General features: G+C 37.3%; 1 protein-coding gene across 3 annotated transcripts; it reads right to left on the bottom strand.

Moving 5' to 3' along the window:
• Positions 1 to 583: 583 nt before the first annotated feature.
• Positions 584 to 69,695, bottom strand: LOC121374017 (peptidylprolyl isomerase domain and WD repeat-containing protein 1-like). Of its 3 annotated transcripts, XM_041500889.1 has the most exons (18): positions 69,581 to 69,665; positions 52,843 to 52,978; positions 46,883 to 46,985; positions 46,063 to 46,166; positions 42,701 to 42,796; positions 41,572 to 41,659; positions 39,393 to 39,498; positions 35,679 to 35,822; positions 35,227 to 35,301; positions 33,949 to 34,029; positions 32,479 to 32,572; positions 31,600 to 31,653; positions 29,873 to 30,110; positions 7,656 to 7,722; positions 6,843 to 6,925; positions 6,023 to 6,135; positions 4,718 to 4,869; positions 584 to 2,972 (listed from the first exon to the last, which is right to left on the bottom strand). In XM_041500889.1, exons 3-18 carry the CDS (start codon positions 46,918 to 46,920, stop codon positions 2,829 to 2,831), a joined length of 1,677 nt encoding a protein of 558 aa, XP_041356823.1. In that variant the 5' UTR covers positions 46,921 to 46,985; positions 52,843 to 52,978; positions 69,581 to 69,665; the 3' UTR covers positions 584 to 2,828. The 3 variants fall into 3 exon arrangements, with proteins under 3 accessions (XP_041356823.1, XP_041356822.1, XP_041356824.1); XM_041500888.1 differs by lacking the exon at positions 52,843 to 52,978 and having other exon boundaries at positions 69,581 to 69,695; XM_041500890.1 differs by lacking the exons at positions 52,843 to 52,978; positions 69,581 to 69,665 and adding an exon at positions 50,927 to 50,939.
• Positions 69,696 to 131,015: the final 61,320 nt, after the last annotated feature.

The raw sequence follows: 131,015 nt of genomic DNA on the forward strand, positions 1-131,015 counted from the left end.
GGTGGATAAAAGAATTCCCCGTAAAACACAAAATGTGAGTATTCCATTTGGGTGGAATGGGCGAAATGTAGAAGTAGGAGACCTTATTCGTCAGTCCCCCTTGATTTTGAGGCAGTTGTGGCGGAGGAATTAATTATTGTCTTTAGTTTTTCTATGTAGAAATTAGAAAACAAAATGGAGAAAAATATCTGCCTCGCACACTGTACCAACAAGAAAAAACATATTTGTGAGTATATCGCTTTATGGTACCTGTCATTATTTGTGCTTATATTATCGAACCCCCCACCTTTAAAACCAGATCGACGCCCATGCTTATGTCGATAAATAAAAAGTATCTTTCTGTGTTATTGTGTATATTGTGCAATTATATAAAGAATGTTGAACCCCTCCTAAGAAAAATCCGCTCCTGAAACATGTATTGCATTAAAAAAAAAAAAAATTCCCTATGTTTTTGAGACCTATTGGAAAAATTGGGCCTGTACCCAGAAAGGTTTGGAAAAAAAAGTAACTTACCACCCCCCTTTACCAAAAGAAATGAGCATAACCGAGATTCATGTCAAGAAAGGCCACATTAAAGTCAAAATCTGCTAAAAAACCCCTTTATTTCCAATAAAAGTAGGTGAACCCAATTGTTTGCTCTTTTATGAAATGCAATAAACAAATAGTTATGACTGCACATGCAGCATGCTTTTTATAAAGTTGACTGTCTGGAATACTTTATCAGGATATAAATGTACTCCACATGACTAAATAAAAAGCTCCTATTGGATGAGAGATTTAGGCTGTGCTTTAACTGTCATTAGAATACATTACTGGATACCTCATTGTTTATTGGGAGGGATTAAAGTCATTGAATCGTTTTTGTTTTTGAATTTGTCATACTGTCCGTTCAGTTCCTTGTCATGATAAAATGACAATTCACTCGGATGCAAGAATTGAGTCCTACAGTCGAGATTTAACCAGATGAACTATTGTCGCATAATATAACATCTCTTATTATCCGTTAAAATGGTAAAATGAGGGGAACCATCGGAGCAGATGACTAAACAACAATATTGCTTGTCAACAGTTCCTGGTTTAAAATGAAAAAGTAAAAATGTTTTTCATCAATAATGTCTTCCAACTAATTATTTTTGATCAGGGAACTTCAAGGTTTTACTTGCCACTACAGACAGTTTAAAAAGCATAGAAAGTGACACGTTATCATTTGTGAGTAACCTGTTTGTTTATGACCACTGGGGTCACCTTATATCTAACTATTTCAAGGGTCGCACTGCAACAAATTTGGTTTTAGCCAATTTTAAGACATGAAGAGTATTTCTTTGAAAATGATAAAAAAAGGGTTAATTTAAACAAAAATGTATTAGCCAAAGACTAAATGTTGTAGCCACCTGGCATCCTCGTCCTCTGCCGCTAATAAAGCTGGTCTGACCCACGGCACTAACTAATGACCGCCGGTAGTAGGGGTGCATAGTATGTGGTTACAAGTGCTTCTTAACAATGTCAGAAGTAACTACTGAACACTCCCCAAAGTGGTCAGACTAAAAGCTGATGGGGAATGGCAGGTGTGTGGCACAAATAGCCACAAGAGACAAGATTAATTGGCTAATTTGGCAATGGACAGGTCATAAGCATATAGGTTCCCATTTTTGTAGGGGGGCTGGCTGGATCTGGATACAGGCTTTCACGTGACCAATAACAAAAAAGAAGGAAAAAGTAGGGATTTTAAGAGCAAAAAGTAGGGATAGTAGGGCTCTTTCCTTACCTTTTTTATACAAATAAATGACTAGTGACCTTTTCACCAATTCTGATGTACATGTAGTGTATCTTAGCTTAGAAACCAGTGCTTCAAGAGGGATTCAGCAACAGAATAAGAAGATAAACCTAAAGTGGGTGCCTCTGACTTGTCAACATACACCAGACATTCTCATCATTGAACCCATCTTGCAGCACTGGAGACCTACCGCAACAAACTTATTCTACAACAATACTAGAAACCGCTTCTTATTAAAATCAAGATTTAGATTAGTTCAATCAATGCATTTAATTAAAACTTTTCTATTATTTCCCAAACTATTTTCACAAAAAAGTAGGGATAGTAGGGCTTTTTCAAGAAAAAGTAGGAAAAAGTAGGAGCCTAACAAAAAAGTAGGGAAATGTAGGGCCTGTACTACATTTATTTATATTAGCATTACTACCAGTTATATAAGATTCCAAACTAATGACTAAACATTTGTACATGGATTACAACCAATTTTGAGGGCGGAATGATGAAAATACATGGTAATAAGGTCTCAGGCTAGCACATTTTGCCGGAATATCTATGTAATTTTTGCCTGAATTTGAAATTTTGCCCCAGCATAAGAGGGGCAGTTGTCCCCCCTGCCCCCGTCTCGTATGCTTATGAGACTGGTTGAGCCTTGCGCATTAGTCACATCTGAATCAATGACATAGGTAACAATAATCATTTTAAAATGAAAATGCATGTGTTTTTTGTTTTTTTAGTTGTTCTTTTACACAAACATCCATCTTTCACACTATAACCAAATTGATGTTGACCAGGAATGCATATGTGGCCTGTTCAGGAGGGCAAGCATACATAGTTGCTTGCTCGGTAGACTGGTTTTTGTAATATGATACAAAACAATGGTACCAGTCAAATTGTTTACAAGCATTTGGCCTTCTTAACACACCAGTGGTCTGACACCATCTTCATTCACAGAGGAATTGCAGAGGAAACCAATTTCCATGAACATGTATATAGTACTGGCAATCTGTGTAGACATTTTATTTAATTGGTGCAACTCTCTGGTCTTCAAGACTATAGACTATTTGATTGTGACGTTGATAATTCTGATGTCATCGTGAGGCTTGTCTGTTTTAGGATTGATCTTCACATTACTGATTGACTGACACACCTCCATACCTTTCACGACACGTCCAAACACTGTGTGCTTGTTGTCCAACCATGGCTGCAAGATAACAAACACATCATTAACTCATGTGGCAAATGACAGGAAAATGTTTAACTTACAAAACGCAGATAAAATGGCTGAAGATTGGTAAAATGAAAACACTGTCAATATTGTTTTGTCAGTATCTGTGAAAGAGAACTATTTTAGTTGGTATTAAGGTACCTTTATTGAGTAAATTTTTATTATTTTTTATTTCAGTTTATCTACAGGTTAAGAACACTTTGTTATGTGATTATTTTTCCTGATTCTATTCAAGAATGAATTTGTCAGTTTTTTAGGGATTAATTTAATTTTCTAGCTGCCATAAAGGGAAATATTTTCATGTGCTAATATTTCGTGATTGGCACCTCAAACTAGAGAAATCACGGATAATAACTTTGTGATAACACCATCAGTGAAAAGAAACAAATCCTCACCATATATGTCCATCAGTTATGCTATAGTCCACACTGTCATTAGTAGCCAAGATCAGTTTCAAAGAGCCACTACATATAGGGTAGGTGGTCCCAGATTATTTGTATTCTCTATATGTAGAGCCTTCCTAACAATATGATGTAAAATGTATTACTTTGTTGTTTTAAAGAAAGAAAGAAATGTTTTATTTAACGACACACTCAACACATTTTATTTACGGTTATATGGCGTCAGACATATGGTTAAGGACCACACAGATTTTGAGAGGAAACCTGCTGTCGCCACTACATGGACTACTCTTTTCGATTAGCAGCAAGGGATCTTTTATTTGCACTTCCCACAGGCAGGATAGCACAAACCATGGCCTTTGTTGAACCAGTTATGGATCACTGGTCGGTGCAAGTGGTTTACACCTACCCATTGAGCTTTGTGGAGCACTCACTCAGGGTTTGGAGTCGGTATCTGGATTAAAAATCCCATGTCTCGACTGGAATCTGAACCCAGTACCTACCAGCCTGTAGACCGATGGCCTAACCACGACGCCACCGAGGCCGGTTTGTTGTTTTAAAGCCAATGGTTTTTAGACAGACTTTCGTTTAAAAAAATGGTAATAAATCTTATTTGTAATGATTATGGATCAGTCGGGATCGTTCAACTATGGATGTACATTGGCACGTTTACTGTGATCATACTGATGTACACACCTTTGTTTGACACCTAATAGCCAATCTCAATTTTTGTGCTGGGGTGTCATTAAACATTTATTCATGTTTACTGTGACTCGTCATATCAAAATTTTATATTAATCAGTGGCATAGGAAGGTGCCAAAACGTGTGTGTGTGTGGGCTATTGTTACTGGATCAAGAAAAGTGACCCCTTGCTTCCACCCCTGCTTCTTACACAGTATTAATTTCAATACTTGGCTATAAGCCATTCTCACATGTTCACAAATTGACCTTTAACCCATAGGAGTCACATGACTCGCTCTTTCATTTGGATGGAAAACTGAGACAGGTGCAAAGTTGGTGGTTAAAATAAAGTTGTGTGAATGATGATACAGTGTTTGGGTCACTGAGTTTCAGTGATCCATTCTCTACTGATGGGAATTATTTTTGCGGGGAATTATATTTGCACAGAAATTATAATTTTGCAATTTTCACATGAACTTTTCCCTGTAACCATATTTCCCTTTACTGTAATAATAAAAAAAGCTCTGCAGTATCTGAAAATACTAATTATAAACATATAAAATTGATCATGTCAGTTCTTCACTTTTTTTCTTGTACTGTGCACATGCTCTGTAACTGTTACACTGTAACATACTTACTGTAGGAACAACAGTAATAAAAAACTGTGATCCGTTTGTGTTTGGTCCTGCGTTGGCCATACTGAGTGTGTATGGGCGGTCGTGTCGCAAAGAGGGATGTAACTCGTCTTCAAACTCTCCGCCCCAGATAGACTCTCCACCAGTCCCATTGCCTGCAGATTTCAACAATCACAAAATGATTAATACTAAAAAAACATATGTCACTATTTCATAATGCAGCACAGTTAGTTATAAATGTATTTTATTATCCACATGATTCAATATAACTGGGTTAATAAAAACCATACGAAGCACATGTAAAATAACAAGTGTAATGATGTAATTTTGGGAAGTGATTTCATAACATAAGGTTGCTTCCCCAGTCCTAGCTCAGACAGTGCATGTGAAATATGACGTCATTTTGTCATCTCCTTTTTGTTATTCACAAAAAAATAAAAAACAACAACAATATGGATAATAAAGAAATGATTACACTCACTTGTGAGTCATACTGATTTTATGAAACTCACATCAAGATTCATGTATTACCTCTCTCTCGCTCAGGCAATACAAAAATTCTGACACTAGTTTCATAAAATCAGTACAACACACACATGTTCGAATAATAATCCCTATGTAATATACTTGAGATTAATAAGGCCTTTATTACTGAACTGAAAATAATGTATTAATATACAATGTATTTATTGGCAAGCAATGTATTTACGGACTGGTTATCTTGGTGGTTATAAATGATGTAACCTGTTCAGTAACACAAGCTGATATTATGTTTTATTTTAATTTTCAAAATAAATAGTGCTCTTAGTGGGGATAAAACAATTCACAAATTATTATCTTAATTTTTACACAGCATAATATCATGCAGTGTTCAAAATAAGCACTTATTCGTTTGTCTTGACAAGTGATAATGTGCTGGGACACCTTAGTGGTTGTCCAGCGGACAAGTATAAATTTATAATGCTGTTTCATTTTGAGCAATCAAAAACATTATCCTTGCTCTTGAATAAAACTAACAACTTGTTTGGACAAGTAAAAATATTGAGATTTGTAGGTGTACTTGTCCAGTGGACTAGTGAAAAAGTCTGCTTATTTCCATCACTGTTATGATATACAAATGTGCAACTTTCATGACTGAATTTTGTTTTAGAACTATAACATTATCAAGTGTATAAATATTTCAGATTTACATGGCACTACAGGACTGATGCTTACATTAGTGCAGTCTAAGGTGTTTATAAATATTATTATTAAACTGAAAATATATATACGATTCCAGTGTACAGGATAAATAAAGTGACATCGTACCAAGTGGATCTCCCGTCTGCAACATGAAGCCTTTGATAACTCTGTGAAATATGTGCCCATTAAAGTAACCATTCCTTCCATGCACGCAGAAGTTCTCCACAGTCTTTGGGCACCTAGAAAAATATATTTAAAAATATATTACTGCACAAACAATAGTGCAGCATAAAAAAAAATCCTATTCAATGGAAAGACTGAAATATTTGTTCTTAAATGCTGATGTTACATTCGTAAATACATCAAATATGCAAAGGTAACTTATTCCATGGACCAAACCTGTATCAAATTTGGTGTATATTTATATGACCTCACATTCTGACCTGGTTTAAGTTGAACATATAAGGTCAAAACAGTATGAAATTTAAAACTGAAAAACCTGTTAAAAATTGTCAAGAATGGGTGTCTGTCAGTAACAAAGACAAAGGCCATGATTTAAGATATGCTGTCTGTTGCAAAATGCACCTAAGTGCCCAACATGTCTTGTCAGTGTGAGCGACGATTTATGCATGAAAATAAATAATGAATTATCTGAGATCTTGTTTCATCGTGTAACGCATCATTTTATTGAAATACATAATTCATCTGAATGTAACTGAAAAATATACAATCTCTTAATTGGACAAGACCAAAAACAATCTTGCCACAGGTTAAACAGACATCAGCCTCTGTGACGGCGAGCGACACGAACATTTCCCTGGTCCCCAATGTGGTCCCCAATGTGGTCATTTAGTTCAACGTGAAGCGAGCAAGTTGAGCAAATGTTTCTCTGCTTGGTCTGGCGGAACCCGGACATGCTTTGAGCTAAGTGTATTTAAAAACTTACTCTTTAGGAAAGAGTTTGCAGTGCATGTCTCCCAGTGTGGTGTGAATAACACAAGCATCAGAGACACGAGTGTAAGCTGCATCCTGCAAGAAACACACAGAGGCTCTGTTAATAGAAAAATACTACAAATTACACAAACCAAATGAAAACAAGAAGCATCATAATTCTTGTCATATGCTTTATTAGATATATTTTTTAACTCATATGCAGTTGGTGAAAATGCACACAAAAATCTATGCAGCTTTGCCCATAAATCACATTTAACAATGGTTGATAGTGCTTTACAATTTACTTCATCTGACATTATAAGCACACAGCTGGTTAAACCCAAAGATGAATGATTGCAATATTTAATAAAATGAAACAAAACCCTGGTCACGTAATGGTTGAGTCACTGAACTTACCGCTGCTAGGTACAGAGGTTACATGTACATGTATATCCCACTGGCTCCAAAGTTAGTTTAATAGGTCACTGGGGAGGTAATTTCTCGTTCACCAACCATTAATATCTAAGCATTAACCCACTGTCCTTCTGAGATGGCTCAAATAGCTGCAGTGTATACCAAAAGCAGCATGCTTGAACCTTATATAAATCCTGTTTTGAGGAAACTTGATGAACAGACACATATTTCTGAAATCAATTCCTCATTAATCTGTTGGAGAAGTGAGACATCCAAGCTAATGATTAGAATTTGAAGAGAAAAGTATGACACATATATGCTCCGAATGGGCTGGTCACACAGAAGACAAGGTTTAGCACATAATGTTGCAGCTGTATTGATAAACTCATTATAAAAGTTATTAAAAACATACCTGTGTGGCAGCCACTACCTCCTCCTTAGACGGCTTCTCGTTGAAAACATCTCTTTCAGTGTCCGTGCTGTAAAATAATGTCAAACTGCTGTATTAACACAACTTCTTCATCTTGACGAACCAATCAAAAACAATAACAATGACACAGGTACCAGGGCTTACGTGAGCAGGTGAAGTGAGCCAAAACTTTGCTTTCACCAGGTTGACTTTGCCGTGCCAGTCACTGTATGGTGAAATCTGTGTCGCCTGTTAAAAAGAACTGAAGGAACACCTATTCATAGATAATAAATAAGTGTTAAGTGTCTGAGAGTTCGAAGCGACACTGGCGCCACAAAATCATGCCACAGATTCACAGACAGAAACTCTAGCTCAGACAACACCCGTGTCTAGCACTACAAGTAGGCCTATATGTGCTACTGACTGTTGAAGTGTATAACTTCTATTGTCAGGCGTGTGTGCTGCAAATTGTACACGGGTGGGGATCTAGACTATGTGGGGAGTGATTAACTAATTTCATGCAGACTTTCTCATAATAAATAAATTCAACATACAAATAAAGATGTCGCAATTATAAAATAATACAGGCAAATCTGTCCTAGCGGCCACCTGTAATCTGGGGTCTCCCGCTTTAAGCCGCCACTTTTCCCCATGTAAATGTTTTAAAATGTAAATACGCTCTCAAGTTGTTAAAATACTGGCATTAAGTGGCTACTGTAAATTCTATTAAAATATTTTAAACAAAATGAGACAAGGTCAGCAAATATATGATCTTCACTCTTTCATGGTTACTAGTACCCATTTAGTCTGACATCTCCACTGTGTATCAATTAAGAAATTGAAACTGTGGAATGCATTTAATTGCCTCTGGGTAATCTAAGCTTGACCGTGGTAGATTAATCTACTAGGACAATACTCTACATGGAGTAGTAATTAAATAAAATAAAGATGACAAACTTGGAAGACCATTCATTCCAAATGGTTAAATTAGTGCTTTTTAATTGCATATCATTATTTCTGAAGAAGGCGACATGTGGAAAAATAATTTTTACAAACTCTAGAGCACACATCCATCAATTAGCAGTACAAACGGTAAAAAGAACAAAATACAGACTGCACCAGTTTTCATCGACCACTTGTCTTAAGCAGTCACTTTTACTACTCCTTTGCATGGCCGCTTAAAAAAGGTCTGACTGTATAATAATGACTCTGCGTGAGGCCTGGGTACACAAAGATACATGGTTTTTAACTTCAGTCCAACAATAACAAAATGACTAATGCTTTCATGACATCTCTGAGATGGATTCAAATGTAAAAAAGAAACAGAACATTTGTAACCATGTTTATACTAAATATCAAACATTAAATTTATGAATATATTATTTATATAATATAACAAATATAGCTGAATGATATAATTGTGTTGATTAGCATTTTGAGATATATCCAAACCAATAATAAAATTGGATAGACAATAATAGATATATGTTTTATTACATACATGTAGTTTTAAAGACATTCAGTCACTTATTTCTCCAAATATGGATTATAACTTGGAATTACATTCATTTGGAATACCAAACCTCTCTATTGTAATTTGTTATGTACTGTTTTATAAACGCAGGAGACTGAATAAGTAACTCGCAAACAAAAATAACTTGTTAAAAATAATGTTCAATGTTGCTGACTTTTCAAGATTCATCACTTTCAAACATAAAGGAGTCAGTTAAAAATAGCAGCAAACTCAGGAATGTCCCTTTAATGACAATAAACAGAAATGTCCTTCTTACGCCATTCAGACTGTCTACAACCGAGTACTACAGAGACGGCTGCCTATCACTAGCTGGTCGTGTGAAAGAAGATCACGTGACCAACTGTATGAATAGCTGCAAAAAAGCATTGTTTTATCTTTATGATTGGAGATTAACAATAAACACAGTTCTTGTAAGCTTAAACACAAATTAAATTAATTGATATGGACATGGTAAATGACGGTACATAATTACATGTGCAGTAAAGATTACAAACCTACGTAAATAGGGGTACGAGACTAAAGGTAGTGTTCCGCAAGTCGGCATAAACAAACATCAGAACAAAACTTTTGTTTAATAATTTTACCACTTATGGCATGAGTCCTTTAAAATATTTTGTTAAAGACGCTGTTTTATTACAAACTGAATATTGAACATAAATAACATTAAATATATATACTCTGTCAAAAAAGAAATGCATTGGCAAAATATTCATGGATTTATCTCTTTAATACAAAGTGGCATAATTTTGTTATTTATGATCATATCACAGTCAAATTTGACATGAGTATGTGACAATGTTCTTGCTATGGACTGATGGCAGTGGAGGTGTTTTCGTCACCAAACAGTGTCGCACGAGGGTGCTAAAATCAGTACCTTGTGTGGCCACCAGCCGCAGCAATCACTCCACGACATTTCCTTGGCATAGACTGAATGAGTCTCTGAATCCTGACATGTAGAATCCTAGCCCATTCTTCCTGCAGTGCATGTGACAGTTGCGGAAGCGTCTGAGGCTCCGGGTTATGCTGGCGTACAAGTCTGTCCAGTTCGTCCCATAGATGTTCAATGGGGTTGAGATCTGATGATCTTGATGGCCATGGCAGCACATTAATGTTCTCATTCTGTAGGAAATCCATTGTTACATGTGCTGTATGCGACCTGGCATTGTCCTGCTGAAAGAGTTTCTCTGTCTATCCAAAATGGGAAGCATGTGACGGCGAAGAATTTCATCCCGGTAGCGTACAGCTATCAGGTTGCCTTGTACAAACACAAGTTCACTTCTGCCAGTGTATGAGATGGCTCCCCACATCATGACACTCCCTCCACCAAATCTGTCAACGCAGTTGTTGGCAAAGTGTCTGTAAACACGTTGTCCTCTATCACGTCGCTGTAGAAGGAAACATGACTCGTTGCTGAACCATACTCACTGCCAGTTTCCCCAAGTTCCACCCCTGTACATTTGTGCACCAGCGAACACGTAAATGTCGCAGGACGGGGCCAACATACGGTCTCCTAGCCCGTAAACCAGCTTCTCGAAGTCAGTTCCGAATGGTTTGTGCAGACACCCTTCTCAAACCAGGTATGCGTCTAGCAGTGTTCATGCGAGGTCTTCCACTTCTGGGCCGGTCTTCAACTGATTGAAACTGCTGGTACCTGTCCCAGAGACTTGAAATGGTGCTCTGATGGACGTTCATGTGGCGTGTGACTGCTGACTGCGATTCACCTATGTGGAGGTGGCCTATTGCAATGTTTCGATTTGGCAGGTTTAGTCTTGGCATCTTGTAACTCATCTACATCGAAATGGAAATGAGGCATCATTGCAGCTTTAAATATCCATCACTATCCCAATCCCCCCCCCCCCCGAGTTTCACATGCATTCGCCAAAATCTGACCATTTTATGCCAATTTCCTGCAATTGTTGCACAACGTGCACTAAATTTGTTTTAAGGTGCATTTGGGCATGCTGTCCCATTCCAGAAACATTAACAAACATGGTCATTCAGCAATATTGTACAAAAAACCGATATTTTGTAAAATCAAACAATTTTCTTCTTTCCCTATCACCTATGCGTTTCTTTTTTGACAAAGTATATATATATAATACATAAAGAGTATTGTTGGAGTAAATATGTTCAGATTGATTGTACATTTTTTTCCACAGAGAGAGAGAGAGACAGAGAGAGGGGAAGTAAAACAGGAAAAAAAAGAAGAAGAAAGAAACGTTTTATTTAACGACGCACTCAACACATTTTATTTACAGTTATATGGCGTCAGACATATGGTTATGGACCACACATATATTGAGGGAGAAAACCTGCTGTCGCCACTTCATGGGCTACTCTTTTCGATTAGCAGCAAGGGATCTTATATATGCACCACCCCACAGACAGAATAGTACATACCACCACCTTTGTTACACCAGTTGTGGAGCACTGGCTGGAACAAAAAATAGCCCAATGGGTCCACTGATGGGGATCGATCCTAGACCGACCGTGCATCAAGTGAACGCTTTACTACTGGGCTACGTCTCGCCCCAACAGGACAGCAAGACTGTTTTAACATTAAAAAAGCATATACACCAGCACACATCATAGCTTGATAACAATTGAAAAGTTCAGACGCAAAACCCGCTAAATGCCATCAACACAAAAAATGAGATTCATGCATCATACTGTAGCTTTCAGTGCCTAGTATCTGAAAATAAAATCATTTTAAAACAAAACTCGCAAAGTCCCCTTATAAATCCTACCAAAAGCTTGGCATTTTTCTCAGAAACCGCAAAACGTCATAATGGCTCTTTTGCAAAAGCCGCAACATGCATTACGTCAACCAGAGCGCTGAATGACGTCACGTGATTTCAATATGGCGGCGTCCATGAACGCTTTCTTCTATCAGTGAAAGTTGTGGTTTGTGTATAATAATTTAGCATATACAATGGAAAATTGCGATGAACTAGAGGAACCCGTTGTTCAATCATCATCGGGAAAGAAAAAACGCAGTGAACCAAAGCAAGCTGCGCGTTACTTCGCTAAACAGGCCAGATATAGTGGCGACGGAAAGGTTTCATGTGTATCGTGTACACACACCAAGGCCGGTTTCTGTACTGCTACTGCTCTGAATGAAAATGACTTGGCTTTCATAAAAAAACATGTGTATGCCACCACAGACAAAGTCAAACAGGATGCTGCTCTTCTTACACACATGACTGTGACTCAATGCAAGCATCGGCGCCCAAGGGTAGATGATGAAGAAAAACAGAGAAGTAGGGGTATTAGTGTGAAATACAGTATACTGAAAGAAGATAAAAGTGAAGTCCCAGTTTGTCAGCCAACATTCTTGAGCATTTTTGTTAAGTACAGCAATTCACTACTCTTAACCGGCCTCAGTGGCGTCGTGGCAGGCCATCGGTCTACAGGCTGGTAGGTACTGGGTTCGGATCCCAGTCGAGGCATGGAATTTTTAATCCAGATACCGACTCCAAACCCTGAGTGAGTGCTCCGCAAGGCTCAATGGGTAGGTGTAAACCACTTGCACCGACCAGTGATCCATAACTGGTTCAACAAAGGCCATGGTTTGTGCTATCCTGCCTGTGGGAAGCGCAAATAAAAGATCCCTTGCTGCCTGTCGTAAAAGAGTAGCCTATGTGGCGACAGCGGGTTTCCTCTAAAAAAATCTGTGTGGTCCTTAACCATATGTCTGACGCCATATAACCGTAAATAAAATGTGTTGAGTGCGTCGTTAAATAAAACACTTCTTTCTTTCTTTCACTACTCTTAAAAACAATCCCAACCAGTGCTCCACAACTGTATAAGGTCTCACTACACAGATGTCATCTGCCATTGAAACCCATGTTAAACTGCCCAACTTCAATCGAAGATTGCCCTTAGAACGGGTTCTCGTTGGCACTAACAACATACACCATTGCGAACATACATTATATAAGCATTTATATTCACTCCAAAATTGTGAACATTTCTGTCTCAGTTTTTTGCTATATGACCGCATCTGGCTGTAGTACCGGTCCGAACAGGTGGTTCATTAACCGATTCACTCCAGCTGTCACTTGCACTATATACCCATGTCCCAAAAGGTCGATGCACAATATTACAAAATAACATGGGCAAAATACAGCCAGAAGGCTTACCATTAAACATACATATTGTTTTAATTCTTCACCATTTCCTAGAAGTGAATATGTGAACCATAAAATGTGCCACAATTAGGAACTATAGTGGACCGTGATGAATGAACTCTCACCTGGAAGTGATCTGTGTAGTGAGACCTTAAAGTCTAGTGACCGATTTTGTCAAACTTGGTTTGAAGTCAATTTGATAATTTGGGTCATTTACACCATGAAAAGCTATACTAGAGCCGTGTAACTTATGAACTCTAACCAATACACCAAAAGATAGATGCACCATACCATCCAATAAAACTTCATATCACATTGTTACTCCTTGGTCATCCACACAATAGATGGCCATCAAACAAGCAGCCACTATATGGTAATGTATGACCTTGTTGGTAGTTCTGATATGGGGAACATACAAAGAAGCTAATTATCTAGTTAGTTCCATTAAAAATATTAGTTTCCATCAATTGTTGCTATGGGCAACAATTGTTTCATAATGAAGTGTTGAAATCCTGGTTTTTTCTGTATATTTCAGCATGAAGATCCACATATTATTGATGGCAGATACAAATTCTACTTTCATAGTAGAATACTATGTTATATATTCACAATACCATCAAAACTGTTTGTCACTATGACTGTACATTTGAAAAAATTCATTATGCACAAAATCACAGAAATTAGGGTGAATTTGGATATTGACCTTGTGACCTTGAATTTTGACCTTTTACAGTGAGAAACTCAGTGTTAGACACTCAGATCAATTTATTTATTACATGTAAGAACACTAGAATATACATTTTGACACACACACCCCTAAAAAATTAAAATAAAATAAAAATAAAAATAATAAAAATAAATAAAATTGACATGTTTGCAATATTTACCCAAATAGGGCCCCCATACACTTGGCTGAAATCCACATAGATGTAATTACCTTTTATAAGGATGCTACACTAGTACATTTTCATTTTGGCTTGCTAAACTTATATATTTTGGGATAAACAGTAATTTCATGTTTTACATTATGGTCTCACTACACAGATGTCATCTGCCATTGAAACCCATGTTAAACTGCCCAACTTCAATCGAAAATTGCCCATAGAACGGGTTCTCGTTGGCACTAACAACATACACCATTGCGAACATACATTATATAAGCATTTATATTCACTCCAAAATTGTGAACATTTCCGTCTCTGTTTTTTGCTATATGACCGCATCTGGCTGTAGTACCGGTCCGAACAGGTGGTTCATTAACCGATTCACTCCGGCTGTCACTTGCGCTATATACCCATGTCCCAAAAGGTCGATGCACAATATTACAAAATAACATGGGCAAAATACAGCCAGAAAGCTTACCATTAAACATACATATTGTTTTAATTCTTCACCATTTCCTAGAAGTGAATATGTGAACCATAACATGTGCCACAATTAGGAACTATAGTGGACCGTGATGAATGAACTCTCACCTGGAAGTGATGTGTAGTGAGACCTAAGACCGTGGTATGTATTATCCTGTCTGTGGGATAATGTATATAAAAAGTATTTTTATACTAAATCGAAATAAGAGTAGCTTACCCGGTATTGTATAGCGGCAATGAATTTCCTTTCTCAACATATGTGTGGTCCTTAAGCATATGTCTGACGAAATATAACCATATATAAAATGTTGAGTGCGTTGTTAAATAAAACATTCCTTTACTTTCTTGAAAATTTAAATAATTCTACTCCAGTCGCCTGTCTGGCGTTTGACCTCAGGATTTTATGAATGGCTTAATGGTTGGGAAATGCATTATTTTCAATACAGAATTTGCCCCAAGATTGCACATTCTTACGCAGATTTTTCTAATTCAGCTCTGACACTGTGACATGTCTGCAGATCTAATTTGACCCAAATATGTGTTCCTGATCAATAGCACTTTCTTCTAAACTAACACCACTGTGCTTTGTGTCATTTCAGGTATCAAGAAAGACCGTGTCCAGAATATTGCCAAGTACTGGTTACAAACTGGGCAAGCTCGACCTGAAAATCGTGGTGGCGCTCGTAACAGAGAAAAACATAACCTAAAAAAGGAGAGGATTTGCACTCATATTTCAACCTTTACATGCCGGGCTAGTCATTATGCCCGCCGCGGAGCACCAGGACGAAAATACCTACCTAGCGATCTAAGTGTAGCTAAAATGCACAAGATGTTCATCGATCAGAACCACGAACAAGTTTCGTATGCCCTCTATTGGAGCGTGTTTGTTTACGACTTCAACCTTCCCGCCAGTTATACCTTTACGTATTCAGGTGTTGTCCGACACCATGGGAGAGGCGAGGCTCAGGGAACAGAGGATATTGACCTTTTTGTTTGGATGGAGCACCAGAACAGAAAGGATAGCAACATGGTAGCCTCAGCATTGCAACACTATTTCAGTTTTGTCGCCAATCGAGATCTGGCTCAGACTGAACACCTCGTTTGTTCTCCGATTCGTGCTATGGACAGAATAAAAATATAAACGTTTTGTCCATGCTGTTTGCTCTCCGTAGTCAAATATATCCACAACTTACCATTGATTACCACTTTCCGATTTGTGGACATAGCTTCCTTCCGGCAGATCGAGCATTTGGAAGGATAGAACAGGATATACGTAAAAAAGAGGCAATACTATTGCCATCAGAGTACATTGACATTCTAAGCAAACAAGGAACTGTTCACGAGTATGGCAAAGACTGGGTGTGTTATGATTATAAAAGCGAGTCCGCTGCATTTTGTAAAACGCAACGCTCATTTAAGATCAGTGATGCTAGGGTACTCCAGGTTGCTGGGGAGAAGATAGGTTTCAAACCTTCATATGCTGGGGATTAAGAGGGCAAAAGTGGAGTCAGTTCCAACCAACACATGCCCCTGATATCAATTGTGTCAAACCTGCCAAGAAGAACGATGTTCTTAAACTTCTTGATGAACTTGAAGTAAATCTGGTGGTGTGGAATTTCTATGAAAATGCTCTGTGTGGTGTCCATGATCAAAATGGTGGGATTCAGGATCTGGAGGACAGTGATAACGACTGAGGACTAGGCCATGTCAGATGTTTTTCGTGACCACAGAGACTTTAAAATATTACTCTTTTATCTTTAAGAATTTTACAATAATTTTAATCACACAAATGGGATAGAATGCTTGGGTGTCCTGATTAGGGGATTGGCCGAAGAGGTAATACCTTTATGCATGGCCCAGGAAGTATGACATTGCTCTTGCTTTTCAGTCATGTGAACTGTTTTAACACCATTCTACATTACTATGACAATTTCGAATAAAAATGCCATTTAATTGGAACAATCACCACTTCCTGAGGCCACCCATGCCCTATTTTCTCACAACTGACAACTGTTATTATGCTGTTCTGAAGTTCTTTTATAATTTCTAGCGTTTTTATATTGTTCCCACTGCTCCATAATACCAATGTGGATTTAGCAGGTTTAAAAAAAAATATGACCATGGACTTAGTGGGTTTTGCCAATTTTTTTTGTTAAAATCAATTAAAAAAACCTATTTTTATTAAACTTAGATTTGTGGAAATTTGACATGTTATTAGTTTATTTATAACATTATTATAACCACTGAATAATATTGTTAAAGGGTTCATACTCTATCCCAGCAAAAAAAAACGAATTTACACGAAAAGAGGTAAAATGGACTTGGAGGCTTTTGCATTTGAACTCTTCAATTGTATACATGTGATTAGTTTCCTATCAGTTGTATTATAGTTTATTAATGTTCTATGATACTGCGGGAAGTAAATGTTTTATTAAATTACTATACATTACATCTGTTGCTGGAGATGAGAGGATTTAAATAATAATAATAATAATAATACAAAAATTATTATATTAAATATTTTCAACTAATGAATGATACAGTGACCACTTGGTCAAAAAACTGCTAAGACTGTTCTTAGTAAAATATAAATGTTTTTCTATAGAGTATCTTTGTTTAATTTCTTTTTTAAAATGAATAACATTTAACTTAACATTTTGCACTTTACATTTATATATGACATACTTAGCTAGAAGTAGCAAGAGATCAAAGATAGTATCTGTTTTAATGTCTTTAAATCCAAATATGACTAGTTCAAGAGACAGTTTTAAGTTACATAAGTGATTACAGTATTTCGATAACCAGTTTAAAAATGAATTCCAAAATGTTTGAACAAAGTTACATTCCCCCAAAATGATGTTCTATTGTTTCTTTATTTACATTACAAAAGGTACATGTTTCAGAATCAATAAGTTTTAGCTTCAAGGCAAAAATATTTGTCGTTAGTTTTCTGTGTAATATCCTATATTGGAACCATCTTAATTTTATTTCTTGTGTGGTGAGAAATGGTTTCAAATAGATAATGGGCCAGATAAGATCAGTACTAAAATGATTTTGCCATTTTGCCATACAGTATTTGGTACGTCTGAATATGTTAATGTGCAATAGTATAATTTTTTTATCCTTTTTTTAATGGAACAAAGGTTTCTTTCGAATATTTGTGTCTATCTTAGAAATTTTAGTTTTTTTAAGGTATACCGTGAATGAATTAATGACTCCCTGATATTCTAAAAAAGACACATGTAAGTCATAAACATAATTAAATTCAGTTAATGTAAAGAATTCTCTACGGTCATTAACTAGGTCGCATATTTGAGAGATGCGTTTTTCGAGCCATTTTTGTCTTAGAAACATTTTCCTATTGATTTTTATATGACAATTAGAGAACATTGGTTCTGATAAAAAATCTTTAAAGTCTGTTACCTTAATAGCTGTAGAGAAATCACAAAAAGCCCCAATACAGTCCTTCCAAAACAAATTGTTAATATTTTTATAACATCTTTGAGGGAAATCATTACTAAATACAGGAATATTATGTATTAAATCGGACTTCTTTTTAAATCAGACGTCTCATTTATCGGCATGAGTTCGACCTGTTACCCCCCACACACCCATTTCTTCAATGGCTAGGGTTAGCGTTTGGGTTAGTCTTAGAACCTTTGAACTCTTTCCCATTTCTCCTTCACCAAACCTCACTTCTCCCTAATGTACCTCACTTCTCCCTAATGTTCCTCACTTCTCCCTAATGTGTCTAGACGGAGAAATCACTTCTCCCTGTTTTTCTAGCCCAGCTTGAACCCTGTTGCATTATCTCAAACATTTTAATTGAACCACGATAAATGGAATCCCATGACAACCAGAGAACACGCTTCATTTTTAAAAATATGCAATTCTTTTGTGAGGAGTCAAAAACGTACGACAAAACTTGAGTAGTGATGAGGTTATATATATATGACAGCAGTGTAATGTACCACTGAATTTTATATAAACGACCACTGCGTTACTAGAAGACAAAGCCCTGTTTATTTGTTTACTAGTCTTTGATTACAATGTTGTGTCAATAAAATTTATCTCATTGATCTCATTAATATACATCTAATTTGCAGTTATCAAATTCCGAATGTAAAAATATGGCTTGTACCCCCTCCCATATATATATTATCTACATGATTGTAATACTTTCTGGCAAAACTGTCTTCACATATACTTACGAAAAATATATAGTCCTTATATGTTTTAACATACAAATCTTTCTTAGAGTTTATTTATATATTCATTAAAAGTATGAATGTATCTTATATTTCTTAACCAAACAATTTTACCACTATTGATCATTCATTTACAAGAGAACTAGTAAGACATGAAATTGTTATATATATTCATGTCCTAAAAATGTAATCTGTTAGCATTGGTTGTCGAGGACACCATTTTGCATATTGCCTTAAATTATTTTTAGCATTTTTATAAAATAAGCAAAACTAGCAAACATAAACACCTATATGTTTTGATAAAACAGTGAACAGTTTGTTTGTTTTTAAAATTCTGGCTGTAATCTAATCCACTACCAAAATTTGTGACTTTGCTAATATTTATGGCTGATGCAACAGTTCTTGATGCTCACGCAGAAAACAGTGCTACAGACAATTTAGTACTCATTTGAAGGGTAGAAATAGAAATAGAAATAGAAATTCAATTTGCATAACAACTACCTCTTTATAAACATTGATACACTTTAGAACCAAATTGTGTGTGCCCATTGAAACCAATCGATGCCAAGTACAATACATTTTAAAAGAAATAAAATTTTAAAAATTAAAGTGCTGACATGTCAAAAAATATTCCCAAGTTCAAACATTGGTTTGGTTGCTCCTTGCAATTTTGCGCATTTAAAATAGGACTACATACAGCAAATTAACCTTTTAGTCATATTTATTGGCAGCAAAATTCACTTTTTAAAATTTTTACGTAACCAGCCTCAAAATTGCAAGCAGTGAAAAATCGCGTTCAGTTCACTCCACTGTTCAGACCATGCACTGTTCATACTTAGTATGTATTCCTCCTGTTACAGATGGGTCAGTAATATGGATCAATCAAATACTTATTTACCTCCTTTATATCTTTTTACTGTATTATATAGCCAGCCTTCGTTAGGGAAGGTTACATACATGGCCATTATATATATAGTCGCTTCATATATAAATACTGTCTAGTTCCCAGTATTCTTTAAAAATTTAACAATTCCTATCCTAAGCTAACTGCAATTACCCATGGGGTTATGGCATATTTTGCATAATAATGAATTTGATAAGGTGGAAAATGAAGGTGTTTGATTCCGATGTTTAGATTTTTCAGTGTATGAAATTTAGGTTACCTGTACATACAGAGGCCTAGCAAATCGGGATTGTCACCATTTAAGATGCTTCTGTTACTAAAATAAGTTGTATAAGCTTATTATCATTATTATTATTACATGTTATTATTATTTTTTAAGAACTTATTTTCATTGTTTTTCTTTTGATTTACCCTATGTCGCAGAGGACTGTAAAGCATTCTTGTTACACAAGCTTGGTAAATTGTTTTGACACTGTGGTTATTCGGGGGATGCCTGTCATGTGACTCAAAAAATAATACACCACACCTCTGTGCTCAAAATAGCCATTATATTTTCCTGAATTACAAAATATCAATAATAAGTGGGATATGGTCAGGGCTCGCACTGTCAGTAGCCAAATTAGCCATTGGCTAATTAAAAAAAAAAATGGCTAATAAAATTTGCAAGTGGCAAAAATTTTGGCTAATCCATTTTCCGTCTTCTGATGTGAACAAACGGTTACATAATCTATCCGACACGTCAAACATAATAATAATACCAAATATTCAATTAGCGTAATAGCGATCTTGCGACCGGAAACAAGAAACGGTGACATCCAGAATACAGCGTAGGCCTTATAATGTTTGCTTATTTTAATAATCACGGTTATTAATTTTAAATGGCATACATTCAACATGTATGACAGCAATGTCTGGAAGATCTGTAACTTGTTATTTTAACTTTGTAAAGTCTTTGAACCAAAGTAATAAAAACAAACAGACAATGTGTGTCAATTTGAATACACATGCCAGTTCAGGGCCGAAAGACATGTAGGCTATCTCAAGGGCCGAGTTCAGCCAGACCGAGAGAAAACAAAACGTTCGCTAGACTGGTTTGTGCTCTTCACGTTAAACCAAATGGACACGATGAACACCAATCAAATAGTTCGCGAACATTAGGAAGAACGTTCCTTGGCTGAACCGAGGACAGCTCTCGGCGTGAATATACATCACGCTTCAGTCAGCTGACACCCACGTGTCAAGTGCCATCGTTGCAGACATTAAACAATACGATTACACAGTAAATCTTGATGTAAATTTGAAGAAAAACAATAGTTGTTCGCATCAATGAATACCTAACTGCAGTTTTTGTTTATTTTCTTTGTCTTTGTTAATTTCATATCCATGGTCGAGAGCACGCATTCAGATTACGATCGCGGCAAATGAACATGCTGTAATTATACAAATTGCAGTTAAATGTACACTGAATAAAATTAGTTTCCTATAATCATATTTGTTAGATAATGTTAGATATAAATTTGTAAGACTGTGAGGTGACATTTAATAAGTTAGCTGGATTTTAAAAAGACCGTAAATTTTATTTTTATTTAAGTTTTTTTTTTATAAGCAATTGGGCTTTCATTTTACATTTTCGCGATAATAAAATCAAAATTACCCATATTTCATTTGCCACTCTTTTCAATGACGATTTCATGCACACACTTGGATATGTTCACCATGCTGTCAGCGAGATGTTAATGTTGTATATATATACTGGAGTACCACAATATCGCGGTACTTAACTATTTGGAAGAAATAAAGAAATGTACTTCCATATATGAAGGGTTGCGATTTTTGCTATATCTGCATCATGTCCATGCCATTGTGTTAACAAATAAATGCAGTTCTAACATTAAAAAAGTTGATGGAAGTACACCATAGCACTGGCTTCCGTTCAAGGGAGGTTACCACGATATCGCGGTAAGTCACAAACATTACAATACGGTGGACCGCACGGGTCAAAAATAACTCTTTTTGTACACACGTTTGTAGTAATGTCTAGTTTGGAGAAAACTTGAGTGTTTTCTCTTTTATAGATACATTACCTGTCCTCAAACAAGTGCACCTCCCCCCCCCCCCCCCACGCAAGTGGTCTGGTCCGAACATCCCAACAGCCAATGGGATGGCCTAAATTCTTCTACTGCATACTGCTCTCTAGTTCCGGTCACATGACTGTAACTTCCTTCTTTTTCCCTGAGCGCATCGCACGGAGAACAGGAAGCGGGGAGGCCCGGGCGGGATGAATCTTGAGGACAGGTAATGTATCTATAAAAGAGAAAACACTCAAGTTTTCTCCATTTCTATAGACATTACCTGTCCTCAAACAAGTGCAGCATTCAACAGATGTTGGTGGGAGCCGAGATCCGTAGATGCTTGTGATAACTCCCCAACCGGAAAGAGGCTGACTAGTGGAAGAATAAGGCCAACCTTGGTAAGCCCTCCTCCTAGGGATGCCCGTCACAGACCAATGCAGGTGATGTTAGTAACAACAACCAGAATGGTGGCATCCGTCAGCAGTGGCAGGTACGGCTCCTAGAACACATGGACCAGGAGGCGGAAGCCACATCTCATGCTGGTTCTGACAGGGTGGGAAGACGTAGCCACCAGGGATGCAGGTGTTAGGTAACCCTCACGTATTGAAGTGTTATAGTTTTTCAATAACAAGCGACAACCTAATGAGGTGCATCCGTCAGAACATTGAACAGAACAAGCCCCCCGAGTGTTTTCTGTCTAGTACACCAAAGAACTGTTAGTTCAATAACGACAACAAATAACCACATGCAGTGCAGGGTAAAGGTTATCGAGACAAAAGTTCCGGCACCAGTGCGTGAACTGTGCAAAAGAACAAAAGTCTAAGCAATCCTCACCTGTTGATTCGGTGGACATCTCGGTATGCAGCCCAGAATCAGACAGACATCAGCGGCGACGAGGACGGCTTGTATTCAACAGAGTCTGTGCAGCAACAACCGGACCCAGATGATGGAACCCCTCAACGTCTTCTGTGGAGACATCCCTCAGATAATAGTTGGCGAAGATGGAGTCCGTAGCCCAGAAACAGCCAGTGATGATGTGCTGAATGGATGTGTTGCAGTGCAGGGACATCGTGGCAGCCAAGGCACGGAGTTCATGCGGATTGGAAGCAGACGGAGCAGGTAAACCCTCCTTCTGATAGGCGGTCAGGATAGAAGACCGGATCCAGGTGGCCACCGTGTTCTTGGTAATATCCCTCAACCGACTCTGGTTACAGGAGAGGAAAAGTCTTTTGCGATGTTGTCGAAAAGATCTGGTCCTCTCGATGTACTGGTGCAGGGCTCTAACAGGGCACAACGCCAAGTCCTCAATGTCCACCGGACCAACGATAGAGGAGAGGACCTGCACAACATACGAGCGAGGCGCTTGGTCTGGTAACTGATTCTTTGCAACAAAGTTCATGAGTAACCCCAAGTTGACTGCACGCCGATCTCGGTAAAAACGTACCAAGTCTACATCAAGAGCATGAAGTTCTGAGACACGGGCAGCCGTGGCGAAACCGAGTAAAAACACCGTCTTCCACGTCAAATCTTGCAGGGAAGAGGACTCGATCGGCTCATAAGGTGCGGTCGATAACGCTCGTAACACCAGATTCAGGTCCCATCTTGGTGGCCGAAACCGGTGTACTTGATCTTCAAGGCGAAACCCTTTGATCATCTTATGGATCTCAGGAATACCCGATAACTTCGTTCCAGTAGTGACATCACGAACAGTAGCGATGACCGAAACGTACCCAGCGATGGTAGACCCCTTCAATCTTAAAGTGGTCCGCAGATACAGCAAAAAATCAGCAAGACGAGGTATCTGGATCGTCTGAGGTTTGAGTTTTTGCCGGACACACCATCGGTGAAAGCAAAGCCATCTGACGTTGTAAGCTGCAGTAGTAGATGATCTGTGCGCTTTCAAAATGGCCGCCGTAGACTGTGAAGAAAAACCTTTCTTCCTCAAACTCTTGGAGATAAAGTCCATGCGTGCAGTTGGAACAACTGCGGACGTGGATGGTATAGTCTTGACGTGGGATGCAGCAACAGATGATCACAGTCTGGCAGCGGTAAAGGATGAGGATCGGCAAGACGTATTAGATCTGGATACCACATCCTGGATGGCCACATCGGAGCAATGAGTAACAGGCGACAATGGTACAGCTGAAACCTCTGCAGCACCCTTGGAAGGAGGATTAGTGGAGGAAAAGCGTACGCGTCCATCTGTTCCCAGCTGATGGCCAATGCGTCGAGATCCAGAGCTTCGGGATCCGGCACCGGAGACACGTAAACCCTCAGCTGATGGCGAAAAGATCGATGTTTGGTGTCCAAAGTCTGTCGCACACCCATCGAAACGCTTCCGGATGGAGCATCCACTCCGTCGGCTGTGGAGACGACGGCCGGGACAATGTGTCGGCTAGTACATTGGAAACCCCTGGAATATGACGAGCCCGAAGTTGCAATGGAATTTCGTCGACCAGCTTGTAGAGACGATAAGTCAACTGCAGCAGACTGCCCTGTTCCGCCCTGACGATTGATGTAAGCCGCCGCGGTAGTACTGTCTGTGGCCACCATGAGAGAGGCTTCCGTCAACATCTGTCGCCAATGAAGGATAGCGTAGTAGACTGCCAACAACTCTAACAGGTTGATGTGGAGTCCGAGTTCGCCGGGAGACCACAGCCCTGAAGTAGTCTGGTTGCTTAGATGGGCTCCCCAACCTTCCAGTGACGCGTCGGCGAACAGGTGATGAGTGGCTATGAAGGCCTGCATAGAGACACCGTCTAAGACGTTCGATCGGAGCTGCCACCACTGCAGGCTGGAGCGTAGATCGTCCGGGAGTGAGATGATCAAGTCCGGATTGTTGAAACGAACAAACGGGTTGAGAAACATCTGCAAGCGCCGCAACTGGAGACGACCTCTGAGTGTCAAATCCTGGGCAGAAGTGAGGAGACCCAGGAGACTCTGCCAACCGCGGAAGGTCACTGGAGTGGTGAGGGCTATGGCAATCATGGTCTGGATCTTCTCCCAACGGTCTAAAGGAACTTGAACGAGGCCCAGGTCGGGTCGAAGCCAAGCGCCTATGAACTGTAGAGACTGCGTGGGAGCCAGTCGAAATTTCTCGATGTTGATAATCCAACCCAGCTGCTTGAGAAAGTCCATGATGAAGGCAACATGTGCAGTCAGCCCTGTCTTGCTGTGACACCTCATCAGGCAATCGTCGAGGTATGGGTAAAAGGATATACCTCTGCGATGCAGGAAGCGTGACATCGGAGTCGTGATTCTGGTGAACAGCCATGGCGCTATGGATATCCCAAAGGGCAGGACTGTCCATTCGTAATGCCGACCCTGTAGCACAAACCGCAGGTAGTGATGGAAATCAGCATGCATCGGAACGTGCAGGTAGGCGTCCTTGAGATCTAGCGAGGCAAGCCAATCCCCCGGTCTGATCACGGCTATGACATCTCGCAACGTTAACATCTTGAAGGTCAGAGGAGGAGACAGGTAGTGGTCGTTGAAGACCGCCAAGTTGTGAATCATTCGCAGCTCCGGAGAATCTTTCTTTGGTACGAGAAAGATGTCCGAGTAAAAGCCGGGTGTTAAGTGTGCTTTAGAAATGCTGCGAACGGCTCCCTTCTCCACCAGCTTGTTGACGGACTCCTGTAGAACCTTGACTTGCGCGACGGAATGCCGCGGTTCTCGAGGTGAAGTGGTCAATGGAGGGATGGCAGACAATTGCAGACGATACCCTGTCTTCAAGATCGACGTGACAAACGGATCTTGGCAAAGTGTCTGCCAGTTTCGCCAATAACGGCGAAGTCGACTTCCGACCATGGATCTTCCGACCGGTGTGGTACACACCGGAAGCGTCAAAACCGAATCGTTGTTCTGGTTCAAAATCAGGGGCGGGCGTAGGTTGAAGCAATCTGAGCAGTCCACGATCTGTTGGCTGGCGTCAACGTCGACCAGGCTTCCCCTGGGTCCGAGCTGGCGGACCGGATGGTCGTCTGACCGGAAACCGTCGAGAAGGTTGACCTCGAAAGGAACCTTTCCAGCGCTTAGATGGTGGTTGTGGTGTGAATGTAGACTTTCGCTTCGTGGATTCCAACGTCGAAATAAGTTGCAACGCTTTGACAGTTGCTGTCGACTGTTGGTCCTTATCATTGGCCTTCACCACTTCAGAAACCTTTTTTCAGATAAGCCTGGCGACGGTATTGCATCAACATCGAGGACATCGAAGTCACCAAAGACGTCAGGAAAGCTAGCATCTGCGCCGATTGCTGAAACAGCGCGTAGCACCGTGCATCTTTTGCCTGGGTGGCCATCGCAGCAAGGAAAACGTCCAAGTAAGATAACACAAACAAGCAACGTCTCTGGGCAGTATCCATGGCTTGTACTTGTTTGTCCGTTAAATCCACGGTCGATGACTTCCCAAGACGGTGAACATCTTCATCCAAAGACGGAGCTCCATCTGTAAAGGGCATGTCAAACACCGGATACATACGGTGACCCCAAGACGGGAAGGCGACGAAAGACGCTGTGTCTTTAAAAGTGCGGTCTAAATCTGTCGCCACCTCGGATACGAGTGTACCGGCTGCCAAGGAACGGATCACCACATCTTCCGGAGGGACATCAGTCGCTATCATCGGTGTCGGTCCCTTCTTGGACGGCGTTGGTGGATGTGGCAAGGACGGCAACATGTTATAGACGGCCGCCAAGCAATCCCTCATATTCATATGGTCAGGAGAGTCAGGCTCATCAATGATGGAAACCGCTGTAGGCGCTGCATCTCCAAAGTCTCGAAGCACTCGAGCACAGGCTAATCGATCCGCCGAAACAGAAGTCACTGGTAAACCGGACCGTACCGGACCGTGGACAGTCCCGTCGAGAACCCTCTGAAGCCTCAATAAAAGGTCTGCGCTGCCGATCCACGGAACCCGTAGGGAGCCGTGCAGGTCGTGGGGAACGGCTACGGGCCCGGCTCCGCTGCGCCGAAGATGACTTCCCCGCTGAAGATCGGTGATCCTTGGAGGCCGTGGAACGTCTAACTGATTGAGTCGGCTTGTCAGAGGGCTGCGTCATCTGAAGTCTTGCGTCCTGGAGCCGCACCCCCCGAAGAGGGGACTTCAACCGGACCTGACCCCAAACCCGCCGGTTCTGGTAAGGCCGCCATCGACGCCATGGTCTCTTTCAGCATAGTGGGTAGCATCGAACGTAATACATCTGCTACGGAGTCCGCAATTGACGGCGAAGATTCCACTTTCTTGGCTCTCGCCGACACCACCTTCAAGTAAGCCGCGAACTCGACAGTAGACAGGCCCGAACACAGGTCGCATCTCGAAGAGAGGCTACAAGGAACACGGCAACCCGGTCATAAATCATGAGGGTCGCCGCCTGCAGTGAACTTTTTACAGCGTAAACACGCTCGTACCTGTCGCTGAACATTAACATCCGACATGATAATAAGTTTTCAATCTGTGAAAGAGAAAGAAAAAGAATCCATGACACAAACACAAAGCCGGTCAACAAAGACGCCATTTTGCAAATGGCGTCCGACACGACAACCGGCAATATAACAACATTTCATGTAATTAACACTTGGCAAGTCAAGCGAAATACGCGAAAAACATACAAATGCTAACGAATTAAGGTGAAAAACATTCCACCCAACACAAGGCCAGTCAATACAGACGCCATTTTGCAAATGGCGTCTGACACGACAACCGGCAATATAACAACATTTCATGTAATTAAACGCTTGGAAAGTCAAGCGAAATACGCGAAAGAAACATACGAAAGCTAACGAAAATTAAGGTGAAAAACATTTCACCCAAACACGAATACAAAACCAAAGGTCTTATAAAAAAGTTGACTCCAAACAGAGCCAAGCAAAAGGACGTCCAGACCCTTTAGCGAAGAGAAAAAGAAGGAAGTTACAGTCATGTGACCGGAACTAGAGAGCAGTATGCAGTAGAAGAATTTAGGCCATCCCATTGGCTGTTGGGATGTTCGGACCAGACCACTTGCGTGGGGGGGGGAGGTGCACTTGTTTGAGGACAGGTAATGTCTATAGAAAAACAAACTTCAACACAAGAACAAAGAAAAGTCAACTTAAAACGTTTCATTTTTCAATTGTAGTAACATATTTCATTTTATGCTTTCAATAGTAAAATATATGGTCAAAAATATTTCATACTGTTATTATAGTTGAATTTTGTAAATTGTTCATCATATTAGTAAGATTCAGCAGTTACATAATCAATATTTATCAAGTGAAACCAAGAATAGAACATGTTAAAAGTTATGTGTTTTGTTTAAATTTTCAATAAATATAGGAATGGCCCTTAAATGTTTCCATACTTTTCTAGAGGTCGTGCGTTCTAAATAAAGTAACACTGTGACCGTGCATAGCCTCGTTTTGATTGTCAACAACCAGACGATAGTCGGATAGCTGTCAGAGCAGAATTGTATGCGTGTATGGTAAGTACTGGGGCTATTTGTAAGCATGGGGATGTCAGTAAAATCACACTCTCTGATATAAAACTATAAATACTTACCCAAAATGTTTACATTTCTTCAAATTTGTTAACGGGCAAAACAGTGTATTGTCTGTCATCAAATTTTTAATAATAAGCGTGCTACCAGAGGGATTTGTACGTGTTAAAAAGCAAAAACGTAAATGCCGCGATATTGTGGAACCCGTGATATCATGAGCAAGGAATATCCGTCTGATACCCAACTGTTTGTCACTTCAATCAAATCCACGTGACCATGCAGGTTAAAAGAATCATGTGACCTTGCAGACCTCTGACTGCTCGATTCTGATATGGGTTGGTCATGTAGATATAAGACTATATATTATAAGGGAAATAATATTTGACCAAATCGGAAATAAGTTTGTGCGTTATTAAATTTGCGTTGCTATCAACGTGTTTACGATTTTTGCGGTATATTTTATTCACGAACATATTTGTGTATACAGTAAACTGTGAAGTCGGCATTCTTAGACTAGATATTTTGCAAGCAGAATTCACAATAAGCATTTAACACGATGCTGAAATCAACAGCAACAACATGGCACAAATTATGAAATTGTTTGGGGTTGGGAATTGATGGGTTACTTTAAAAAAGTTTAAAAAAAAGAAGAAGCAATTCAAACTAACATAAAGATTGCTATTTAAAGAAATAATGACCTCTATATTAAAAAAAAAAATAAAAAAATCTCTCTAATTTTTATTTGGGAAAAAAGGAAGAAAGAAAAAACAACACCCTCCATAAACATCCAACCACCCCCATATTTCTGTATGTTTGTTAATTTAATGTCATAGGCCTTAGAAGTGGGGGTGGGTATACTGGGTACTGGCTTCCAACTCTGAAGATAATGCATCACCCCCCCTGCTGAAAAATTGAAGTAGCACATTAACTGCCCCTGCTCCCATTGAGGTTTTGTTATTCCGATTTATTCCAGTTTGTACACAATTAGCTGAAAAAGATGCATTTTCATATTCATATATAAATACTCTATACAGTACTGTGTAAAACAATTTTGGCTAAAGCATTTGCAATATGACTAATAAAAATTCCATTTGGCTAATATTTTGGCTACAGGTATTTTTGATCCAGGGTGAGCCCTGATGGTGGTTAAATACATAGTTAAATAAAGTACTTTTATGTGCAAATCAAATGTATATATTTTCAAATAATACTTTGTTGGGTCATTAATTAGGTGAACCATCGGTAAATCACAGTAAAAAACCAACTCAATGGCAATGTCTATTCAACATGACTATTTGTATTTTATCAATTTTTAATTAATTAATTTGTTTAAATACGTAAAAGTATCTTGATCTTTTGTATTAAATTAAATTGTACTACTGATTACACTGAAAAATAATTCCTCTTATAGCTGAATGTCAAACAAAGTCTGAAGCCTTATTTAAAAAAAAATAAAAAAATGCACACAATAAACCTAAACAAACTCCTAATTACATTCTTATTACACCCTGACCCGCAGTGTTAGTATAGTTACCTCTTGGTGTCATCTGGCTCACGGCGAGTAAACATGTAAAATCGGTTCTTCTTGAAAGCTGAACAGAACAAGGTTGGATCCAAGATGACAGTCTGTAGAATGGGGTTGTTAGCGGCAACCATTTCTACATCCACTGATGGCTTGGTGCTTTTTCTTTGGAAGAGGGCCAGATGAACAAAACGACAGTTTTCAGGTTTTCCTAGAATACGGACTAGCCGATTTGTGTACAGGTTTAAAACTGAAACAAGGAAACAGCAAGAGAAATGAGGAATCTTTTATGTCTATTAAAGGAATGATTATTAGGCAAGGCTTTTGAACGGGTATGCATACTCAACATTATTTAATGCACATTATTGCTTAAAATTAACAAGTATTTTGGTATATTTAAATAATAAAATGATAAACATGTGATGGCTATTTCAGCCATTTTGCTCTATCCCACTGAATATGCCATCTGGTGAAAACTTAATGCGTCACATCAGGTATTAAGTCTTAGAAATAAAGAAACAAATGTTGCGATCTGTTGATTTTTGCGGGATGATGAAACAGACATGTGTCGCAATGTTTTGTAATAATATCCATCCCAGTTAGCCAGCAATAAGTATATATATTCTTTTCCAGTATAAAATAAATCACCATTGTCAAACTGGCTACAAAACAAATCAAAATAACTGTTTTGTCCATGAATTAAGCTGAAGTATATTTCAGAAACCTACATAAAATGACTGTTTACTTAGTTAATTGGCCTATTCTTTTAGATGCCTCCATCTGTGATTCTTGATTGGCAGGTGTATATCCGGTAGATTACCAGACCAAGCAATTGCCACTGTCTAGACACAAAAAGAATTCGTAGGGCCTACCCGTATTATCAATATCACAGAGTATTGTGATAACATTTTTTTTTACCAATCCGCTGCATTATTATATCTCCTAATACTAGTCTTTGTTTAGTATGGAGAAAATATAGTGGATCAGGACCCATGTCACCATATTTCTAAAGAAAATTAAAACGTTCTCCAACAAATAACCTGTCACCGCCTAAAATGGTAATGGACATTATCAACTAGTAAGCATGTTTTTCTTTGGATTTTTGCAGAGGGAAACATATTGCAACTCCATTTCGTTTTGTTAATGTACATTGAAATATGTTTAGTTAAATAGTTTATTATATTATCAGAGCATTTATGTTGTTTTACAAGTTAGATTGATCAAAGCGAAGCGAATTGTTGTAAATTACTGCGTTTGTTTACTCTGTGCATACCAGAGCTGACTTTGCTTTCCATTCCAGCTAGAGTATCCGAGACAATGGAAAAGATACAAAATGGCTGCCCCAAGTTAACAGGAATAATCATGTTGGTTTTTTTTTAAATTCTAAAATTATGCATTTTTCATTTCTTAAAGTGTCAGTATGTGTTGGTGGTCCAGGTGTGCATATTTCTAACACATAACATTCATATTTGACTGAATTGTTCCTTCAAGAAGAAAATGTCAATGTCTAATTAGACATGAGTTGCAAAATCATACAACAAATAAGTAAATCCATTGCTGTTTGGATTATGTAAAAGATGAATAATCAGAATTCAAAGTTCATAAGTAGCTATCTTTGTATGAGGTAACCATTACTGTTCCAAATATAATGACATACAAACTAAGTGATCTTTGCTTATATTTCAATAATGTGATGCACGAGTACAAAGATTGCAGGCTGACTACAACCTGGAACTTACCTTTGATACCCAGCATTGTGGCATAAAGAAGAAAATTGCCAGTTTCATCAAAAACTGAAATAAAAACAATAGTATTTCTAAGACTATTTTTTTAGCATCAAGTCATATCATAAACCTCTACTGCATTGGACACAAGTACACAAAAAACAAACTCTGGTTCAATCTTATGTTATTGCCTGAAACCGTAGTGGTATAGGGGCATGTTAAAAGGGTACTCTCTTGTTCAATACTGAAACATTAAAGTAATTATTTGACAGTTAAGCTACACATCTTTCTATGTACTATAACACCAATTATACATGCTCTTGACAACAATCTTTTCTGCTAAAAGAAATCACACTCATTTGAGCTGTGAAAAATCAGACTTTTTTCACAGCTCAAATAAGAAAAAACGTAAGAAAAAAGTAAGTGTTCTGGAAATAAAAAAAAAAGACAACTTTTGTGTGCAATTTAAAACATAATCAGTTTAGAAATAAATAAAACTGTAATACATACCATAGTAAAAAAAAACAATGTTTACAGCGTTATAGCTGCCATTTTGGTTTTTGGAATAGTATAGTCTTTCTTTATTGAGATAACTCTAATTTCTCTGCAGTAAATTTAATCAAATAGAGTTATCTAGTATTAAGACTACACCAGTTTATAAACCAAATTGGTGACCAAAACATTGTAAGCGTCGTTTTTTTTACTATGGTATGTATTAAAGTTTTTATTTATTTCAAAACCAATTATTTTTTTAATTACATACAAAAACTGTCATTTTTTATTTCCAAAACACATTTTTTTTTTTTTCTTACATCAAACCAAAACAAAATTATTTACAAAAAACAATTTTATAAAAGGATGGGACAGACTATAGTATTTACTAAAGAACCTTACCTATATTGCAGAGTGAAAAACTGTCAGACTTCTCAAAATCTCTCTCCAGAGCCAGTCGCCGTCCAAACTCCATATTAGGTAACTGTTGTTTGTTCTAGAAATAAAACACCACAGGGCTGTTCCATAAAAATCCAAAGAAATTAATATTTGACATCATAGTTAAACTATAACTGAGTACCCATATCTGACATTTTACTTGTAAGTTGTATATACCCAGTAGTTCTTTGAATTATAAATGATTACACAAACTATCCTGAATTTGCTGCCATTGTAAATAAAATCTTTAATGACTAAAATTAAACACTAAATGTTTTATTGTTTAGAATATCAGTGTTTGTTTGTTTTGGAGCAACCACCATCCCCAAGTTGTTCCTACATGTGAGGTTTAATGGTCCTGTATGCATCTGTATGCAAGATATGGTCCGGACAAGGATTTATTATGTGCAGTAGACCGTGAAAAGTAAGTCACAGTGACCTAGTAATAGTACATGACACACCACCATCCTAAGTTGTTCCTACATGTGAGGTTTGATGGTGCTGTATGCATCTGTATGCAAGATATGGTCCGGACAAGGATTTATTATGTGCAGTAGACTGTGAAAAGTAAGTCACAGTGACCTAGTAATAGTACATGACACACCACCATCCTAAGTTGTTCCTACATGTGAGGTTTGATGGTGCTGTATGCATCTGTATGCAAGATATGGTACGGACAAGGATTTATTATGTGCAGTAGACCGTGAAAAGTAAGTCACAGTGACCTAGTAATAGTACGTGACACACCGCCATCCCAAGTTGTTCCTACATGTGAGGTTTGATGGTCCTGTATGCATCTGTATGCAAGATATGGTATGGAGAAGAAAACGTTAACAGATGGACGGACAGCGCCATACCATAATACGAGCCATACATGTAGATGAGCATATATAAAAAACACAACAACAAAAAACGTAACATATAATTTGAGTAACTGAAAGGTCTCTGTCAGTTGGCAACACCTTAACAATGGCAACATACTTAGGACAGTCACTTTAACCTTGCAGCAAGCAGTAAAGAAGCTAAATCAAAAATAATGAATGAATGAATGAATGAATGTTTAACAACACCACAAAAAGTAATGAAAAACTACCATTATAAAATAGGGATGAACATATCATTAAATGGTCTGAAACTAATTTGTTTAACATAGGAAATCTTGCAAAATCATCGGAATTTAAGCAAATACATTACACATGATTTTGATTTACCTTTTTTAAGTAACCAAACCACCCCCCCACCCCCCCAAAAAAAAAACCAATAAAATTTCTAAGTTAACAACATCATGTGATTAAATTTAAAATATAATCCAATCCATATGTCAAATTATTAATCACAGTAAAAATGTTTATTAAAACAGCTTGTTTTGCACATTCCCCTTAAAAGAAAACAATGACTAAGGTAAATTAAAGATGACGTTTTTTTTGTTTTTACCTGCTGTAATTGTGTAAACTGTTTGAGAGATTCATCCAACACTTTGTTCAGTTTTCCTGTTAAAAACTTGAAAATTCTAACCTGAAACACAAGAAAAAATAACTTTAACCCCTCTGACTACTGGATTAATTTTTGACGAAAACCACATTGATGGGGAAAACATTTTACTCACAAAGTTTTACTTAAATTTTTTTCAATACATAAAAAATAATGTTTATATGTGAAACAGTAAGTATTATTTTCGTGAGTTTTTATGATATTTTAGATCAGTTAATGTTGATTAAAATGACTGTGTGTACTGAGCAGAATGTTTTTGGGTAGCGGAACTATGATTCACATCGCAAAATTTCGTTATTTTCACTGTTGGTAAAATTATCAAATTTATTAAATTAGCTGTCACAAGCAGCTATCAGTTCCTGAAAATGACCACGATTTTCCATTATTGTTGTTAAAGCGAAATTGTTTGCTGAAAACCACTTTTTCAACAAAATTCCCATGTATTTTTCATGCCATAACAAAAAACTAGAGGCCATTATCATGATTAATCTTGATCAGTGTTGTTCTATTTGTATTTCCGGTTAGTGCAGTGTGCAAAACAGTGAAAAAATCTGAATGAGTGAATGTACTGTATGTGATATACAATGTGTCGGCTTGCGTGACACTGGGCAAGATATCTTGCCTGCAGTAGTCAGAAGGTTAAGAGACATTTGATGTTGACACTGCATGTCATGCAAAATCTATTTTTACTTCTGTCCCATGATCAACCACTTGAGATGGACATGCCTGAACCTTGATAGGATAAAGGCACGTAAATCCAGTTTAAGCCCAAGCCATGCAAATTAAAATAAAACAGTTGCTACAATATATATTGCAAATGACATCACCAGTCCCTAGAATTAAGCAGCATTCTGAGACAACAGTTAAAGCACTACGTGTCCCCTACAGCAACAGTACTTGATAAAGCTATATACAAAATTACATCTCAGTATATCCAAGCAATGCAAAACAATGCAAAAGTCTGGAAAACATATTTTCATATCTCCTATACACCAGATTTCATCTCAATATCTCAAGGCATCGAGAAAAAACATCTGGAAAAACTATATGTGGGACAGACGGATGAACAGATGGAGATGTAACCTATAGTCCCCTCCGGCTGAACTAATAATAACATCTACAAAGTGTGTGAAGGTACCTTTCAAACTGTGATTATTGTTTTACAAACACAGAAATAAGTCAACAATTTCTACAATTCTAATTAATCAAAAGTTAATTTACCTTCCTGTCTGTTGCCAAAGTTGCCATAAATTTTCCATTTGGAGAAAAAGCAATACTTATTGGAATGGTCTTGCACTAAAAACATAAAATTAATGTTAAATTCTGAAGTCATAATTATACAAGAGAACAGATTTGGTGTTCGTATTAAAGAATATTAAAACACAATTAAGACATTTTATCTGGTTTATTTTCAATGTAAGCATAGTAAATAACAGCTATATGCATTACACAAGAAAATTTCATATAAATAAAATTAGTTGCTTATCTTAAACAAACTTAGCTTTCTTACTTTAAAACAAAAATATAGAATAAAATTAAATTTCAGTGATATAACATCTATGTGAGATACTTTTATATAATGAATAGTGATAAGCCAAAATGTGACAAGCCAATAAAATAAAAGGCCAACAGAACTTGAATATATATATATTTTTTAATATCATATCAAAAACCTTGACAAATTCATAAAGATCGGTGTCCATTTTATATGACCACTGAACTCTCGTTGGAAACTGGTAATCTGTGTTTGGCCCAGTCCAGTACTCTATCATGCCACCACTGTCTACAGAAACAGCTACCTCAAACACAGGGTTATACTGAAAACAGACAAAAAAATATTTAATACCATAGAATGAAACCATTGACAATTTTTATGTACCCAACTCTAAATAAAGTCATTTGTACAGAGTTCCACTTGTGCAATACCATCCCCACTGAAAGAATGACACAATATATACACAAAGAAACAAGTTAAGCACCCCCTGTATTTTTCACAATGACTTGTCTTACAAGGTTTGGTGTTGAAAACCTGATAACATAACCTCGGAAAAACAAATGTGTCTTTGACAGTAAGAAAACATAATAAGTGTATCCAGTTTTGAAATTTTAATCATGATTCTGAAAAGAATTCCAAAATGCTGTATTTGAGCCAAAAACTGAGGCACAATAAGTATGGAGGTGCAGAGCCAGAAACATAAGTCAACATCATGATTGATGATGAAAAATGTTATTTGAAGTTTATAGATGACATTCATGACACAAATCATCAATAGTGGGTAAACCCGCCACATGCCAGGATGACAACTTCCACCCTTCGTCTCATCCCTCCAGTAAGTCGTCTGATCTGCTGCATGGGCAACTGCTGCCATTCTCGATGAAGAGCTGCCTCTAATTGTGCAAGAGTCTGTACAGGTGGGGTCAGTGCCTGTACTTAATGCCCCAAGATGTCCCAAACATGCTCTAACGGGTTTAGGTCAAGACTCGTGGCCGGCCAGGGCAGAGTTGTCACAGCTTCAGTTTGGAGTAAAACTGTTACTGCTCGGGAATGATGTGGCCTAGCTTTGTCATCCATGTACAGAGGTCTGGTGGTGAGTGGATGGTTGTCAAAATGCAGCACAACTGGTTGCAGGACGTTACGAATGTACCGATCACCATTGAAGTTGTCTTGGATGGTGACAAGATCCAGCTTACAATCATGTGATAGGCAACCCCAAACCACTACTGAACCTCCACCATACGAGGTCATAGGTCATATGTTCCTGGGTGTGTAGGCAGCATTTTTATGTCTCCAAACTCTCAATCGGCCATCTGTGACATGAAGCAGGAACCAGCTTTCGTCGGACCAATGGACTCTTCACCAGGACCTCAGATCCCAACCTCTCTGGGCCAAACACCACGCTAAACAGCGTCTCTCATGATGATAAGCAAAAAAGGGATGCTTGATGACCCTTCTGGCCTTCAATGCCACAAATTTCAGACAATTCCTCACTGTTCTGGCTGACATCCATCTATTGGGTAACCATTGGCTCTTCAGAACAGGAGACGTAGCAAAGGGTTGATGATGTACGAGCCGAAGCAGGGCCATGCCCTCGCGCTGTGACGTCATGCGCGGTCTCCCTGACTGTGGGAGATCCTTTACAGCATTGGCATGCCCGTGTTTTTTTTATCAGTCTGCTGATTACGGTGTAATGATACCCCAGTTGACGTCCTATACTTTTGAAGGTCATGTCAGTTGCATGCATACCAATAATACGCCATCTTTGGGCCTCTGATGACCGTTGACGTGCCATATTCAACGATTAAACTTCAACAATGCAAGACAGTGACGTTAAATGGCAACAATTGCAGTTTTTGAATTTTGAGCAAAGCATGGGTGGCATGATGGACGTGCATGTTGTTCTGTTGTGGGATGTCACAGTTGTCATTGTACTCTCCTATTATTTCGATGGAACACCATTTCTTGACATATTCATCACGTAATTTGCAGTTTTTATGAATGGGGCTATTTCAGTACTAATTACATCTAGGGGTGCTTAACTTTTTTCTTTGTGTATATTTGAATCCCCCATGTATCATAAAACATTTTTGTTGACAGGATCTCAAATTTCTTAAAGGATATTAAAACATTTTTGCATTATTCAACACAATGTGTAAAACTTAATAAAAAATACAGGCAATTTGATTAGATATCACTAATACAAGGCATTATTTGATAACAAATGAAAGGGTACTGTAAACTGAATTAATATTGCAAATTTTATTTGCAAATTCGGACCTTAGCACATGTTCATGACGTGTAAATTTTGAGAACTATTGGTATCTGCAATGAAAATAATGCACAGGTAAAAATTTCACACCATGAAGCTGTGTGTCAATGATGCAAAATTTATATGTACATATTCTCTTCCTGGTTTACAATACTTTGCTCCATGTCCATTAAATTCTGATCAATTAAGACAAAGAAGGTAATTAAAATAAGCCAAAATGTCAGTATTGAGAAGTTAGCCTTTATTAGGTAGACTGCATTACATTATATACATTTTTATTATTTCCTTGATATCTACAACACTTAATTAAGAATAACTATGTATAAAAGCCATTCATATCTAAAGGATTAGAAAAATTGTCTGGGTTTTTGGTGTGAATTCATGTTTGTGATTCAAGGGAGAATACCCCCACATTTGGTTCAAAACCAGTAATCTGAGGACCACTTGGAGAATTGAAAAAGATGCTTCTTTAACGTGTTTGTATGCCAAGTATGATGTCATGTCCTCAATCTGCAAACAACTGTGTGTGTTCATGTAAGTTACACAGAAACATCTAGTAAAATAATTTAACTTCAAATAAAGATATTGAAATATTACCTCTTTAGGCATAAATCATGAATAACACATTACATTAAAACTCACTGAAGCTGTGTACTATACTGCCTACCTATCTTGTTTTGCTACAAATAGTGGGGATGATATCCATATCAGTTTTGGGCAAATTGTGGACACTTTTTTTTAATTTTTAATTTTTATTTTTTTTACAATTTTTTAAGTGTCACGTGAGCTTACATGTAGAAAGTGTTAAATTGTCCCAAACAAACTAACAGATATGGCTCAACTTTTACAAATGTAAATCATGTAGTCAGGTGAATGCATAAACTGATTCAGCTAAGCCTACTAATGACCAAAAACAGTATTAAAAACCTCCATTAAAACAAACTACTAGAAAACATCTGCTGTTTGATAATACCGAAATCAAGTTTGACTAAATGTTAGTTCACATGCTTTTTGCTAGGTCTACATGGATTATCCTAACACTTCTGTGCAACTCCTCTGTACTACACTAACTTACCAAATGTTTTTCAATCAGTTTGTTTTGTTTAACGACACCACTAGAGCACATTGATTTATTAATCATCGGCTATTGGATGTCAAACATATGGTAATTTTGACATACATTCTTAGAAAAGAAACCCGCTATATTTTTTCATTAGTAGCAAGGGATCTTTTATATGCACCATCCCATAGACAGAATAGCACATACCACGGCCTTTGATATACCAGTCGTGGTGCACTGGCTGGAGTGAGAAATAGCCCAATGGGCCCACCGACAGGGATTGATCCCAGACCAACCGTGCATCAGGCGGGCACTTTATCACTGAGCTATGTCCTGCCAGTTTTCAAAGAGATGATCTCAAAGTTATGTAACCAACACATGGTTTGCATGAAATCTTGTACCCTGCATCTCCGTCTTTGTTATGTACAGCCTGACCACTGCTATAGAATTTAATTGCTCATACAATAACTACTGCTTGTGCACAAAATCACATATTGGTATGTTACCTGTATACAGAAATGACATGGAACACAGAATACATAAGTGATTTAAATACACACCTTTATCATTGTTACTGGTTTGTGGTGTAACTTTTCCAGTGTGTGTAGCGGAGTAGCATTTCCTTTACCATCATAAACATGAATAGCATTGCTTTCCTTCTCTGATCTTAAATCAAAATATAAAAAAGACATATTTATTTGTGCACATTAAAGATGTCAAAGTTTGTTTTGTTTAGCAACACTACTGGAGCACATTGATTAATTAATCATCAGCTATTGAATGTCAAACATTCTGACACTTAGTCATCAGAAGAAACCTGCTACATTTTTCCTAATGCAGCAAGGGATCTATTATATGCACTTTCCCAGACAGAAAAGCACATACCACAGCCTTTGTCCAGTTGTGTTTAGACCGGCCTCGGTGGCGTCGTGGCAGGCCATCGGTCTACAGGCTGGTAGGTACTGGGTTCGGATCCCAGTCGAGGCATGGAATTTTTAATCCAGATACCGACTCCAAACCCTGAGTGAGTGCTCTGCAAGGCTCAATGGGTAGGTGTAAACCACTTGCACCGACCAGTGATCCATAACTGGTTCAACAAAGGCCATGGTTTGTGCTATCCTGCCTGTGGGAAGTGCAAATAAAAGATCCCTTGCTGCCTGTCATAAAAGAGTAGCCTATGTGGCGACAGCGGGTTTTCTATAAAAAAATCTGTGTGGTCCTTAACCATATGTCTGACGCCATAGAACCGTAAATAAAATGTGTTGAGTGCGTCGTTAAATATAACACTTCTTTCTTTGTCCAGTTGTGGTGCACTGGTTGGAATGAGAAAAAACCAATCAGTTGAATGGATCCACCGATGTGGTTTGATCCTGCAATGCAAAGCACCTCAACCGACTGAGCTCAATCCCACCCCATTAAAGATGTCATGATAATGAAAGAGGTAATTAAACATTCTTCTTATTCTGTAACTGGGGTTGGTGGGCGGGGCGAGGGCTCAGTGTAGTTCTATAGTAGAGTGACTGTCTGAAGGACATGACTTGTAGATATGATACCCATTGAATTACCAGTTTTTTCACCAACTCCAACCATAAAAAGAAGTTTGTTTTGTTTAACAACACCATTAGAGCATACTGATTTATTAATCATCGGCTACTGGATGATAATTCTGACTCGTAGTCATCAGAGGAAACCTGCTACAGGAAAGCACATACCATGGCCTTTGTCCAGTTGTGCTGCACTGGTTGCAGGGAACATTTTATTTTCAAAATCTTGATTAGCGATATTTCCAGTCAAATGAAAATTGATTACCAACAAATGTTTAATGTTTTAAAATTGGGTAGCGATCTCTGAAACTTATGTAGTGAATTGCAACATGATACTGAACAAAATGTTCCCTTGGTTGGAACAAGAAATAACCCAATCAGCTGAATGGATCCACCAAGGTGGCTCGATCATGCGATGTGAGTATTCAACCAACTGAATCCCGCCCCTCCAACCGTAAGTACCCTACGAGTACAAGCGAAGCTGATCTATGTGCTGTCCTGTCCATGTGAAGTTGTTGCCGCTCAGTGGGAGTTCCCTTGTGGCAGTAGTGGACTTCTTCTCTTACCATCACAACAGCTATAAACATCTATTTCATTTCCCTCTTTAGCTGATTGACAACACACATTTTGGAGAATATTCAGCATCAAATCTTTCTGGTTTAATTTAACATTCCTAATGTCCAATTCAAGACTAGCTCTGCCACTCGCCAGTTTTTAAAACAATATTTTAATTCTAATTTGGTGAAATGTTATGAAAAAAATGCAATTTTATTGAAGAAAAAAACCCTTGATAGATAATCTGGCAAACTGCTCTGCACACCCAGTGTTAGTGCTGCTATTAAACACTACATATATGTGTTATCCACATGGAAATTAGTATGTATAGCCAAAATAATAAAAGGAGTGTAATGTTTATTTAACAACACCTCAGTACCTTACAATGTCCAAACCAGCATGTTTTAATCCAGATTTCTGGTAAAAGGGCACGATACCAAAGTTCCATTCAGTAACAACAGTTTGGTTGACATATCTGTTTAATGTGGCAATCTACGTATACTAGTACATTTCATCGGGGGCCCTTAAACCCAATTTAGAGCTCAATGTATACATGTTCAATTAAATATATAACATATATGTATGTATTAGAGCAACACACTGCTGACAGTTGTTTAAATAATGTACACAGTTCACTTACACTGCCAGTGCTGCTATGGCATCTCCAGCGGCAAATATCCAACCACAGCACAACGGGACATAACCCAGCTTCAACATGTTAATCATATCTAAAGAAAAAGATGACCAATATTATTATGATCTAACTAACCCTGTACTACCAGCCTTATGTCCGATGGCTTAACCACAACACCACCAAGGTCGGTTTCAACACATTTATCACTTTACATATCCCTTAAGAAACACATTGATATTATGTTATTTATCCATATCACCATTCTCGTATTGATACTTGTATGCTTATCTCTTGAATATCAGGTAATACACAAATGATCAAAATTTAGGTTTTGCTAATGTTTTTGTTAAAATAATAGTTTTTTATGGGTAACAAAACACTGAGCACTCCCAACTTTCTTAACGTGTAGTAACATCCTGGTAACATGAACCGTTTTCAACTTATTTTGATACCAGCAGAACATACAGACTCAAAATGAGATTATACATGCATACCCTAAGGGACTTAAGATGAATGACTGTACCCTCTCAATTCTATTTTTGAGTAGTTTTTCTTTAAATAAAAAACATGCAGTTTTCATTAGGGTAGGCCTAACATTTAGTAGCAAACAAACAATACACAAATGATTTATCAAATCTCTCCTGTTAGAAAACATACATCATCACTAACTACGTTAAATCTATGCTAGAAACTATATACATCTAGGAGTTAAAGAAAACAAAAAACCCCAGATGAATCAACTTGAAGGGAGATAAGCCCCTACACATACAACCACAACTCCCCCCCCCCCCCCCAAAAAAAAAAACCCCACCAACGGGTCAATCTTACAGTTGCAGGGTTTCTGCCAGAGGGTAAAATGGGTATGGTGCCATAATCAAATTTGTTTGTAGATTTTTTTTTAAAGTTAACCATATGACAAAATTACCTAACAACTCTTATCATTACTGCATTATTTTCTTAACCCTATCGCTAAACGTAACACATTTTCTTTCTGGGGGAGGCCCCCCATACCCCCTGTTGACTATGGTTGCATTCAATTCCATAGTCCCAAACATTTCTTTCTGGCAGAAACACTGAGTTGATATAGAAACATTGTTTTCTAGAAATGATTTAAAACTAAAGAAAATGAACTTACCAAAATTAACAATATCAAACACTTTAGCTGTCTTGTCATCTGAAATTGTGCAACAGAACTCTCCATTCGTGCTCACAGCAAGATCTTGGATATTGCCTGGGAAAAAGAACCATGAAATAAAAAGATTAAAATGATACAAAGGCAACAGATAAAAACACCACGTGGCAAATATTTGAGAAATCTTCCATCTGTCTCAGCTGAAGTTAGTGACTGCTGATTGTAAAATCTTCAGGAGCTGAAAAAAGCTCCCCTGAATTTTTTTTGCAAGAGTTATTACTCTCCTCAGAAATTATCATAACTTAATTGTTAAAATGTAAATGTCACCAAACTGATAATAATATATACAACAATAAAATTAATATCTGTTCATATTTCATTGTCATTTATAATTATACTAACCATCCTTACTTTTCATTTAAGTCTTATTAACAAGTTGACCACTAATAATCATCAAACAAATATTAATTTAATAACTGTCATTTTGAAGTTTTAACTGCTCATTAATAATTAATTACTAACCATTCTCACTGATTAACTTTATGACTATCACTATATAACCACCACTGTCAATCAAATAGTTAATTATTAATCACTGTTCTTTAGATGTTTTCACTGTCATGAAATTTAATTACTAACCTTCATGTCTGAAGTCAGGCTAAAGTATACGCGACAAATTCGGCAAACCCTAATTTTCACCCCCTAACAACACGCAAACATTTTGAAAGTAAAACCGATGGTTAACTATAACAGGGAGTTACTAATAAGTAAACAAGTAAATAAACATAGCAATATCGTTTTATTTTGACATTGGTTACAAATAATTTGCCAGAATACTACAAAAGCAACACACCTTGCCCACAGTTCTACAAATTCATGATAATTTGGAACAACACCTCGGCTGATTATGAATAGAAATAGGCTTAAGTGTTCTGAATATTCGGAATATTCCGTAAGACAGTACGACTTCCGCTTACATACATCCAATAAAAACAATTGACACATGTTATATTAAGGAAGACACCAGTTTTCTTTTTCTAATGAAGACTTCTGGTTTCAGTTTCAATTTCTGAAAAATTATATTAGTTAACAGTATAAAAATTTCACCATGCAAATTTGTTATAGGAACAGACCCTAGTTTCAGCCCATGAAAATGCACACTATGTTCAGTTAATCTACAAACTTGTAACACATTTGGATAAACTTACAATTGAGTGAAACACGAGTCTGTGACTTTGAAATGGTGAAATACCCTCTAAAAATAGACTAAAACTTAAGTCCATAACTGTTATTTCTCAGATGCATGTGCCTTTTTAAAAATATGAGAAATGCATTTGTGATATTAAAAATACCAGGATAACCAAAAACACTTTGAATGTATGGAAATTGATAATATAAACAATAAAATCTAAGTAAAGTATGATTTCAGTTATCAAAAATGGCTCTAATAGTAAAAAATATGCTGTAGTGTTTAAAAACTAGGGTACATGTATGTCCCTTTAAGGGGAGCGTTTTTTTGTGCCACGAGATATGTTTTATGGCAGTCACTGGTTAGGTAGTACTCCGTCTTCACCAAGAAAGAAAAATCAATATTCATGTGTATTAACAACTGCATCTGAAACACACTGATAGACTGAGGATTCTGAAATTGACAGACATTACTGGTGAATTTTAGAATACTTCATTGGGGTTCATCCATTCACTATTCATAGTAGCAATGGCATCGTCCAATGTGTCAAAATGTCTAAGGCTAGTACTAGTTATTAAAAAAACACAGTGGAGCCTAAAATTAGTTAAGCTTGTGTTCCATGAAGTTGATTTGTTTAGTGTAAACTATGTACCAGATATAAAGAAAACATTCTGAAAAATCTAAATGTCTGAGTATCACTGATTACTCTCATTTTGCTTCTGCAAGTATTCCAAAACAGTTTAACAGTTTTTATCAAATACCATATAAATTGTTCAAGTTAATGTGTTGAAACATAAAATCATTGAATATTAATACTGTGCTTATATTGATTTATTCAGTGGAATGATCTTGCTTTAACATAATTTATGTTCAGTAAAAGAAAATTCCACCAGCCCTTATTATCAGTGGTACAAACTGGGTGAAAAAAGGTTTGAAAATAATAATTCAGTCTGTAAAGGTAAATAGACAAAACTACATATATGTGGTTTTCTGATTTCTGTATTCCACGAGTGTATTTCCTGCAGAAAACCCTAAATTGGAATTTTATTTCCAAATAATAGTTCAAAATTTTTAACACTGCTAGCTAATGACGGGGATTTCTAAATTTACACAACTACGTCAGCTGTGTTACTATGCCGACCAATGAACCACCAATTATTACACATAGGAATATAGTTAAATTTAAACAATAAACAGAAATAAGAAAGAACAAGAGAAAAGTTACCTATAATTTTAATGATATCGTTTGAAATACCTTTTAAAGACAATGTAATAGCTAAAATTCATGAACAATATAATATTTAATTTGCTCGTAATACGTCACAAAACCTTCAGCGTGCCAGTTTTATCAACAAAGAAAAATGTCAAGAATTGTTCACTCAATGTCTGTGTCATCATCGGTGTGTTTTTGGTTATTGGTGTTCATGGAATTATTTGTTGCTGAAAAGTTTAAGTTTATATTAAATGTGCCTCCATAAATCATCTCTACTGAATAATCCGGTTGTCAGTTCATCCAAGTTTTTCACGTGAGGAGACGGTGCATGCAACATCATTGTTGCTAAAGTCGATGACAATCACTTTTCACACCCTTGTTTTGGCTTCGTACACAATAAATATAGCATATCTTACCGAAATTTCACTAGAAATCCATATTTTGTAAAAGGTACAATCTTTTAATAACAAGATTTTGTTCAAACACATTCAGGTGCATTAGTAATGTTAAAATAAATTCATTAGCAATTTTACAATGGAATATTTCCAAAAAGGAAATGTCATGTACCCTTTTTATGGTTATTGTAAGGAGATGCAAAGTGACGTCATTGGAATAATGATGTCATTTAAATTAAAAATTAGCTGTATTATTACAATGCTTCGCCACATTAAAATAAAAACTAGTCTACTAACCGTGACTCCTGTCAAATTCCTATAACAAGCAGACAACGCTATTTACAACCATGTGCTATAAATAGTAGCGTTGAATAGGGTATAGTTGCGGCAGTTGAGTTGAATACGGAAAAGTTTATTTCATTTTTGTATTCAGGACTGTATTTATATAGTAAGATTTAATGGGTATGTAATAAAACATTGAGCTGACTAGTACAAAGTATATTTTTCTGTAAGACAATAACAAAAACAGGTGTGTATTGTGACGTTTGGAATGTATGTGCTTTCTCACCAAGATGGCTCCTGAAGTGTTTCACGAACTCTATGCCATGTTCATCCATCTTCTTCCAGAACTTCAAGTGACCATCCCGACTGGCAGTAATGATAAAATCAGTCCTGAAAAGGGTTAAAAGTTTTGTTTCATTATGTTTAACAACACCACTAGACCACATTGATAAATCAGGTATTGGATGTCAAACATTGGGTAATTGTAAAATATCATCAGAGGAAATTTTTACCCAAAGACAGGAGAGTATTGCGATGTCAGCTGAAAAATTATATTACAAAAGATACTTGTAAGCATGTTGTTTTACTTTTAACCGAGAGCTGAGGTGAAGGCTCACACCATGTATTGTTTTAATTAATTGGGAAGCTGGTGTTCAGTGTTAAATGAGTACATATATGACCATTTTACCCTGTGTGAACTTAATAGCCCATTGCCAGATTAATATTTTCAAGTGGGTGTTTGATAGATTGACAATTATCGACTAAACATTTGTTGTTACGAATGTTTGACAATTAATTAAATCAATGTTTTTGATAGTATTGATATCTTTGTCTTATTTCTTTACAAAAATAATTATACTATTGAGTAAAGAAAGAACTGTGCTCGGAAGCCCCTTGCATTTTTCGCAGTACTTTGTTGCTCGTAACATTTTCTAATGTACAGTATACAATAAAAAAAATTGTCTAATGATTTTTTTTTTATTATCCTCAATTTCTCAAAGACAATATATACACGTATGTGTGTGTTCCTTCATTACACTTGATAGAATATAAAAACAATAACAACCCAGTGTTTAGTAATCAATGATGTGAGATAATGAACTCACTTGGTGACAGCGACATGGGTAAGGACATCTCGATGCATGTAACTCTTCTCATAGTACTCAGCATTAGGTAGGTTCTCCAGATAGAGCTGCTCAAATTCTAAAACTGAAAAATAAAATATTTCTTTTTTTGAATGCTTTTAGCGTACAATTGTTAAAGCACAGATCATGTGTACCAGTATCAGGTTATGTGTAAATTCTTCAGCTACCTTCAACTTGAAATGCATATATCAAGTTTTAGCTAAGGGACCATAGCAAAAGTACATGAAGCCAAAAGAGACTAAATCATTTAGTCTCTCTGCAGACCCCTCCCTCCCCCCACCCAAGAGACTAAAATAAGAGCAACTTTGGCTTCACATTGGTGGACGTGCCTATAAAGTGCTATGTGAACCAGTTTGTTTTTGTTGAAAGAGACAGGGAGAGCTTTGTCCTCTATTTACCTTCAACAAAAACAAAATAAAGAATATCTAGATATAAATAAAAAGAATGTTCTGTTTTTTTAATTCTCTTTAATAAAATGAAAGTAGCCAAATTTCTTCATCCACTCGCCACAGATACGGTATTTAACCGGAATAAGCCCGGAGGGGCATAAATCAGTTCATTAATAGTCAAGTGGGAGAGGGGTACTCACGGCCAGGCCCCCTATTCAAAGGACCCAGGAAGGAAAGGAAAAACATGACCATGTTTCATGGCTGGTTGTTATGGTACTTGGCCCTTGCTCAGTCGATATAATAACCAGAGGACTTTAAAAATAAATGGTTTATAACAATTTCATATGATCCAAGCCGGAGTTTACCGAAGTAAATACAGGAAATAAATATGTTTAGTTTCTTGATCCTACGTTGCACACATAACATGGCATAACATTAAAGGAGGGGACAATTAAGGCATTTGGCCTGGTATGCATATTCAACGATATATAATGCACATTATTGCAGCAAGGCATCAAAAACAGCAGCAATGGCAGTATGTGTGTGTGTGTGTGTGTGTGTGTGTGTGTGTGTGTGTGTGGTGTGTGTGTGTATGTGATTGAATGTGGGTATAGACACTATTTTTAAAATTAATTTTCTCTTGGTAGATCAACTGGATAATATAGCTGAATTTAGTAGCTGTGTGCTAACTGAATTGGTAGAAATATGTCAAATAATTATGATACTGCAGGTGTGCACATTTAATAGAATACTTGTTACGGTAAGCAAAGCACAAACTGCAAATAAGCACTGAAGTCCTACTTCCTTACACACCATGCACCAGTATATCAGAGGTAACCGTAACAGTTTCAGTCTGACTTTGTACAATTTAGACGTGATGAGAAATGTGGAAAATGTAAGATATTTGCACAAACACCCACCCACCCACCCACACAATTTAACAGTTGTTTTGTTTTTGTTTTTTGAGAAGAAAAAAAATCAGGCAACCAAAATTTAAAATATAATGGCCCTATATCCACTCTGGGCCAGTAGGCACATAGTCACTGTGGAACTCTATACAGTTACACTTTGAACCAAATTCAGCCACTACATAATTCACCACAAGTTACATATCAAATTTGTAGACTGAATGTATACTAATAAAACATTAATCCAAATGCCAAGGTGCAAGTACACTAATAAAACATTAATTGTCTTAGTTAAAAGCAATGCACGAGTGCTAAGTGCAGTTGTATAAGCTGAATATTATAGGCTGAATTTACAAAGCCTGTTTATCTTAAACGCAGGCGTTTAAGCATTGTAAATACATGTAGTTACATGCGTCTAAGTCAAAAACAGGCTTCATAAATTTGACCCAATATGTATATGTGCATTTCCATGACTGTTCCATGATCATTCTTCCATATTTTATATAATATAGGAACCAATATACAATGAGCAGATAACTGAAATGATAACTGTAATTGTTTTTCATTTTATTTAACCTTGTTTAAAGGAGACCTTAACCTATCACAGCCATCCTCTCCAATGGTTTTATACATTTTAAAACAGTTAATGACCACATTATAAACTGAAAGTAGGTAACCAGAGGGAAATTCAGTTTTATGATCAACTGGCCACATTGTGTAGCAGTTGTATTAATGGTTATGAGAAGTATTGTACTACATTGGTGATATATATTAATATCATCTAAGATCGAAGCTAGAAGTTTTTAATGGCCTTCTCACTCCCTTAATAGCCACCCTACACACCCATAATGAAACATTGAATGATTTAGTATGCCTAATTTGAAAAAGGATCATGGTCAATCACAGATCAGTCCAATTACTGCAATGTGTTTGCTGAAAACTTTAAATAATAGCATACATGTATATACACAATGCAATTACATCAATATATTTTATACTATCTTGGAAGCAGCATCACATGCAGACCACCACCAGAACCTATACATGTTTAAAACAAGAAATGATTAGTATGTAGCTCAATGCATAGTTAACCATCACACAAGGTAACACAACTATCTACCAGCTAGCAAGCTAAACTGAGCATTTATCAGGCTTCACTGGAGCAACTGCATGCAAGCTAACTCGAAAGCACCATTACCTGCAGATAATGAACTAAAGAAATAATTAGTATGTAGCTCAAAGTCACTAGGCCTAGACAATAAGGGTTGCCATATCCCTTCAACCTTCTAGTTTTGAGCATTCAACAAGATCAGATATTACCAAAAAACAGAAACATATCCATAAATTCAGAAATTATAAATAAGAGGACTTTATATTGCATTGTAACCATGCATCCCATCTGCATATTCAGATTTCAATGACTGTGCCACAGATATCACAATATGCCTCATAGCAAGTTATCTGGAGCAAATGGTGTGAAGAGAAAAAAATATGGTGTCGCAAAAAAAAGAAGAAAAAAAAAAAAAAAAAAAACAATTAAACTGCTCAAAAGTGAGAAAAAAAAGGGGGAAGAAATAGGAATTTTCATCAAACAGAGGGCTAAATAGCGACTCATAAAAAAAATAGGAATAAATAGGAAAAAGTAGGATACTTGACGGCCTGATACATTTATATATATATATATATATATATATATATATATATATATATATATATAGAGAGAGAGAGAGAAAAAAAGAGAGAGAGAGAGAGAGATGGCGGAAAGTCGTGGTTATTTTTAGCACGCTTATAGCAGATTGTAGCATGCCACGAAAAGCCGCCTGCGAGTAGTGGTTTTTTTCTTTTCTCGATTATTTTAGTTTGGATCAACGCTTGCAAAAAAGGAAAACAGTTTTGGAAAAAAACAAAACTAACTACTGTCCGAACCAAATTGTTAACAACTACAAAAAATTACTCTCCTACCTTTAATTGCTGTTAGATTTCCTTTAAAGTTTGTCCAGACACAAATCGCAAAAAAACCACTACAAATATACAGATTCCACACACGAGACTGCAACGATGTCACTGATATCGTCTTTGCTGAGATTGCATAGGGAAAAATACATGCAGTTTTTTGCCGTCTGCCTTGTTGCTTGTTTATGGAATACTCTTCAAGAGGGGTGAAAGCCTCCAAAGTATGTGATAGTGGTATCATTAAAACAATATATAATAATAATAAAAATTAATAAATAATATGACGTCATCACGTTTGCTTTTATATCATAACGTTATGACGTTGTTAGATTAAGTCCTATCCTTTCACCCCTCTTGAAGAATATTCCAAAAAAAGTCAAAATGGCAGCTGGCACAAAATTACATGCTTTTTGCCCTATGCACTCTCAGCGAAGTTGATATAGGTGACATAGTTATCATCTGGTATGTGGAATCTGTGTCATTGTAATTGTTTTTTCAAGGTTTCTGTCTGGACAAACTTTGGAGGAAATCTAACGGCAATTAAAGGTAGGAGAGTAATTTTTCGTAGGTGTTAACAATTTGGTTCAGACAATAGACCTATGTTTTCTGTGAATTTAAATAAAATTATTAAAAATAAATAAATAAATAAAAATAAGAGCGAAAAAACAGCATTGAGTCTATTTTGATTACCTGCCATAGCAACCTAAATTGTGATATATACATATATATATATATATACCACAAAGTATACTTACATACATTGTACTTATGATACTATAAAAAATATAAAGATAAAACAATTACGGTCAACGACAGACACTTATCGGACCCTTGTTTTGTCTTCGTACACAATAAATAAAACATCAAACGGTAATTTTTTTATATGATATATTTCACTAAGTACTTTTATTTCTTTCATCTTTTAAAACTTAAAATTAATATTTTGTCCCAAGGCTCATTTTGTTGACTGGAAAGCAATCTTTGCTTCTCAAATTTTAATTGGGAGGCAAATGTATGAAATTAAGAAGTAGTTCTAGAGAACAGGTATTACTTATTTTTCATGACACTCAGAACTTCTCAGCCGATTCCATCGATAAATAAACATAAGTTCAGCCAGTATTTTTTTACTAACGTTAGCTAGATTTGTTTTTACGCTACATGTTAAACCGAATGACCACTCCGAGAACCAGTCTAAATAGTTTGAATGAGTTTCGCCAATGTTGTTGGTAGATAATTCTTCCATTATTGGTGTGTGCACCAATGTAAAATGTCAGTACAATTGTTGTAATGTTTTAAACGCGAATAAAGAATTCTGGGATATACTGGAAATAATTTTTAGAAATAAGATAGAAAGCAAAAGCTGCTTGTGAAACGGATTATTGGAAATCATTTTGTGTTTTGAGCTACATATGCCACCTGCCAAATTCGAGCCTTGTGTTCAGAATTATAAAAAACCCAACAAAATACCGACCTGTAAACAGCGTTGTCTGCTTGATAAGAAATTTGACAGGGGTCACAGTTAACAGACCTGTTTTTATTTTAATGTAGCTAAGCATAATGTAAAATATAACTAATTTTGAAGTTGAATGATGTTAGTATTCCAATGACCGTATTATTTTCTGGTGGAAAGCCTGTAACCATGTGTTATTATCCATTATTATAAACAAACATACATATGGTTCATGCAAAAGCACACTGATCTTAACATATTCGAATAATCGCATAAGTGGTGCATGCCAACAATGTGGCAGTGCAAAGTTTGGCTATAAAATATGCTGATCAAAAGAAAATATTGATATTTGAATGCAAATGTATTAAATAGATGCAATAACACTGCAAATGTATATGCCATCATTTTGCAACGCACCACTTATGCTTATGTCTGTTACCAGCATTAGTCTTGCAATGATATTATTTTTATTTATTAATATTTTTTTACATATGTTTGTAAAATTACTCTTATATCTTGATTCAGGGTTGATTTTGCTATCGGAAAACAGGAACATATTTTATGTACATCAGGCTTGAAAAATCCCAGGCCCAGACACCCGGGGATACCTGATTTGTTAACCAGGCAGCCATATTGTCAGTGTCTTTTAAATACAAGGTAGCATTGGGCTACCATTGAAATGTAAAACATATCCATGATTTAAATTATTTACATGACAATATGCGATGATGTGTGGTTTAACAAACCTTAATATTAATATAATTAATTACAGTACAGAATATATAGAATGGATGCCAAGCTTGTAAGCAATAGGACCACCAGACATTGAGCAGCAAGAAGAGCACATGAGATGTTATCAGTTGTGAGTCTGTGATGAAGAAATGTCAGATTCAGCTAGCACAGCTGGAAGCCATCATGTTGTTGAGTACGGTGACGACCGTGTAGACATTGTAAATGAATTATCTCAACATGAGAGCAGTGTTGCTGGGGACATCAAGGCAATTACACATTCAGACCATGAGGAAGATGTCAATTTGGATGATGCTTACAGGAGTAACATAGAAAATGAATTCGGTATCTGGATTAAAAATCCTATGCCTCGACTGGGATCCAAACCCAGTACCTACCAGCCTGTAGACCGATGGCCTAACCACGACGCCACCAAGGCCGGTGGTATACAAAGGATATCACTTTCTATTCTGCATCTCAAGGATTACATACCTCGTGAGTTTGTCGGACAAGGAAGAGACCACGCAGATGTTGACAGGTCACAGAATTTAGATAATTTTTACTACACAGGACCAGTCGTCCTCAAAGACAAAATCTTCAAAGTTTTGTGCTTGTCAAACTAGGTGACCTAAATATCAAGATGATGAATCGAAGTCAATGTGAGTATGATTATAGGTTAAATGGGTAAGATGTTTGATAGTAAATCTTCCTGATCATAACATAGTTGGCAAACATAGGAAGATGGTTACTCATGTGACAAAAAAAGAAAAGAAGCTTCTTTGAGTACCGATTTTAGCAGGGACCACATTATATGTATGATACCTCTGATTACATATATGTATGCTCTTTTGTGTTACATTAAGAGATATCAGGTTAATTCAGTAAACTAAATAATGTGTCATTTAAATTTATGGTTTTATTTATTTTAAATAAGGATTGTCTGTTATTTCTTTTACATTCATCGGGGTATGAGAAAAAAATAAATCATCTGCAAACTGTGTGAATCAGGGAACAGACAATACTTACAATTAAATTAGAATCATACTTGGTAAGAATAACACTAAAAGTTCATACTTTATTTTGAATTATTTTTGGTCCATAAACAATAAACTCAATAAAACAACCTGCCCATATAAAATGACATCATCAAAATGACATTCCTCGACGACGTAATTTTTACGTTCATTGAGAATTAAATAAACTCCCGTTGCTACATCTGGACCAATGGGATGACGTTATATTGTAATGAATGTAACGGAAATTTAATTATCTAGTTTTTAACTTAATTCTTGGTCTTAGTCTAGCGCATGGAAATTATCAAATTCATAAAGTGCTGTCATTTCTTGCAGCCCATGTCCTAAGTGGCTTCAGTCTACAGATTCGGATGAATGTCCAACTGATGATGGAGAAGACATAATGTCACTTAACCAACCATCTGTTAAGAAACCCAAAGCTAGCACGAACATTAAGAAACCAAAACTGCTCGCACTACCAGCTCTGCCAGTTTATTACAAGTTACAAGTAAAAACAATTAGTCGTTGATAACATGTCTGTATATGACAGTATCTAACTTTACCATATTAGTTCACTATCAACATTCAATCACCTGCTACACCTGTAAATAACACTGATGTTCATTGGAGAATTATTTCAACTCGCACCTTAAAGTATGTTTTGAATAGTTATTGGTATTATTGTAGTTAAACTAGAACTACATCTTTTATAGGCACACCGGTAAAAGTTCAAGGGCGGAAACCAGTCTTCATGCAGTATACATAACCACATCGTATATTAAAAACACCATTTAGTTCACACAGGCCTTGACCTTAAGTTTTTTCAGTGGTAGCCCGGTGGCTACCAGGTTATAAAATCTAGTAGCCTCCAGTAAAAACTGGTAGCCCCATAACTTGAAAAAAAGAGAGAAAAAACCCCAAAATCATTTATTTTCATTTAAACATGTTGTTTTAGGGTGGTTGTTTTTAAAATTATGAGCAATACATGTATATACTGTGAAATATATGTGTCGGAAATGGACAAAACAAACTATTTTTAAGGATGGCCTCAAAGGAGGGCTAAATATGGTATGAATTTATTATTATTTTTTTAAATCTAACAACCACTAAAAACCTGACCTATCCTACCTACAGTATCTTGTTTGGTATTCCAGAAACACACATAGTATTTTTTTTAATTATTTTTTGTTTAGGCCTATAACCACGCAATGAAGGCTTACAAAATATTATTGAAGCACTTCATACGGCTTTCACGTGTAGAACTTAGTCCAAACGGACGTACAAAGAAAATGTGATTCTTAAGAAAAGTATTTTAATGTGCACCCTACACTACTAGCTATTTTTTTCTTAGTGTAGAATGGTCTGCTAATCGTACGATCCTGAAGATCGATATTGCATATTTTAATACTTAAAATGGCTGTAACTATCTTTAATAGGTGTCATTTCGAAGAATCTTAACAAAACTTGCCTTTATTCCAAAACAATAGCGGTTTTTATTGATGACAGTAAATTTATAAATGTCCTAAGCCAATTATCCCAGTCAGGGGATCGCCATGTGTGTTTGTGTTATCATTTGACACGATCAGATGCCATTTTGAGTGAGGTTATCGCGCAAAGCAATAGTAAACAATGAGAGAGATTTAATTTAAAATAATTTGTAAGGAAGATTAATATTTTTAACATTGAAAACATTCGCCAATTTATACATTTCTTTAACATAATAATAGATATTAATTTTGTAAACAATAATCTGACAATTTGCATAGGTAGCCTAGAAGAAAATAAACCACGATTGAGTTATGGTTTAGTTTAGACTTCAGCTGGCGGCAAATAGTCTTGATCATACAAGGCATTAGTTACAAGAAGGCATCAAAACAACGGGCCGTGTTGTTGATTGTCATAAATGACTGAATAGATAACCCATGACCCAAATGGAAATTCCATGACCCGTACGAACCCTGTATATCTGGCCACTGAATTATTTCAAATTATTTGTATTAGTCCGCTATGTTAAAAAAAATCATACCATTGGCAAATACATTCCTTTGTTTCACTGAAACATATTGCGCAACCGCCACCTGTTGGTCAGACTAGGGGAGCAATTAACAGTTTCATCAACTCGCGGCAGTAGAGAGCACGCACATGAAAGGGTGGAATTTCAGACACCGATGACAAACATCTTGTTCATTGTGGAGTGACTGGACTTGTCAAAACATTTGGTAGCCTGGCGGAATACTGGGGTTAGACAACTGGTAGTCCGAGTGAGAAATTGGTAGCCAAAACACTAAGGTCGAGCCCTGTTCACAGTATTCTTTAAAAATGTAACAATTCCTATCCTAAGCCAGCTGTAATTACACACAGGGTTATGACATATTTTGCATAATAATGAATTTGACAAGGTGGAAAATGAAGGTGTTTGTGATCCAGATGTTTAGATTTTTTTGCGTACGACTAACAATAAATTTACCTACAGATGTAAAGGCCTAACTAAAGTAGTGTCGGAAATAGAATAAAAAAGATTTTTGTCAATTATGTCTTTCATATTAAACTGACATGTAAATATTTTGTAAATACCTATTTAATGATACTCTACCTAATTTAGCATTTACTTGTTTGGGCTCTCATTGATGTACAAGGTGGTGTTTACTCTTGAAATTGAAAAAAATATGTCGGTAAACAGGATATTTGTTACTTTTATTGGAACAGACTATAACACATTTTGATGATATGTGTCAATTTCATTTACCCTTAAACAAACTGGTAATTTAAAGCTGCAAGTAAACTAAATATTTTGAATTGCAGCATAAATTATGACAAGCATATTTATTGAATATAAATTCAATATAAGTACATTAGAAATTTACACAATCTTGCAACAGTTTAAAGGTGCTATATCATAGTTATATGCGAGCTGTGATAAAGATCGCCAATAAAAATGTATTTTCTACCAGTAGATAAAATTATTTCCTATAATACTTTAGGGGCATATTGTTAAAGGTGTCTTCTTTAAATGTTAAATCAAAATTTTATTAAAAAAGAATAAGAAAGATTTGCAATAGCTGTCATTGTGCAACATTGAGATAGCACCTTTAATACCGGTATAATGGATCACTCATAATGGTTCTTGACAGTTTTGCTAAAACGTTACTTATAAATGACTACAAATATTTTGTTTTGGCGAGGGATAGGGGTAAACCATCATCCTCATCATATATTATAAATGCAATAAAATTGACACGTTGACAAAAAATTTTTATAGTCTGTTCCAATAAAGTGCACAAATCACCTGTTTTACTGACATTTTCTTTTAATTTCAAGAGTAAACACCACCTTGAACATCAATGAGCGCCCAAACAAGTAAATGCTAAATTAGGTAGACTATCATTAAATAGATATTTACAAAATATTTATTTGTCAGTTTAATATGTAAGAAATAATCAACGAAAATCATTTTTATTCTATTTCCGACAGTACGTTAGTTTTGCTATCTATCAACCAGCACAGCCTTTTACTGCCCTTGTAAATATATGCAAATATCCATTAACAACATACATTTTAATTTTTACAAATGCATTTGTTCATGAAAGTAACCTAGTGGACATGCGGTAACATAGTAGACCAGGTTTAACTTCCACTAAGTTACTTATAATAACCATCCAATGAAAGAACCGACCTACAGTAAAAACTCTGATTATCTATATTTAATGATCAGAATAGACTAATACAGTGATAAGAATGAGTAACAAGGTTGTATGTCTAAATACAGATAAATAATTATTTTACTGATGTGAGGTCATCAGATTAAATGATTCCATCGAAATTGACAATAAATAACATTTAAAATCTTAACTGTTACACATTTAATTCCAGTGAGTAAAGGAATGATTAAAGACACCTCAGCATGAATATCATAATATTTGGAATCAAACAAAATCATCCATAGACAGTGTTTCTGCCAGAAAGAAATTGGTGGATATGGCGCTATGAAATTGAATGCAACCACAGTATGGGGGCCTCCTCCAGAAAGAAAATGGGTTAAGTTTAGAGTTAGGGTTAAGAAAATCATACAGTAATGATAAGAATAATTAATTTTGTCAAATGTTAATTAAAGGAAACATGACACGAGACCATATTATAGCTCATTTTAAAAGAAAAATGATATAAAAATAATATACAAATAACTTTATAACAATAAAATACGTGTAGTTAACTTAAAATGAAGAAATTACGCTAACCAGTATCAAAGTACGATTTATGCATATTTCTTCGTGAGCGTTCGAAAAAAAAGGGAAGTGACGTCAGAGCTGCTGTACTCTTCCATTGTTGTTAACTGTTTATATATGGAGTAAGGGGCTTACGATCTTTTCAGTCCAACAGTGCCATACTGCGCGGCCTTCGGGTGTAAAAATAAACAGTTTAAACGATCGGGATTGTCTTTTTATGGTTTTCCAAAGGATTGTATCCGAAGAAAGACGCGTGTATTTTATCGCAAAAGAAAAGATTGGACACCAACACCGCATAGTACTTTGGTGTCCGCCTAATTACAGACCGGAGCCCGAACGTTACCCGGAGACAAAAACAGTACTCGGTTGCGAATGCCGAGGTGTACATTGTACATATTTGGCACAAAGATACACCTCATCATGATGTATTTATATATGTTAAAACAAAAATGTAGAATTTTTTATTTATTAATTTTTTTGAAAAAAAAAAGATTTTTCATGTTAGGGCTGTAGGCCTACATAACAAAATCTGTATTCACCGTCCGAAGAAGGAAACGTCAATAAGTAATTAAATATGGCATATACAAACATGGGATTTGGCATGAGGATACATCTCAGTACGATGTATTTAAATATGTTTTTAAAAAACGTGTAGAAAACAATAATAATTTTAAATAATGTTTTTAATCTTCGGGCGTTACGTTATACGTTACAAAAACGTTCCTCATCGCCCGAAGCCCCAAAGCAACACGAAGTTCAATACAAAAAACCCCACTACTGTCGGTGTCGAAATAACTATTATGTTTCATCCACGGGCTGACTTGAGAATCGGAATGTTGTTTTAGTTAATTGGTCCTTTCTTTCCGTGGCCTGCACATGTGATTCCTGATTGGCAGGTGTATATTGCAGGGTATCGACCAGGTAAGTGATTACCACGGTCTAGACATGCGTACAAAATACGTGCCAGTTTTTTTTAAGATTACAGGGTATTGTGGCGTAACCTGTCGCGACTATAGTACAATGTTAATGGACATTATCAGCCGCCCTGCTTCATTACTGTAAATAATGCTGTAAAACCCTTGATTAAGTTGACTTTCCCATCTAAAATTACAAAACTGACCAATTACGTAGTACCAAAGAAAAGTATCACTTGGGTATCGTGAGTGGTCGTTTTTACTCTAACGCACCCTACCAATAGGCCTAATAATATGCTACATTTTTTTTTATGAGAGAAAAATACTATAACCCCATTTCGTTCTATTGATGCAAATAGAAATATATTTAGTTTAAAAGTTGATTATACTCTCAAGTCATTTATGTTGTTTTACAAGCCAGGTTAATGAAAGTGAAGCGCCTTGTCGTAAATTAGAGCGTTTGTTTACACTGTGCATACAGATTTCATTATGTACAGCCCGAACATAAAAAATGCGATATTTTCTAAAAAAAACAACCCAAAAATGTTTGTCCTACATTTATATTTTTTACATATTTAAATACATCATATCGAGGTGTATCTTTATGCTAAATATGAACAGTATACACCTCGGCATTAGCATCCGAATTTTGATTTTGTCTCCGGGTTACTTTCGGGCTCCGGGCTGTAAATTGGTCGACCGGTCTGGTCTGGCACCATCAGTTTCTCCACCCTCCGACTCGCTATCCGTTTTTTCTTCAGTATCACTGTTGTAAGTAAATGTGTGTCTTTCTTCATTTACTAACAGCTCATATTGATACGGCAAAATGTTTTGCGAACGAACACTCATTGTTTTGGTAAGCTGTGCAAGTCTTAGATTCTTTATGAGTGGTACGGACTAATGCTTTTAAGTGTAAGGCTTCAGATCAAGCGATGCGTCTCTGACGTCAGGGACCTCGTGATTGCCCTGCTCATTAAAGATCGGCAATTTCCGCTAAGAGCTCGTATCTGGGGTTCTTTTATAGAGATATTTTAAGTAATTAATTTTTTATAATTATTTTTTTTAGGTGATTCAATTTATAATTAATTGTACATGGTTGGTGCCAAATATGGTTTACGTGACATGTTTCCTTTAAAACAAAAATCTACCCAAAAATGTGGGTATGGCACCATACCCGTTTTACCCTCTGGCAGAAACTCTGATGGACCAATATAACAAATACAAAATTGAACTACAAGCCAATGCACTTCTTTTAAAAATGTTTTACATCAGCTGACAAAATCATATATATTTTCTGTTTTTATTTTTCAAAACTTTTGAAATTTTATGTGTTAAATGCATGCATGTGTACATGCTTATATCATTTATAAGACCTGACCTCATAACGTGTGTCAGTTTGTTGATACTAACTACCATTAGCGGTTGGTTTGGGAAGGAGACAAACAGTTTTTCATAAATATACCCATAAATGTCCTTATTGTTGAGGCAGAATGCACTCCACCTGTATAGCTGTCTCATTGTACAACCTTATGATGCCTAGTTTAACACTGAATTGTAAAACCAATACAGCCAGATACATTTGATGCAAAGATGCACGAATATCCTTCATTTGTAGTAGTTTGAGGTACAAGAATGATAAGGAGTGGACACATCAACAGCGACCCATGGGGTTATATGCACAAGAAGCGACATCAACAGTCACTTCAGTGTTGATTGAGCTGTGTGTGCTGTAAGAGTAGTGTTAGCCAATATTTCATAATTAAAGTGACTCTACAGAAGTTAGAATATAAGAACTCTGCAGAAGGAATGTATTTGCATTTGCACAGGTCAACTATTGAACAAACATAAATGGCATCCCCCTGGTCAAAATTTAGTGCGGGGGGGATTTATTTGTTAATTTTATTTATTTATTATCTACTCCAGTGATACTTTCATGTGCCAGGTAGAGAACACATTCATTAGGATATATACCACTAAATCAAATTGAAAAGATGCCATTAGTAATAAACATGATAGTACATACAGCAGCTATATGTATAACCATTTTAATCAACATATCACCACAAAATTGAAATATTAATACAGTGCACATCATAACACCTGACCCTTAAAATGATTTATATACTCTTCAAAAGAAGAAACGCAAAACCACATTGTCGTAACATTTGGAGAATTGATTTAATTATTGAATGGTGAGTCCGATAATTACCAAATGTTGCAGGATTGTTCACAATTCACTCTAGTCCATTGTGAGTAAGTGATAGGACACACCACCAAGGTCAAGGTCATCTGGAGTCAATACCGGGTGTGGCCTCCGCGTGTGTTGACAACTGCCTGGCACCGCCTGCCCATTGAAGCAACCAGAGTACGGATGACGTCCCGGGGGATGGTGGCCCACTCGGCCTGCAAGGCTACTGCCAGCTCGGGCAGGGTCTGGGGCTGTGGTTGTCGCTGTCGGTCCAACTCGTCCCATAGATGCTCAATTGGGTTCAAATCCGGTGATATCGATGGCCAAGGAAGGACATTAATGTTGTTGTTCTGTAGGAAAGCCGTTGTGAGACGTGCTGTGTGAGGCCTGGCGTTGTCATGTTGGAACACTGCGTTGGCGTTGGCCATAACTAGAATGATGTGTGGCCGGAGGATCTGGTCAATGTAGCCCTGTGCATTCAGGTTGCCCTGCACGTGGACCATGTCAGTTCTGCCAGTGTGTGAGATGGCTGCCCACACCATGACCCTACCCCAGCCGAATCTGTCCACTTCCTGCACGCAGTTTGCCGCATAACGTTCACCACGACGCCTATACACGCGACATCTTCCATCATGACGTCGGAGCAGAAATCGGGACTCGTCACTGAACCACACCTGTCTCCATCGCAGTTGAGGCCATTGTCGATGAATCAGGCACCACTGCAGTCGGAGTCGACGGTGTTGTGGTGTTAAGATGACACCTCGAACTGGACGTCTGGCACGAATTCCTACCTAACGTAGGCGGTTCCGTACGGTCTGGTCGGATATCCTGTGCAAACCTGGTATTGCTGCGGCTGTGGAGGTGGCAGTAGTCAATCGTTCCCGAAGGTGGCGTACCCGGATGTAGCGGTCCTGCCCGGGGGTAGTGACCCGTGGTCGACCGGATCTAGGGAGGTCACGTGTTGATCCATGTTGCTGGTAACGGTCCCACAGTCTGGAGATGGTGCTTGGGGACACATGGAATGCCCTGGCAACGGCCGTTCTGGATTCGCCTGCATCTAGTCGGCAGATGGCATTGTTTCTCTGCGGTTCACTGAGACGTGGCATGTCCTGGATTGTCAACTGTCGGCCAGATACAGAGGCCAGGCAAGCGAACACCCTGCACTTTTATACTGTCGGTGTTCATGTTGCACGTGCAGACAACGCACGTGCAGTGGTGACATGGTTTGCACGTGGATGCGTTTTTGCGAATATTCACATTTTGGAACTTTATTGTACAGTAGCTGCGTTTTATCGAATGTAACCGTGGGAATGTGTTTGGGACATGCAATGACCTTATATTCACAAAGCATGAACCGGTAGGAAACATAAAATCGGAGTTATAACCCATTTGTACCCTTTTGCGGTTCTTTTTTTGAAGAGTATATATCGGGACACATCTCTGACTTCTGACTATCCTAGTTCCACATAAAAATAGTTAATCCTAATTTTACTGGCACTCTGCAAATGTTATAAACACAGGCATCGAAATAAGTCAAGAACGGTCGTTCAGGTTACCGGGAGGTTACCACATGTTAGAGAACCAGGCAATGCATTTAGGACTTCTGCGTTTCATTATCTTGTCAGGAATTGCATCGATGTTAGCGCGCAAGTCACTCCGCGTTTAAGCAGTGTCCACTAGATGAATTTATGTCCGCGTTTTGTTTTCTCGTACAAAATTGCACCGATGTTTGTGCGCACTTGTGCAATTGCAAAGTAAATTTTGGCAATCCGCGTTTAAGCAGCGCCCACTAGATAAATTTACTTCCGGATTTCGTTTCTCGTACCGATGTTCGCGCGCACCGTTACAATTTCAGAACGACCGTGTAGTAGTAACAGGAATTCAATTTTAACTTTCATATAGTTGTGGAAACCTATAGGTTACCAGGTTATATTTTGTGGTAACCTGTAAATGGGTTACCAGACACAATGCTTATTTCGATGCCTGTAAACACAGAATATAGTAATTAACTGGTACACTGATAGTAGTTAAATCAAATGTACCTGTGTTTATTAAAATAACTGAAAACAAGTATGTGTCCATCAGTAACTATTAGTATAAATCAATGTGACGACAACTGTGATGTGTTTTATACTGGTAACTGATACACTGACAGTGTGGCCACTAAGTTACTCTGTTGTCTGCTATGTTACTAAAGTGTCACAAATTTACAGTAAAGTCAATATTCTAGGACTACACTTTAAATAGGCAAACTAATATTTAGTATACACATGTGTGAGACGTATTAATAGTAACATTTTAGCATTACCTCCATGTAATGATGGCATTTCTACCTGTTTGTCTACTAGGTTACCAACACTGGTCTACTAAGTTACTTTGTTGAAGGTAACTTAGCAGACGGTAACATAGTGGACATTTTCTTAAATGTCTCATCCTATGGCCTTGCTAGTCTGACGTATTACCACTCAGGCTTTTATTTTAGGTTTTGGTATATTTAACCTACTTTGTGGTATAATGGTCAAACTCATTCAATATATTGGTGGATTACTACATTGGTAACCTTGCAGACACATAATAAAGGTACGACTGACTCATGTTTCCAAAATTGAAAATAAATGAGAAATATGTCACATCTGATCAAAACCATGCTACTCATTACTGATAGGGATTGCAATGCCATCTGGTGAGCATTTAAAAACATTCCATATGTATTGTTAATGAAAATGTTCACGAACTGTGAAGAAAAACCTCACAAATGAACAACAAGCAAACGACAACAAATCGGATGTTGATTGCGCGAACCGTGCACGAGAAAACAAACCGAACCAAAATGATAACGGTCACATGGTACACTAACGTCTGTGACATTGAAATGGGAATATCCCCTCTAAAAATAGATTAGACCTTGTCTGCTCAACGTTTTTTTCTCAGAGGCACGTACTTTTTTAAGAAATACGAAAAATGCATTTTGTGGTATTACAAACACCAGGATTACCAAAAAACACTTCAGGTGAATGGAAATGTATATTCTAAATAATAAACGGTAAGTAAATTTTATTTGTGAAAAAATGGGTTTAATAGCGAAAAACAATGGCGTAATGGTTAACAACTAGGGCGTGTCCCTTTAATAGGAGAAGCCACGGTGACGTCACATGTTTTGATCACATGGTACCGCGTGAGCTCTGGTAGGCAAGAACCACTGTTGACATTAGTAGTAAAGAACAATCAAATGTTTTTTTCGTCAATTAAATCAGTGTAGACGGGTTTTGATGAATGGTATTTTACCATGGTAATTTCATACGTTGTTGTTAGCCGCACAAATCACTGTAGGAAGGATTGTGCAATTATTTTCATCAAATAGGGGCCTACTACTGGAAGCGAAACGTCGAACAGTAAGCTGACAACAATCAACTTTGCCTATCCCACAACCGTGAGCAACGGAGATCGTCATGTTATACAAGGTTTGTTGTATGTTATTCATTCGTAATACTAGTACACATAGAGTATTAATTGAAATGAAAAATTGAAGAGATAATAAAATTAAAATGAAAAAAAAAAAATTGAAAAAAAACCCACCACCAAACTGAATGGAAATGAAGATGCCCTGTTGACAGTACCCAGCCAATCGACAAACAATGTTTTATGTAACTTTGTATTGACAGATCCATTATAGTGGGTAAAAAAAAATCTGAGTGTATTTTATATTGTATCTTGCCATAAAATATGTAGGTGGCTGGAGTATTTATAGTTTTAATTAAATAACAGGGAGCTGTGTGTGTGTGTGTGTGTGTGTGTGTGTGTGTGTGTGTGTGTGTGTGTGTGTGTGTGTGTGAGAGAGTGAGAGTGAGAGTGTCAAATCATGCTGTAGTTACTAATACTAATATGTACACAATATAAAACTTTCATACTTATATCATAGAAAATTAACAATTTTGATATTTTTTCTAGATATCAATGATCCCTGTTTATGGACAAAAAGAGAAACGGCAGCTCTTGGATGAAATAAGGGCCTTTCAGGATGAATTAAGGGATGCTAAGGAGAACACTGGTATCAGATTCGGTGTTTCTTTTCTACGATATCTCATGTTTCTGTGCACAAGGATACCAGAACTTTTTTCACTGACTTTCCAAACTATGCAACATTATTGGGGCTATTCAGTATGTGATGATGACATTGATAACACTTGGACTTAATCTTTTTTTTACCACGATCTCTATTTTCTAATAAAAACAGAATTTACAAAATCAATAAAATTATATCGAGAAACAATATAGACAAGGCATATATTTTTTTATCATTATAAACCAATGATCAAATGATATTTGCATTGTGTTAATTTGTATTTTAAATTAAAACATAAAAACATTTTATTGTTACAATTTACAGTAATTAGTTGTTTTAACTGGGTTTTTATTAATCAGGTTGAAAGTGAAAGCCTTTTGAAACTGCCTCTTGCCAAAGGTAACTGACACAGTTTTGGATTTGAAAGGAAGGAATCTTTTATTTAACGATGCATTCAAGTCATTTTAATTACAGATATAAGGAGTCGGACATGTTTAGGGATCACACAGATAATATTAGGGAGGAAACCTGCTGCTTCTGATAGCAGCAAGGGATCTTTTATATGCAGCAGCCCACAGACAGGATAATATATAGCATAGCCTTTGTTACACCAGTTGTGGAGCACTGGCTGGAACGAGAAATAGCCCCATAGGACCACCAATGGGAATCAATCCTAGACCACCTGTGTATTAAACTATGTTCTACCCCGTATGGGATTAGGTGATTAAAATATTTATGGTAATTTATATATATATATATATATATATATATATATATATATATATATAAACGTGTGTGTGTGTGTGTGTGTGTAATTGGGGGACCAAGTAAATTTAAGGTGTATCCGCTTTAAAAGGCTAAGTTGTGTACTAATATTTAAAAAGGGATGCTGTAGCTAGAGAGACCAATGTATGTGGTCATGGAACAGGTACTGAAACTAAATTTAGTATCCTCCATTTTAATACAATGTGTTAATATGTATCCAATGTCAGTAACTTTAAGGAATAAAGAAGGACTTAATAAAATTAATAGTTTTAAAGTTTTCTAATAAGATACTTACTTGCTTAAACTTTATTGTTGATGAAAAGCCTTACAAATGAACCAGTAGGTAAGTATAACACATCAGTGTTGTCTACTGGTTGTTCATTTGTATACATGGGGCATTTAACAAAGGGTATTACACTGGTGGCACCTAAGTCTGCGCACCTAAGCATTTGTGTTATATTTTAAAGTTAAAATATTTCTTTAAAAATATTTATTTCACTGCCACAGTACAATAGAACAATAAACGTGTTACAACTAAAGTTATTTTAATTTTAATGTTTTTTAAAGTCAAGTAATAAGCGCATTTTTAGTGGGACCCCCCCTGCATTTACTGGCCTGCATGACGGCACATAAGTCTGCGCAGCATACATCAAAACAACCACTTCTGTCGCTAATGTTTACATAAAACAGAAACAAACAATGGATCCGACTTTTTATAAGTTCTAAATAACAAACACTTCCTGTTATAGTCTGTTTCGGAAACATTTAGATTGTGCAAATGAGATAAATATAAATGGTGTTCCATGCTCCTTAGTTTGGACAACACAAAATGACAATTTAAAAAAAAGCCAATGTAAAAGTATTTGATCATTATTCAACAAAAATTTGTCTATTATTAACTGTGTAAATGAGCACAAATAGTGTTCGTTAGACATATAGGACAATGAATGATAATTTTGAAACAGACTATAGCTAAAATAGGCCATGCTGTCAGTGCAAGCTTCAAAGTCTGTGTGCAGCCATTTTGCATTGTGTCACTCAGAGGGAAATTCAAAGGAATGCCAGACAACTCGGACCCGTGGACAACTCGGCCCACGTCGAGACAGCTCGGCCCATAGTTCTGAGACAACTCGGCCCACCTCAAGACAACTCGGCCCGGAGTCCAGAGACAACTCGGCACATGCACAATATTGTATATTGTTGAAAAATATTGTTGAACAAGTGTTGTTTTTTAAATTAAAGTATTCTCACAGAAATAAAAGAGTGTGTTTTTTGTTAGTTTTGAATTAGTCTCACCTTAACATAAACGTCCCGAAACGAAGTGTCATGTCGGATTGATAAATTGCTGATCCATTTATCTTTGAAGATAGTTTCCGCTGTTCGAATAATTTGTTTTTGTTCTACAATCAGTGACCTAAACATTGGAGATGATCCCAGAAAAAACATGCAAAAGTTATTTATCGTTGTAACAACACTCGCGGATATAGCCTCCTGACTTCCTGCTTTTAAGAAGTAATTCCAATTGGTGAGCATGATGCCATTTTCAAATAATGTATATAACCGTCCGAATTATTGGACTTATCACTTTCTAATATCACTTTCCAACAAAATGCCGACATATCCGTGTTCCTTTTGTTCCAATGAAGTTCGACCCAGACAACATGCATTCGCTGCGACGTTTGTTCACGATGGCAACACCGCTCCTGTAATACTGTCGTAATTTTACTGCTTTGGCATATGAATACTGTATTGATTGAGAAATACTAGGATAAACTGTTCAATTCTGCTACTTGAAAATCTGATTTCGACATATAGCCGCTTTCCGCAAGTATCAATGAACCCGTATCAATAACTCGGGGCCGAGTTGTCTTGGACAGCTCGGCCCCGAGGCCGAGTTGTCTGGGCCGAGTTGTCCATGGGTCCGAGTTGTCTGGTCCCCATTCAAAGTATGCTTGGATGTTTACGTTAACAGATTAAATAAGACATTCATTTGATTTATGGATTCATAAATTACAATAAGGTATGTAATGAAGCTTCTGTGTAAATTTATGTAAGTTGATATGCAAGGTTGAAGGTTGATCATTACAACGTTGACAGACACGTGTTGACAGGTGATAGAAAAACACGTTGATCGAGGCTGGCAACAGTATACTTTTAGTGCATTAATTCAGTGTTATCGACCAGTTTTATACATATATTCACAATCAAGATGTGTTGTTTTAACAACAGTTTTGTGAATTAAATTAACGTTGTTTGTTTGTTTACAAACATACCCCGACACTTGTTTCGAGACGTAATGTAACGTCATTAACGTGCGCAGACTTTTGTGCCGCGCAGACTAAGGTGACAAGAGTGTATTTCTTTTAAAACAGTTTTAAATACACATAGGCCTACTTATTGTATTTTATAATTTTTATTTGTGTCTGTGTGCTCGTTTGTATTGTAATGATTTGCTTGAAATATGGACCAGACGCCTTAAAAATAAAATACATGGAATAAAAATATTTATTCATGTGAAAAAAAAGAGAAGAAAAAAAGAGGAAGTTTGTTATAGTTTTGAACTCGGCCAATCGTCAAATTTTATGGGTCAAAAGAGTGCATGTATCTCCTCCAACAGGAGCTATGTAGAATAGCGTTCCCGTACTACCAGCGGTAAGTTAAGCAAATGTTTTGGTCATTGTTTGCTATTCACGCTACGCTAGTTCGCTTTGTTACAACTGACCATTCTCGACTTCTGCCTACCAGACGCGCGCGCATGCTGATATGTGACGTCATTTCCGTAAACACATGGCTTCCCTAGCCCGAGTACTCTGACTGTAAGAGAGCTAGACGGACATTTGGACATAAACACGCTCTCATTACAGTCAGAGACCAACCTATGTCTTTTTTTGGCAATTCCTGACTACCAGACGGTAGGCAACGAGTCCCGCTCTAATACCACAACAATCCTATGTTTGACGTCAAATACCTTGACATCAATCATTTTCGAGTTAAGTGATACAAAAAAATCCACATATTAATCACAAATACACATACTACAGAAAGAAACCCGACAGCACCCACATTCAGCTACGCTTCGTGACACTCCGTCGCAACAATTGCAAAGCTCGGCGATCTATTTCGAGACGTAGACCACGTGATCGCGCACTGGGCGATTCCGCCTTGTGCAGCAGTTACAGGGGTCGTCTCGTAAGAGGAGGCAGTACGTAGCACATACTTTTGCCGTATCCTGTCGATAACACCCCAAATGTATCCTTCAAATTCAAAATGGAATCAATAATGTGTAATTGTTTTGGTTTAATGACGTAATGAAATCCAAATTCATCCAAAACGGCATTAGCCAACTCTTCCATGTTGTAACTTCGCTTGATATGAGACGACCCCTGTAACTGCTGCACAAGGCGGAATCGCCCAGTGCGCGATTACGTGGTCTACGTCTCGAAATAGATCGCCGAGCTTTGCAATTGTTGCGACGGAGTGTCACGAAGCGTAGCTGAATGTGGGTGCTGTCGGGTTTCTTTCTGTAGTATGTGTATTAGTGATTAATATGTGGATTTTTTTGTATCACTTAACTCGAAAATGATTGATGTAAAGGTATTTGACGTCAAACATAGGATTGTTGTGGTATTAGAGCGGGACTCGTTGCCTACCGTCTGGTAGTCAGGAATTGCCAAAAAAAGACATAGGTTGGTCTCTGACTGTAATGAGAGCGTGTTTATGTCCAAATGTCCGTCTAGCTCTCTTACAGTCAGAGTACTCGGGCTAATGGCTTCCCCTATATATCATACAGCCACTAATATTTTATTCAGAAAAATATATTTGATATGCAATTAGTCGATAAAATGTCTCTGTTAGTCGATAACATCTTAAACATTGCAGCAAACTCAGGAATGTCCCTTTAATGAATAAACTGATATGATTTGAAGTTGAACATAAGAACATAAACAATTATTTTCAATGCACGTGCCGTGGTTTTCTCAAAAGTCGTGTCGTTCTTACACTACAGCCAACACTATGATTACCAAGATAATCGTAAATATATATCTCTCATGTTGTACACATACCCTTTCTTTTCTTTGGTTTCACTGCTTCATCCGGCATAGGACCTATCCAATCACTGTTTTCACTAGTTTCACTTCTTTCAACATCTTCAAACAATCGTTTCTCTCCTGTTGCCATTTTCACCGAATAGTCTCGATCATAAACGATCGTATTCTCCGGCATCATTCGGAATATTTCGAACTGCGTTCTTATTAAAAATCTGCTGTGAGCGCTGCCGAAATATAGCTACAAGATAGGTTATTGTAGACTACTATATAGGCCCTACTAAGCCAAGAAAGCAAAACCTCTGACCTAGCTATTTTAAATCATTATCATACTTCAATATTCTATTAAAATAGCCAGAAGTTGACAACAAAGGAACTGAACGTAGCCCAGTGGTATTTAAAGCGCTTGCATGTTGCGCGGTCGATCTCGTGTCCTGGATGGAGGAACCGGCTGAGGCCGGCACCTGCGCCCAGGACAGGCGTGCGCTACAACAGCTTGCTCTGAATGTGCACGTTAAACTCTCTGACCTGACCTGACCTGCGCGGTCGATCTAGGATCTAGGATCGACCCCCAACGGTGGGCCAGGTCGATGCTCCAAAACTGGTGTAACAAGGGTCGTGGTATGTACTATTATGTCTGTGGTATGGTGTATAATTATGATAGATCTCTTACTGTTATTCTAAAAGAGTAGGCCTACGTAACCCATAGAGTGGCTGAAGCGTGTTTCCTCTCTAATTATCACTTTGGTTCTTGATCATGTCCGACGTCATATAACCATAATTAAAATGTGTCGACGGCGTCAATAAATACATTTCTTTTACTTCTTCTTTATGACAACAACGGTAACGGTTTTACTATATAGTACTGATTTATTTTTAACAGGCTGGGCCAATTATTGCATTATTTTGTGGCAATGTATTGTTAATTAATAAAGTGTCTGTTGACATAATCATATTCCAATGATTACAAACTCATGAAAATCTATTAAAATGAAGATCTTGATATCATGACACATATAGCCTAGTGCCAATCGAACAGCGCGTCACTCGTGTGCGGGGGTTTGGGGGTGGAGGGGTTGCATGGTGTATCACAGGTCGAAATCTCCTGCTCCTGTTTCCAGGGTAGCATAATCCGACGCCCTAACAACTTCGTTCACCACAATACAGACGACCCTGCGCAATTTCCTGTACACGTGCCTGGTACTTTTCTTGTGATCTAATTATTAGTCCTCCATCTTGTTGTTTTGTCAAAGAAATGGAGTTTTCTACTGGGATTTATTCGCCCATTGGGACTGATTGGATGCGAAGGCGTTTCTCCCTTCGACAGCCTGCATCAGCAGGATGGATTTTTCTCCGAGAAGATTCCTTGCCTCACTCATTTTGCAGCTGATTTTGGTCGATTATTCGGCGACTCGTGACGGCCATTCTGCAGAACGCCACGATTGTTCGTGTTTTGTCTCTACCTGCTCATAGCCTGTCAGACGGATCCAACTTCTCTGCATAACACTTCACCTTATCTTATGGCCTTAATGAGGCAACACACGTGGACATATAGATCAGATATTATTACAAATATATATATATATATATATATATATATATATATATATATATATATATATATATATATATATATATATATATATATATATATAATATATATATATATATATATATATATATATATATATATATAGATAGATTTGCCTGTTATTTTATTCAGCAATTCTTTTTTACTACTCGACTGGTATATCAAATGCCGTGATATGTGCTATCCTTTCTGTGCACATTAAAGATCCCTTGCTACTAAAAGAAAAATGTAACGGGTTTCCTCTCTAGGACTATACGTCAAATTACCAAATGTGTGACAACCAATAGCCGGTGATTAATAAATGAATGTGCTCTAATGGTGTCGTTAAAACAAAACAAATAGTCCGTCATTAACACTCCTTTCCTCAACTTCTTGTTTCTGGTACAAACTTTGTCAACCTTAATGTAAGCATCTAAACACCGTTATGCTTACCTACCTACCTACCTACCTCACACACCTTAATTGTGGCCAAATATGGGTAAAACTTCAGGGTGGGAAATGATTATTAAATCTGTTGTTGGTATAGTAACATTTTATTTTGCTTGTTTGTTCATCGACTAAGATTACATCTAGGTACAATTGCAGGCTTTTATGAAGATACACATAGGACCGCCGACAAACAATGCAAATATGTATTTTCTACTAGATCTGCTTCATAAAAATATAGTGTTTAAAACGAATATAGGCAACTTATAATATAAATCGCACAATATATCTGTTAGTTTTTTGTCAAACATACTGAATATTAAAACCTGACGATTGGTTAAATAGTACATTGGTTACGATGTTAGGTTGTGGACTGTGAAACCCACTGAATATTAAAAAGTGACGCATCTTAGAATGTTAGGCTGTATATTTTCAATTTGTGAAACATAATGAATATTAAAAAACTTGAAAACTGGTTGAATATATAGGTCCTAGTATATACATCTGTTATGATGTTAAGATGCAGATGCTGTGAAACATACCGAATATTAAAAACTGGCGATTTGCTAAAGTGCAGCACAATATACGTGTGCATGTATCTCACTATTAGTCTATACATGTATACAAATATCAAATCAGGGCCGTCTATTACTGAGAGGTGGCCCTGGATCCTCCACTTTTGTCTACCTAAGTAGTCCTATAATAGAAAAGCTATTAAATGTACCACGATACCATTCAGGACCCATATTCACAAAAAAGTGTAAATTTACGTCTACGACTAGCACTTACGTCTGCCGTAGATTTACGTTTACGTGCAAGAAGCACCTTATTCTCAAAGACGGCCGTAAATGTAAACGTAACTTAGTTGGACGTAAATCTACGATTTAACACTCTCACTGGAGTAATTAATAAAAACACATTAAAAACGATGGCTACCGGGTAAATAATAAATGCGCAAAACGCAATTTTGTTTGTCGTCTGCTAACAATAACATCGCGAACAGTGAACCATGGCATTTTGGTATTGGTGGGGATCCGCGTTTTGGTACGAACTTGAGGACATTTCTTAAAAAGGAAAAGATAACTCAGGAGAAATTGGCCAAGTCGAAAACATCCGTTCGATCACGAACAAAAATATGTTCAATCCGTGGGCGTTCGCCATAGCAAACTGCTTCATTTATTGGAAATGCTGCTAGTTTCCGTAAATAATAGTAAATAACGGCGATAGTGCTTGATTTATTATATGTACACAACTTACGTGCAGCGTTAGTTGCAACCTGAGGCACTCTTATATTTACGTCCAACTTTACACGTAACTTACGTTTTCGTTGTTTCGTGAATAGCTCTTCAGTCGTAGATTTACGTTTACGTGTAAAACTAGGCTTACGATATTTTGTGAATATGGGTCCAGAAGCGTACCCACTTTTTTCATAATTATAGAACTGTATCTAGAAGGGGCAATGGAAGGGGACGGTCAGTTGCACGCCTAGAAAAGTATTGTTTTTGTACTGCCACCCAACTTAGTTTAGACTAGGTACTGCCATGCATTATTTGTATTTATGCCCTCTTCCTCCAAGGTTTGTATTCTATCCACCAGCCATGATTTAAACACTATGTCAAGTGTTGCATTGTGTATTAATTGTATTCAGTATGTAATCAATTAAATATGTGTTGTTAAAAACGTATATTTATAAATAGGTTGTGCACATGAAAACAAACTAAAGTAAATATGTAACACTAAGTGTGCTTTTTTTTGGTCGTCTAAATTCTAGAAAGTTAAAGTTTATTTTGTTTAACGACACCACTAGATCACATTGATCATCGGCTATTGCATGTCAAACATTTGGTAATTCTGATACGTAGTTATCAGCAAAAACCTGCTAATGTAGCAAGGGGTCTTTTATTTTCATTTTCGCCAGTCAGGAAAGCCCATATCACGGCCTTTGACCAGTTGTGGTGCACTGGTTGGAACGCGACGCAAGCACCTCAAGCGAGCAGTCAATCGACTGCGTTAAATCCCGTCCACTCTAAATTCTAGAAATACCATTTGGATCAAACTATGCATAATGTGATAGACATTACATATAGGCCTATGTAACCGAAAGTAAAATTGTAAATTTTTTTGCCCATTTTGTGCTACATTTTAAAAATTATTATTATTTAACATTTCTTAAATCCCGTTAATCATGAATATAGTATAATTATGTATAATCATGTATAATCATGGATCAATTTAGGCAATTTTTGGGCAAAGGTTAGTAGAAACACTACGTCAAAAAAACAAACACAAAAAACAACAACAAACAAATGTTGGCATTATGCCAAATAAGGTTTATCACCAAGTGGCACTGCAGACACCCAGGGGGTGCTGTTAATTTGGCACTATAACTGAAACTATTCAGGAATCCAAGTACTATATGCATGCGAAATGGCACAGTTCTTTCATAAAGTGCCCAATCTTCGTTTTGAGAGAGAGAGAGAGAGAGAGAGAGAGAGAGAGAGAGAGAGAGAGAGAGAGAGAGAGTACATTAAACAGGTTTCCGTGTGAGACCATTTATATTACATCGAATGTGTTTTCAATCGTATTCTGTAAAATAGCTTCTGCCAAAGACATTGCAAGCTGATCGCCATATTGATTTAATAATAAATTTGGCTAAAACTACAATAACATTGCAATAGTTCCGAATATTATGTTGCAAACAAAACTGGTGCACGTTAAAATTCCAATTCTAACTTTTCTATTGTTCATATTAACAAGTCTGCTCCATCGTCCAAGTACAGCCTTCCACGAAGACACTTTCCTTGGAATCCATTCCATATCACCATTTCCAACTGCATTGGTGCTGTATTTCCCAACATCAAGAAAAATCAACAATCTTTTTTGAACTTTGTTAATAACAGAATACTCCTTGGTACCCCATATATCAGCTCCGTAGGTAATGGGTAAAACGAGTGAGTGGTATATCTTACTATAAACGTTATATGGCATATCACCCATAGCTTTACTTTTGGCCATAAGAAGCCCCAACGCTCTACTTGCAGACTTCGCAACCGTTACAACTTTAACAGGTATATTAAAATTTAAAGTCTCGTCTAGCAGAATTCCCAGATAAATATATTTATCTACAGTGTTTACAACCTCGTCGCCAAATTTAAAACAATATCTTGCTCTAGATATAGATGGGGTTCGAAAATGTACAACTTTGGATTTCTCTCCATTTAATGACAAGTTATTTTTAAGACACCATGCATCAGTGTAGTGAATCTTATCAAAATATCACGTAATGCACTCCACATTTTACCGCTAAATACCCATATTACATAATTCGCACCACAATAACGATGTGTCTAAAGAGTCAAATGTTTTCTTAACAATTGTTTTCTTTTTCCTAATTTCGATAATGGAAGATAAAGAAGACACGTTGTCAATGGTACTTCTTCCTTTTCGGAAGCCATTTTGTTCATTGACTATCAGTTCATGGTATTCTGCCCATGTTGAAAGTCTGTTATTTAAAATGTTACAATAGTCTATACACAACTGGCGCCAAATTGATACCTTTGTATGACATGGTGTCCCTGTGATCCGTTGTACTAGATTTAAGAATAGGGTCAATAATACCCTGACGCCACCGATCGGGTACAAGACCATTACTGAAACAAATATTGAACAAATCAAGCAAAAACGTTCGACCAGCATTACTGCGCAACACCTCAATTAGAATCTTTGTCGCTTTTCATTTTAATGTTCATACAAACACTAATTCTTCTTCACTAATATAATAATTTGTTGTGGCTTTCAGTCATGTGCATTTCATTGTTGAGACAACCTTAATTTATTTATTTTTCTTCATTCTTTTCGTTTTTGTAATTTAAAACTTACGACATTAATGTGGTAAATCGAGTTAAAGAAAATAACCACCAACAACAACAACAAAACCAAACAACCACCCAACAATAGAAAAACCAAAATATCTAACATAAGAAAACCAATAACTGAAATGGCTTATTTTTTGTAATTTGTATTTTTGGCGTTAAAAATTGATGCACCGTTACAAAAAGAACAATGTTTGTATTGAATATTACTACCTGGTCAAAGGAAAGCAATATGTGTTCTTTGCTTTGACTGTTTATTTCTTTAGTGTATCGCGTTTGTGATTATGAATACTGACTTGCAATGATTGAGTATATTATTAATATTACTCGAGAAGACTCGACCGCAATGAAACGCATGTACTTTTCATGCAGATGGCTTCGAAACATTTCCACATCCACTGGCCTCTTTCATTTGCGTTTTTAGATTCATTTCCATTAACTCGCCAACTCCGATATATGGGAATGGATCATTAATATATGTCTCGACAGCCGGCCTCTGCAACCAGTTCTATGGTTGAGAATCAGACGACATATAGTCATCATCATCATCATCATCATCATAGTTATCATCGTCATTATCATCAGTCATCACCATAGTCGTCGTCATCGTCGCTGTCGTCGTCAATAACAGCATGCAACAGAGTCTGACGACACCTGTTCATCGGGGTAGAGGAACATTGTGTTGGGGTATCTGGAATATCATGCTTCACATTTACGACAGAAACACCCGTCTGCCTTTTATTTAAATCTCGTCTATCGTGTGCTTCGTGCGGATAACACGGCTGCGAGGGGTCGATGGACGAAGTTACAAGTGTGCGTTCTGTAGGACCATTTGTTGCTACAACATGACGAAAGTTCACTGAACATTGCATGTACAGTGGTCCAAATAAATCATCTAACAAACTCGAACGATCATCTTGAACTTGTGGGATTTGGAGTGGAATACAGTTATCACCAGGTATAAACTGGCCCTGTGATACATTTTCGTTTCCAGGAATTACCGCAGCACCCATATGTCTTCCTGTGCTGCTAGTGAACCTGTTTTGTTCAGGAATAGATCTGGCCACACATGATTGTCTACCATTCAAAAGATGTACAGCAGACGACATTCTGAGAGTCCTGGCAGTTGTTTCATCTAAATTAGTTTGTCTCAGCAATAGTGATTCGGCACTTTCCTCAACATTAACGTCTATTGTATGACTGTGAGGAAACGGATGAAGATAGTCGTAGCTATCTAATGGTATTTCATTCCTGGCTTGCCTTACTCTGTGGTGACGTGCTCTTTCCATGGGGGCCGTGTACTGTACGTTTGCTCTCCAAGACATTATATCATATGAGTGGTCATTGTGCACGATTGCTTGAGAAGTCTGGTCATTCTCTAATGTGTTGTTCAAGTGATACTGTAGTAAGCTGCTGCTGCTGACGTAGTCGTCTCCTTGTCTTACGTTTTCGTCTTCTTCGAGTTCGTTTTCTCCTAAAATACATATGTCATAAATATATTATACCATACCATACCATACCATACCATACCATACCATATCATATATATATATATATATATATATATATATATATATATATATATATATATATATATATATAAAATTATATATATAAAATTATATATATATATATATATATCTATATATATATATCTATATATATATATCTATATCTATATCTATCTATCTATATATATCTATATATAATATCAAATCAAATCATCATATCATGACATATATCATAGCATATATTATTATTATATATTATATATAATATCATAGCATATATCATAGCCTAGCCTAGCCTAGCCTAGCCTAGCCTAGCCTATATCATATATCATATCATAAATAGCGATTATTGTCTACATGTGATAAAAATACGATGTTGAAGTCATGTTTTTGATAATTACACTTACAGGCGGTGTATTAGAAGAAAAAATGTATTACCTGAAAAGATAAATGACGGCACCTATCAGAGCACAGCAAACCACAATACCAACAACAATGGCTAGAATCCAGCCCTTGCTTATTTATTGTTCAAGTTGTAAGTTGTATGTAAAAGCCTGGTTACAAAGGTTTGTTTTTGTAGTTGTTTTGGGTGGCCTTATAAACAGGTTACCGTTTTTGAAGAGAACACTGTCTGTTGTATCACAATAATGATGATATTTTACATACGCTGAGTATCGATTTAAAGACATCTGAATTTCAAAAATAACACATTTATTAATAAAACAAATAACTAAAATGTTTTTTAATTTTATTTGGCAAAACAAACCAGAAAACGACAAGAGAAGTACTAATGCAAGACTATGTAAATGGAGGCATCAAAATGTTAAACATTAGAAGTTTTACAACTGCGTTAAAAGCTACTTGGTTAAGAAGACTTCTAATATCAAACTCGAAATGGACACATCTTTTCCAAGCTGTAACAGGTTTAACGACAGCAAATATGATTAAGTATGGAGATTATTATATTCAGCTAAAAATAACAAAAATTAAAAATAATTTTTGGAAAGATGTGTTACAAAACTGGCTTACCATTCAACAGAAAGAAACGCCTGGTAATAATGAAGATTCAATAGCAAAATTAAAAAAACCCGGCAAACCTTTTATTTATATGAAGTATTTGCAAAAAGGCATAGTATTTATTCAAGATCTAATAGACGAAAATGGGACATTAATGAATTACAATACCTTCATAACAAAATATCAAGTACAATCCAATTTTTTAGAATATGCTTCTTTAAACAGAGCCATTAAATTATATATTTGTAAAACAACAAAATCAAACAACCAAAGTTTTAACACTGTTTGCAACCCGATTCTTCCGTTTAAAATAAAACTATTTTTAAAAGATATAAATCTAAGTAAGCAAATATACGCAATATTAAATCGCACTACAATAGTTCCTACGTCTCAAAAAAGATATTCAGTATTGGGGTTTGACTTCACTTCACATGTATTGGGAAAGTATTATGTTCTACCATTCAAAATTATTAAAGACCCATCTTTATTATGATTTCAGTATAAAATTGTACACAGGATAACAGCTACAAATATATTTTTAAATAAAATAAAATATGTTGATTCTAATATTTGCGATTTTTGCCATCTTATGCCAGAAAGACGAACACTTATTTTATGAGTGCTCTAAAGTTACAGTCCTATGGAAAGCAGTAGAAGAATGGGCAGTAAAACAGGTGAAAATTTTCAGTTGGATAAAAACATGCTTTTATTTGGTATCATAACAAAAAAACATTGGGTTTATAAATTGGTTAATTATTAATATTAAGTATTATTTATATAAAACGAAATTACAAAAGACCAGATTAAATAAAAACGCAATGCTAAGATTCATTATTGATAAAATACAGATTGAAAAATATATATTTTATAAAAAACTGCCTGTATAAAGACTTTGATGACCGTGGCAGCAGTTCCTCAAACAAATTGTATAAATTCATGTATAAACTTATTAATAACAAAATATACGAATATGTTAATAATTATACTTTTGTGCAAAATATCGCCAGTTCCGAAAACGTATCTCAACTTTCTATAATTTCTTTTCTTTTTAAGATCTCATTGATTTTATTTATCTTTTAAGAATGTTTTTTTTTTCTTTCCTTCTCTCTTTATTTCTATTTCTAGTACTCTTCTTCCTAGTCTCCAGAACATTTCCCCTTCAGTTATGTAAGGCTTATGCACTGCTAATATCTCGTTTTACAGTATCATGTTAAGCCTATCTGTTTCATCTTAATATTGAATACTATGCATGTGTGCATACGGCTCGCGCTCTTTGTGTTCCCTTTCGTCTATCTTTGGCTTCATCCCTGTTACTCCACACGTCCGTGTCTGTCTGTCTCTGTCTCTGTCTCAAACACACACACACACACGCACGCACATGCATATGTATACACATATTATTTAATAAGTGCATTATATACGAGTGTATAGCTTTAATTATGTATCGTTTATGTATATACAATAATACTAACACAGCGTATTTTGTTCTTAGTTTTTGTTTTACTGGAATGTTAAATGAAGTAACAGAAGTCTCAAGTTGGTGATGTAGTTTCTTGTATTGTACTTTCCAAACATGAAACGTGATTACTAAGTTAACAACATGATGATACAGATAATATACAAGTCAGAGCTCTTGGGTGAATGACACACAGGTCTCCCGATAGAGTTGATATTGCTTATGCTACAAAACTGTCTCTCGGATCTTCCAGTAGAGTTTGTGCTTTGTGAGAGAACTTCAAGGCGTGTGAACAGTATCTGTTCTCCCCAAGTCTGTCTTTATGGGTAAATTATCCTTATTTATAAGATGCATACTAACACGTATCTATGTAATATACAGTTGTCAAAGTGTACTCGTTCAGACGCCTGCAATACCCGTGGCAACAATTAAATTGCATTGTATTATATTGCTCGTTACATATTTAATTAGTGCTTGACACCAATTGGTTTGATTGGCATGTCTCTAAGTGGATACCATGGCAGACGTCAGATTACCAATTAACTCATTCTAATTAATGCACATGTAAAAATAAAGATATAATCCGTATTGTTATAAAGTTGAAGTTTAGCACTGTGACAATACCATGAACAGCAATGATTCAAGGCCCCAACCTTTACCTTGCTTATGTTTCTCGGGACAATAAAAAAAAAAAAAAAAAAATGCCACAAGCAGGTTCTGGGGATCATATCAAAGGCCTTTTGAAAATCGATAAAAGCACATTATTGTTTCTTTTTCCTATTTTAAAAAATTTCTATTAAAGAGTGAATACTAAATAGATGGTCGGTAATAGAACAGCCTTTTCGGAATGCTGTTTGGGATTCGCTCAATATGCTATATTCGTCAGTAAATGAATTTAGTCTTTAATGTTTAAAATGTAGAACAGCAGCATAACAACGTTATTGGTCTGTAGTTTTCAGGCATCAGTCGGGTTCCTTTATTTTTAAAAATCGGTTTAATAACTCCTATTAACCATTCATTAGAAAAAGTCATGAAGGTAAAAGCCATGCTTTCCTTAATACACAATTTAAATTTCAAAAATAAAGTTTCTACAGAAATGACAGTTAAAATATTCTTGAGTAACACAAATAGCAAAAAAGTAACACCAATGACAATGTTTAACACCAATGACTATGTGTAACACCAATGCTAATCAAGACTGTATCCTTGAAACACTGTTTAGCTGAGATTCATTTTGTCCGGTTGCGTTTGCGGCTCCGTTTGCGATGCGGTGCGGTTTAAAAAAGAAAGAAAGAAATGTTTTATTTAACGACGCACTCAACACATTTTATTTACGGTTATATGGCGTCTGACATATGGTTAAGGACCACACAGATTTTGAGAGGAAACCCGCTGTCGCCACTACATGAGCTACTCTTTCCGATTAGCAGCAAGGGATCTTTTATTTGCACTTCCCACAGGCAGGATAGCACAAACCATGGCCTTTGTTGAACCAGTTATGGATAACTGGTCGGTGCAAGTGGTTTACACCTACCCATTGAGCCTTGCGGAGCACTCACTCAGGGTTTGGAGTCGGTATCTGGATTAAAAATCCCATGCCTCGACTGGGATTCGAACCCAGTACCTACCAGCCTGTAGGCCGTCGGTGCGGTTTAATCAAGACAGCTTGTTTCAGGTGAGAGTGGTTCCATTAGTGCGGTCCGTTTGCGTTTAGTTATCCGAAACCGCATGCGCTTATTTCAATCGCTCCGTGGGGCGATTCATCCGTTTCGCCGTGCGGTAATTGTTGACGCCATGACTTTCTGCCAAAAGGCTGTATAAACGTATAATTTGCCGTCAAATGGATTCACTCAAAACGTATTGCAGGGCCGTAGCTAGCTAAATGCCCACCCCCCGAAAAAATCCGCAAAGCATTGTAGAAACTTAAAGAAAATTCTCTTCTTAACTGTTTACGGAGTTTTAGACTATTAACTACTCAGTTGCCCCCCCCCCCCCCAAAAAAAAAAACCCCACAACAACAACAAAAAATCCTAGCTACGGCCCTGTATTGTAAACGCAACCGCAAACGGAGCCGCAAACGCAACCGGACAAAAGGAATCTCAGCTTTATTCTTGAGACTACCACGACTTGTTAGCAAAATTATCAGGGGCGGCAGAGTGTAAAAAAAATACTGGTTCGGCTCGAGGTTGCCAGACTCTCCTTTCAAATTCATCTGTGAAGGACATTTTCACAGATAAAACAAATATAACCCATGCAAAAAAAAAGTAAAAAAATAAAAATAAAAAAATAAAAAAGTGCTACGGTCATGGTCAGCGTCGCTCCTGATTATTTTATTAATATTTCCTTAAATGGTTTTTTTCCAGCCTACAACTATTAAATAAAGGCATATTAGAATAATTGTGTGTTTCTCTGAACATATTGATAAAAGTTAGATACGGCCGGTCAGACAGTTTAAAAAATATACTAAATTCACATACTGAATGGTTTTTGTTTTTTTTAAATATTAAGTTAAGGATTCATTCATTCATTCATGATTCATTCATTTATTCATTCATTCTTTCACTAATTCATTTATCTAGTTATTTTCGTGCTTATATTAAGGCTGAAAATCTATTTTACTGTTTACTTTGTATTCCCCATAACGAGTAAAAACTGTTAATCCTACGTGTGCTTTCACGTAAGAGCTGCAAAAATCTACTGTTTTCATTACATACACTATACATAGACAAAACTACATATATGTGGTTTTCTGATTTCTGTATTCCACGAGTGTATTTCCTGCAGGAAACCCCGATGCCGCAGAAATCAGAAAACCACATATATGTATTTTTGTATTTATTACATACCCTAAATTGGATTTTTTTCCCCAAATAATAATTCAAAAATTGTAACACTGCTAGCTAATGACGGGCATTCCCGGTAACCATGTGCTATAAATAGTAGCGTTGAATACGGTATAGTTCTGGCAGTTGAGTTGAATACGGAAAAGTGTATTTCATTTTTGTATTCAGGACATCAATAAAAGAAAACACACCGATGACGACTCAGACACTGAGTGAACAATTCTTGACATTTGTCTTCGTTGATAAAACTGGCACGCTGAAGGTTTTCTGACGTATTACGAGCAAATTAAATATTATATTGTTCGTGAATTTTAGCTATTACACTGTCTTTAAAAGGCATTTCAAACAATATCATTAAAATTATAGGTAACTTTTCACTCGTTCTTTCTTATTTCTGTTTATTGTTTAAATAGAACTATATTCCTATGTGTAATAATTGGTGGTTCATCGGTCCGCGTAGTAACACAACTGACCTAGTTGTGTAAATTTAGAAATCCCCGTCATTAGCTACCAGTGTTACAATTTTAAAATTATTATTTGGAAAAGAAATTCCAATTTAGGATATGTAATAAAAACAAATTGTCACCATTCAAGAAATAAATCATACGTAGGCCTACTACGTCATTATTCAAAAGAGTTAACTCTTGGTCCTTTTTCCTTTTAACTAAAAAGCAATTTTAATGCAGGATTTTCAATTTTCTTTTTTAATGAAATGTAAATTTTTATAGCCTTTATTGGAAATGAAAACACACGTTATGTAATTTTCTGATATTTGACAACAACTTGGTAATACATTTTCGGTATGATTTTAACTTTCCTTTATCATAAAGTTATATATTAACCGTTAACACTTAAACAGGAAAGGTTGGTAGTTTCTAACTGCGTTCAGGAACATGCATTTGAAAATACAACCTTTCCGCGCATTCGCTGTTCGTCATTTTCAATTTTCAAAACAACTAAATGATAAAATATTTGTTTCTCAACTATGCATAGTGGACGAACACTTTGTTTAATACTTTTTTTTAAATAAAAAAATGCAATTTGTCCAGCATTCTGGTCCAATCCACGTTTTACCAACACCCATCGCTAAAATTTAATGTCAATACAGATGGGGATTACGTTGATACCACGGAATAGATTGTAAAATATCAATTTTCTAATGAATTGTTTCTTAATTGACAGAATTTATACAATCAAAATTATTTACAGTTGTTACGAATGTCTACTAGGCTAATAGCAACTATTCACTACAGTCGAGGCACAAACAGGTAGCATACCTTTTGCAGATCGAATATAATTGAAAACAAATTCTAACAATAAGGGGCTTAAAAAGTCCGGAAATGTAACATCTCGCCCCCATATCACAGAGGAGTCTAATGTCATGGGCGGATCCAAGGGGGGGGGGGGGGGACCAGGGGGACGCGTCCCCCCCAAAAAAATTGTTCAAGTGCCCTCAAAATGTCCAAGTGCCCTTTTTGTTTGTAGAATTTTTTTTTTTTAAGTAAACAATAATTATATTGTAGATAAATGAAATCAAGATTTTCGTGTACATGCGCAAGCTTGCAGATATGTGTCTGTGTTATTGAGTCTCAATGGGGCCCCATTGAGGTTCTAACGCGAGTAACGCCAATTTACTTCATTATTGCTAGTATATTATGACGTAGAACTGTAGGAATTCATATTAATTGTAAATATCAAAACTTGTAGTAAGGTGCCCTTTTGACGAGTCAATGTGCCCTTCTTTTTTGGTCCCCCCCCTAAAAATATTTCCTGGATCCGCCCATGAATGTTACCGCGGGAAATAAACATAAATATGAACGAGTAGGCCTAATTTCCTACTATATTGGTAAATTATGCCAAATATAGATCTGTGTTATTGTAACGAGCATTTAATAAAATATTAAGTAATACAAATCAGTTTTATAACTGAGTGTTTTTCAATGTGGGTTTTTTCTTCTAATCTGTACTTCCGATGTTTTGACGTACGTACGTAGTCCGATACATCTGCCGTCAGCTCGGCAACTGAGTTTATGACAGATGTATCGGACTACAAACAACGTTGCATAGTTAATCGGTTGTAAACGCGACACAATATTAATAATACGTGCATATATCGCATTTTTAATTTTTTGTATTATTATTTTTTTTAACGCCTGTATCAGATACATGAATATATAATACAGTATATGTAAAAATGAATATATTATCGTGGGTTAATTCATTATCTACCACCTACAGGTAAGGTGAGGGAATGGGGTTAAATGACCTAACAATGTGGTACGTGCTATTTGGCTAATGTCAGGGCTTTAGATTGCACCAAAGCTGCACATGTACTATATATGCTGGGGGTAGTTATTGCAAAAATGATAAACTTCAGATTTTAATTTTATCAGGGTAGATTTTCCATTTTATATGTAATGTTAATTTCAGCTAAATAAATGCCTTCTTATGCAGGCACTGAAAATTAAATATGAATATGATGGATTAATCCATTATCTAAATGATCAGGGTATATTTACAATTTGTTAATTGTAATTTTCATTTTCTATTTTTGTAAAAGTGGGGCGGGACATAGCTTAGTGGATTAAGCATTCGCTTGATGTGAGGTCAGTCTGGGATCAATCCCCGTCAGTTGACCCATTGGGCCATTTCTCGTTCCAGCCAGTGCTCCACAACTGGTGTAACAAAGACTGTGGTATGTACTATCCTGTCTGTGGGATGGTGCATATAAAAGATCCCTTCCTGCTAATCGAAAAGAGTAGTCCATGAAGTGGCGACATCGGGTTTCATCTCTCTATATATCTGTGTGGTCCTTAACCTTATAACCATAAATAAAATGTGTTGAGTGCATCATTAAATAAAACATTTCCTTCCTTCCTTTATTTTTGTAAAAATATACCGGGTATGTGAATAACCTTACTGTATGTTTTCTATCCATGCTAGGAATAGTTGTAGGAAAATGAGACACTTAAGAATTTAATAGGCTGGATTTTAGAGTACCTTAACCACCGACGGACGGTACAAGATCATCCACTGAGGGTACTTTTTCCTTGATATGGTATATTAATTTATGTATTTGTTAGCTATTGTATATTTCAGCTAAGTAAACACCTTCTTATGTAGACACTAATAATTAAATATGTATATCCATTATCTAACTAAGGGTAGATTTTCAAATTATAAGAATTTTTTTTTTTTTTTCTATTTTTATTATTATTATTTTTTAATATTATTATATTTTTTAACTATTTGTGAATAACCGTACTTTATATTTACTATCAGTGCTAGGGATAGTTCTAGGAAAATGAGACACTTAAGATTTCAATAGGGTGGATTTTACGGTACCTAACTACCGAGGGTACAAGATCATCTACCGAGGGTACTTTTCCCAAAATATGGTATATTAATTTACTTATTTGTTAGCTAATATATATTTCAGCTAAGTAAACACCTTCTTATATAAGCACGTACCACATTGTTAGGTATTTGTTGGTATAATTCTATGTAAAATCTGGTACTGAAACCACAACAGCGTTGGCTCTTTTAAAAAGCAAAATGGTAAACTATAATATTTCACCCATAATGAAGAGGTAAAATCACACCCTTCCACTGAATATTTCATTTGTGATGTAGGAACTATAGATGATTTATTTAGTAATTTGTAAAAGGTTTTACTTCCCAAATGGTCTTTTAGAAAGAATTTAATTTTCGATGGAAATATTGGATTTTTGCCTAAATTGAATGTTTGGTTATTTGTATTTATTATATCACGCATAAAGGATTTGACAGCCATTAATAACGAGGAATATTCTAAAAAATTTGACCTTATGTTATATTTTGCTTTAAAGGTATCAAAGTTCATGTATCGTCCTTCGTCGTCTAATAAATTTTGTATAAATAATATACCTTTTTTGATATAGTGTTTATAAAATATAGTTTTTTTTTGTCTATTAATATGTTATTATTATACCAAATATTAGAACTTAACAAATCATCATTATTAAAGCCGCATTTTTGTTGAAGTATTAGCCAGCTATTTAATACATCTTTCCAAAACAAATTATGTATGTTCCTTTTCTTAATTTGAATAAAATTATCCCCATATATTATAAGAAATTATTATTATTATTATTATAATTAAAAAATATATATATGTGAATAGCTAAATGCCAATTTGGGTTCAAAGTGTGCATAATTTGGGGCACATCAATAATCTACCGGGTGCCACCCAGGCACCCGTGAAGAAAAATCGAAGATGGCGGCCAAAATGGTGGCCAAATCAGGGAAATGGCTATAGCTAGCTTATAAATTGACAGATAAACAACAATTATTGCATCTACCCTTTGGTTTTAGGAGGGCACTGGTGCTATCAAAATTCATATTTAAATAAATGGGCCATGTAAATACATGATGGTCGCCAATATGGTGGTCCAAATTGAGAAAATGACAATAACTTCCTTATTATTCGGTACTAAAATGTAATTCTTGCATCTAACCCATGGTTTTAGGGGTCATGGAATATGATGAAAGTAGTTCAATTTTTCTATACAAGTTAATTTTAATTAATTCAAGATGCCAACCAATACAGGCAATGTACCTAAGGAGATGGAACTGTTAAAAATAAAGTGCCACTGTATATTTGTAAAATGATTAACACAGTCATTAAAAAAACCCTGTGGGTTTAAGATAATCAATTAATAGTAATAAAATAATTTGACAGATGTAAAGAAGAAGTTTGTTTTGTTTAACGACACCAATAGAGCACATTGATTAATCAATCATTGGCTACTGGATGTCAAACATTTGGTAATTCTGACTCGTAGTCATCAGAGGAAACCCGCTACATATTTCTTAATGCAGCAAGGGATCTTTTATATGCACTTTCCCACAGACAGGAAAGCACATACCATGGACTTTGACCAATTGTGGTGCACTGGTTGAAACGAGAAAGAACCCAATCAGTTGAATGGATTGACAGATGTAAAATGCACTGTAACATTATTTTACAGTGACCTTTTCTTGGCCAATAGAATGCAAGATCTTTGGTAATGTTGTGCGTGGCGTAATATGCATGATGTAATTTTGTTAATTTGCAATGTAATATTATTTTAGGTGGCCTAGTACTTGCTTTTTATTCCCAGTGTTAAATACCATTATTGTAAAAAAAATATAAAAAAATAGACCAGCTAAAACTGAGTTCCATTGCAAACTGGCAAAATTGCATCATGCTCACTAAACAACACACACAGTACCTGAGAAAAAACAAAAAGAACCAATAAAAGGTCACTTTAATATAGTGTTTCATTATTACGTGTAGGTCATCCTCTTTAAACCAACAAGTCTTTTGTGTGACTGTTACTTTTAACAGTTCCATCTTCTTTGGTTCATTATTTATATTGGTGGCCATCTTGAATAAATTAAAATTAACAGGTATAGAAGAACTGAACTACTTTCATTGTGTTCATTGATCCCTAAAACAATGGGTTAAATGCAAGAATTACTTTTCTGTATCAAAGAATAAGCAATTTATTGCCATTTGAACCACCATATTGGCAATCATCTTGTATTCAGGTGACCCATTTATGAAATATGAATTATGATGGCACCAGTGTCTTTTCTGGCTCCTAAAACCATGGGGTAGATATAAGAATTGTTGTTATTTGTTCTCCGATTTGACCACCATCTTGGATTTTTCAAATTTCTCAAGGATGGCACCCAGTGGATTATCTATGTGAACCCCCAACAGTGCCAGAATCCATAGATAACAACTATGTGTCAAATTTTGCACACCCAAGTGGTAATTCTTCGAGACTATCATAAAGACAATGACAATGACCTTTATTCTCATAAACTGTAGGCTTACAGTGTAGAGAAGAATGAAACACACACACATACACACACACACACACACACATATATATATATATATATATATATATATATATATAGATGCTATGATAGGTACTATATAAAATTAGTGGGAATATTTGTCAAAATGGCCACAAGGAAATTTTGAAATACATGTCTTTGGACCTAAATCCAAATCTAATCGACATGTTCTGTTGTTTTAAATGTTTGACTATGGTTTATAAAAATAAGGAATTGCTTATAATAAATATTTAATGTGATTAGATACAATGTAATTGTTATTGGAAACTCAGACAGTATTTACGTACTTAAAAGTTGGTATCCTGACATTAAAAGATGCAAACTCAATGTGCTTAGTCAGAATAAAATGTGTTCAGTTATGTTTGTTAATGGTTTGACAATGTAAATTCTATTTTGCTGTCAAAGTGTTGTTTAATCATTTCACTACCTGTAATTCTCCTATTAATGAGCCATAAATTTGCAAGTGCATTTGAAGAAATCAGTCAGCTCTCATAGTGAAGCCATTGATGCCTCTGGGTGCCACTCATGTTTCATTAGCTTTCCCCATTCCCCATTGTTTATAAATGTACGCTTGTTTCTGTCAGTTGCGCTATATAAAATACTGAGCTGTCCAACACTACCTTTGTGACAAGATCTTTACCATCACCTAAAATTCCAGTCTCTAGTCTGCTGACTTGTTAGTGGTATGGTCCACACTGCTTGCCACTCATTTAAGACTTTTGATTTCAGAACCTGCAGCCTGTCTTTATAACAGAACAGATGACCACTATTATTGCAAGATTCATCATTTTGATGTATGATCACACAAGTACCTGTAGTGACAATAGCCAATGATTAATGTTATTATAGGTGTTAAAACTGTATTGATATATATACAAACAAAAAAAGTATATATATTTTTTTTTTATCTCACTGCCCCCATTTCCTTTCTCTCCTTTGTGAATTCCATCTCATTTCTTCCTGATCTGGCAAATCCTCCTATCTTTCAACTTCTTTTGCTGTCCACCTCCACACTCCAGTCCTTGTCTCTCTAACCGCGACATGTGCTTGTCTCCTGTGGCTATCTGTGCCACACACCTGCCATTCCCCATCAGCTTTTAGCTGTGGGCTTAGCCTGACCACTTCGGGGAGTGTTCACTAGTTACTTCTGTCATTAAGAGGCACTTGTAACCACTTACTATGCACCCCTACTACCGGTGGTCGTTAGTTAGTGCCGTAGGTCAGACCAGCTTTATTAGCGGTAGAGGACGAGGATGCCAGGTGGGTGCAGGGAAATACACAGAGACTGCACCCGTAGAGGAAGTTGAGACAGGTAGGCGATGGTGTGTACAGCTCAGAAGACAGAGTTGGAGGTAACTGACAGAAAGGGTCGAAACAAAATGAAATCGTTGGAGAAATTGGAAAGTTTTTTTTATATTAAGATAATGAGAATGATAAGCAGAGGGTGATAGAATAGATGAAAAAGATGAATGAATGTGTGAGCCAGCTTTGACGGGATGTATTGATATATTTAATATTTTATGAGATATTGAGAAAAATAGCTTGTGGATGGTGGCCATCTTGGATTTCAAGATGACAGCCATATATTCGATGTCACCATTGGATTTTTAGACCCCTGAAATGTCAGTCTAGGTGTTAAATCTGTATTGATATCTTTACTACTAAATGAGATATTGAGCAAAATAGCATGTGGACGGCAACCATCTTGGATTTCAAGAGGGCAGCCACAATTTGCAAACACTTCTGTCACCATTGGATTCCTAGTCCCCTAAAATGTAGGTATAGGCATTTCAACTCTCTCAATATGTGTACTAGTTAAGGAGATATTAAACAAAACAGGTCCACAATGGTGGCCATCTTGGATTTCAAGATGGCAGCCATACGGTGCAATTTCCAGTGGGCCCTGGACTAATTATCCTTGTATTGGGTTACTCTAACCATGTGCCAAATTTCATGCTTTCAAGGAAAAGTGCACAATTGATCAACTAAGTCGCTCCACTACTAGCATGGATAGTAAACATACTGCAAGGTTATTCACATATATTTGATTACAAAATAAAAACATTACATACAATTTAGACATCTACACTGATCATTTAGATAATGGATTAATCTATCATATATAGTGTCTACATAAGAAGGTGTTTATTTAGCTGAAATATACATTAGTCAACAAATACATGTGTATGTAAATTAATATAACATCTTTTGGGAAAAGTACCCTCGGTGGATGATAATGTACCCTTGGTAGTTGGGTACTGTAAAATCCACCCTATTGAAACCTTAAGTGTCTCATTTTCCTAGAACTAACCCTAGCACTGACAGTAAACATACTATAAGGTTATTCACATATATTTTTAAATAATAATAATAAGAATTTCTTTTAATTTGGCAATGTACTCTGATCATTTAGATAATGGATTAATCCATCATATACATATTAAATTGTAATGTCTACATTAGAAGGTGTTTACCTAGCTGAAATATACATTAACCAACATATATGTAATGTAATATACCATATTAAAGGAAAGTACCCTTGGTGCATGATATCCATGTACCCTCGGTAGTTAGGTAACATACTGTAAAATCCACCCTTTTGAAATGTTAAAGGAAGGGACAATTAAGGCATTTGGCCTGGTATGCATATTTAACAATATATAATACACATTATTGCTTAATATCAACAAGTATAATTGTATAGTTAATTAATAAAACACTTAAATGTGACGGCTATTATATATAACGGGCGCAGCCATTTTGTACCATCTCAATGAGTACACCCTCTGGCGAGCTGGTGGTTACGTAATACTTAACGCGTAACGTCAGGAATGAGTCTTAGAACTAGAGAAACACAATTTACCTGGTTTTTGCAGGATGATAAATAGTCATACATTGCAATGTTCTGTAATAATACACATCCCAGTAAGCCAGCAATAAGTATATCCAGCACTATATCTATTATTTTTCAATACAAAATAAAATACCATTGTCAAAGTGGCTACACAACAATTCAAAATAATTAACAATGTTTTGTCCATGCATTAACCTACGTACTGACCTTGTATTAACCTACGTGTTTTCTTAGTTAATTGGTCTATGCTATTAGTTGCTTCTACCTGTGATTCCTGATTGGCAGGTGTGTATTTGATTGGTAACCAGACGAGCCAATTAATTGACGCTGTCTAGACACAAAAATACGTACCGGTATTGTGGAATATTACCTGTCGCCCCTAAAATGGTAATGGACATGGTTTATTACTGTAAATAGTTCTGTAAAACTATTGATTAAGTAGACTTTGCCATCTAAAACCATAGAACTGACCAATTACGAAGTCCCAAAGAAAAGAAAATTATCACTTGGGTATCGTGGGTTGTCGTTTTTGCTCCAACATAGCATATCAATAGGCCTAATAGTGTACATTTTTCCTTTGGATTATTTAACAGAGAAAAATACTATAACCCCATTTTGTTCCGTTAATGCAACTTGAAATATATTTAGTTAAATTATATTATTATATTATTACGTCATTTATGCTGTTTTACAAGTCGGGTTGATCAAAGAGAAGCGCCTTGTCGAAAATTATGTTTTTTTATTAACTCTAAAATTACGTGTTTTTCATTTGCTAAAGTGTCAGTATGTGTTGGTGGTCCGGGTATGCATCTTTCCAACACATAAGGCTCTTGTTTGAGTTGACCCTACCTTTAAGGATCTCCTTTTCTGAAAACTACTCCTGACATTTAAATATGCAGTAAGCTTATTCATATTTATTTTTAAAAAAATATTAAAATTAAAATTTCACATATGAAAAGAAAATCTACCCTGATCAGTTAGATGATGGATTAAGCCATCATATTCATATTGAATTGTCATGTCTACATTGGAAGATGTTTACTTAGCTGAAATATACATTAGCCAACATATATGTAATGTAATATAACATATTAAAGGAAAAGTATCCTCGGTGGATGATATCCATGTACCCTTGGTAATTAGGTACCATACTGTAAAATCCACCCTTTTGAAATGTTACATGTCTGTTTTTCTTAAAACTACCATTGACGATAAACATAGTAAACATACAGTAAGATTATTCACATCTACTTAAAAAATAAAAAAATAATTTTAATGAAAATGTAAATGCACATCTGTAATAAAATGGAAATCTACCCCGATCAGTTAGATAGTTGATTAATAATTCATATTCATATTTAATTTTCAGTGTCTACATAAATTGGAGGGGCCGAACATAGCCTAGTGGTAAAACGTGGTCGGTCTAGGATCGATCCATTTTGATTGGACCATTGGGCTCTTTCTTATTATAGCCAATGCACCACAACTGGTACATGTATATCAAAAGCCGTGGTATGGTGCATATAAAAGATTGCCTGCTACTAATGAAAAAATATAGTGGGTTTCCTCTCTAAGACTATATATGTCAGAATTACCAAATGTTTGACACCCAATAAATCAATGTGCTCCAGTGGTGTCAAAAAATACAGTGTTTACTTAAACATATGTATTTTCACACACATATATTTCAACTTATTTCTGTGCGTATATCCAATTAAGGTTCAAGTACGCTGTCCTGGGCACACACCTCTGTGCTGTCTGTCCAGGACAGTGGGTTAGTTGTTAGTTGGTTAATGGTTAGGGAGAGAAGAAAGAAAGAAAGAAATGTTTTATTTAACGACGCACTCAACACTTGTATTTACGGTTATATGGTGACAGACATATGGTTAAGGACCACACAGATATTGAGAGAGGAAACCCGCTGCCACCACTCTATGGAATTTTGAATGGAGCAACTAATATGCCAAAGAGAAAAGGTGCGCAATTTTGATTGAGGAAATTTGGCGCAATTTTGAACGGTCGGTCAAAAAGTAAATGGCAGAGCTAATATAGGTTTTGACATTAGTGAATCAAGAGATGCTGTGGTGTCTCCCTAGGTTGCCCATAGGGCCCTTAGAAAGGGCCTAACCTGTTCTGGTCGTGGTATGACAACCCAGGGGAGACTCGTGCAATTGACCCCTCCGTACAGCGTGATTGACAACCGCGCTGGACCAAACATGTTTCGCGGTTCAAAAACCGCGGGCCCAACTTTGCTTGGACGCCATTAGGTTAGACAACATACTTTTTTTTCGATGTGTAACGTTTTTGTATAGTTAGCATTAAAATTAGTTAAAATAATTGCCTCCTCCAACTGAATTATAATCATAGTAAACATATACTTCTGCTGTCATGTGTTAACAGCGATGACAACTATGCAGAGCCTAGGATTGACGTATGACGAGTTAACCACGCCCACCGTGACACGTGATGCAAGGTTAGACAAATTTTCAATAATGGCTGCCAATTCGCATAGGTCGATAACAAAATCAACCGATCTGCCGATTACATTTTTGCCTTAATTTATTTACAAATATCGTTGTTTAAATAAAAAGCCGACAAGAGGAGACATTCAAGTATTTCACTACAGGGTACATTTACGATGACAACGTGATTTAAATCGACGAAACCATTTTTACTTCAATAAATCGAAGCACAAGAACCCGGAAGTGACGAACGTCGAATGCAACCAAAAGAACATTTAAAACATCCTATGCTCGTTTTTCTTGTCAGAACTGATAAATTAAAATGTCTTGTTTGTTTCTTTTTTCTTCTTCTTTTTCATCTTAATTTTTGTTGTTGTTCGACTTTTATATTAATGGAATCCCGATTGCCGAGGAACAAGAGAGAATAGAAGGCGCGGCGACGACCCGGCCTCGACCCGTTTAAAACCGCACGTGGCGTCTTTATTTTTGGTCGGGTTGCGTTAAATGTTTTGTTTAAAAAAACAAAAGGGAGGGACGTCAGCAGTAACATTAAAATACAAGGCGTGTGGGAATGCTATCAGCGTACCATAATTTTATGCACGAAAGGTTACACAATTATAGCAAGATACTGTCGCCTATGCCAAAATTTATGCAGGTAGTGGTTTAGATTGTGGGATTGCGATGTTTATGGGGGTGTATTCTTACATAGCTGCACTGCTTGAATCAACCGATATACGGCACTTGCCCTATTTATGAAACCAAAGCCATACACGAAATTAAAAAAAAAAAAAAAAAAAAAAAAAAAAAAAAAAAAGTAATCACAACTGGCGTAGCCACATCTTTGGCCCTCCAGTTATGTATACTGACATATTAGCCCGTCTTCCTTCTGACAAAACATATTAGGGCTGTTTACGTTTGGGTGCCCCATCCCCTCTTTATAAAATCAGGCTATCCAGCACACCCTTTTGAAAAAGTTGGACACAATTAGGAATGAAAATATAGAAAATGTAGGACAAAAGTTGGAAAACGTAGAACAAAAGTAGGACTGAAACAGTACGTAGCGACATTATTCATGCTCAAAACACCTTTTTATGTGGTGCTTAGTTTGTACATGTATTTTGTGTTCTATCAAAAATAATGTGAATCTTATGTAACGGTCACGTTATACAGTTATTTCAAATTACTGTACACTATATTAAAGGAACACGTACTAGTTACGGCTAGTTGTTAACCATTACAGCGTTGTTTTTCGCTATTAAACCCATTTTTTTCACAAATAAAATTGCACTTTACTTTACATTTTATTATTTAGAATACACATTTCTATTCACCTGAAGTGCTTTTTGGTAATCCTGGTAATCCTGATGTTTGTAAAACCACGAAATGCATTTTTTGTATTTCTTAAAATGCCGCGCGCACTCGAGAAAAAACCGTTAAGCAGGCGAGGTCCAATCTATTTTTAGAGGGAATCTTCCTGTGTAAACGTCACAGACGTTGGTATACCACGTGACCGTTATCATTTTGGTTCGGTTTGTTTTCTCGTGCACGGTTCGCGCAATCAACATCCGATTTGTTATCGTTTGCTTGTTGTTCATTTGTGAGATATTTCTTCACAGTTCGTGAAAATTTTCAGTAACAATAAAGTTCAGACAAGTAAGTGTCTCAATACAAAACGTTACACACCCTTAAAACCAATAATTTTGCTAAGTCTTACGATATCTGGAGACGGGGATACAACCAGGACAGAACAGTTGGAACATGTCCAGGAGAGGTGAAAGGAACGCACCCCAAGTCTGTGAAATTTGTCGTGACGTAGGCATTGTTGTGCTTCGCGTGACATCTACCGGTGACATCAGAATACTAACTTAAAAAATTATTTCAAGCAATTGGGACATGGGGATTCCCATGGTATTTATCGATATAAAACCTGCTTTTTCACTCCATTTGATAAAAACGTGATCTAAGTGTGTTACAGGTTTGTAGATTAACCAAATTATAATTTATTTTCGCTGGATGGAACTAGGGTGTGCGGCTTTAATCAATACACATATTTACATGCATAGGAATGCTGATGCACAGTAAAACAGTTAACATGATTAATTTAAGTTTACCATTATGTATTAGATTCTGAAGTCATACATACACATTGTACATTATAATCATGTTAATCATTGGAAAATATGTTGGCTTTGAGGGTGTAATTTTAATATGTTGAGATTATATGGTGCCACAAATTGGGAAATATATCTTGCTGCCAAAATTTAGATAATTCCCATACCTGATGACTTTTATAATAACACAAGGAATATGCACACATTAACAGCAATTCGTGGCATTTTCAAACAAAAAAGTTAAAAAAACTAAGTATTCTGAAGAAAAAGTAGGGCAAAGACCAAAAAGTACGAAAAAGAAGGATAGCTGGACAGTCTGTAAAATATTTGCCAATTAAGCCAGTACAACACAGTGTTTAAATAAATTATAAACTCATGTGTTGTGGCAACAATGGTTGGGAATCAAATTTGAAGCTTCTGCCCCCCCCCCCCCCCCCCCATTCTCACACACCCCGCCCATTAGTTATCCTACTGTCACATAAAATGTACTCACAAAGCTTTATCTGTTTTAGAGGCATAGGCAGATAAAAAATAGTAATAAATATTATAAGACAACCCATGCCTACAGAACAATAATAATAATACAAAATAAAAATTTAATTTAAAAAATGTATATATATATATATAAAAAAGAAGAAGAGGCAAATATATATATATATATAACATGAAACTAAACCACAGATTGCAGTTAGCACAATTTGTTTAATATTTATTATGCGAATACTTCCTAACATTTTCTTTTTTTTCAAAGAGAGGGTCTTTACATATTAATCCCCATGCAGTCTGGTACAGGTAAATATATTTATTCAAAAATGTATCTTTCTGTGGCATCCATCTTCAAATCATTATCCTCGAAACTTGTAGTCAACTGAGTAATTAAGGATTACCATTTGATGGGTGGTGTCAAACTGAATCCCAAGTCTTGGAAGTCTGAATTACTCCTTAGCAGCAATATGTCAAACACAAAATAAACAATAAAATATTGTATTAAATGAAATTGTTGAAAGTGTTTCATTTTCAGCAGCAATTTCACCCCCTGTCCCAGTTTTTCTTTCACATATCAGTTGAAACTGACCTATTATTTCTATCATTCTGTTCTCAATATCAAGATGCAATGTAATTTGTTTAATATACTCTTCAAAAAAAGAAACGCAAAAGGGTACAAATGGGTTATAACTCCGATTTTATGTTTCCTACCGGTTCATGCTTTGTGAATATACGGTCATTGCATGTCCCAAACACATTCCCACGGTTACATTCGATAAAACGCAGCTACTGTACAATAAAGTTCCAAAATGTGAATATTCGCAAAAACGCAGCCACGTGCAAACCATGTCACCACTGCACGTGCGTTGTCTGCACGTGCAACATGAACACCGACAGTATAAAAGTGCAGGGTGTTCGCTTGCCTGGCCTCTGTATCTGGCCGACAGTTGACAATCCAGGACATGCCACGTCTCAGTGAACCGCAGAGAAACAATGCCATCGGCCGACTAGATGCAGGCGAATCCAGAACGGCCGTTGCCAGGGCATTCCATGTGTCCCCAAGCACCATCTCCAGACTGTGGGACCGTTACCAGCAACATGGATCAACACGTGACCTCCCTAGATCCGGTCGACCACGGGTCACTACCCCCGGGCAGGACCGCTACATCCGGGTACGCCACCTTCGGGAACGATTGACTACTGCCACCTCCACAGCCGCAGCAATACCAGGTTTGCGCAGGATATCCGACCAGACCGTACGGAACCGCCTACGTGAGGTAGGAATTCGTGACAGACGTCCAGTTCGAGGTGTCATCTTAACACCACAACACCGTCGACTCCGACTGCAGTGGTGCCAGATTCATCGACAATGGCCTCAACTGCGATGGAGACAGGTGTGGTTCAGTGACGAGTCCCGATTTCTGCTCCGACGTCATGATGGAAGATGTCGCGTGTTTAGGCGTCGTGGTGAACGTTATGCGGCAAACTGCGTGCAGGAAGTGGACAGATTCGGCGGGGATAGTGTCATGGTGTGGGCAGCCATCTCACACACTGGCAGAGCTGACCTGGTCCACGTGCAGGGCAACCTGAATGCACAGGGCTACATTGACCAGATCCTCCGGCCACACATCGTTCCAGTTATGGCCAACGCCAACGCAGTGTTCCAACATGACAACGCCAGACCTCACACAGCACGTCTCACAACGGCTTTCCTACAGAACAACAACATTAATGTCCTTCCTTGGCCATCGATATCACCGGATTTGAACCCAATTGAGCATCTATGGGACGAGTTGGACCGACGCCTCCGACAGCGACAACCACAGCCCCAGACCCTGCCCGAGCTGGCAGCAGCCTTGCAGGCCGAGTGGGCCACCATCCCCCGGGACGTCATCCGTACTCTGGTTGCTTCAATGGGCAGGCGGTGCCAGGCAGTTGTCAACACACGCGGAGGCCACACCCGGTATTGACTCCAGATGACCTTGACCTTGGTGGTGTGTCCTATCACTTACTCACAATGGACTAGAGTGAATTGTGAACAATCCTGCAACATTTGGTAATTATCGGACTCACCATTCAATAATTAAATCAATTCTCCAAATGTTACGACAATGTGGTTTTGCGTTTCTTCTTTTGAAGAGTATAGTTTGTCTTCAGAATCTCATTTTCGACATCTAATCAATGACTCCACATCCATTGGTCCAGTTGCTGAAATATATAAAAACAAACATGTTATGTATTTCACATCCATTTGAAGAAGTACATTAGTCTGTAACTTAAATACATATCGTTGTATTAATTTAAAGTTTAATTTAATTTTAGGAAAACATTTTTTTAACGGGAAACAAAATCAATGTGACTAAACAAAGTATAAAATTAAAAAGTATAGCAGTAAATTAAGAAAAGTAGTAAACAATGTATTTAACTTCGATGTGTTATTTGATTTCTATTAGAAAGTTGCACAAAGCTACATATAAGATGACATGTGGAAGAAGAAAAATGCCTATGCTTTGCTAAAATTTGGGGTATAAAATAATGATAAAAAACAAAACTACTGTCTCCAAAAGAAAATCATATTTAGGGTAGGTAATAAAAACAAAACAGATGTAAGTGCCTCATCTAGGTGGTTATGGGTTTGAAATGTTTTGAAATTAAGGTTAGGACATTACATTTCAAGCACATGACCATTTATAAACAGCAGTTCTTTTACTATCATTTATCTAAACATTAAAAAATATATCTATTAATTTCCAAGATTTTCAGGTACATAAGTTTAGAAACCATTAAGTTGAAAATTCTAAGAATAACAATAAAGGAATAATAAAATGTCTTACCAGTATTTATTATAAATACGACCACCGGTAGTAGGGGTGCATAGTAGGTGGTTACAAGTGCCTCTTAACAATGCCAAAAGTAACTACTGAACACTCCCCGAAGTGGTCAGACTAAGCCCACAGCTAAAACTAAAAGCTGATGGGGAACAGGTGTGTGGCACAGATACCCACAAGAGACAAGCACTGTCGCGGTTGGAGAGACAAGGACTGGGATGTGGAGGTGGACAGTGAAAGAAGTTAAAAGATAGGAGGAGTTGCCAGATCGGGAAGAAATGAGATGGAATTCAAAGGAGAGAAAGGAAAGGGGGCACTGGGATAAAAAAAAAAAAGAAAAAAAAAGAAAAAGAAAAAAAGTATTTATTATAAATTACCCAAGATTGGTAATTGATCTGCTGTTAGGTGAGGAATTATTATATATATATATTAGGGTAAAATTGGGTTGTTTTAAACAAATTGAGGGGTGGGGTGGAAGGGGACTAATGGATAAGTTAAAGTTTGTTTTGTTTAAAGACACCATTAGAGCACATTGAATGATTAATCATCAGCTATTGGATGTCAAACATTTTGTACTTTTGACATGTATAGTCTAGAGTGCAAACCTGCTACATTAGTAGCCAGGTATCTTTTATATATATATACACCACCCAACAGACAGAACAGCACATACCACAGCCTTTGATATACTAGTCGTGATGCACTGGCTTAAATCGAATGGGGGTTTGTTAGGTCTTTATCCTCGCTGTTAACTGTCATGTCCTGGGTTTGTACATGGATTTCTGCAATATTCTCGCGTGCGGTCGGAATAAGCCCGCTATTTTCAACAATGGGTCCGAGGTTAGTGGCTTCCATTTTTTTCTTTCTCTTTTAAACTAGGTAAATGCACTAAGATTAGATCGAGTTGATTTGTAATTTATCGCACGAGTAACGTAAGCAATGTATAACAGAATCTACAATGTAAATACAAGTTTATTCTGAAATAGAAAGAATACAAATACACGTACGAGTGTGACAAAGAAATAGTAAACAAATACTAACTAACTACTTTCCTACCTTAGTCCTTTGTTCAAGTTCTGCTCCTATTGCATAAACAGTCTCGCCCGATATTTTTAGAATTTGTATGCTCCCAAATAATATAACGCTTTAAACGGCGAAGTGTAATTGGTCGATATTTGAATTGTTATTTATAGATGAAATGTCAAACTGGACATGGGAGTCCACGCAGTGCTGTTAGATCTACCAGGGTAGACCCAGTAGAGCTAATTTTAATCAGAAATTGTATATTGACATAAAAGTGACACTTTCTGTAGAATGACCCATTTTCGAATATGTGACTTGGCTGTTTTCGCGCTGGCTGTGTTTGGGTCAAAATAATTCCCAATCTAATTAAAATTAGCTCCACTATTACATGTGGATCTAACACCAGACAGTTGGAGCTCATGTCCACCAATCAAAACCTTACTTGCAGAATCGTGCCAGTGATTTAAAACTAACAACACTGCGTAGTCCCCAATGTCCATGTAACATTTCGTCTGTAAATAATAAATTACTAGCAACTGGCAACTCATTTTGCGTGCCCCTGTCCACTAAGGTTCAGGCACGCCCACCCCGGATTCAGCCTCTGACTTCGCCAGTGACCGACTCCGGGGCGGGAGGGAATAATAAATTACTGGGAACTGGGAACTGGGAAACTCTTTTTACGTGCCCCTATCCACAGAGGTTCAGGCACGCCCACCACGGATTTAGCCTCTGACTTCGCCAGTGACTAACTCCGGAGCAGGAGGGGGGGGGGGGGGGGGGGGGGGGTAAGTTTGAGGTGGGCGGAATTTGGAATAAAGCCATTTAGTAAGGTCGACGCGAGCGCGGACCAAATAGCAGACACTTCGTAAACTTGAAGTACACCGAGTGGGAGCCGTGCTCTGATTGGCTGAATTTCGATTCCTCGGTGAAGCCTGTATTTTACCTAAGTCTACAAAGAGTAACTGCATCCAAAACATGTCCGGACTCTAAAATTTAACCAAAAATAGTTAAGACTGCTCAGCCAAAAGGTTTTTAAGGTGATTTTTAGCAATTGAACGGGCGCCAAAATAAAATGCGTTAGACTACTTATAAAAAAATAAACATAAGAATTTCGAACTGCTTCCAAAACGTTTAAAGTCTAACTAGCCCAAAAAAAGAGGTTGTTACCTGTCCTAGGAAAGGTTGTTAGCGGGGATGTCGTCACGGAGAGGCGATGAATAGGGACGAGTCCAGATGGGTGAGGGCGTACCGGTTTGCGGACTTGGCGATGCTCTCGGTGATTGGACGGTAGTCATCCCCGGCAACGGTCTTGATGACGCGGTGGATGGTCGGGTTGTCCATTTCATCGAGAAGCATCCCTTGGTTGAAAAGTCCCTTCCGGCGAACGGTAAGGCAGATCCCTCGCCCATCGTTTATCGTTTTCCTACGCACCGAGAACTCTCCCTCAGTTCGTGGCAGAGGTTGGTAGGACTCCGGAGTCGGTCCACAAAGGAGCTGACGGACATCCCCAATGTTGGTCTTGACCAGCCTGGAGTAGCGTGTTGGGAGCTTGCCGGCCTGCAGTGACCAAGGTTCTTCAGGGGGCTGGTCGTTCACTGGAGATGATGTTGGTGGGGGCGGTTGTATCGGCGGACTTGGCTTGGCTGTCTGGTCGCCTGGTGACACCATCGCCTTTCGTTTTCCAACGAGTACCAGTCGGGCCTGGGTCTCTACAGCGCCACTCTTCCTGGGTGGGGGTGGCATCGCTGGAATCCCGGGGGTTGAAGTAGTCGGAGTTGTTGGTGGCGACTCCATCTGGGCCTGGTTAGGGACCGTGTCCGCCACTGGCGAGTCGACGACTGTATCCTGCAAAGCTGGATCAGCTGGCCTCGCTGGTATTGACTTGGGCTTGGGGGGTTCAACGGGAAAAGTCGCCGCCGGTAGTTGAGCTACCGGTTTTGACCTCCCCCGGTCCGCCCCTGGCGCGTCCGTCTTCCTCCTCCTTCTCCTCCTAGTTGGTTTCTTTACCGGGTCGCCGTACACCAAAGTCACGGTTGCCCGTGACCCGGTGTACGCGACGCGGTACTCCAATAGCACTCCATATGTTGTTATGAGTCCCCCCAGGTGGGGGGGGGGGGGGGGGGTAACTCCAGAGAGCATGAACATACGTCCTGCTTCATCGTAACAAGAATTAGCAATGCGATAATAAATTAGATATTGACCAATCACACTTCGCCTTTTATAACGTTATTTGGGAGCATACAAATTCTAAAAATATCGGGCGAATCTATTTTAGTGGCCGCAGTACAGCGAACCATACCAATACGTACGGGGTGGGTTATCAGTCTTCAATTTTACATTAAAATTTATTTATAAACCCCCCCAACTAAATCAGTCTTCAGTTTTACATTACAAATTATTTATTTTATAAAATAAAACATGTTTTAAGGCATTCGTAATTCACACGAAACATGTCGTATACCCTCAGGATAATTCGGAATGTTTTCAAATTATTTTTAAATCACTGGCAGGATTCTGCAAGTAAGGTTTTGATTGGTGGACATGAGCTCCAACTGGCTGGTGTTAGATCCACATGTAATAGTGGAGCTAATTTTAATTAGATTGAATAATTCCGTTCTTCTTCAATTAATGGCACTGACATTTCAGAGTGTTTTGGAACAGGCATGTATGTGTATATATTATTGATTAAATAAGTCTAAAATAATAGTTTAATATGGTTGGAAAGGTGATTTTATTGAAAATGGGGAATAAACTCAAAAAGAAAGAAAAGAAAAGAATAAAATGCCCACAAAACAAAGACAACGAGAACAAGCTCCCACCACCATTATCCCGAGACTCCTAACCAAACCAAACCAAAGAATAGTATATATAGATATAATATAGATATAGTATGTAAACACGTCGTACATTGTGAAGGAATGACTATAAACTAAGGACTAACCACTTGATTGCGTAGATGCTGGTGGAGGTGGAGGTTTTAATTTGGTCTTCGTCTCAGCACAACAAAGTTTCTCATATTTAGAAATGCATTGTGTGCATGTGCCATTCTTTGATTGTCCTAGACATTCGTCCCTGTCGCACTGTGGATGGCCTGGTAATGTAGATGCATTCATAATCAAGCATTATATATATATATATATATATATATATATATATATATATATATATATATACACACACACACACACACACACACACACACACACACACACACACACACACACGGGTAATCGTAAATAAAGGCAAATAATAATTTACATGTACACAAATGCAGAATGTGAAGTTGTGTGTATTTGTTTGGTGCATGTGCGTAAATGCGTAAACGTCAAACATAGGATTGTTGTGGTATTAGAGCGGGATTCGTTGCCTACCGTTTGGTAGTCAGGAATTGCCAAAAAAAAAACATAGGCTGGTCTCTGACTGTAATGAGAGCGTGTTTATGTCCAAATGTCCGTCTAGCTCTCTTACAGTCAGAGTACTCGGGCTAATCGGGTGTGAATAAACGTGGACTGTTCGTGATTGCGGGTCAGTCTGTACTGCCTACCGAACTATGGTGCGCTGTTACGGACCATTTGTCTCTTACTTGTTCATTTCTTACAGAGACATATTTAATATGTCCTTATCTTTTTCACATTTTCTACATCATTCATGTAATGCTCCAAATGTTATAAAAATTAAATCCTAATGACTTCAGCGTTGTAAATAATTTTCATTTATGAATCTGTAATTGGTCACATTGAAGCGTATTATTGCTACACATACAAAAATAATTACAACAAATAAATAAAAATAACAAACAAACAAACAAACAAAAGAAACAAACAAACTAAAAAATAAAATAAAACAACATAAAAGAACAACATTCTACATATTATAGTGTGGCATAAAGACATCGATATGAGTCATACATTTAATATTACATAGGGTGATTCATAAAAAAACACCCTGTCCCACTTGTTGAAGTTGAGTAGCGAAAAATATCTGCATTGGTCATCTTCCCCCTTTGCTGATTGGCTTAGGGATTACGTTGACGTCGGTTAGGTCGATTATGTATTTATTGCATTCGGATGTCTGAACTTTGAAACGCTATAAACACGTAAATACAATCTACTGCTGAAAGGCTCTCCCCCCCCCCCCCCCCCCCTCACACATCCTTTTATATTTTTCTGTCGCCTAATAACACGACTCATGCAGTACACGTATCAGATTTGGGAAAATTACAAAAACTGCGATAACACAGATTTTTTAACAAAGGAATTATGTATAATTACACCATTAAAATTGCCAATAATTCAGTATTTAGAAATAGGAAACACAACTGGTGATCGGGTAAGTGCTCATTGGACAAATACTTATCCAACAAGTGATAAGTATGCTCATTAATTGGTAGGATGGAATGGTATATATCAGATGATCTGAAAGTAAAGAATCTTCTGGGCTACTTTGATGTGACAGGCTGATATTGGTGGGTGAATATGAGTTTGATGTGACCCACATAACCAGAATGTTCAGACGGGTAGAGGCTGGTATTGGTGGGTGAATACGAGTTTGATGTGACCCACATAACCAGAATGTTCAGACGGGTAGAGGCTGGTATTGGTGGGTGAATACGAGTTTGATGTGACCCACATAACCAGGACGTTCAGACGGGTAGAGGCTGGTATTGGTGGGTGAATACGAGTTTGATGTGACCCACATAACCAGAACGTTCAGACGGTAGAGGCTGGTATTGGTGGGTGAATACGAGTTTGATGTGACCCACATAACCAGAATGTTCAGACGGATAGAGGCTGGTATTGGTGGGTGAATACGAGTTTGATGTGACCCACATAACCAGAATGTTCAGACGGGTAGAGGCTGGTATTGGTGGGTGAATACGAGTTTGATGTGACCCACATAACCAGTACGTTCAGACGGGTACAGACTAGTATTGGTGGGTAAATACGAGTTTTATGTGACCGATATGACCAGTACATTCAGACGGGTACAGACTAGTATTGGTGGGTGAATACGAGTTTTATGTGCCCGACATGACCAGTACGTTCAGACGGGTACAGACTAGTATTGGTGGGTAAATACGAGTTTTATGTGCCCGACATGACCAGTACGTTCAGACGGGTACAGACTAGTATTGGTGGGTGAATACGAGTTTTATGTGCCCGACATGACCAGTACGTTCAGACGGGTACAGACTAGTATTGGTGGGTAAATACGAGTTTTATGTGCCCGACATAAGCAGTACGTTCAGGCGGGTGCAGACTATTATCCTGTTCAATTATTTAGACCCAAAGTTTTTAGCAAATGTTACGTTTATTTCCTATTCGATGTTTGTTTTCTTTGCATTTACATGAAAACAAACCCAAACCCCGACAGGTTTTATATACAAATCATCATATAAAATGCACGAAGTTGACTTAATTCCACTTTTTAAAACTCTCTGTGTCTTTTCAATGCACGTTATTTCTCCTATAAATAACTAAGGTCATTTGCATATCAAAACATTGGGATCTGAGGCTACGTGAAGGCCATTATAGCTTGTTTCACTAAATCAAGGTTATTATTGTTTTGCAGTGTGTAACAGCATCGTCTAATCTTTCCGTTAAACATAGATGTAAACAAACAGAACATGTAACCCTTTCTTGTAGGTGCATTACATTTAATAAATTTAGCTAATGTATTATGTATTTTTATTTTATTATATCAATTATATATTAGCATACCATACCTAACCTAACAGAACTGAGGTGTAGCACAGTAATAAACACAAATCACCTCACACACCGCAGGAATGTGCTTTCCAAATTTATAAATAAATTTAATGCAGGGCCGGACCCAGAAGACCGCCAATCACCGCCCGAAATCAGACGCTGCTGATCGAGTTCCTAAACTCTGTTCGGTGACTGGGAAGGGAAAAAGACTTATTATTTGTCATGCTGGCTGTGATAAATATGGATTGATAGATGGCTGTGAATTGATCTTTGAGGCTAAAACAACAGACGGAGACTATCATGGTGAGATGAATCATGAAAATTTCATCAAATGGTTTGAAGAACAACTTATGCCTTCTCTACCAGAACCTTCTGTTATCGTCATGGATAACGCAAGCTACCACAACAAATTAACTGAGATTACACGATGTCCTGCACTAAACGCTAAAAAGGAAGAAATTCAGTCGTGGCTACGAAACAAAAATATACCTTTTGAGAGTAACACGACAAAGCCAGTTCTTTATGAACTTGTGAAAAGTAACAAATGTGCAAAGCAATTTGTTACTGATGATATTGCTGAACGCCATGGGCACTTGTGTCTAAGACTGCCGCCAAGACATTCTGAACTCAATCCGATAGAACTGATCTGGAGTCAAGTCAAAGGGCACATAGCTCGTCATAATGATGGTAAAATGACCACGGTGCGGAGAGAACTTGCACATGCATTGAACTCTGTCACACCTACACACTTCTCTGACGCAGTTAAACATGTAATAAAGATCGAAGAAGATTTTAGAAAACAAAATAGTTTTATAAGAAATAAAATACCCCCTGTGATAGTCCCCCTTAACGAAGATAGTGATGAAGAAATGAGTTCGTCGACTGATTAAGTTATTTCTCCATACCCATCAGGAGTATTACTTTAATGTATGCATGAACTCTTTAACACCAAAAACAATTTATTTCCATATCATTCACTATCAAACAACCTAACAACCTATAAACTAATTGACTAGAAATGCATATAGACTACACATACATACGAGATAAATGTTTTATTTAACGACACACTCAACGCATTTGATATACGTTTATGTGGCGTCAGACAAAAACGGTTAAGGAGCATTATGACAGTGAGAAAGAAACTCGCTACCGCCAAATGGGCCACTGTTTCCGATAAGCAATTTTGATAAGCAATAAGGGACGTTTTATATGCACCATCCCATAGACAGGATAGCACATACCACAGCCTTTATACATCAGTTGTGGTGCACAGGCTGGAACTAGACACAACCCAATGGGTCCACCATGTGGGATCGATCAGTCGACCTACCATGAGCGAACGCTTTACCTCTGAGCTACGTCCCGCTCCATATACAAAAGAAGCCTTAAGTGGGGTTGGGGTTGTGCAGAGGGTCACACCTCCACCAATCGCATGCATACCATATTCTTCTCTCTCCCTCCCTTTAACCATATAACCATAGATTAAAATATGTTGAGTGCGTCGTTACATAAATGACGTGTCTCTCTCTCTCTCTCTCTCTCTCTCTCTCTCTCTCTCTCTCTCTCTCTCTCTCTCTCTCTCTCTCTCTCTCTCCCTTCAGCGCGCGCGCTTGTGTATTCCACAATATAATTATAATATTTGATACATATTTTTTTTTCAAACTGAGGTTTTGTCCGCGCCTGCTTCATGTTTACAGATATTTTCTTAAATATAGGTCATACTACGATTTGTGCGGATAGGACGATAGAACCGAACATTAGTTTGAAACGCACTATAGAATGATGCTTTTGATATGCAAATGACCGTAGTTATTTATAGGAGAAATAACGTGCATTGAAAAGACACAGAGATTTTTAAAAAGTGGAATTAAGTCAACTTCGTGCATTTTATATGATGATTTCTATATAAAACCTGTCGGGGTTTGGGTTTGTTTTCATGTAAATGCAAAGAAAACAAATATCGAATAGGAAATAAACGTAACATTTGCAAAAAACTTTGGGTCTAAATAATTGAACAGGATAATAGTATTGGTGGGTGAATGCGAGTTTTATGTGCCCGACATGACCAGTACGTTTAGACGGGTACAGACTAGTATTGGTGGGTGAATACGAGTTTTATGTGCCCGACATGACCGGTACGTTCAGACGGGTACAGACTAGTATTGGTGGGTGAATACGAGTTTGATATGACCCACATAACCAGTACGTTCAGACGGATACAGGCTGGTATTGGTGGGTGAATACGAGTTTGATGTGACCCACATAACCAGGACGTTCAGACGGGTAGAAGCTGGTATTGGTGGGTGAATACGAGTTTGATGTGACCCACATGGTGAATACGAGTTTGATGTGACCCACTTAACCAGTACGTTCAGACGGATAGAGGCTGGTATTGGTGGGTGAATACGAGTTTGATGTCTTTCTCCTTACTCTTGATGTTTGTGCCAGAATCCACATCTGTGAGGCGTGAAAGTTTGGTGTCGGGCATCGTGTGGACCTCATCCATCATTTCGTCTAGACACTGATTGATAGTTTATTGAAAGAGCAAGCCATGACAGCCACATTTATTCTGAAGAATGGTAGAAGACAGTCATCGAAGAACGTCAAAGTAAAGATGAAAACTCAGTTACTTCTGAATCGACTTCGGAATTTATATTTGCAAATGGTGACAAAATATTTCCAGCTTGTGATTGGTAGTCATTATTTAAAATTATGACTCATTGTGAATTCTTTTCGAAAATGCAAGAAAACCAAACCTAAAATAAATAAATAGAGTAACATATTTATACAGCTTGTGTCCTTTTAAAAATTATTTGGGCGAGTATTTACCCATATTCTACCGCCGTAGCCATGAAGCATATTATGACACCGACTCCGTGTTGTGGTTAAAGCTTCCTAAACTTGTGATTTGATTGCAGCTGCGGGTGAATTTTCTGACAAAGAGGGTCAAACATTGGTCTAAACATTATATTGTTCAACCCCCCCCCCCCCCCCCCCCCCCCCCCCCCCCCCCCCCCCCCCCCCCCCCCACCCCCCCCCCCCCCCTCCCCCACACACCCCCCCCCCCCCCCCCCCCCCCCCCCCCCCCCCCCCCCCCCCCCAACTGTGCATCATCATACATTTGTGATACGATTAAATTGCACTAGATGCTGCTTCTTTCCATCTGCCATAGACTACCATCTCTACTGATGATGAACTCATACCCAAGTCAATAGTTTGCGTAAATCCAATCGATGTGTTCGTTCTGTTCTGTCCCGACATGCCCCACCTGCTAGTTAGTTTCAATTTAGACTCAAAACAAAATTAATAAATCTGATAGTGATAGATATACTAAATCTTTGCCCCATTAATTTTGGGATTCCAATACAGTGATACTATTTTTGGTTATAAGTTTTAAAATGAACTGCCTTCATATTAAAACTCTCAAATTAAATGCAGAATCAATATTATTTAGTGTACAAAAGACATTAAAACAGATTTTAAAAATCTTATTTTCCAAATTCTTTCTCTGAATACTGAACATCGACAGAATCAATTATCTACAAAATACTAAATTGAAAAGTGTTCTTATTTCAATAAATGTAAAAAAGTGGAGTTTGATGAAGAATGGTCAAAAGATGCTAAAAGAGTAACAACATAAAAACCGTCAGGAGTTTGATGGAAAACCATAGATATAAATGAATATGTTACGGGTATGATTCAATTCTAATTATGTGAATACAGACAAATTATTTGATTTATTTGTATCAAAGTAACCTAGTAATTGTATGTGACACACCACCATCTGAAGTTGTTCCTACATGTGAGTGTTACCGAAGGTTCTATATACCACAGAAGACTTCAGATGGGGTTAAAGGTCTTTATTCAGGGATCACCTGGAGGGATGTGAAGATCCCGATGTACATGTAAAACATACATCAACACACGTATATATATCTCTATAACGACCCTGGAGTAACAAAAGGACATAAAATCAGTTACATTTTCCAGGTTACAACATATATTATTACTAATGTACATTTAACACAGACATTTTAATTCAAATAGACTCAAATCAAATATAATTATAATTCAAAGGTTAATTTAATTAGCACATCATTGCTATATAAGCATGTGCTAAGCACGTTATAAAATAACTATATAAATAAACCCTTCTGTGTATTCCATAGCACACATAATCATAAACATCACATACACATATACTAGTAAGTAAATATTTAACCTACCGACTGTGGGTCAGGTCGTTTGAATATTGATGCTGGTTGTGTTACATCATTAATAACCTGTCAACAAAATAACACTTATAAATAGATGTGCATAAATATATACATAGAATATATTCATATCATATATACACTTAATAATAAAATAGATTAATAACTGATTTAGTTATTTACTTAATTTTATTATCATTAAACCTAATCACATATTCGTCTTAGAAGACGAATATCCCAATATAATTATAAACATTATTAAACACTACTTTAACCCATTCGCTATAGAATAAGTTTAATCAACTGCTTCCACAAGCTAAGTTCTAATTTAAGGCTTATCATAAAATATACATACACTAATCTATTTTACTACTTAAAACATATGGTTATACCTTGAAATATATGTTTGTATTTACCTGTGCTGTTAATAATTGTGCTGTGCAGAATTTGATCAGATATAAACTTGCAAAGCAGAAAAACACCCCTGTCTTGCTTGAATGTTTAAAAGTATCATTTCATTTCATTTCAACTTATTTTCGTGCTTATATCCAATTAAGGTTCAAGCACGCTGTCTTGGACACACACCTCAGCTATCTGGGCTGTCTGTCCAGGACAGTGGGTTAGTTTTTAGTTGGTTAGTGGTTAGTGAGAGAGAAGAGGTTGTAGTGGCCTTACACCTACCCATTGAGCCCTTAAAAACTCGCTCTGGGTTGGAGCCGGTACCGGGCTGCGAACCCTGTACCTACCAGCCTGTAGTCCGATGGCTTAACCACTGCGCCACCGAGGCCGGTTTAAACGTATCTGACTCCAGAGAACACCAGGTAACAAAAGAAACAATAGATGAGCTTACTACTGAACGATTACCTGGCCTGAACACTGAGTTGAGGGTGAACACAACCCAAGCTGACAATACCAAAGACACAGGAAAACAATAGAAACCAAATAAGAGACAGCTTTGTACTGTTCAGAGTTAGAAAGAATAAAATATATGTAAACTATTTTAAAATTGTAGTGTATGTGAAATGCAATTTAAAACATCCGGTTACACGAGGTTTGATGGTTCTGTATGCATGTGTATACAAGTTATGATCTGGACAAGGATTTACTGTTATGTGCAGTAGACCATGAAAATTAGGTCACAGTTACCCAGTAATAGTACGCAACACACCGCAATCCCACGTTGTTCCTACAGTTGCGGTTTGGTGGTCCTGTATGCATCTGTATACAAGATATGGTCCGGACAAGGATTTACTGCTATGTGCAGTAGACCGTCAAATGTAAGTCACAGTGACCTAGTAATAGTACGCGACACACCGCCATCTCAAGTTGTTCTTACATGTGAGATTTGATGGTCCTGTATACATCTCTATGCAAAGCTATGGTCCGGACAAGAAAAAGTAAACAGACGGACGGATGGACGGACCACGTCATACCATTATACGACCCATCATAGACGGAGGTATAATTACAAACTTCTGAGAACTATCTGTAAGTGCATACAGTACAACCAAGTTACAAAGTATTTTTAAGCATGGTTTGAAAAACTAATTGTAACATTGGATGGCGAATATATGAATGAATGTATGTTTATCTTGTAAGGTGTCTCTATATAAAACATGTTAATAAAATGCACTAGTGATTTTTCTTCATATGGTTAAAGTAAAAGAAGAAACAAAAATGTAAGATGATAAATCAGGACTCCCCAAGCCTGCCTTCACTTATGCTTCTTGGGATAATAAACAAAACAACAACCTCCCCCAGACAACAACAAAAACAACAATAACAACATCAACAAAAACCCCACTTAACCATCAAAAGACTGATGACAAGTAAATAGGAACTGAGGGAGGGTGGTGTCGCTATCAGCTTCTTCGTAACTGTAAACACCAAATCAGTTAAAACGAAACCTAAACAAACCAGTTGTGTCAAAAATTAAACAAGTGGGAGAATAATATATATATATATATATATATATATATATATATATATATATATATATATATATATATATATATATATATATATATGTATATATATATATGTATCTGTGTCTGTGTCTGTATCTGTGTCCGTGTCTGTGTATATGTGTGTGTATATATATATACACACACACACACACACACACACACACACACAAGGACTAGAATTTAATAAAAACAAAAAACTCAATGACTCATTTGCCACTAGGGCTAGTAAACTAGAAATAGAGGTAGGAATTGATAACATACCAGTGGCTCTACATCATATTAATCAGCCTATGGAGTGCCACACTCCATATCTAATTAAAAAAGCCACAGACGAAACACCATTTCCACCTTTTAAAAAAAGTCCTGTTTGAAGCCGCAGCCAACGAAAATTACCCGGAGCACATCCATATATACACGGATGGCTAAAAAACCCCAGATAATGGTAGGGTTGGCTTCGCAATAGTAGAAGAAAAGATATCTAAACACTCCAAACTTGTTAAATATGCCAGGCTGTCAGACAACCTATCAGTCTACACAGCAGAACTAACAGCCATCTACGAGGCACTAATCTGGATCAGAAATAAACAATATCCTAAAAGTGTTATCTTCTGAGATAGCCTTAGCTCAATCCAATCTCTTCAAACTAATAAATCTACTAGGCCAGACATCTTAGCAGATATCCACAATAAACTCCACGAATTAAACCAACTTAACCTAACAGTAGTATTCGAATGGGTCCCAGCTCATGTAGGAATAACTGGTAACGAAGTAGCCGACTATGGAGCAAAAACAGCACTGTCAATCACCAGTACGATTACCGCACTACCACTAGGAATAACAGAGCTAATGTCAAAAGCAAAAAAACCCACTACATAAATCAATGGCAAGCAAACTGGGACCTTACAAATAATACATGGCACTACAACATCAAGCCACTAGTCAACTCAATAAGACCTAAATACAAAAACACCTTTGTGGATAAACCAATCACTAAAGTACGCCTAGGTAAATCTTCACAACTCAACAGCTGCTCATTTACCAAACTAAACCCAGAATGTGATTGTGGCACCCGGGAAGATATGAAACACTATCTCCTGGATTGCACGCTACATACCACACAAAGAAAACTAATGATAGAGTCAATAACCGAAGCCAACCATAATAAACAAATAACGCCCAACTTCCTACTAAACCCGGATAAACATCTAAAACATAAAACCTTCAGTTTATCTATTCGTCCAGTCCACCAAACCAAAACTATAAAATAAACCAATAATAGGCACTCATAACCATTCACTAGTACGCCCCTAAGAAGGAACTGCTACCAATTCGAACTCTACTCGATGCTTTCCAACCTAGGGGCCAAAGGTGAATAGGGGAAATAAGAACCAATACAGTGTTAATAGATTATTCATAAGGATTGTTCAAAACCACTCACTTGTAAGCCCTTACATAAGAGCTAAAACCAATTTGGAACTCGGACCCGATGCACTCTACTGCAAGTGGCCAAAGGTGGGGAGGTAGCGAACTCCCGAATAGATTAATGTACATATACTATGTTATAATTTTATTCTAAAATCGTGTTTGGCAAATTGGTCCAGTCCACCAAACCAAAACTATAAAATAAACCAATAATAGGCACTCATAACCATTCACTAGAACGCCCCTAAGAAGGAACTGCTACCAATTCGAACTCTACTCGATGCTTTCCAACCTAGGGGCCAAAGGTGAATAAGTGAAATAAGAACCAATACAGTGTTAATAGATTATTCATAGGGATTGTTCAAAACCACTCGCTTGTAAGCCCTTACATAAGAGCTGCAACCAATTTGGAACTCGGACCCGATGCACTCTACTGCAAGTGGCCAAAGGTGGGGAGGTAGCGAACTTCCGAATAGATTAATGTAAATATACTATGTATGAATCTACTCTAAAAATCGAGTTTTGGCAAATTGGTACATAGCACTCCCAAATGAGATCGCAGCAAACCAATTGAATAAGGCGCTAACCATCCAACCAAAGCCAATATATCAAACAGGATAGGATCACTAATTATCAACCTCTCTTTTTACAGCTCGCCTAATGGTCCAAGCCAGCCAACCACGACCCAGAATAACCACATGTATATATCGCACATTTCATGTAATCGCACCATGCACTTTATTAATGATGAATAAAACTAGCAGACACGGTAAGTCACTTAGGGCACAGAAGGAGAACTGGAAAACAGAAAACAGAAGATTGACCAAGTAAGACCAATATAGTATAAGGGCGCAAGCCCAACAAACCCCTTAGTATACAGTTACCAACATATAGATATAATTATTTCATTAATCTTTTGCGGGGGCGGGAAACAAAATTAATAGTACGCTGGAGTGGCTGACAGTTATGTTATGTGACTATTCATTACTAATAAGCTAACTATCTTTCTCTACTTACTCTCTCTCTTTCATTGACTGGTAAAATAAATATGTTAAGCACTAGGCTTTTTTAACCAATACATACACTACAAGGGCTCGCCCTTCAAATTAGATATTTATAATAGACTAATTCCCCCCTCCCCCCCCCCGCCCATTGTGTTAACAAAACTACACAAGGGCGGGGGGGGGGGGGAGGGGTGGTCATGATGACCGTTGGAAACATTAGAATAGGGACGTAAGACAATAGGTACAACCTAAACACCAAACTAGGATTACACACAGACAACTTGCTCACCGCAACAGCACACAGGATGCATGGACTAATGATAACAATGCATCCGCCCCACATTTTAATGGCCCAGCACGTGCTCCAATAAGGAACCGGACAAAAGAATACCGGTTCCGAGTACACAATTGCAATGCACCCGGGGGAGGCCGAACAAAATAATATCGGCCGCCCCTACCCAATCCCCAAATACTTGCTGCTGGGGAAATGTACTTGGTGTCACTGAGGAGGAAACTGAAGACCAAACCAACATCAGCGCTTCGACCACCCCGGAACAAATCGCCTTGCCTGCCAGTGTCTACACAATTGCACGAGTCTCCTCGGGGTTGTCATGCCACGACCAGAAGAGGTCAGGTCCTTATCAGAACCCTACGGACAACCTAGGGAGACAACCAGCATCATAAAGGTCGATAAGTAACGAGCTACTCTCGACTCACTAACGAGCTACACTCGATTCAAAACCTATACTAGCTCAATCATTTACCTTTCGACCGACCGTTCAAAATTGCGCCAAAATTACTCAACAAAAACTGCGCACCATTTTCTCTTTGGCTTTAAAATGGCTCCACTCAAAATTCCATAGCACCACCACCACCCCCACCCGCCTGCTACCGATTCAATCGGACTGCTGGTGCTCCCTTGCACCTGCCAGTGCAGGCGGTCCCTCCTTCCCCCACCTTTCATGTCTTGGACAAAGGGGCCGGCCAAGGCCGGTTCTTGTGCCCACGACAGGCGTGCGCTACAACAGCTTGTTCTGAATGTGCACGTAAAACCCTATGACCTGACCTGACCTGACACACACACACGCAAACATACATGCATACACACATACATACATATAAAGTCGAATTTGTATATAATGGCCATTTACAAAAGAGCAAGTTTGCCAATTAAATATGTAACAGGGGCCTAGCTTGGGATTTTCAGGTGGTACGCAGACTTTTTCGGCGATGGAATAAAACGCTATTGGCTGTGCGTTTACATCATATATTTTAATTTTAAAAAATGTAATCTCAGGTGGTACGCAACTATGTACCTGCGTATATGAAAGCTAGTCCCCTGTATAATGGCTGAACAAACATCGTCTCATACTGTCGAAACCGGCCTCGGTGGCGCAGTGGTTAAGCCATCGGCCTACAGGCTGGTAGGTACAGGGTTCGCAGCCCGGTACCGGTTCCAACCCAGAGCAAGTTCTTAAGGGCTCAATGGGTAGGTGTAAGGCCACTACACCCTTTTCTCTCTCACTAACCACTAAACAGCTAAGAACTACCCACTGCCCTGGACATTAATTGGATATAAGCACTAAAATAAGTTGAAATGAAATGAATGAATATTGTCAGAACCGGCTTCGGTGGCGCAGTGGTTAAGCCGTAGGACTACAGGCTGGTAGGTACAGGGTTCGCAGCCCGGTACCGGCTCCAACCCAGAGCGAGTTCTTAAGGGCTCAATGGGTAAGACCACTACACCCTCTTCTCTCTCATTAACCACTAACCAACTAACCCACTGTCCTGGACAGGCAATCCAGATAGCTGAGGTGTGTGCCCAGGACAGCGTGCTTAAATCTTAATTGGACAAAAACACGGAAATAAGTTGAACTGAAATGAATACTGTGGGAACTGTTTGTTTGAATAGCAGCAATCACACATCTTGGAATACCCTACCTTTCAGTGCTAATCAGTTGAATATATATTTAAGTTCAACGCAAGCCTTTCTCCAACTAATAACAAGTCGTCTTATTCAAATATAAAATGCAAATATGATTAATGTTTTATTAGAATTAATTAAAACAATAAGTTTATATTGTGACTGGAACAGGTCAATATGTGTCTATATCTTGTGACCGTTATGGTAAATTCAACTGTCCATTTTTGACAAAACAATAGTAGTCTTTGAAATTTTGTGGCCGTTATAGCAGGTTCAACCATTCATTTATTTATTTATTTTATTTTATTTTTATTTTACCCGACCATTATGACGATATGAAGTTTGAAGGGCCATGATATATCGCCTTCTGTATATAAATAATAATTAATAGTACATGTACTGTTAACAGAAGACTGCGAATTACTTCTGGAAACCGGGGTTACGGTAGACATGCTCTAATAATCGTTTTCAGTTGTTCTTGTACAAAGTCTCTAAAGCTTGCCCCCTACCTATACCCCTAACCCCTCTCACCTGGCTCCAATTACCTTGCTTTATCTTTTAGCAAATTTGATAAATCAGGCCAATTTTAGTATTAAATATGCGCTTTCCCACAGGAAAGGCAGCACATACCACGACCTTTGAAGTACCAATAGTGGGGCACTCGTATATCAAAAGTAACACATCTTTGTAGCACAACAACTTTATTGACATAAATCAGATTAGTTTCGTTTTGGGACTACGTATTTATATTACATTGAAACAGAGAGAACGCCGAGCAGAATTAGAAGAACCACTTTTATTACTACTATTTCGTTTTTTAATTACTAGTTTGCAGAAGCAGAGATGTTAGATAAAGAAAATTTAAAATGTTAAATAAGAACTACCTAAAATGTATAAAAATGCCTTCCAAGAACAAGATAATTAATCCAGGTTAAGCTATATATCCAGAAGTTAAAAGCGTTAGTTGCAACATAATAATGATGGCTTGATATCATAAACGGAATTTTACAACAGGTAAATAAAAAATGATAAATTTAAACTTTAACTACACCACACATTTATTAATCATCGGCTAATTAATGTAAAACATTCAATAATTCTGACTTACAGTCTTAGTGGAAACATTTCAGACTTTATGAGCAGACTATTTTTTAGTATCAACAGATATATTAGCATTAGTTAAAAATTGTAATATCGGTATAAGTTATAAATCGGACCACTCAGTAATTTCACTCGAATTATCAGTTCATCAAAAACGAGGGCCAGGTTATTGGCAACTTTAATGCAAGTCTGCTTCAGGACAACAACTACGTTCAGCGTATTAAACAAATTATAAAACAAACTATTGAGGAATACCAAATTTCAGAAGATCTTAAAGACATGAAATTTTCTATAAATGACCAACTACTTTTCGAAAATTTAAAAATGCGTATAAAGAAGCGAAACTATTTTATATTCAACAAAACGAAAACAAGACAAAACAAAGCAAGAAAAAAACTCAAAAAAGATATACTTAAATTAGAATCAATATCACAAACATTAACTAATAAAGATGCTAAAATATTACATGAAAAAGCCTTTGATACAGTAGAGTTCATTGATAAATCACTTCAAGCTTTTAATTTTGGACAGTCTTTCCATAAATGGATAAACTTATTTTTTCAGGATATCTGTAGTGCAAATATTAATTTTGGTTATTTTTCTGATTTCTTCAAATGTTAACGGGGATGTAGACAGGGTGACCCTATTTCTCCTTATTTGTTCCTTGTATGTGTCGAATTATTGTCTCTTGCGGTAAAAAGAAATGAACACATTAAAGGCATACTTATAAATAATCAAATGTACACCATATTTCAATACGCAGACGATACAAACTTTACTTTAGATGGATCAGAAAGAACGTTAACAGAACTATTAAAAACGCTTGAACATTTTGCCCAATGTTCTGGACTTAAGCTTAATACAGACAAGAGTGAGGCCATTTGGTTTGGCTCAAAGATAGGTTCAAATCAAAAACTTTGTCCTCACATACCGCTGCATTTAAAATTCTCGGAATAATCTTTTCGATAGATCTATGTCAAATGTTCTCTCTCAATTTTGAAAAACAGCTATCAAAAACAAGGATACTATTTTCTTGGTCTAACAGGTCTTTAACAATTAATGGAAAAATAACTATAATTAAATCTCAAATTCTTCCTCTTTACACACTTATTCGTCGCTTTTCCTGATCCAGATAAAACGTTTTTCAAGAAATTAAATACACTACTTTATAAAATGTATCTGGAACGGTAAGAGGGACAGACTTAAGCGGACAATGTTAATGAATGATTATACAAATGGCGGGCTCAAAATGATAGACCTGTTATCTTTTTGTAAATATATGAAAGTAACGTGAATACAACGACTGTTAATTTCAGATGGATTGTGGCAAAAACTAACAGAAACATTAGTGTTAGAATTTGGGGGTAAAAATGTATTTACATTCCAAAAAGATCAATTAGTTAAAGTTTCAAAATGCATTCCAAATTTATTTTGGAAAGACGTCTTATCTGATTTCACAATGGCAAAAACAATTGGTTTTCAGAGCGAAACACAAATTATTCAAACATCATTGCAAAACTTTATCCCTCCCAAATCAATCAAACTATTTCTTAATTGGTACAATAAAGGCCTAAAAATATAAAAGATATTCTTTCCCCAAACGGGGAAATTCTAAATTTTATAAAATTTTATATCGCTACAAAGAAAATTTAATTTAAATGGTAACTGTTTGCTTTATTTCAGATTAATTAACTACATTCCGAAACACCTGTTACATAGAATAAAGAGGACAGAACATACATTTTGATACCCTAGATAATGATTCTTTAGTAACAAGACTTCGAAATTATTATTATTTAAATTGTACAGTCATATATAATTTATATGTGAATAAAATTCAGTCATTCATGTCTAACATGAGCTGCAAATGGTCACAAAAACGTGGTTTAAAGATAAAACAGGTTTGATTGTAAATCTTAATATAATCGATATATTACTTGGGAATCCTTTACAGAGTATTTTATTAAACCACATCATTGTCTTATGTAAAAAATACATACATACACTGTATATGCCAATCGAAATCCTAAATTTTCTGAAGCTACAATTATAATAAAACATAATAGAAATATTAAAAAGTATATTTCTTTAAATAATGACCATTTCACAAACAAGTGGGATATATTGGCCATATAGATAGTTAGTACTTATGATCTTTCAAAAATACGGTGCTATATTATAACAAAACCAACCAAATATATAGGTGAATGTAAAGTACACTGTTGAGAAACCTATCAGCCGACAACAACGCTAGGGATTATTTATTTATTTATTTTCATTATCATATTAAAAAAAAAAAATTCCCATTTATTCGGGTTTTTTTCATTATTATTAATTTTGTATTATTAATATTTTTTTTTTTATTATTGTTATTTTTCTTTTTCTATTTTTTTTGACTTCCATCTATTACTTCTTCTAATTTTTTGTGGTAACGTTTATTAATATCATAACATATTATTTGTATTATTATATGTGTAGCCTATAACATTAACGTAAGGTAGTGATACCAGGGACCCCATCCCTGGCATTACCGTATTTCTGTTCTGGAGACACTAAATTTAAAACCCCCCAGAAAAGTGATCAGACGAGTTTCTTCAATATGGCCGAGTACTGCTGATTTATTTACAACTAGACAAATGCTTTTACAATTTGCACATAAAAATAGAAATTGTTTTGAATATCCAAAACACTTTTCCTTTTATTTTTATGTCAGCCATTCGCATTCACAACATACATAGATTTTTTTTTTAAATGGAAATAAGTCAACTTTGTGCATTTTGGATGATGAATTGTATATAAAACCTGTCGGGGTTGGGTTTGTTTTCATGCAAATGTAAAGAAAACAAGGATTGAATAGGAATTAAACGTAACATTTGCAAAAAACGTAGGGTCTAAATAATTGAACAGGACTATATAATAGTATATGTATAGTATATTTTATGGATAATATTTAAATAAAAATAAAAATAATTGCCAAAAATTACTTAATTTTTACCCTCGTAGCCCCCATCCACCCTCTTGGTAACTCGCCTATTAATGTTTGGAAAGATGAGTATAAAGTTAAAGGATATTTTGTTTAACGACACCACTAGAACACATTAATTTATTAATAATCAGCTATTGGATGTCAAACATTTTGGTAATTTTGACATATAGTCGTAGAAAGAAAACCAGCTACATTTTTCCATTAGTAGCAAGGGGTCGTTTACATGCACCATCCCACAGACAGGATAACACACACCTTGTCCTTTGATGTACCAGTCGCGGTGCACTGGTTTGAACAAACAATAGTCAAATGTGCCTCTACCCTGGATTGGGCCCCTGGCCTGGGTGGACATGCTCGAAACCTTCGTGGTATATGAGCATGTTAAAGCTTTTCGGATCGGATCAAATGTGCCCACCGACTGGAATCGATCCTAGACCGACGGTGAGTATAAGCACCGAAATATTCCATCAGGATCACCATCATTGTCGTAGTCTTCATCATCTTGAACATCACCGTCACCATCACCATCACCATATGTCATCTTATCATATGGACAATTTCCTATAGCTCCTCAGCGTAGTTGTATTGTACATCTCTAGGAATTAATGTCATGTGTCGTCTGTGAGAACGAGCAATATGTCTGGTATCTGTATTTAGATCCTGACTCACACTTGACGACTCGACCTCTCTACATAGCGTTTGCGTTGAAACACTGCTGACGTTTGCATTACATTTAACGTCAGTAGTTGCCACTGAAATCGGAACAGCCGATGATGGTCTTGATGAATACTCTGCGTCATCTGTCGAACCGCGTGATTGTGCAACTGAAGCAGGAACATGCGTTCCTGTTGATGCATAACCATCGTCAACGTCAGCTGCAGAAATGCGTTCGTTTGACAATGCAGTGTGAACAGATGGTTTCGAATAGAGTGATTTTGCCACCGAAGTAGGGAAAGGAAGTACAGAATAGCGTGATTTTGCCAATGGAGAAGAAACGGATAATACCTTTTGACCGTTTGTCTTGTTCTGCCTTGGTCTGCCGTGCATGTTCACATACAACTCCCCGCCCTCTAGTCTAGAGGAAAGGTGTTTAGTTCTCATTTTGCTGCAAAGTGGTTTCTTTAAATCATTTTCATCCATAATCACATACTCGTGATTCTTGCTGGCAGGATGTCGAGAATCCTCTTCTGACGAAGAGTCGGACGAGTCACTTGTGTTATCATCATTAATATCCAGCAACTGACGACATTTAATAGTTAATCCAGCCAAATAAGGCCGATGTCTATCAGCATGACTGTTTCCTTCCAGTATCGTGTGTATGTCAGTACTTGGTTTTGCACCTGTGTGTCCTTGATAACTCGAAACACATCTACTTGCTACGTCAACATTACTATTACCGTGCTTTTTCTGACTAATGGACGAAATTGTACGTATTTCATTGGCATCCCTAGTTATGCATTCGAGTCCAAATAATTGGCCTATGATTCCAGTAGTGTAAGAATGATGATGTGTTGTCAATCGAGGAATGAAAGTGTCACCGGCAATGAAGTGACCTTGTTGAGAATGTTCGTCGCCTGATCGCAATTCATGCTGAATACTTCTCCATCTCTGATGGGGTAGCACAAAGCTTTGGTCCCCGGATTCCACTAGGTTGTGTTGTTTCCAGTGGGGGTCACTTTCACCATGAAGAGATGGCAACGATAGATACACTGGCTCATTGCGTCCATATACATCGACGCATGGGTGTTCCAATATCAACGATGTTAAACGGTCATGCTGGTTCATAGTACAAGGCCTTCTGTCAACTGGACACAGGTAACCGTCGTCACCATAAGACGCTGTAACTGGAGACAGGTAACCACTACTGCCAGAGGACATTGCAACTGGAAAAAGGCAACCATCGTTACTTAAAGGCATTGAAACTGGAGTTATGTAATCATCGTCACGAAAAGACGTTGCATTAACACCATCATTGGTTGTTTCTCTTGATGCAGTACCTTGTAAGTGTGTATAGTCGTGTTGTTGCTGAGATACAGTGCTAGGAGTATTATGCCGGAAGGTTATGACTTGCTCGTTGGTTTGTCTTCGTCTACGTCTCGTCCTCCTTTGGCGGCGGGTGTGTTTCATTCTAAAACATATATTATTTTCATAAAAAGCATAACAAAATAAATATTAACATACTCTCTACTACATTGTATATTTTTATTTCTGACATACAATAATAAAAGTGATATCACATTCATGTTTTGCAGTAGTTTAAATGCTTTAAATTATTTTCTATTATTCTTGATTTTTTAATATTATAACATAAATACATTTCTTATTTTTAAATACTGGTATCTAAGCAAAACATGCCAACATGATAACTTCCGTAATGATTCGATAGTTGTATTTGTGTTGTTATTGTTGTAACGAGTTGTTTTACAATGAACCTACAAATAAGCTGTTTCAAAGCTAATGCTTCAGCACGATTTAAAACACAGCGCGGATACATATTGTTCTCTTTGTTGGAAAATATGTACTTCCATAAACTGTCTGTGAGTAAAGTGTTCCTCTTACAACATTGTACAACATTTTCAGTTTAAACTTACAGTTTCTAGCTGAAAATATTTATTTTTGTATACACAGTGTATATTTGTCTTAATGTGTTTACGACTTAAAACGATAAGTCAGTAGCTAAAAATATGTGACTACGAGGTTAACTTCTGATAAGCTCATATCTTACAAATGTTACTCGAATGGCCGTGAGAATAATTTTTTTGAAAACAAATAATGAATTCTAAAAATATAGACAAGAATCTTTGACTAAACGAGAATGAATGGAAAGAGAAAATCTTCAGACAAATCATCTTACCTGATTAAATATATGACACCGCCTATCAGTCCACACAAAGCCACGATGCTGACCACAATGGGCAGGATCCATTCAGGACTAACTCCATCAAGGACATGATCTGAATAATAATAATAATAATAATAATAATAATAATAATAATAATTAGTAGTAGTAGTAGTAGTAGTAGTAGTAGTAGTAGGAGTAACAGTAGTAGTGATAGCATTTGTAATAATAATAGTAGTAGTATTTGTAGTAGTAGTAGCAGCAAGGTAGTAGTTGTAGTAGCAGCAGCAGTAGTAGTAGCAGCAGTTGTAGTAGAAGAAGTAGCAGAGGTAGCAGCAGCAGCAGCAGCAGCAGCAGCAGTAGTAGTAGCAGCAGCAGCAGTAGTAGTAGTAGCAGCAGCAGCAGCAGCAGCAGCAGTAGTAGCAGCAGCAGCAGTAGTAGTAGCAGCAGCAGCAGTAGTAGTAGTAGTAGCAGCAGCAGCAGTAGTAGTAGCAGCAGCAGCAGTAGTAGTAGCAGCAGCAGCAGCAGCAGTAGTAGTAGTTACAGTAGTAGTAGTAACAGCAGCAGTAGTAGTAGTAGCGCTAGTATTATAATTAGTAGTGGCAGCAGCAGCAGTAGTAGTAATGGTAGTAGTAGTAGTAGTAGTAGTAGTAGTAGTAGTAGTAGTAGTAGTAGTAGTAGTGGCAATATTGGCAGCAGCAGCAGCAGTAGTAGTAGTAGTAGTAATAATAATGGTAGTAGTAATAATAATGGTAGTAGTATTAACAGCAGCAGTAGTCGTAGTAGCAGCAGCAGTAATAGTAGCTATAGTAGTTATAATAGTAGCAGTAGTAGTAGTAGTAGTAGTAGTAGTAGTAGTAGTAGTAGTAGCAGTAGCAGCAGCAGCAGTAATAGTAGTTGTAGTAGTAGTAGTAGCAGCAGCAACAGTAGTAGTAGTGGTAGTAGTATTAGTAGTAGTATATGCAGTTGTAGTAATAGTAGTAGTAGTAGTATCAGCAGCAGTTGTAGTAGTAGTGGCAGCAGCAGTTGTAGTAGTAGTAGTAGCAGCAGCTGTAGTAGTAGTAGTAGTAGTAGTAGTAGTAATAGTAGTAATGGCAGCAGCAGTAGTAGTAGTAGTGGTAGCAGCTGTTGAGGTAGTAGTAGTAGCACTAGTATTAGTAGTGGCAGCAGCAGCGAAATAGTAGTAGTAGTAGCAGCAGCATAGTTGTAGTAGTAGTAATAGTAGTAGTAGTAGTAACAGCAGCAGCAGCAGAAGAAATAGTAGTAGTAGTGGTAGTGGTAATAGTAGTAGTAGTAGTAGTAGTAGTGGTATAATAGTAGTAGTGGTAGTGGTAATAGTAGTAGTAGTAATAGTAGTAGTAGTAGTAGTAGTAGCAGCAGAAGCAGCAGCAGTAGCAGTAGTAGTATTAATAGTGATATTAGACAGTAGTAGTAGTAGCAGTGGTAGTAGTAATAGTAGTAATAGTAATAGTAGTAGTAGTGGTAGTGGTAGTGGAAGTGGTAGTAGTAGTAGTAGTAGTAGTAGTAGTAGTAGTAGTAATGGTAGTAGTAATAATATTAGTAGTGGTAGCGCTAGTAGTAGCAGCAGCAGTTGTAGTACAGTAGTAGTAGTGATGGTGGTGGTGGTAGTAGTAGTAGTAGTAATAGTAGTAGAAGTAGTAATAGTAGTAGTAGTGATGGTGGTAGTAGTAGTAGTAGAAGTAGTAATAGAAGTAGTAATGGTAGTAGTAGTAATGGTAGTAGAAGTAGTAATATTGATGGTGGTAGAAGTAGTAGTAATGGTAGTAGTAATAGTAGTAGTCGTTGTAGTAGTCATTGTAGTAGTAGCAGTACTAGTAGTAGTTGGTATCCATATAGTGGATGTTAATATTACACATGTATATACATCTGTGATGGTATGCACTCACGAATCACTGTAAAACAAGTGTTCGTGAAAGTTAAGCAAATCCTGCCCCATCAGTGGCACCTGTCATAAGCACAACCTACAGCCATCAAGTCCATAGTTGAACTGTACCAATCTGATTAAAATTAGCTCTACTGGGTCAACCAGTAGATCTAACAGCATTGCATGGACTCCCCATGTCCAGGTGACATTTCATCTATAAATAACAATTTAAATATCGACCAATTACACTTCGCCTTTTATAGCGTTATTCGGCAGCATACAAATTCTAAAAATATCGGGCGAGACTATTTATGCAATAGGCGAACTTGTTGGTCTATTTCAACATTGAAAAAACGGGGAAAAGTGCAGTAATAAACTCTGGATTGTATACTAGTATAAACAGATTTTATGGCTATACCATCACGTTTTTTGCTGTTGTCTTCAAACAAATTTTAAGTAAAATTTTATATTGAAATTAGTTTCCGGCATACTTCGTAATTCAACCGAATCATTTCGTATACCCTCGGCATAATCTCGAATGTTTTCAAATTCTTTTCAAATATACCAGCGGACTTAATAGTAGGGTCGAAACAACCAGAGTTCGTTACCATGCTTGTGAAAATTACTTTTTCAATGGGATTTTATAGGACTCAACCCAAGGAAAAAATATCTGAAGGTGCCACAAATATTTGACCCCGAATAAGGTCAGTTTTGGTGACCTTGAAAGGTCATAAAGGTCAAATAGGGTACAAATAACCCCATATATCAGTAATGGATAGTCATACAAAGGTCATATTGGTGTCAAATGAAAGCTCTCGTCAACCCAAAGAACTTTCATTCAGTGATGTAAATTGATAGGGTCAACAACGTGGCCTCTAGGGGTCAGTAAAGGTCAATAAGGGTTGTTTTTGGTAAAGAAAACAAAAAATACCCCAAAAGACGATACTATAATGATCGTGTATGGTGTCAAGTGAAAGCTCTCATCAAAACAAAACACTTACACTTCAGAGTATAAGTGGTGCTATCAACCGTTTGACCCCTATAGGTCATGAAAGGTCATGCAAGGTCAAAAGTCCGAGAACATCAAGCAGCGGCTTTAGGATGGTCGTTTATGGTGTCAAATGAAAGCACTCCTCAAAACAACTTGCTGCTGGTTAAATGTCTTGTGGTTAACTATGTGGCCTCTAGATCACTTTAAGCAGGAACATTTGCACAGTGGTGTACAGTCAAGATGTTCTTTTTTTGCAAGAGCAGGAGGCGGTACAGGGTTTACGGCAACCACATTTTATTGTCAGTTTGTACACTTCAGTGGACGTGCCATGCGAGGTCCACCTGGGCGTTAGGTTGTTGTTGGATTCTTGCCAGCCGAAAGAACACGGGTCCTCTTCTGGGAGCACTGGCTGATGACTTGTGTACCAGATTGATGCCTGGTACACAGCTCGTCGAAGGTGAAGCATTAGTGCGTCTTGTGTTGGTGGAATCCGCTGGACATCTTGACTTCTTTGACAGAACATGTTCATTCTCAGAACATTGACCTCAGACGTAGTCGATGTGTTGTCGTAGAGTCGACACATGAAATCCTCCATGGAAGCGAAGTCATCACCTGACAAAACCTGGAAGGGGTGCTGTGAGATCTTCACAAATGTTTCTGTAACCTCAGGGGGGTTTGTTCCAGGTGTTCCACCAAATACGTTTTCCCTTGCTCTTCAGTCCATTCGTAGTATCACAACCTGACATGACATGGAACATTGGCAATGCAAGGCAGCGTTCTGGGCCAATGCTCTGATGGAGTCGATTGATGTGAAGCATTTGCTGATGCTTTCCACCACCGAATGCAATCCACAAGTTTAGGTTTGGATTTATGGAATGGAAACGAGAACTGACCCAAGAGGATTATGAACACGTTGGTGTCGCCAGTCCTGGTGAGAATGGAACTGGCGTTTGGTAGTGCGTCGATTATGTGTACCACTATTCTGGTGTCTGCTTTCTCGTGGTTCGAAGGTTCCATCATTTCATCACCAGGCCCGATATGCACAACTTTGGCACCAGATGTCGAGTATACATCATTGCTGTCGGGATAGGATTGGTTTTTAATTGCCTCACTGGACAGAAACTCAAACAGTTCTTCCTTGTTTGAAGAATCTGCCAGAAACTTTTCCCAGGTTTTCTTGCCTTGAGGAATCCTGGCATTACCTGCAATGCGTTGACGTGTCCCACCGCCAGATCCATCTGCTCTTTTGTTATGTGTGCTACCTTTGATACTTTTGGGAAAGTATCTGTCCCATATGACATCAAGGTGATCACAGACTTTGAGTTCACCGCGGAGGCGAGGACTGAAGACAGTAGCCACATAGTCGTCAAATGTTGAGCATGATGGTTTTGGTGGCATCGTGTGAATGAGGGCCCCACCATCGATGATTATTGCATTGTAGCCTGTTGGAGGGAGCTCGGTCATTTGCTCTAAGGTATCTGGTCCTTCTGCAGAATCTGCTTCGATGATGCAGTGGTACAGTGCACCCTTGTCATTTTTTGTCTTCATGGCAGGAGGAGGGATTACAAACTCGTATTCAAAGAAGAGGCTTAGGTTTCCTTGACGTGTGTGCAATGATACAAACAAATGACCACACAACGACGTATGATCTTTGAAGTAAGATAGTTTTTTCTGGGTTGCTGTTTTGCATTGCTTGACCCGTTTGAAAAAATCACTTTGTTCTTTTTGATTGGAATCTGAAGGTTACATGTTCGGTTTTCCAATACGACCTCCTTATAATCTTCATACTGAGATCGTCCAAGCTCGTCAGTTTGTTGGACAGCTTCAGATGATGATACTGACAAGGACACATGCCCATGTAGTGACACCAATTCCTTTTCCTTCCCCTGGAAGGGATTTCCCACTTGAAGTATGGAGTCAGACATATTCCGGACATGCCTCAAGAAACGCAACTGGGAGGATTTGCTCTTTTCGTGATGTGGACGAAGTTCATCTGCGTCATGATCATTTTCCTGGAAATCATCCACCAGATGGGCTAGAGTTGGGCCGATCAGGACCCATTTTGTCAGTGATGTAGGATCTTCTGTTATTCCGATAATGCCACCTACCCCTTTCACCAGTTTGTTGTTCTGTTCATGGGCGTGATCTATCGCAATGGCAGAGAACCTGTTCATAGTGCGGCTGATGGTCCAGTTTCCATCACCCTCAAACTCTACTAGAACAGAGGATGGCAGTGATTCAAGATCAGCGATGAAGACGGGAAGCCATCTAGCATAACTGTGGTGGTCCATGGCAAAAAAATCCCAACCAGAGCCTTCAGGGTCTCCACGAATAGCCGAAAATTACGCTGCCTGTGAGCTCGTACGAATAGCAGCACTAACTGCTGGTACTTCATGATGAGCATCCAGAATGTGAAAGTTGGGTTCATTTCAGCATTTCTTGACATCCATTCCACCACAGGTAGGTTCGTATCTGCCAAACTGTATGCGTCCTGAAGAACAGTGTTTAGTGCTGCTACAGTGACCTGGTGCAGCAGTCAGAAATGATGCGTCTGTCCCAAGTGTAGCAATCTGATTCTGCTATGACTTCCGCCCACCCACTGTCACAAAGAATGTCTCCAAGTGTATGTCACAATGCCATTTCAATGTGTAGACCACCCATCATAATGACAAATTTCTGCTCACCGAGTTCATTTGAAAATGTCCACTGGAGCTTCTTCGTGATGACCCCTATTGACCCCTTTATTGACCTCTGGAGGTCACATTGTTGACCCTGTCAATTTACTACCTAGAATAGAAGTGTTTTGGTTTCATGAGAGCTTTCATTTGACACCAACATTGCCTTTTTATGACTATCTGTTATCGATTTAGGTTTTTGCCCTACTTGACCTCTCATGACTTTTCACGGTCACTGAAACTGGCCTTATTTGAGGAATTTTTTTTGTAGCACCTTCGGATTCGCGTTCCTTGGGTCAAAATCTATAGGAATGTGTTAAAAAAGTAACTTTCACAAGCATGGTAACGAACTCGCAGTTTTTTGTATTGCTCTCGTCCCTACTATAACGGATCACTCTCCTAGTGATCCCAACGATGGATCCCAACGTTGGATCTCAACGTTTAGGGGGCACCGAGACTGGAGGGCACGACGGTTGGGTTGGCTGGGGGTTTTTTGGCGTGTGTGTGTGTGTGTGTGGGGGGGGGGGGGTGTATGCCACCGGAAATAGGTCCCCCCCCCCCCCCCCCCCTCGGGGCCTCCCCCTGTTCCGGCCACACTGAAGTTCCCGATACCATGGGTGCCCCTTTTAACAACTCTGACCCCTACTAAATAAACTTCCTGTGGCCATGGCCCAACCTCCTGGGTAACTAACCTCCTTCCAAACTCCTAGGGCTAACTTAAAGAGCTTTATATGGTATATATATTTTAATTTTAGAAATGCCCGATCTAAAAATAGCGATCAAAAATTATAATTAAATTTTTTATATATTTATTAATATTTTAGTTTTAGAAATGACGCAATCAAAAATTAATTATAAAGTCCCAATATCCCCAATTGGCTTAATTTCAAAATTGACCCAAGTAATTTCTGTCCTGGATTGGGCCCCCGGTCTCCAGAGGCCGAACCCGGGGTGGACATGCTCGAAACCTTAGTGGTATAGGAGCATGTTAAAAACATTACATTATATTCAAATCACTGGCATGATTTTGCAAGTAAGGTTTTGATTGGTCGAATGAAAGGTCAACTGAACATGAGCTCCAACGAGCTGCTGTTAGATCCACATGTAATAGTGGAGCTAATTTTAATTAGATTGGAAATGTACAAGACGATTTCTGCTTGTGGGCAAATTGATCTAACCTTGCCTCGTCCACACCAATGGCTGCACGACATTTGTCATACACGAGGACAACAAAGTTTTCCAGCTTCAGTGGGTCACCATCAAAAACGTCAGATGGAACTTGTCACAAACATCCCATGTCAGTCATGCAAATGTCTTTTCCTTTCCATAGAAAACAAACACGATGGAAGTATATGATCCCAGTGGCTTTGACAGGGCCTAATGCAAACAAAACAACAACCCTACCTTATGAACTGGAATCTATCGAGCACTAGCTCCTTGTCGAAATGCAATTCAAATGTTCTCGAGACCAAGCTTTTGTAGCAATACTGGTATGATTACTACATCGGTGGCTTTGTTGATGAGAGGCTCGCTTCCTTCAATCATAGCATCCCTGGCATGTGTAAATATCCCAATATCTGCTTCCTCAAGACAGTATAGGACCATATCGTCTATGGACTTCCTCATCGTGTTTATTGACTGAACTTCACAGATGTTGCTGTCATCTTGAAAAAAGCTTCTCCAGTTCACTGAGGTTTTGCTGGTTCGCGTAACTCTTCTCCAGATCCCCTGTCCCCTTTTCGACCTAGTTTCCTACTTCCCACTTGAGGTCTTGTACACATCAAATACTATGTCCACCTGCTCTTATTTGGAAAGGTGTCTCCTCTGGCATAGACATCAAATATCTTTAACCTCGGTGGAGGTAATGCTTTCATAAGGGCTGTGTTATTCGTGATGATATTTTCCTCTGGTTTTCTTTCTGGCATAGTCATCTGTCTTTGGATAATTTCAACCAGCTGCAACTTCTGGCACATATGAAGTTTGTCACTGTCACGGAGAGAGGCGGGGGCTGACTGGCTCACACTATCTGTACTGGCAGGCGACGAAGAGTCATGAGAAGAACTGATAATCATCTTTCTTTGGAACTGCTGGCAGTCTGCTTATCTTGGAAGAAAGATACCTTGTTCTTCTTAATTGGATGATATAATGTACATGCTCTTTCACTTCGCACACCCTTCATGGATGATTCAAACTGATCTCTGCCTCCCTAGTGATGTGTACCAACAATTTCAGCAAGAGCTGGATCTGCGATGTTCCTTTCTGTCCAGAAGGTTTTCCGACTCTTCTCCGAAAAGATTTTTATCCTCCTTCACTGTGAGCAATGCCTCCACAGGGAAAAAGACCTCTGGGTGCTCTGTTGGCGACA

This window comes from Gigantopelta aegis, chromosome 6, assembly GCF_016097555.1.
Source record: "Gigantopelta aegis isolate Gae_Host chromosome 6, Gae_host_genome, whole genome shotgun sequence".
NCBI lineage: Eukaryota > Metazoa > Mollusca > Gastropoda > Neomphalida > Peltospiridae > Gigantopelta > Gigantopelta aegis.

Coding starts and splice junctions, on each gene's coding strand:
- LOC121374017 (XM_041500888.1), bottom strand. CDS start 69,695: ATGGCAACAGGAGAGAAACGATTGTTTGAAGATGTTGAAAGAAGTGAA. Junction 46,986..69,580: donor GAAACCAAAGAAAAGAAAGG/GTATGTGTACAA, acceptor TTTATTTTTCAG/TTTTAGAATTTGAGCAGCTC. Junction 6,136..6,842: donor TGCAAACTCTTTCCTAAAGA/GTAAGTTTTTAA, acceptor ATATTTTTCTAG/GTGCCCAAAGACTGTGGAGA.